Here is a 122,009-nt window from a genome sequence, read left to right as displayed (position 1 = left end):
CAGTAATAAGAAATATTATTTATCTTATAATTTAAAACAGTTTTGTAGAAGTTTATTACAACAATTTCCTAATCATAAGACACGTTTGAATGAAAAAAATCTTAGTTTCAACGCTATCAAAACACTAATAGCAAAAATTAATTTAGAATGATCAAAGACGTCTAACTTGATAACGCATCAATCAAATGTAACAAATGAGGTACCAAAATGTAGAGAATGAAGAGCCCTTTAAAACCATGTAGCACTTAATCCCCTTTACTATTTAATATATTTGAGAGGGTAGTTCTGCGAAATAGAGGGTTGAAAGGGGCGCAGTGAATTCTACATAAAAACTGTTCCCTCTCGTTAACAAAATCGACGTATTCCGGCGATTTTTTAAAAATATATTCTGTTTCGAGATAATAGGGATGGGAAATTTTTAAATTAACACTGTGTATAGTTGCGCCAATTGAAAGATTTTTAAGAGATGTTTTTCAAAATTCATAGAAGTTTTCACGAATTCAAGAATTTCTTATACGAACAAGTCTGAAAATGAGAGATCTAGTGAAGATCTTCCAAATGTCAATGTTGAAATTCAATCGACTTACAGAATTAGGCAGGTGGCATACTAGATATGTACATGAGACATAAGACATGCACCATCAAAGACCCAGTAAATACTACTTGGAGACATAATAGTGCACAGCAATTCGTAAATTAATACAGAGATGCATCAGAACATCTCATGTTGCATGTCTTTCATGTATCTCTGGAATGGGAATGGCTTTGGTAGGCCGCACAGTAGACATGCATGAGACATAAGACATGCAACATAAGATGTGCATGTGTGATGCATCTCTGGTATATGACTGGCCTTAGAAACATTTGCGTGCATTGTCCAAGAATAACGCCCCCCAATGCGATACTTCGTGCCAAATCCATTTAAATTCACTTGACTTGGCATCATTACGTCTCTAAGTAGCATTTACTGCATATTTTATGTTACATGTCTCATGCACCTTTGGTGTGTGACCAGCCTTCAAATTTCTGTTCAAAATCGATGTCTTGAATCAGCACGTTTTCACCAAATCACGAACTATAGTGTCAAAACAGCGTGGAAATTTGGAAATCCTTAAGAGGTCCTCTTTAAAGTCAAAGTTTTATAGAAAAATTCATACGCCTTCACTCAAGAAATGGTCCGAATTTTTTCTTGTTTCGCGAAAAGGTGCTCTTCAGAATTCACAGAAGTTTTCATCATTATAAGAATTGATTCTGATGAAATTTTATATTTAAAAATTGCTCCTTCGGAAATCTAAGAATTGTAGAATTCTCAAATTTTGAGGAAATTATGATTTCTGTACCCTAAATGTGTGTGTTTTCACCAATGCAATATTTATTTATATACAGGATGATTTGTTGATCATAGAAAAATATCTAATTTTGCATTAGAGGTAAAGGAATAATCCCCTTAACCAAGTCGAAAAACTCAGAGACGTTATTGACTCAAAATTACCTGAACATATCTTTAAAACTTTCAAAAGCTCGAAGGATAACCTTCTAAGCGACGAAAACAAATCCGACATCACCTTAATTAAGATGTTAAATGCAATAGTGGAAAATCTTCCTCAAACTAACAAGATAATAAAAGAAGACTTATTAACGCCAGGAAAACAGGTAATTGTGCCAAGAAGTGAAACAATAATTTTCGAAGACAGCAAAAATGCGCATAGCTTCAAAAGTTTTACATCACTTTGATTCTTGGATATTTTGTTATGTGGTGCAAAAAACGTTTGAAATATTTATTTTTGTATTAATTTTTATCAAAAATTAATGGGCTTGTACCATAATTGCTTTACTATTAAATTTTTAAAAATAAAAACAATTCTTAAAGTAAAAAAGAAATTGATAACGTGTATATCCACTCCTAGTATCAATACAAATTTGAAGACGTCGCTGTATACTTTGAACCAGGTTAGCTATAAGATCTTGAAGAATATGCCGACATTCTTCTGTAGCAACAATAACACGCTCCTGGATGATTTTTGAAGGATTTCTTCGAGAGTTCACAGCTGTGGAAAGCGTATCCCAAACGTGTTCTATAGAGTTCATGTCAGGCGACAAAGCAGGCCAATATAAACGGTTGATCCCCTCACTTTCACGATAGTCATTTACTGCCATAATACGATGAGGGAGGGCATTGTTGTCCATAAAGACAAATCTGTTACCAACAATTCCTCGCCATAGTCTAACACATGGATCCAGAATGTCCCTAATGTATCTATTATTCGTCATTGTCCTTTAAACATGAACAAAGTCGGTGTGCCCGAGGGACATTATACGAGCCCAAAACATGGCATTTCCTCCCGCATAAAGAGACACGGGGTGAGGGTGGGCAAGTTGACTAACTCTTGTTAGCTCTCTCCAAACTGAAATTCGGCGGTTATATTTACCAGACAAGTTCTGATCTCATCAAAAAAAGAACAAAATTCCTAAATATCATGTACAGATGAAAGGAGGTAGTTCTTTAGCTCATTTCATGACCAAAAGTTTATATAAATATAGGTCCGCAAATACTTCGTTACCTATTCACAGGGTGTACAAATTTCAGAAGTTTTCAGTTTTTTCTTTATAGCTCCTGCAGTTTTTGAAATGTTTAGTTAAAATTTGGAATATAGTTTATGCTGTAGGACTTACATCATTGAGTATGCGAAATGGTTTTCGTAATCTGCAGGGTGATATTTTTTCAGGGGTCATACCCCCTTTTCTGCCCCTCAACTTTTTCGCGTTACACCGCTGGTAATAGGTACATCAATTACTTCGTATAGAGTGAAATCCATTGACGTGCCTTCTGAGAACATTTTAATTGATTTTTCTTCGATGTTTCTACTGAAGCACCCTATTTTCAACTAACTGGGAATATGTTAAGAAAAATTAGAGCGTGAAGAACGCTACAAAATAAGCAAGCTTAAAATATGGTGTTCTATTTGAAAAATCGAAGGCAAATCAACTTACATTTTTGCAAGTTGACACGTCAGTTATGTGGTTCGTATTAACCCTGATATTGATCACCCTGTATCAGTAAGAAATGAGGTATTTTGCCGTACTGAAAGGCTGCCTTTATGAGCGAATCTGGTAAAAACTGAAAGGTCATTAAAAATTCTGGAACTGCCTCAAAATCGACTGGTGTATGCCAATTAAAAAACAACTTTAAATCTAAATTTTATAATAACTGAGAGGTCCATTTCAGAATTGTTTATTTGAGGAAATCTTTTCAAAACCGGGACATGAGTTTATGATCGTCAAAATTAATATGCTATCGTCAATTCAAGGACTGTTAAACCTCTAAAAAACGAAGAAGTTGAGAGATGCTTGAAGAGATTACTTTCAAAATGTATCGAAGTTTTCATTAATTCAAGAGCTTATGAAATTTTGCTAATTAAACTTAAAATTGACGAAATATCTCGCGTTATCGATCTTTTCCATCCCCTTCATACTGAGCCCCGAATCGAGTTCATATTCTCAAAACGGACTGATACAAGTTTGCAATACAATTTGCCCAAAAACAGTAAAATATCTGAGTTAAATGCGAGTAAAATTGCTTTGGTATGTAAAGGGAAAATTCGCAGTTTACCCCTCGCGACGTACACACCCCATATTTCCCCGAAAAATTCGTTTTGCTGCCTACACCCCTCGCGCTTCATGACCCGATCGACCCGATTCGGGCCCGCTCCGTGTGGAAAACTTCTTTGGCGCACTCTCCTATGCCCTTATAGCGGACAGGGCTGACATGATATTTGCTAATCTACCAAGCTCGGTAGATTAAATCTAACTACTCTTTAGGGCCAACTGAGAAGAGGAGAAAATATAGTTTTATGGGTCTTACAAGTGGAGTGTTAAATGGATTTTTGTGGTAATAATCTAGAAAGTTCGACAAATTAATTTCGATTATTTTTTATCCCTAGGAGGGACGTGATCGCAAATGTAATTTTTATGGGTCTTTAAAACGCAGTTTTGATTGTGTTTTTTGCGTGCAGAAATTGAATGGCACTGCTGTGTTGATGGGCTGATTAAAGCCTGTTTGAACACTTGAAAATGGTTTGGTGAAAAGCGCTATGAAATTTGTTTAGTTTTACTCAGGTGATAAATACATTATAAAACCAACTCTTAATGAAAGAGCGATTGTGGATATTTATTTGGTAGATACGTAGATTACTCCTTTCTTGTCTTCAGGGAAATTTCTCGTTTTTTCGTTTCAAATTGACGTCGCTTGGTAGCTGCCAATCTACCTGAATCTAGTAGTTTTCTGGTGAAATTTCAGTAGATCCGAGACGAGGCAGCTCCGCGGCCCTGTTCGCAGACTGGCCAAAGAACACGGTCATTCGAAAAGTTGGTATATCGCGTTCGGTCGTCGTCGGTTCATATCTTTGGTGACCGATCGTCTCTCATCATCATCGTAACCAATATATACAGTGTCTCGAACTTGGGATAGCCACCTTGACCGGGTAGACCACCCCCTGAGCGATGAGGGTGCTCTTGTTGGTCGTCCTCGTAGGGCTGGTGGCGAGTCAGGTCGAGGGCAAACGCAAAAGGAAGTTCGAGGGGGATTTCGAGTTCGACGAAGAGGTGAGTTTTGCTGATGGTCAGTTTATGTCCTGCGGGGATCAGTGTCGTACTGTTTTGTTTGGTTTTCCAATTAGAGGTCGAAGAATGATCGAAGAGAATGGTCGTACAGGTAGAGAAAATGAGAGAAGAGAGTGAAGAATTTTGTGGGTGAAGTTGTGGTTTTACCATCAATAGCCCGTGTGCATATCTATTAGGGAGGTTATGTCAGGGAGATCGTCAAAATTGTGGAAGAGCTGCGATGGTATTGATCTTTAACAAAACTTAACCAAACGCTTTCGATCTTCTCAAGAAATGAGACTCTCAATTGATCCACATACTGAGACGTTTTTGGAAGGAACTAACCCGAATTGATGACTTAATACAAACTGTGTTTTATACCTCACCCTGACCTTCAATAAACTACCTTTCGACCAGTCGACCAACAAAGACTGAATTCGTGGTTTTGATGGGCTGATTGTCTACCAGAAACGACTTGCATAACAACAACTAGACGCTCATCTTAAGATTATAAATTGTCATTTTATCTATGAATTTTATGGTAATTCGTATTGAAATCTGGATAAACAAAGCGACAGATCATAAGAAATGTTCAGAAAAATGCGTCTAAGATTAATTGTTAGTTAATGATTTAATTTATGTAGGAACTTATTGCTTTGATTGTGTTTGATCTCTGAGACAATAAATTTAATTTTTTCCGGAATTCTGGTAAACAAGCAAAGGCGTAGGAATACACGTCTCGATTTCAAGACTGAAATGGAATTTGTCATCTCTCTGTGGGAATTAATTGGTTTTGCTCTGGTAAACGTCATGACGGATTGAAGAAGTGGGCTGATTTTTATATGCGAAAACCGCTACCTCAAACATTTATGCACCACATTGAAATATCTCAAAATATTTCTCAATATTTCACATTTCCCTCATGTTTATTATATTTCCCACATCATCGATACACTTTCTGCAATTCCAGTACATGCTCTCCATTTTTATACAATTTCCGCACAAAGCATGTTAAATTGAAATCAGATGCGTCTTGAATACATTGTGAAATATAGGTTAATCAAAGATAAAATGTTTGAATTTTTTACGAAATGGAAGAAACGCGTATGATTTTCTATACACGGTGCAAGCTCTAAATCTTTCCTTTAATTTACATCAATAACAAGTCGAGGGGATCGGGATCAGAGGCGTCCTGAAGATCTACTGAAATATGGATCAAATAAACGTTTCTTAAAATGTATGAACTCCTCTGATATAACTAGGAAGTTGAAATCACAGGAGTACTGGACATAGAATTTTGTTCATAAAATCCTGAACCACAGAATTTTTAACTACGAACTTCATAGGCGCATCTGCTCTTCTTTCAGGATTTCAAAATCGAGGGCATGTGTCATAATAATTTAAAGAAAATTGGTACCGTTACTGGATATTTGGCGTTCAGTATTTTCCAAACACTAATAAATCAAGAATTTTTCAATTCAAAATCGATAGGGGCATCTTTTCTTGTGTTAAAGTTACGAACGTTTTTAAGTTCTAAAATCGCGTAAATTTTGTAATAATTACCTAAAAAACATTGGTAGGGCATTGGAGATTTGCAGTGTCGTCCAAACCTTTTTCTATAACACTCGAATAATTAGAGATGTTTTAATACCAAATCCATAGGCGCATTTTTTTAATTTGAGAATTCCGTTGAAATTGATTTTGAAATGAAATTGTTCCAAAATCGAGGAAAATTGGCAGTAAAATACTTTAAATGAAATTAATATCTGCAATTTTGCAGTGCCGTTCAATTTTTTAATAAATAGAGATTTTTTAATAAAAAGTTGTTTGGCGTATAACGTACATGCTTTTTTAGAGATTTATTATACTTTAAATTTAATTTGCTTGAATATCAAGGAAAATTGGAAAAAATACTAAATTATATCGGTACCGGCATTAGTAATATTCAGTTTTCAACACTCCAAGAAGTAAAGCAAAATCCTATGTGCATTTATTGAAATATTAGTCAACTGAAAGAAAAGACACTTCGACTTTTAATATATTCCTGAAATTCTAAAACTGAAAGAAACCCTCACGATTTTCTACAGAGTGAAACCTTATGAATGTCTCCATTAATCAATCTAATTAGCGACTTCAGTAGATTAAAATCGAAAGCTTATTGGACATCTATTGAAATTCGTTGCTATTGAATTTACTGAAAATTCTTGAAAATTAAAAATCTAAAGAAATATTTTCGAGAAAAATTATGATGAAATTTTTTTGCAACATTGGTGGAAAATTCGTTTTCTGGAATGACGTATTGACTTTGCCAAAATCAGAAGCGTGCAGGGGTAATTTTTCCAGTTAATAAATTAGAAAGAATTTTAGCGGTTTTAGTAATAAATTTTGGAAAAATCCTTATAGTTAACTCAAACCGAGATACAGGATACGCCGCTGTAGTTTTCCTTTTAAATAACATCTTTAAACTTAATAATTGAAATCTTTATATCAAAATTAAGAAAAGAGACCAGAAGAATCAGGTTCGAAGCCAGCGAATTACATCGATACACATCGCCCTGTATCAAGTAAGAGATATGGCATTTTTCACACACTGAAAGGCCATGAGAACTGAAAGATTAATTTCATACTAAAGCAATACTCACGCTCCATTCAAGCAAATCTCAAATTACCGTGAAATTTTAAACCAAAAATTTATAATTGTTTACCCAACATGTGCGGTAAAGACGCTTTCGAACGTGTTAGGTACAGTACTTTTCCTATGGGGGCATGTGTGTTAACTTTTTTTGTATTCTTTAAGTTCAATTAAATATGAGCGTGTGGTAAACTCTTTACATGCACTTTAGATGCGTATCAGTGTTAAATAGCTCTAAAAATGTTTGATGCTACTTTGATTTGGGTGCCTTAAAATTTTTTACAACACGTGTGGTAAAGTGTTATTTTCACTTTGCTGCACCCTTATAGAACAAGCGAAATCTAAAGTTGCTAAAAAATTTTACAGCACAGGCGTTTTGCTCCTGTCCACAAGGGTAGTTAGTATTGTTTGTTTAAATTGAATTTGTGGATTTTTATCCCTGTTTTTAAACGCACGTATTTTGGTTCAAACAAAATGTTATTAATCGAAAGAAAAACCATCGGAATAAATACATTTTTGCCAACAGAGAGAGAAGAAACAGGTTTATTCTGGTTGCATAAATTTCCAGAGTTCTGGAGGCGATAAAGTCGTCGAAAGCCGTTCCAGCATCGGCTTCTGAAGCACTTCTCGCGCAAGAAGCCGTCGAGATACTTGAAGAAGTGGTAGTCGGAGGCGAGAGGTCTGACGAGTATGGTGGACGAGGCAGATTCTAGTAACCCAATTCATTCAACTTTTGTAGCGTTGGTTGAGCCACGTGCAGCCGAAAGTTATCGCGAAGAAGAATCGGCCTCTTCGTGTTGTCCAATGCCGGCCGTTGTTGTTGATGCTTCTGATGCATCTCGTCGATTTGTCGAGAGTATTTCTCCGCCCTATTTGTTTCGTCCGAATTCAGAAAGCTGTGATGGATGAGACCAGCTGCAGACCATCAGTCACCATGATCTTCTTTTGGTCTAAGTTTGGCTTCGAGAAGTGTTATGGAGGTTCATCGTTGTGAGCTGACTGAGTTGTGAGCATTGTTGTAGACAAATTTTTCCTCACAATCCGGTCGAGAAATGGATAGTTTCTATTGCGCGGAAGGGCAGAAGACACTTTATACCTGCGATTCTTTGATTTTCGCTCGATTCGACTACTTATCGAGCTTTTTCGATTTACCGATTCATCGTGGACGATTGGTAACTTTTCTGATTGAAACATCCAGTTCTTTTGCAAGCGCTAGAACTGTTGTACGTGGATCTGCTTCCATCAAGACCTTTATCTCGTCATTGTCGATTGCAGGCGCTGGTCGTCCACGGTCTTCATTGTCGAGATTTGTCTTAGCAGCTTTAAATTTTTCGAATAAATTGACCATCCCCCCTCACCGCCCTCCTGTTAACTTTTTCAATCAAGTATATATATTTTTTAATTCAGAAGCAGCATGAAACACGACAAAAAATACTATTTTTTGCAGTTTGGTTATTTTTTTAAATGTTGCTTACAACACCGGCAACGCAAAATGGTCGATTTTTAAAAATTGGACCATGGGTCAAGTGACATTTCGAATTAAAGGTCTTTCAAAACTATATTCAATTATACATAAAAACTACAATCAAAATCTACCGATTAGTTTTTGAAAAAAAAGGTATAAATTTGGTAAAAAATGTAATATAAACTCAGTTAAATAGAACATTAAAAATTGAAAAAACACGTTGGTTGATAGGAAATTGGTTTGTTTTCCGTTCTGTGCTCACAAACAAGTCTTTATTAAAGATAATTTAATTAATAAATAAAAATAATCAAAGACTTTTTGTGACTATAAAACAAGCGAATTTCCTATCAACAAACCAGTTTTTTCATTGTTCACGTACTACTTAACTGAGCTTGTATTGCACGTTTTACCACATTTATAACTGTTTTTCTCAAAAAACTAGTCAGTTGATTTTGATTGAACTTTTAATGTATGTTTGATTAGAGTTTTGAAAGATCTTTAATTTGAGGTGCCAATTAGCTCATGTTCCAATTTAAGAAAATCGGCTATTTTGTGCTATACATGAGGTAAGCTGCATTAAAGAAAATAAACAAATGTCAAAAGATAGTATTTTTTGTCCTATTTAATGCTTTTTTTGAATTCTCAAAAAATAATGATCTGTTAAAAAGTTAAGAACGGGAGGTGAGGGGGGGGGGGCGAAATTTAAAGCTGCACGTTATAACACTTGAATTTTATAATGATTTATTAGGAATAAAATTAATTGACAAATATGCTATAAGAAATCCGCAACTTTACTTTGAACAACTTATATTACGTGATTCGTTTGAGAAGAAATCAGACGTGTGCTGAACTCATGCCACCAAATTCTTAAGTATCAAAAATCCTTATTTTTAGCAATTTTAATGGGTTAAAGTCAATATTTATTGTTTGGTAAAAGCGACACGAAAATTCACTAAATTTTTGGGTTTGTCATAAAGTCACTTATATCCAAATATCAGGGATTTTTCAGGATATTCCAGTCAGTTACTTTAGATTTACATAAAGTTTATTTCTTCGGCTTTGCTCAGGTCTGAACCAATTGAGGCAATTTTCTCGTTTTCCAACTGAAAACAGCTTGAGCTTAATAATTTCGAACTTTCACACCACAACAACTTAGAGTAATTGCTAAAGGTTTGGGGTCGTTTTTCCCAATTAGCTGAGGGCTATATTAAATTTAACTCGCTTCATAAATTTTTATCAAGGAAATTTATAATACGGCTCTTTTTTTCGTTAAATGTCAGGTAATGAAGCAGAAAATTATGGAAATGCCAGGCTCGATATCCATCAAGGATTATTAATTATTACATTACACTTCGGGTGGAGCAACAGCAACTTGAAAAATGTGTGAAAAATTTCGGAAATAAATTATTGTCTCAATTAAGCTCAAACCCACGTTTACACTCTTTTATTAACACCTCAATATTGTTCTAAGACAAAAATTAAAAACTTTCCAATAAGTGCAAATCGAGTTAGTTTATAAGGTATTTTGTTTGTCCCTTATGGATCAGTGCTTTAAGCTGAAATAAATTTTTCAAGTAGGTCTTTGAAACCAGGTTGTCTGCTAGTTTCAGCTTTAAGCTTTATTCTGAAACCGGAACATTTCTAATTTAAACTTTTCTATATTGGAAGAAAAAGCTCCGGAAAATGAAATCTGTTGGTTTAGGTTACAGTAAGTTGTTTTGCTTGTGTAGGAGTAGAAAGGTAGAAGAAAATAAGTATGTTAAAAGAACTGTATAGGTACAAATTGCGAAATAATTGTCCTGAAAATTTATGTAACATATGTGAAAAGTGCTCTAAAAGGCGAGAAAATATGTCTAATCAGTGTGCATCCTTTCATTTTTTTAGTTGCCATTAATTTTCCAAAAATCAAACAGTTTTTAATTTTTTTCATGGATGTTTCAGAACATGCCCAAACTTGCATTTATGCAAATTGTTATTTTGTTAATTAAGAGAGATACTTAGGGATCGTACCGCCTTGAAAATTTTCCTTTTTTTGTGTTTTACAACTCAAAGTATACTCCCGGATAAAATTAAAGGATCAGTTCAATACTTCCGATTATGTTTGCTTCGTCATATTATAAAACAACACTTCTGATATTATTGTTCGTTGATTGTCAGATAAAATTGAAAATGTACATTAAACACCAACATTTTTATTTTTAAGACCAACGAATCGTACATAACGTGACAAAAAACCAAAAATCGCTAAATCATGTTTTCACAACAAAAACGGATGATACATTTAAAAATTCGTAGCTTGTACTTCCTCCTCTAGCATTGACGACAGCTTTCATTCTCCGGCGAATTCCTTTTATTAAATTTCTAATTTCTTTTTGAGGAATGGTTTCTCGCTCTTCCAACAAGCAATTTCGCAATTCCTCCAATGTTTGTGGTTGACGTATTCTCACTCGTCTTCCAAGCATATCCCACAAATATTCTATTGGATTCATGTCAGGACTTCTTGCAGGCCAGTCCACAGTTTCAGTTTCAACTTCATGCAAATATTCTTGAACAACTCCAACGACGTGGAGTCGCGCATTAATTAAAACTGAGGGCCCACAAATGGAGCGAAAGATATCACAAGAAATTCAAAGATATCTGTAATGTGCCTTGCAGCAGTTGTAGCACCATGACCGATCACCGCTAGTTCCATAGCGATGTTTACAATAGATTGGTGCCATTCCAAACCATTACGTAACCTCCACCAAAATTTATTCTTGGCGAAAGATTACAGGGTGCAAACCGTTCGCCGGGCCTCCTCCACATCCTTTCAGGTCCATCTGGATTCTTCCGAGAATAATACGCACGCCCAATCGGCATTAATCCAATTTAGATGTTCTGGAGCAAATTTTATACGCTCAGACACTTGAACGTTTCTGAAGTTTTCGTAGAGGAAAATTCAAATTAGGACCAGGAGCGTGCCGACCCCGAGGAGCATGTAACCGCAGCAATGGTCGTCTCTTGCAGATGTAGCGCTCGAGCGGCCTTGTCCTCTCCTGAGGGCATAACTACCAGTCTCTTGTAGCTGATTTGCAATTTCTCTTTAACTAAACCCTTCTCCAATCAGAGCTATGGTTTTAATTGCTTCTTCATCACTTAACTGTCTTCTCTGCACCATGATGTAGTAATAAAATGGTTGTGAGTGCTGCTACAATACCCTAATGGGGAAAATAAATTCAACATTTTTTTATAAAAGAATTCGCTATTATTCGAAATGTAAATAAACAGCAATATGTTTTCATGTTAAAATATTCTTTTTATTTCATTTTAAAAAGATAAAATTATGTATAATACAATGGAAAAATTCATTAACGTTGCCGGGAGCGTGATTTACATATAGCAGAAATGTTCCTCATTTGTCGGTTTAAAGTTTTCCGATAATTCAGTGACGCACTTTGACTCAATTTAACAGGTATTTCAGTAGATGGCCATTGCCTCAAGATGTTTATTTGGCCGCTGATTTAAATTTTCTTACCAATTTTTCTAATTAAGGGAGACATTCGAGGGTCGTAACTTACAGAAAATCATGAGCGTCCATTTAATTTTTTTAAATGGTTTCCGAAAATTTTTCAAAAATTGAGGTGGTGGGGCTTTATTTCGCCAATTCTCCAATGTTTGACTAGGTGACTAGAATGTCTTTGATTTCACTTTTCACGGGTTACTAATTTACGAATTAAAAAAATACTTAGGGGGTGCATTCTCAAGAAAACTATAAGTCTCGTTAAATTTCCATCTAAGCCACCAGGAGGTTAAAAAGGTACTTAAAATTTGTAAGAAACTGGACGTGAATGTTAAACTGGTAAATAACGCACTAAAGTAAATGGTGGTCATTAAAAAACCTCAAGTAGGCATTAGAATACCATCAAAGGCACGTCTGGGATCAATAATTCATCTGTTGGTCAGATGTTTGATGGTACATAGTAAATTACTGAATCAACGCCCTATGCTCACGGTTCACCGCCTATTGCGGGTTTTTTAATGATCACCCGTTATATCGTGTTAGTTCGGGTCTATTTCTGGGGCTCCATTTAGCTAGAGTTTTTATGAAGTACTTGAACTTTTAATGAATATTTCAGTGTATTAATTTGGATTATTTCGGGTTATTTATTAAATTTGTTATTAAACTCCATTAAGGTTTAATTATACCTCGAAATCTCCTCGAAAAAAACGTTCATTAAATATTACAACCAGGTGCTTCAGGTGACTTCAAATTTATTATTTGAGACTCATTCAGTATACGTATATCCCCGGATGGGGTTGCCAAGAGGGGAAAGTTTCTTATTTTTCATTTTATGAGAAAAATGTGTTCTTCATGAAAGCTTTTGCTTGTTCCAAAACGGTTCAATCAGTTCTTACCGTTTCAATTTTCCTTTTCGTTACAGAGAAATATCGAAAAATACACAAAATATTTTATCCTCGATTCCTATTGGTCACGCAGTCAATATGAAAGAATCTTATGAAAGCGCTTTTGTTGCGACTTAAGTATAATGAACACCAATGGCAAATCTGCGGAGAGTTGAAAGTCGCAGCTCTTCTGTTTGGACTACAAATTGGCTGCACGAAACTTCGTTGCTTTATCTGCGAATGGGATAGTCGTGAGAGAAAAGAGCATTATAAAAAAAGGTGTGGCCTCATCGTCAGTTGTTCAAAACAACCCTTTAGTTCACCCGCAAAAAGTGTTACTTCCATCGTTGCACATTCAGCTAGGATTTATGAAAAATTTCATAAAAGGAATGAACAAAAATGGAGCTGCTTTTCAATACTTTCGTCAGAAATTTTCAAGATTAAGTGAAGCTAAAACCAAGGAAGGTGTACTCGTCGGTCCTCAAGTAAGAAATTTATTTAAAGATGATAACTTTGGCCCTGTTTTGGAAGGTAAAGACAAAAGCTTGGACCGATTTTCCTCGTGTGGCAAGAAACTTCTTAGGAAATAAGAGGAGTATCAGCTATGCTGAAATTGTCGAAAATATGTTATCATCATACCGAAAACCGGGTTGCAACATATTCCTGAAAATCCACTTTTTACACTCCCATTTGGGCTTCTTTCCCGCTAACTGTGGGGCATTAGTGACGAACATGGAGAGTGCTTCCATCAGGACATGGCAACGATGGAAAAACGATAATCAGGGCAAGTGGACGTTTCAACGTTGGCGAATTATTTCTGGACTGTTTATCGAGATGTTCCAGAAGCAGAATACAAGAGGGCAGCGGAAGAGCTACGTTGCAAGTCTGCAAATGAGTAGAAGAACTTATGATATCTGTTAATTTTTGTGTAAAAATAGGATTTTTGTTTTCCACAAAGCTGAAGCTAATTTCGAAATATTATTATTATCCTCATATTCCGCTTGTGTAAATGAATAAGAAAAGCTACTTTAGGTGAAGATTACTATTTTAAAGTCACAGTTTCAGTCTAATCGTACGAAATCGTATTTCATTTGTCCCTTGTTTGCTTTTTTGCATTTGAATGTTCAGTTTCTGGATATTCTGAGTTATATTTTTTTATAGCATCCGCTATTTCGTCCTTCTCGGTCGATCAGACTCTCAAGATAAAAAGGAGCTGTTGATCAGACTCAGATGTTTGTGTCAGATTCACCAAGCAGAGAACACACCCATAGCTGACTCTGTGAGCAGATGATACAGCGATACCAGCAAAATCCACAAATGGGAGGATGCTCTCCAGGCAGTCCATTTAACACGCTCCAAATGGAAAATCGCCATAAGTGGGAAGTAACGCAGTGATTTACTTAGGAGTGGGCATGGATAAGAAACCAACAAGGCAAAAACATGTCGAGAAAACCAAGAGCAACAAGGGCGCAACTACAGTCCATAATTGATAGGAAGCCTCATTTAACAGGCCAAATCTGTGCCTGAAGCAATGAGGTTAGTTCAGGTGAATTAAGTTAAGAACTTGCAAGGAAGAAAGGAAGAGAGCCGATGAAGAAATAAGTGTACAGGACTGGAGAGCCCCCTGCTAACAGGGGAACCTCGAGCCAGGACCATGGGAAACTCCACCGGCTCGCATTTATACTCGAGAGAGCGAAATTAATGTGAAAAAGGAACCTGATTGAAGAGCTCTATCTAGTAAATCCAGAGTTGACTCCCTTATAGAGAGGAGTCGCAGCAACAAATCTGAAGAAGAACTCTATCGATTCTAGAGAACACTGTCAATGGTTTCCAATTTGCAACGATTTTATTTCGGATCGAAGCTGCAGGCCTCTAAGTCGATGCCTGCAGGATTGACGCATGTAGGTTTACCACCATTCTTGCTTTAGCATCGTTTAGTTTTTTTTTGTACCATTAATTTTGTATTTTATGTTTAATCGTGGTTACCTTTTCATTCTTTGCTTTCTCTCCGCTTCCGGATGTTTTTTGCTTTTTTTTAAAAGCTTATTGTCGCTAACAAATTTCTACCCTAAGGACGTGAGTTACCAGACCCTCCAATTATTAGCAAAATAACCCCAGTTTCTGGCCAACTTTGGGGCATCCAAACAGGTGAAAATACAATGCACAATGCAGTTATCCAAGTAACCTGACCGCAAGGCTAAAATCTGCATATGGCCTGATTAAAGTAATAAATTACACCAAATCCATACTATTCGAGGGTTCCCTCTCGCACTAACCTCTGCAATATAGACACATTAATGGAATCTGATTTAAGCCCACGGAACGCAATATTACCCAGTTGGGAAACAACATTCAATTTTCAAGTTCCGACCGACACAAAAAGTCCAATCTTCGTCTAATGATAAAATCGATAAGCCGGGTTAGTAGTAGAAGCTTTGAGAACGATCGTATTTCTTTAAGTTTCAGCATTTTTCAGATATATAATGTGGTAAGCTTGACGCAAATTTCCTGAAAAATTCATGGTCCAGAATTTGGCTAGAGAAACGGGATTATGCCTGTGGGGTAGTAAATAATTCGGATCGAGCCCTTTTGCATTTGTTTTCATGTTAGACGGTAATAAATATTCATGTATGCCGGCCAAACATGAAGCGGATGGTAATTGTAACACACATACTACAAAATTGCTTCTCCATTGTAGGAAATGCATTATTAATACGGTCTGAGCCATTTGCATATTTCCATGCGAGTGAGCTGAATTTCTTCCGAATTTGACCGCTTAAGCTCGTAAGCTTCATGTGGGATTTTTGACCCAAACAATTACGATAAAATTCAAATTTCCCCTCAATACTCGTGCGTGAAAATAAGGGACCATTAAGGGCTTACCCTGAGCGCAATACGTGGCCCAAATCCCGTCGTATATTTAGAAAACAATATTTCCGCATTACCATACATATTACTTCTATGTATATCGCACAATTTCTGCCACCTCCCGCGATCAAAAAAACCTTTTTCTAGAGGAAATCAAGAAGAGAGGTATCGAAGAAACGAAATATCTGCATTTTTGGTGGCAAAAATGGCGCGGTCGTATTAAAACATCAGGCTGAATTGGATTAAGGCGTAGGCCTGCCGCCTTTAGCCCTTAAAGTGACCCTAACAGGTTGTGCTTTGCATACGTAGTGTGATGTAACGGCGTGAAAAATGTTCGGCTTTGGGTTTGAAAACGGCGAAAAGGGCACTGGGCTAGGACAATGAATGATAATATAATCCTGGGGCTTGGTGAGGATTCGGGATTCGGTTTTGGGTGAAAATGACTCAAGATACATCGGCATGTAAGTTACATTGGACCCTTTAACGCTGGATTTCAGAACTACTCTAATTGGAAAAACTTCAAATACCGATCGGGAAAAAAATTGCCTTCTTGTAGCGAGGAGCGTGAAGCAAAGACTTGGCCAGTGAAATGTGAGTAAAAAGTTAACATATGGACGATAAAAACTTTCCCAATTTTAGACAAAGTGGCGGTAAAATCACTTTCTGCAGGTGCGTAATTGCGCCTGCTTCGTCAATGTCCCTTTTCCACCTAAATTTGAATAATAAAATTTTAAATTACTCTTCGATTCCCTTTTCAGAACTATTAAAGTTGGCATAGAAAAAAAGTTACGGAAGAGGGTACAGAAGAGAATATGAAACGGCGGAGATAAAAAACGACTTTTTAAATTCTCTATAGTATATGTATACAGGGTGTAAATGAAATAGAGGAGATACTTTAAGGACTGATTTTACATTCGAAGATATGAAGAAAAGTTGGCATAAACGTAGGTCAGCAAAAGTCTCCTGAGAGAGCTGCGAAGGTGACCCCCAAGAAATGCGGAATGGCGTGCAGCGGGAGGGAGCTACTTTTACTTAACATATTCCCGTATTTTTTAACTTTTATGACAATTTAACGTGGGAATATAATTTCTTGTCTAAAGTAACATAGAAAAAGGTACTCTTGATAAATTGTTGTAGGAGGAACCGTTTAAGAGATATGCCGCTTTAAAGAAAATGTTTTGAGGCAAGAAGCTGAATTTGCGTAGCGAAATTGTCTAGCAAAACATTTTTTTTTTTTTTTTTTGGTAAAAGGTACGAGACTATATAAAAGATTAGAAAATCAAGTTCAAAATCAATATTTCTTGGGGGCCACCTTCAAAGAGCCGCAACTTCCTTAGAAGGTTTTGCTTTTATTACTATCTATTCATTGTAGCTACTTTTGCGTAAACGCTAAAGGTTTCAAACTTAAACTGTTTCCCGAGGAAAATAAATCTTCTATTCAGTCAAAACTTTTTTTTCGTAACGTTGTAGATGCCATTTTCAGTTGTACATACCTGATCCTTGTAGGTGTAATTTTTCTCGTAATTAAACCTTGAAATACCAGAGTTTCTTTTGAGTATTGCAGCTGGCTAGTTCATGTTTCATGTGACTTCAAATGAATTATTACTTGGGCTTTATTCAGAGTTGGTACAATCTCGCAAAATCTAGGATTTACATGTATATGTAATTACATTAGACCATTTGGTGTCTCAAGTCACAGTACTGACTTATTTTTTAGCCTCACTTTAATTACAAGAATGTAACTGGATATACAGGGTGTTCCTAAATATCATGTGCATACGGAAGGGGACAATTCTTTAGCTTATTTCTTGACTAAAAGTTCACACAAACGTCACACAAACCCTTCGTTGTCTATCTGTAAGATATACAAATTTTAGAATATTTTCAGCATTTTCTCTGCTGTAGAATTTACATCAGTGGGCACGTGAAGTAGTTTGGATAATCTACAGAGTGATATTTTTTCATGGGTCATGCCCCCTATTCTCCCCCTGAGATTTTTCGCAGTGCGCCGCTGGTAGATTTTAAAATACAAAATGATTTTTTTGCTTAGAAAGTTTTTGGTCTCTAGTAAGTTTTTCGTATCTACGTCACTTATCGAGGAAAAAATAAAAACGATGTTTTGTAATTCGTCAAATGAAATGAAAATTTTTAAAATTAATGTGAAGGCTCTGGCTTTATTTGGCTAACATGTGTCTGCATATCCTTATGAATTAAAGATTTAAGTTGTAAGCTGTAAAAGCGCTTTAAATTTTCCTTATAATCTCATAATGCTAAATTTTACGGAAGTATTTGAATGAAGTGTATGAGAACAAGTGGATAGGACGGGGTGGATATTAGTCATGGCCCCCTAGCTCGCCTGACTTAAATAGCCTAGATTTTTTTTTAAGAGATCATCTAAGATTTTTAGTTTACACAACACCAATGGTTACCGGTCATAATTTACGAAATAGAATATTAGATGTATTTGAAATCGTAAGAAATACTTCGGGGGTATTCGAAAGAGTACAGGCATCAATGAAAAGAAAAGCCAGCGCATGTTTAAGGGTTGAAGGAAGTCATTTTCAACAGTTGCTGTGATATATAATAGTTTCCTTATGAAGCTTATTATTATTACTATTTACCCGTAATAAATTTTAATTTCATCTGGCGAATTATAAAAATTTTTTTTTTTCCGATAAACGATGGAAATACCAAGAGACCAAAAAACTTCTAAACAAAATAAATAAGTAGTTTTGTATTTTAGAATCTCCCAGTGGTGCACCGCGAAAACGTGCAGGGGAAGAAAAGGGGGCATGACTTCTGAAAAGATATCACTCTGTAGATTATTGAAACCATTTGACATGCCCAATGATGTAAGTCCTATAGCGTAAACTATTATATATTTCAAATTTTAGCTAAATATCTTAAAAACTATAAGAGCTATACAAGAAACTGAACAATTTCTGAAATTTGAATATCCTGTAAGTAGGTAATGAAACGTTTGCAGACTTATGTTTATATGAACTTTTAGTCAAGAAATAAGCTAAAGAATTACCTTCATCACTATATAATTATACATAATAATTTCAAGGAAAAGGGAAGAATTGTCCTTAATTTATCATTGCTATTAAAATTTCCTGGCAAAGTTACCTATACTTGTGGTTTGATTTTTCGAGTCCAAAAATGCATTTAATCGTAAATATTCAATGTCAATTGCTCCCCACTAAAAGCTACCGCCCTATTTATAAAAAGCGATTAAATTATTCCTAAAATTGAAATTTTAATACGAAAGTTGCAGTGGTGTTATACCGACTAGTTGTTTTAAAGTATATTATCATTTTATTAGCTTCGAATGCATCTTTCACCTTAAATCAATTTCAATTAAAACTAGAATACCGAAGCTTAAAATTTATTTTTGGTATATTTCCAACATGTGCAGAAATTAATACTACTTACGGATTTAATGAGGAACTATTCAGATTGTTTAGACCAGCGGCGTAACAAGAGATAGGTCAATTTCCAGACAGAAAATTGAATGTAAAAATCTCTTTTTTGGAAGATGTCAACTGTATCTGTAGATAATTACGCCACTGACTAATTTAGTGCTAAAATTGTTTAGAGTTGAATAAAAAAAAAACGAAATTTACAGATTTCAGATATGCACTAGAGTAACCTAATAATGAGCTGATGAATTTCCATATATGGACAGAAAATTGAATTTAAAAATTCGTTTTTTCCATGTCGTCAGCTAGGCCCAGATGTTAGTTACGCCACTGACTAATTTAATACCAATTTCACCAGAGTTCCCTTTAGTAAAAAATGGAAATTAGAATCTGCAGTTCTTAACGACAGTGGCGTAGCATGGCGCAGAACAATTTCTTAGCAGGAAATTTACCATAAAAATCGTGCACATTGTCAGCTATTTTCAGCACTTAGCCCTGTCATCATCGGCTAATTTAACATAAATTTGTTTAAAGTTTACTCGAGAGAAAGCGAAACCGCCGATCATCTCTATTTTAAACTTGGTTGCATTGAGTGAGCTAAAGTCGATATTTTGTGTTTGGCAAAATTGGCTTTAAGGCACAAACCACTAAATTCTTTTAGGTATTTTCTCATAACGCCGCCCAAAGATTGAGGAAAGGTAATTTGTCATAGTCACCGGTTTCGGGGTTCGCAAAAGCGACTTTAAATTATTAAAAATAGCCAGTTAAAGAGGGCAGAAAAAGAAACTCAACTTGAAATTTCTGCTATAAACCTGGTGGCATTGAGTGAGTTAAAGTGACGCTATCAATTTCCAGGAAATTTATGAAAGAGCCAGAAAATAGCGATCTAAGCTGAAGTATTAAGATGAGCTGGAAGCTTAGTATTCTTTCCCACAATATACCGGGTGATTCAAGAAGGTGGCTCGCCATTATAACTTTTTCGCTTTTAAACTTAGAAAGTTGAAATTTGGAGGGAAACTATGTGAGAATAGAGCTGATTGATTGATGACACTAATGACGTTTATCTAGGACTTCCGGTTTAACCGGAAATTATCTCAACTTTCGATTTTTAATTGTAATGTCCTACAAATGTTTTTCTTTTTTGGAATCTAGAAGTCATTTTTAGTCTAAAAATATGTCATTAAAAAAAATGTGTTTTTTTCATGTCGAGCTACGCTATTGAGGTATACGTATCAGGCACAATTTTAGGTCAGAATTATGGGGAAAAATGCTAATTTGTCATTTTATCAAGCACTTTTTCTTTTATGAGCAATTTAAATACCAAAAAACAGCTTTTCCACTTATTATTTATTTTTAAAAACTGTTAATAAATGAATTTTGACGAGACCATCCGAATATTCAAATTGGGAGGGAAAAGCAGTTGAATGGTGTCGGAATGCTCGACATTAGAGGTGCACGTTGGCTCTTTAATTTGCCTCACAAAACCCTTTTTTTTTTTAAGTTAAGCCATCTCACAAGTTACTTCTGAAACCTTCTAAAACCTATGATTCTGTCCGAAGACCCGTCCACGATCCAAAACTCGAGGTGAAGATGTAGAACTTGATCCTGCAGAATATCGGATATTCTACATAGAATATTCACGTAGAATAATTACGCTGATTCGAGCCGAAACAATGAAACCCCTCTTGATATCCGTGCCTAATAAAAGACGAATCATTTAAGGGGGCCCACGGCGTATAAAATAAACGAGATTCGTTTATATTAGGGCTCCCGTACATAAGATGCTACTTAAGAAAGTAAAGCTTGGCGTTGATGTGAAGCCTCGGTAATTTTCCAGTCAGTAGGCCAAACTGCCGTTTTCCTTTGATTTTTCAGAGAGTTTCCGTTTTCTCGGGGAGGAGCGCAAGTTATTTAAATTTGAAAACGGGTACCATAAAATGAAATTGAGTTTGCGGAACGTGTATTAGATACGAGATTTTTTCTATTAATATTTATGTGAGGTCACCCCCAGTTCCGACTGTGGAGTAATTGAGGGTGCAAGAAAGTTTCAGAATAATTCTTTCGATAAATTTTGGCATTCATTCTGAGGCCACTTGTTAAACTGTCGACCGCAGCAGCTGGTGAGGAATGCTTGTATGAAGAGGATGATTGGAATGAGTCTATTTCATTTATAATAATTATCTTAAGAAGTAAAAAAATTGTAAAAAAATAGGAGAATTTTTGCATTTTTAAGCTTAAAAGTTGGATAATTTTTGAAGAAAAACAATATTTATATCTCAAAGAGAATTATGCTCTACCTACCTCAAGATGTTTCTCCCTTAATCCCCAATTAATCCAATAAGGTTAACACCTCCCCCGAACAACTTTATATAGGGTTATTCACCCAATCCATTTATGAAAAGATCTAAAAAAGATGCGAATTTGAAAATTTGGAAATAACTTCGATGTGTCTTATTAAAAAAAATATTTTTAACTTCCTCTCACTTCCGGTTTAACCGGAAATAGCAGTCAATTTGCTTATTTCAAATGGGACCCCCAGTATATTATTTTATTTCTAGATTCTACGTAATATTTCAGACACGTTTTCTGTATAATGTCCTATACTTAGCCCTAACCGTTTTTGAGATATTTGACCTCGAATTAAACACGTGCCTCCGTAATGACCAATTTTAACATTGCATATCTCCGCGGTTATTAAAGACATAATCTTCATATTTTCCAGAATGTCAATACATAGTATGAGTTCACACTTTTGCTACTTATATGGCGTAGTATTGTACAGGGTGTCCAAAATTTAGACCACAACAGTCACATATTTGAAGTTGCACGAGTTAATTTTTTTTAATGGAACACCCTATAACTTTAAGCAGTATCAATCAGAGAATATAATTCTCTATCGAACTGTGTCAGGGTAGCATATACCTATTCCAGACCATTTTCGAAATAATTAAGGTTTATGTGGAACTAGCAGAACATCCCCATTCTGCAAAATTTTTACTCTTCGCGTAGTTGACTATGGAAAAATAAATAATAATAATCATAATTTATTTATTTTTATTTATTTTATTATATATTAAATATAGGACATTATACAAAAAATGTGTATGTAATATTACGTAGGATCTAAAAATGAAATAATATACTGGGGGTCCCATTTGAAATAACCGAGTTGACAGCTATTTCCGGTCAAACCGGAAGTGACAGGAACATGAAAATGTTTTTTAAAAGTGGTACACGTCGAAGGTGACTAAGCTCCAAATTTTCAAATTTGTATCACTTTTAAATCTTGGTAAACTTTTAATTAACGGATTGGGTGAATAACCCTGTATAGGGGCAATATAACAGCTTTGGTAGATGCAGGTTTATTGGCTTCGGAAACTAAAATCTCAGGCTGAACTAAATTCAGTTACAACTAAGTTTTGGTTACGTGTAACATTTGTAATTAAAGCAATTATACCGGGGGTTTCGGTCGATGCTTCGAAACATTACCTTAATATTAATTAGCTGCTAAGTTTCTAGTAGTATAAAAGCCCTTGCAAGGTTGGGTTGGTTTTGGATGTGAATAGTTTCCTTTTGAGGTCGACCTTAAAAGGCCTGAAAAACGATTAGCTGTACGTAGACTGTTAGAATAGCGTTTTGTTATACAACATACGGTATTGTGCATAAAGACAGCAACAAGTAAAAATTTGCAATATTTCTTATCATTCGCAAATGTCTTTTCATTATTTCATTATGTTTTATATATTTTTTAATTATTATAATAATGTAAAACATTTGCTTGTATATGCTCTCCGCAAACCTGATGCCTATTTAAAGACTTTCTAAACAAAACTACGAATTTTTAAAATTTTTTTGTTGTGCAAAATAATAGCAATAAATAACACTCTCATGTTAAAATATCAGTTAACGTCCGATTCTTGGTGCTGTATTTTCAATTTTTCAAAAGAACAAATTGGTTTAAGATGGGTAGTTTGAAAACGATATCCTATGAAATACGAAAACTTATTGTGTAAAAAAAAATCACAGGAATTGAAGCAATCAGAAATCGAAAGAGACTTGAAGTTATCTAGGTCAATTGTGTGTAGGGTTTGGAGGAAATTTAATAAAAACGGTGGTTTTGCATCCTCTCCTACTCCTGGAAAACCAAAAAGAACTTAAGAACAGACACTTGCTAGACAGTCCAAAGAAAATCTTTATTATTCTTCTACCAAGATTTTAGGAAAATTAGAAGAGGCAGGTGGCTCGATAAGATCTTCTCGTACGGTAAGAAAGAGGTGATTAGATGCTGGTTTACCTGCAAGACGCCCGACAAAGAGACAATTACTGTCGAAGAAGAACGTAAAAGTCCGACTTGGATTTGTTCAAAATCATTTGGGTTGCACTGTTGCTGATTGGAAAAGGGTCCTGCTTAGTGACGAATCAAAATATAACTCGTTTGGAAATGATGGTGTCATGTTTGTGAGCCGACTCAACGGAAAACAATTCCATAAAAAGTATATTTCTCCTACTTTCAAGCATGGATGTGGTAATATTTTAGTTTGGGGTCGCTTTTCGGGATTTGAGATAAGGCCAAATTATAAAATTATGTGTAAAACGCATAGATTCATGTACACATTTTTGTAACCAACTTGGTGCCGTTCATGGATGATGTCATGCTGATACAATCCATGCTTCAACAGGATAACGATCCAAAACACCCTTGTGCTCTAATTAAAAAAATGATTATGTGACGAAAAAATTTCTCTTCTGGACTGGCCAACACGTTCGCCAGATCTTAATCCTATAGAAAATTTGTGGCATAACGTTGCCACGAAAATAAGGCATAAGAATTTCTCCAACATTAACGATGTTTCCGCTGCAATTGAAAATGTCTGGAAGGAAACTGATATGGAGTAAGTTGAAAAGTTAAGCGAATCAATGCCAAAACAATGTGCAGAAGTAGTGAGGCATGAAGGATATTCCACAAAATATTATTTAATTAGCTTTTTCGTGTGTTTCGTTAATTAACTTGGAAAAGTTAATTTTGTTGCTACACTCACTTTCACATGAAATGCACCACCCAGTAATAATAATAATTAAGTCTTGTAATTTTGGCAAAATAATGCTTCATAATAGAGTATCAAATGATCAGACTTTCAGTTAAAAGATACAACATTTGATAATGAAAAATTTAATAATGAGTGACATCGCCTCGTACGGCAATGCAAGCACGTACTTTTCGCAGTATGCTTTGCAACAAATGATCAGTATCTTCCTGGGGTATTTCATTCCATGCTACCTCAAGATGATGTCGTAGGTCATCCACATTGTTTGGAGGCCTCGGTAAATTTCGAAGACGGCGACTTATCATATCCCAAAGATGTTCGATGGGCGATAGGTCCGGTGACCGTGCAGGCCAAGGCAGTATTTCCAGTTGTGCTTCTTCCAGGTATCGTTGAGTAATGTTCGCACTATGTGGTCTTGCATTATCCTGTTGGAAAATGCCATTTGGTAAAGTTTGCATGAAAGGTACTAATACTGGCCTCAGAACATTGTCAATGTAGCGACGTGCGTTTAGGGTGCCTGGAACGAACACAAGAGAAGATCTTCGGCCAACACATATCGCACCCCAGACCATAACACTAGGTGCTAAAGCTGTGTGGCGCCTTTCAGAAAATTGCAAATTTCTCCTTTCACCTCGGTATCGTCTGATTCTTCTACGACCTTCATTGATCCATAAACAAAATCGCGACTCGTCACTGAAGACGATATTGTTCCACTCATGATTCCAATCAATTCGTTCTTGACACCAGGCCAATCTGGAAGCTTGGTGTTGGGCGGTTAGTGGCAGTCGTAGATTTGGGCGGTATGAATGCAGGCCAAAAGACAAAATTCTTCTGTAAACTGTTGCCATCGACACCCGCCGATTTAGAGCTCCCATCCAATCTACTGCAACAGACATTGTTGTTTGAAATCGATCATCAATGGCCATCCGTCTAAGAAGTCGATCTTCACGTGCGTTGCTGCTACGGGGAGGACGTCCAGCTGGACGATGTCGCTGAACCCTCTCTTCAGACCACGAAGACCATATTCTCGCAATCGTGGTGTGGTTCCGATTCATTCTTCGGGCAGTCTCACGAAAAGAAAGTCCACCCTCCTTCATGCCGATAATTCGCCCTCTATCGAAATCCGAAACGTGGGAAAAATTTCGACGCTGTCTCACTGGGGGCATTTTGAGATGTCTTGTTCACAGTTCAACAACAAAATAAACTGATATTTCCATGTAAATATTATTTTATTTATTTACAGTTGAATAAAAAATCTAATAGGTCGATGACAAAAAAACCACCAGCATTCTCTCTTTTTTACTGAAAGTCTGATCATTTGATACTCTATTATGGAGCATTATTTTGCCAAAATTACAAGACTTAATTATTATTATTACTGGGTGGTGCATTTCATGTGAAAGTGAGTGTATATGCACGGAAAATGAGTAAAAAAACGTTTTTATTTTTTGCTAATGCATCCTTTGATATAATTATTTAATATTGAGTTTGCTCTTATAAATTCGTTTTAAATAGTAGATTTCTATTTTTAAAAAGTAAAGGGCTGCTTAAATTTAGGGGAAACGTTGGTTGTTGCTATATTTTTTATAATTTACGTGTGTTTCGATATTCCCTTACATCTTTTATTCCCTAAGCCGTGATTGGCAGTAATCGCAAATTTAGGAAACCAATAAAGTGTAAAATAGAAACACATTTGAAATATATATAGCGGTATATCTGCGGAACCGGATCACCTATTTTATTTGAACATTTCTCAAATTCAGATTCGACTCAGCATTGAAAGAAATCTATTCAAAATAAATCGACAAAGTTCCAGAGAGTATATTATTATTCAGTTGGAGACCTACATGCATCGAAAAGTTCAAAAGTTCCGGAGCAATTTATAGGGCGCTAGTATTCTTAAACTTGGCGATAAGGCAAGTTTTTATTTTTTCGTTGTATCCTTAACAAATTTTTACCGATTGACTCCTAAATGTGGAATTAATGGAAGTAAATTTCCAATACACCTAACAGTCTTTTAACGCTTTGTTTCCCTGGAAAGCTCCGATTCCTCTGCTCCTTGATTCCTCTTAAAGGGGATTCCAATGACTATGAGACACTGTAGCAACGTACGGACAACTTTCCCTGGAAAGTTGCCCAGAATTTGATCTATTCACACTTAGGGTCAATAGATCTATTTAGAGTGACCTCTTTATCTGGGAGATAACTACCAGATAAATTAGATTGGAAGTAACTTTACTAAGACAGTAGTTTCCATAGATACGACTAAATTAAGGCAGAGCATTGATCAGTTCCTGCGGTTTCAAGGAGAATATTGTTCAGATAAAGTTTTCAGCATATTGATCTATCGGCCCTTAGTCCATTAAATCCAGATCTGGAAGGCAACCGGTGAAAATTTCTCGTGGATCTAATTCCGCTAGATCGACTGAAGGCCGGAAGATACCTATTTGTAGCTCCCCAATGACAACTTTACCTGGAAGACATTTCCTTTGGAAACTATAGCCGAGGTAAACCTTGAGGTCGAAGTTTCTGCGTCGTTCTGGTGCCTGGATGGGCAACTCTCCAGGGTGGGAATTTTCCACAAAAACGACGAAATCAAGGCAGGACGGCGCGCAGTTCCATGGAACTTTCTTTTAGATAAAGTTGCCAGTAGGTGGATTTTTGTTTGGAGAAGTCCCTTTTGGAGAACCAAACAGGGGAGGAATCGGGGATTTTTTGAGGCCACGCGTTAAAATACTTTACAGAGCAATAGGTAATTGAAATTTGTTTCCATTAAATTCAGCTTTACTATTATAGATCGGTGGAAATATGTCACGGATCCAACAAAAATATGAATGGCAAGTTTAGCGATTTTAGCGTCGTATAAATCGATTTTATGGCTCTTTGAGCCCGATCATTGGGGTTTTGGCACATAAAGTTTTTGTTGACATGAAAGCTGATCACTTCCAGTAGTTCGCTGGCTCAGTTCCGTGCCAACTGCGCCACTGATCTACATGGTGGTCATCAAGCCCAGGGGAGTTTACCACGAGCCTATTTGATTTTTACGGACATGATCTTCGAGATAACGTTGCACCGGCTTTAACCCATTAGGTGTGCACCTATATTAGGTGCCATCTACTTTGGAAAAAAAGGAGGAATTGAGTTTTTAAACATTCTATCAGGTTAATTTTGTATAATTTGATCCCGTCCAGCGACAATGTTTAACTGTTGCAATTAAAATGGATTATTCCCGGCGCGTTTCATTGTGCTGTTTATGACCGTTTCAATTTAAAATTTAATCCGGACAGATTAATACAGTTTTATTGTTTGGACATTTAATATACGTCAGTAGCCATCATTCGTAATTTAACGGGGTTTATTTGTCGAAATGGCGCTTGATTGTTGAGAGAATTAGAGCGAAATATCAATATTCAGCCAGTTCTTGTTAGTCCGTTTCAAATGCGTCACGGACCTCTTTGGAAAGTATGTATGTAGAAATTTGGGCTTTACGAGGACTGTCTATTAAGTTTTGCACATACGGGGTGTAACAAATCCGAGTTTGTGTATGGGGATCTCGGGAACGGTAAGAGATTCTAAGTCGGATAAATGGAGGCAAAGTTGCGCATTTTGACGCTCAACGATAATCATTTGCGAAGTTTAAAAAATCCGAATACTTTCGGAAATACCCGATAAAAACCGAAGATTTGGATTTTCGTTTTTGTCAAAAAACTCGAAAACCGTTATTCGGAGGAAGTTGATAATGATGCATTATTAGAGCACTTTTTATCTGGTTTTCTACTGGTATTTTTACTCGACGTTTGATTTTTGAGATATTATGAACTACTTTGGGTTTTTTGAGGACGCCATCTTGGATTTTCACAAAATTAAAATCTAATATAGATCTAAATGAAATTTTCTTTCCAGTGACGTATTATGTTCCAATATTTTAGTGGGTTTAATATGAATAAAAATTAAAAACCATTTCCACCTAAGGAGCCTTGAATTGCGTTGCCATGTCAAGCCAACAAACGTTTTTGTCTTTTTACACCAATTAACCCTCGCTTTTATCTGTACGAGGCGGTATCCAACGGGACACTCATTTTTTCACCGGCAATTCTTCATGCAAAATTTTTTGACTTGAGGTTTTTGAAATCCTCAATAATGCCTCAATGTAGCCATCTGTCACATGTCAACCTTCCTTGATGCGCTTGCGTACAGCTCGACGGTTTCCTGGGTGACTGTCACTTTTAGTGCGCCTGCCTCTGGATCAAGGCTCGTCCGTTCATATGCGAATTCTCCGTATTAACGAGAAATTGATAGAGCGCTTCATTTTCAAAAATTGAAACCAACTCGGCGAGGCATTCTTATTGAGATAATTGTCTTCGAAAATTATAAAAATTATTGCGTGAACATTTTCTCGGTTGAGATCCAACATCCAAACAACTTGTCAACTTTGAAAATTCGCTGCATCTACAACACTGCACCTATCGCCCCGAAACTTTGGATTTAAGTTCACTAAAGATAGGATTTAATTTTTATTAATCACATTTGAGCAGTATCGCCATAGCCCTGATGTTAGCGAGTATCGAAATTCTTTAATAAACGAAATCTCTTATGTGTACCTGCCATTGGCAGGTTTTGAAATTTTGACTGTCGGTTTGTTTGCCTATAATGTAAATTTGAAATAACTATCGAACATGCATGAATTTGATGGTGGATCGTGTTCATCTATAATTTGCGACAGACCGCTAATTTCGTGTAATATTGAAGTATCGTTAATAATCGTACTCGGTAAATGCGCTTTTGGTATTTTGAGTGTCAGTTTTCTTGTACAAAATACACATCTGAAACTAAAGTTTGTGATAAAAGTCAGTGGTAAATTGTCCCCGCTTTAAGTTTTGTAACTTTTGAAATAATCCCGACCTCGTGAGCATTGAAAAGCTCCACTAATCGTAATCTCCATTAAGTACGCATTTGATATTTTGATTGTCAGATTCTCAGTTTTCCTGACTATAACACAGAGTGTTTCAGAGTTAACTCTACATACGCTACCAGGGTTTAGAATACTTCACCATGATTCAAGTTCACCCCTGTATCGTAGGCTCCGCATCTCGATTTATTCTCGATATGCGGAGCGTTTTCTTGTTTTTTACTCAATGACTTTATAATCATAACTTTTGACCTTCTCGCTATAACTAATTAAAATTTTGTGGATAGCCACGTCTTAATACACGCTATCATTAACAAAATTGGTAAATTGCAGGTCTGGACTAAGAAAAATTTTTTTAATAAATTTTTATAAATTTGAATGCCCTTTATATTATTTTCTTTAAAACCATATGGAGCCTTCAGTGAAGCGTTAAAAGTTGTCTTTAGCATATTAGTTTCATAATTCCCACACATCATTTTCTCTCAATAACAAGACATTTTTTGAAAAAAATGAAATATTTAATAATTTTTCGAAATAAACGTCATCTTAGTGTTGTAATAACGAAAAATGAATTTCAATAATAACAATTACAACACAAAAAAACAGTTACCAGAGTTGTTCAAAATGACTACCATTTGCTTGTGGGCCTTTTCTTGCTCTCAGCGAAAGTGGCCATATTGCCTTTCGTATAATGTCGGGATTGTTTCTGATTGTCGCGCAGCAGTCATTTATTCTTTAAAGGAGCTTCTCTCTTGTATTATCTTTCGTTCATAAACCTCAGATTTTAAATGCCCCCAGAAGTAATAATCCTATGAGTTAAAATCTGGCGATCTAGCAGGCCATGCATGCAGACCACGACGTTTTATCTACGATACATGGGTGAATTTAAATTATGGTGAAGTGCTCTAACTCCTAGTAGCGTATAATTAACGCTGAAACACCCTATATCGACCTGAAACAAAAGTTTAACATGCATAAAAATGAGGGGCAGATCGTGTTTCTTTATAAAGGAGTAATTTGTAAGAAAACCTAGAATTCTGTTGGTACTGAAATTTGTCAATAATCGTAATCTCTCTTACGTGCACCTTTAATATTTTGACTGCCGATTTTCCTATCTAAAATATAGACTAAAATCTACAGTTTCTGGCGAAAATCAGGGGAAAATCGTGTGCCTCTGGAAAGAAATAATTTGTGCGAAATCCGGATATCAATTAATGTTCAGCAAATTATTTCGTCCTCGCCGCATAGTTTCTTCAAAAACGGCATCCGTCGCTCTCCCATCTAATAAAATTTTTACTTTAATTAATGCAGAATGCGCCAGTAAATTTCGCTTTAACGCGGCCTGTAATGGGGTTTTGTTATAATCTCATTGGGGAAACACTGCGCCTTGATTGCTAATTATAAACATGATGAGAACGCTATATTCAACCCGGAAACTTAATGCATTGTCACCACACCAATATGCATCCATGCAAGCAAATCGCGGATTTAATTGAGCTGGCTCTTGTAACACTATTATTGATCTTTCCAGAGACATGAGTTAAATATCAAGCATGTTTTGCCTGCAGGTACCTACCATGGACCTTATTTCAGCCACCTAGCAGTTTAATTAAAATCCGAAACTCAAATATGCGGGATTATTGCGATAGTTTGCAACAAAGCGAGCTGCCTTGATGAAGTCATAAGTCTTAATTAAATATTAATGAGGAGCTTCGTTTTATAAATAGTTTGGAATTAATGCAATTCAGCTTTTAAAAACCCCTTTCAGCTCCGAGGCCTATATCGCCGGCTCCGATAACGTATAGAAACAATTTGTGTCCGTAACGTTCAATGTCCAGTTTACTAACCCGTCCGCAGCAAATTGCTCGAAAAGGTTACTCAGGACTGCAATTACTGATTTATTACTTCCAATAACCCGCTTTTGCGACGTCAAACTTTCAGTTTCACAATTCAAACAGGAATTATTGAATTTCGCTGGCCGAAAATCTCTTGTCTCGTAATTCTAAGGGTCGACGGTGGATGCCGGGATAACCGAACCTCGAGGGTGCCCCTCGTTGTTACAGCATCGCCATTCGGCCGACAATCCAGGAATTTTATTGCAAATAGGGGATGGTTTCCTGCTTTGTGTTTTGGCCTGCGAACATAAGCAGTAAAACCCGGCAGTCTGAAGCCATGATGGCAATTTGCCCTGCCAATGGTTCGGTTATTAATTTTTAAGCTGCATTCGGATGTAGGTCGCTCCGGGGATGATTTCTGTATATATAAATCAGGAAAGTTTTTAACCAATCTCAAGCTGCCGCACAGTTTCAGCTCAACTTTTAACGTAGCTCTAGCTCTGCGTAATTATAAAACTTTTAACTGGGCTCTTTCAATTTAAAATTCCCTCCAACAATGCACCAGTTAGTTTCGAATTAACACAAACCGTGTTTCCGGGAGTAGAAAAGTCTCTGTCGCCAAAGACTTATTGTCAGAGCTTTTTCGACTTCATGACGTTGGTAACTGTTCCTGCTTGCAGGAAAATTGCAACCGCATAAAAGCCGGCGGATAAATTATTAAACGTCTGCAAATTTCAACAAGTTAAGGGGCCTTTTTATATTGTTCGCCCTGAAGTGTTCCCTGGGGTGTTGTTCCTCGCTAGCCAATATTTTCCACACTGAACTCAACTGACAATAAAAGACCCGACTGTTTTAACCTTTTTCAATTCAGTGACCCACTTTGTGTTTAATGCAGTTACAAAAAAAACCTTTTTTAAAGGGCGCGAAGAACGAACCGCAATAATTAACTGCTAACCTCGACTAACTAACTACTACTGACTCCACGGTAGGTTAAAGTAAGCAGCACTGGCAAGCGTCGTTCCATTAAATTAGGTGACAACTGTCAAAGGCATGCTGTCATATATTTGACATATGAAATTCCCCATTTTCCAGGCGTTTCTAGAAATCATTTTTTGTGGGTTCGTTTTGTGCCAGGACAAATTTAAATGTTTCTACTCTTTATACCTCAACAAAATATAATTCGCATGTTAGCAGCTAGCTAGCAACACAATACCTAGAAAAACACAGGAATATTTTCTTCCAGGTAGTAGGTCTTGTTATTTGTCTTTATTATTCTTGTTCTTTCCCTCTTATTTTTATTATTTTTTTCGTTATTTATTATTTTTTCATTATTTATTATTTTTTTAAATACTTTTTCCCTCTTACTTTTCTCCAAAAAACTTTTTACTTACAACTCTAGAGATGCAATCTTTCCCAAAATCCACAACGAAATTGTTAGATGACTGATATTTGCCGATTAAACATAAATAGAAAATGTTGCTTAAATTTCTAACTAACAAAATATTATAATTAAATATGGGACTGTTACATTTCTGGCGTTCTACCAAACTCTTTGTCAAAGATCCCTACATTATAAGAGTTAAAGCGGATCAAAAACCAATGTCGAAAGATTTCAATTTTGGGTTAAAAATTTACTGGGAAATTCTGCACAGAATATGTGATGAGTACTTAGTAATTTTGTTGTGCTGCACTTCTGGTTTTAAGACGTTATCAATGGAGGTTTTACTGCTTTAATAACAAACTAGGACATGATCTTCCGTGGGAAAACCAGTGTCGGAGCCGTAGTATAAGAAATTGGACCTTGAGGGTTGTATTTAGAATGAATATTTAGCTATTTTGTTTGGGTTGAATCAGCTTACGCTTTTTGATTTTAAGACAGTTTTACTGTAATTTTACTTAAGTTGATAAGAAACTAGAACTGCCCTTCCGTTGCTAAACCAATGTCGAAAGCTTTCAAGTTCAAATAATTGAAAAATTCTTTCCTAAAATTACCAGAGAATATCGATCATCTACGCTTCTGGTTTACAGACGATTTCAATGTCAATTATTTTACTTTAACATAGAGCTAAAACGAGGTTCTTATGACAGAAACCATTCCGGAGCACTTCTATTTCACGTGAAAAATTGCCTCTAAATCCTGTTAGAATGACTAACACAATATTTATAATAAAGTCTATTTTGGAAATTTTATCTGTTCCGCCCCTGGTTTTCAGTCATTCCCGATGTCATTTTTCCTAGTTTAATGAGAAGTTAAACATGTTGCTTTCGCCAAAACCGGTGGTGGAAAACTTTCATTTTTCAGGTAAAAAGTGCTCTAATGCTACTACGGAAAGTAATAAAATATTCAGGGCATATCTTCAAACATTGGATGGTTTCGTCTTGGATTTTAAAACAACTAAAGCATCCATTGTTGTGTTTTACTAAGGAATTTAACACTTCCTTATGCATAAAATGTTCGTTTTAATAATATTATTAAGACAATATAGCGATTATTTTCAAATTTCAGCTCGTTACGTTTCAGGTTTTCAGCCAATCAAGTTATGATCTTTTAAGCTGCAGTAAAAGTCTTATATATTGACTTTTTTGCACTCGAGTTGCCGATGATCCCGGTCTTTTCCTATAAAAAATAACCTAAAATTCCTTTTAAACGTTAATTAAAAATATATCGTTATGTAGTGATTTTTTGAAATCAAAATGAAAATGAAATTTGCAACTTGATTGGTCCAGTGGTCAAATTTGATGACGCAAGGAAACTCTAAATTCCCAAGAAAATTGACTGCCCACAGGAACGGAGAAAACATAGACACACTTCGATCACCTTCCATTACTCACTTTCCATTAAATTACAGAATGTTTGCCCGAAATTGAACATTTATTCTCCACGTGGCAATGTTACTCTACACAATTTAAGGCGATATACTTCTTTTATCTATCAAAGCCCTACATCCGTCTTTTTCTGATATCTGATCTGAGAGATCAGCAAAGTAGCGTCTCCGTATAAACGTGTGATAATGTGTGTGATAATGTAAATGACTAAACTTTTAAATATTGACGTTCTGGCAAGGTTGCTTAGGCAAACGATACATTCCCATCACTGATTATGATTGATGATGATTGATTGACAATTATAATAATTGATCATGATGATTATGATTAATGATGATAATGATTGATGATGGCGATCATGATGATTATGATTAATGATGATAATGATTGATGATGACGATCATGATGATGAAATTACATATAATACATATTTAAACACTGGGGAATATGCACTAGTTCATAAGTTTTTTTCTCCAGCTTACATGGTTACAATGTACGCAAACGAAAGTTAAATTCAGAATTCAGTGAATTACAAATTCTCAAACGTCACTCAGTATTTTATTCTAAGTACAACATCCGCCAAAATAAATAGTACCGAAAATAAAAATTAGATTTGTTTTTAAATCTTTTTAATGATGTGATTTTAACCTTCACCATTTCGAAGCTTCATATCGATCTTTTAAGTCACTAAACATATTTATAAAAAGTGGTTGATGTAACGGCTGAAATTTGTTTAATTCTTTCTGGTAGTTCTGCTATATTCTCCGACGGATTTTCGAAATGAAATATTTTGTCTTTCATTATGCCCCAAAGGTATGCACCAGGTGGCTTCAGATCAGGTGAATGAGGAGGACATTCGAAGTCTGTTCTCTGGGAAATTATTTTATTATCAAAACACTGACGGAGTAAGTCTACGGTGCGCGCAGCTCGTTGCACCATATTGTTTAAAACCATTGTGTGCGCACCTCTAGATTTCGTGCACAGCCAAAATTCTTAGGACGTTCAAATTCAAGGAATCTGGTGGTTTGTCGATTAATATAGCCATTAAGGTGAACGTTACTCTCATCTGAAAACCATATGTTTTTCAAGAGTTCCGAATCCTCGTAAATTAAGCTCAACATGCGGCCATAGTAAATTTCTCTTGCGCGTTTGTTCGCAGCGCGTAGTCGTTGTCCGACTTGAATACAGTAAAGTAACCATTAATTGATTTGAACATTCGACGCGTAGACGGATGTTCAGTTTACATGCAGTTTTTACAAGACCTTTTTGAGGTGATTGCACAACTAGATCAAAAACACGTCCTTAGCTTTCGTTAGTACACACTGTTTTTCGACAACCTGAAGAACCTTTACTTTGACACAATACACTACTAATGCGACGAAATTTTTCAACAACAGCTAATATCACGCTTTTACTGGGGGTTTCTTTATTAAACTTTTGTCGATATTGTATTGATACCTGTTGTAAGCTTGGACCATCATCGCGGCCATTTCCGTGTGAGCGGAACTCCACCCGAAACACTCTTTCTTTCGTTGTTAGAACCATTTTAAAATTAAATTTAACTGCAGCGTACTATTGACCTGTCAGTTAATGGCAGTTAGTTCAAATATGACACATGCATATTACGTGAGCAACTCCACAGCACCCTCTGTTTCGGTAGTGTTTAATTTGGGGGATACCGCGCATACTCGAATTTGGACAAATCAAGAACATTGCAACGCTTCTCCTAGCATTTGTTTCTAAAGCTGGATGTGACACTTTTGGCAGAAGTACTGTCATCTGTGTAGATACCGCTTGCCAGATTGATCAGAGATTTTCAGTAAGTTCTAATTCACATTGCTTGAAGTTGACCTTAAAATTTACTACGAGTTTAATCTGACTAAAAACCGTCATTATCCAAGTTAATGATACTGAGATAGTAAGACATTAAAGAAAAATCCTCTAAAGCGAACTGGAAGAAAAAAAGCATTTTATCTCATTTCCCATAAAAAAAAGCGAGCGATGTGAGTGGATAAAAAATGTGGATCAAAGAGGGAGATAAATGGAGGGAGGAGGTTTGCAGCCGGGACATGTTTACACGACGGGGGTTAAAATCTAAGGTTTGAGCCCTAAAACGTGCTTAGTTAGGGTTTTTGGCAAACCATCATCGATTGATGGCGTTTAAATTTCCTGCGACAGTCACCTCTGATGACCCCCCAAAAGCACCTTTTCGCCTTAATCAGGGTGTATCCAAGATTTTACGCCTTGAATCGTACACATCTGCAGTTTCAAATTTTTCGTATAAATAGAAAGCGACATCAGCCCTGTAATTACCAATTAGGTGTCCTGTTTTCCCCGAGAGAGTGTAACTAAAGGCGCTCACTTGTAGGCGGGTGTATTGGAGCATGTAATAAAGGCATTATATTATGTAAAGATTGCTGCCGTCTTTACAAGTAAATTTTTGTTTACATCGATTTCCCGATGATTCATATTCAAAATTTTAATATCACGCTTCTTCACATCAAAGAGTTTCTGTAATGACTGAACACTTCCAATACGAGAAGAAACCTGAAGGAGTATTGCAATGTAATTTGCATGTAAATTTTATTCGTTCTGTTCGTTCCGCTGAAATTTTCATTTACCCCATTTTAAAGTCGATTTTGATTGCTCTGTGTTATCAAGGAATGTGGTTTTATCGAGATCGAGAGAAATTCTTAACGCCATTAAATGCTTTAAATCTTGAAATTAGATTATTGTAACAATAGTTTTCTTCGTCTGCTAACCATTTTGTTCCGATCCGGAACCGAGTATTTCCACTGCCTTTTCTTTTTCCTCAGGAAGGGTGAAAATTATTCAAAACGTCCACAACTAAGTAAAAAAGTTCTTGTCTTCTCTAGAGATCATCAGGAATCCATAGAGGTAAACAGACGAGGGTGGAAAGGTTCTTAATGTAGGAATGGCGTTGCAGGGGAGAATTTTGAAAATGGATCAATAACATCCGACAATTTTCTCAGTTCAACAGAGATAAGTACTCTCCGCTGTTCTAAAATCTGGCAAGAACCAGTGCGGTCTGAAACAGGCCAGAATATTCTTAAGTTAGAGCGGTCCGCTCTGCTCTAGAACACGTCAGGAATCCATGATACCAGAAAATGCTATGAAGATGTTCGAAAACAGTCTTGATTCGGGAGAGGATGCCGATGCAGATACGAAAAAAGTACGAGAGACCAAAAATTTTCTAAAAGAAAAAAGTAATTTTGTATTTTAGAATCTATCAGCGGTGCTGCGCGGAAACGTGCAGGGGAGAAAAGGACGCCTGAAAAAATATCACCCTGTCTACTATCAAAACCACTTGGTGTGTCTAATGATGTAAATCCTACAGCGTAAACTGCATTCCAAATTTCAGCTAAATATCTCAAAAACTGCGGGAGCTGTAAAGAAAAATTTTCGAAATTTGAACACCCTGATGATAGGTAACGAAGCGTTTGCAGGCCTATGTTTATATGGACTTTTAGTCACGAAATCGGCTAAAGAATTACCTCCTTGCGTATGTACATGATATTTAGGAACGCCCTGTACATTAAAACTTCTAAGGTTCCTGAGATATTGCAGTTTAGAATAGCTTACTTCTGTTCTAAAGCTGGTCATCATCAGAGAAACTGTACCGACTCGTCAGTGGATTTCTATGATTTTAACATTTACCTACATTTACATCGAAAAACTCCCAATTCACTTTTATTGAAAGTTCTCCGTCGATTAAACTCTGTAAACGGTTATAGAAAAGTTCCTCCCCGAGGGCTCGTCCGACAAACTCAATCTAATAAAACACAAGTATTTTCTTAAGTACTTAAGTGGCAGAATAAAAGTTCGAAAGAAGTGTCTATGCACTGTGCCCCGAGGAGTTTGCTTCCGTAAAAGAGTTGCATTCTCGAGCATCATTGTCCGCTTTATGAGGGCGAGCCCTTTCGTTCCGAGGCGTCTGAAATCTGGTTTAAGTTCACCCATTCCAAAGAAATCTACTTAAGAATAATACGATTTTTTACACGGTGTCTGCTCAGAGTAATTGCACACGGAGAAATGTAAAAACTCCTTTGGAAGTGCATCGAAGAGCGTGAAATAGGATCGAGCTCCCTGAGGAAGTCTTAAAGAACCCTTTTTAAATTCCCTTCATCAGAAAGATTTTCCCCCTTGAAAGGAAGTTTTGAGTTAAGCGAGGACTGCATGTATGCAACAAATTTAAACCCTCCATTTTTCTTCCTTAAGGAGAAAATTCCGCCATAAATTATATTCGTTAACGAGACTGTCCTTTATTTCCCTACTTGTGGTGTATAACAGCTCGAAAATATGCAAATTGTAGGTATCTCGGGCCTTATTTATGACCGAATTCGAGTTAATTTGTTCTTTGTTGTTGCTATTAAATTTCTCAATGGTGCCGGAGGGAGCAAATCCAGGCCATCCCAGCTAGGTATTAGGGCAATAAAAGAAACCGGATGCTCGACGATTTGTCAGGTGCCAACCTTCGATTCTTTTCCAGATCAAAGATTTATACGTGCATTTTAACCCAATCCTTGCAAGCATCGTTTTTTGCTCGTTTTGCCTCATAAATTTGTCCGAGTGGAAAAAGCGGCAAATAATTCAGAACTATCTCGAAAAGAAATAACACTTCCTCCATATTACTAAAGACAAGATCTGAAGATTTATTAGGGCCATTTGACGTGAGGAAATTGGGCCAGTGGTGACTCTTTCCAACGGCCACAGATCTTTTGAGTAATGGCTAAATTCGCTTTATGTTTGTGATTAATTTACTTGGAATGAGGTCGCTAAGAATCATCGGAGATTCGATGCCTGCTGATGGCAAAGAATTAGAAAAACAACATCCAAGGTTCATCACCAGTCAAAAGCTCTGTCGATATCACTAAAAAAGAGATCAAGGCGCGAATGAAGAAGAACACTTCCCTGCAGTTCTGTCTCATGTCGGCTTCAATCGACGTTCTTACTTGAGCCGTTGGAAATGTACCAAAGTTGAGTTTGAGAAGACAACCGGAAGAGCGACACAACTGCTGAATGAAGACAAGATCTTGCGGTGAAGGAGTGAAAGTGTTGCAGACGGGAGATGGGACTTGATGGAAGGCGCCCATATGCCCGGAAAAGAATTCGGCCCTCAATATCTTTAGTATTTGGAGTTTAACCGAGATTTTTCAGTCGCTTAAAGTTTTAAAAATTACTCAAAAGAACTCCCAACGAAGTGGCAACAAAGCGTCGCTCTTTTATATTGAGATAAACATGATTCTAAGTTACATCAAATTACGTCTCCCCACACTGCCAAATTGAATGAGATTTTCCAGTCTGAAGGATCTCCTTGCAATTATTTTCTTCATAAACTGCAAGAGACACATGAAAACTAGCAGAGCATAGAGCTCTCGTTTCCATGCAATTGCTTTCATGATCACTTATACGTAGCGAAGGATCTAAACATTTATAGATGTGGAAACTGATGTAAAATGCTGCATATAGGCCATTAGTAAAGAAGAAAATAAAGACTTCAAGACTCAGCACCATTTCCACTAATATACAGGGTTTTATTTAAGTACGCGGCCAATCTTCAAGGGGCGATTCTTTGAGTTATTCTAAGATGAAAAGTTGATATGAACGTAGATCCGGCAATGCTTCGTTTTCAAGACACAGTGTTAAACTTTTTTTTAATCGTTTTTTCGTAAAAAGCTTAGTCGATTTTGTTGAAATGTAATAGTGTTTTACGGTTATTACTGTTATTTATGCGCCACTGACTTAAAATTTTTATATTTTTTCGCATTAAGCACAGTCATGGCCACCCAGGTCACCAGATTTAAATCCATTAGATTTTTCCCTTTGGGAGCATGTAAGTCCTTTGTTTATAGAACTGCGGTCAACACTCAAGAACCATTAATCCAACGAATACGAGATTCATGTAATCAGATAGGATGTGCGGCGGGAATATTTCATCGTGTTCGGCAATCGATGTTAAGATGAGTTAATGTTTGCATCGAAGTCGAAGGAGAACATTTTCAGCAACTATTGTAAGTTTCATGTTACCTATTGTTAAATGTTTTTTTACTTTAAAAAATTGCATACCATTTGTTTAAGTGTAGTTTTAACAAAGCGTTTTTGATTTTTTTAAAATTTCCTGCGTTACTCTTAGTCACGCGATTAGCAAAAGAAGACAAACAATTTCTAACTTAAAATATTCCTTTGTACTACATTGAAAACTGTCGCTAAGTTTCAATGTCATATTAATTTGCGTTTTATTGTTATTTACTAGTTTTTTTTTAATATTTAACGACTTTTTAAAAAAGTTTAACACCCAGTATCTTGAAAACAAAGCATTACCGGACCTATGTTTATATAAACATTTCTTCCTAAAGTCACTCAAAGAATCGCCCCTTGAAATATGACCAAGTATTTAAATAACACCCTGTATGTTTACCGTTCAACAATGAGCTGGGTTAACTTGACAACTTAGATACCGTTTTTATTTATCATGCATATTATCCATCATCTTAAGCTTGGCCTAGCTCAGTGAATTTAATGTTAACGCGGTACAAATGGCTGTAAATATGTCGCATTTTTATGAATTAAAAAGGTTCTAAATAAAATGATAACCAGGCGTCGCTGTTTTCTTTTAAAATAATTCTACCTTCAAGGGACGTGACATAAAATTTACTGTTGTTGAAGTTTACTCCCCCTATGTTGCCAAATTGCAGATGTTTTGGAGTTGAAGATGTTTTATGCCTTACTTTTGTACAGGAATTTCAATGTAGGAAACATTCCTATACTAAATCCTCTCCAAGCGTACTTATAAGTCAAAAAAATTGGTTGAAAATGATCCAATATTATATTCAACCGGAAAAGAACCTGTAGCAATCTGTAGTGTTTTTCATTTAACCGGAATTTTAGTTTTGGACATACACTCTCTAAGCTAAATGACAACATTGGCGGGTAAGCTCGGCTGCTAGTCACTTGACACTAATTGTCAAAATTCATTGGGGGTTGTCAAACTGTCACAGTTTCTTTCAGGTTATGGGAATTTTCTTTTCTCAATTCTGATTCTGTTTTCAGTTTGTAGAATTTGATTTTAATGCGATTTTTTTATTTACGGTTTCGTTTATACCCAAAAAAAATTTTGGTAATAACCTAAAATCACAGACGTAACAGATTAGATACATAAATTATTATAGCAAAAATTTAGAAATATGTCACAAGGTTTTTTAAATATTTTTATATTTAAAAAACGGCGCATTTCTCCACTGTTTATCACCTAAGACATTGGCGTTGAGTAACGAACTCTGGGAAAACTTGAAAATTTTATTACTCAAAAAGCAGAGGCGTAACTGACGAGATTTATAAAAAATTTGAGAAAAACTTGATATGGCTCATAAGATTTTGTTAGAATTAGTGTATATTTTAAAAAAGAAGTATGCGATTACTAACGATACTGAATTGTACGTTGAGTTTCTACTAAATCCAAGAATTTTATATTTTAATTGTTTGATAAATCGAAGCGCAACTAGTGAGATTTGCAAATTATTTTATAAAGTTCTTGAATTGAGTCATGAGAGATTTTTGGAATTTTTTATATTTAAAAAGTGAAGTGCTTTGCAACTGTTTATGTTGTGACATATGGGCATTAAATCTCTACTAACACCGGGTAAATTTGGCATTTTATTACTTAAAAATCAGAAGCGCACCTAATGAGATTTTAAGTTCATTTTAGATTCCCCTTCTTCATATAAATATCTATCGCTAGCTGTTGCTGTTATATATTCGTGCTAGTTTTTTTTAAATCCGTTAACTTGAAGAACATTTTCAGGTAAATTGCAGCAATATTCCGAAACAAGAGAATAGTGCCAGGTTATCATATTTTTTATGAGTACCTCTTCTAAGGGCAAAATGGAAAGCAGAAAATATGAATATACAGTGCGTATACTTAAGTTGGAACAATATGGGGCACTTTTTTATTAGTAATTTTATAAAAAAGTTATTCTTTATAAAAAGTTCTGCATAGCCTTAAATCTGAAATGAAATAATCAGACGTCACATTTTTGAAGTCGTACACCAAATTTCTTAAAAATATGAATTTGGCTCAAGAAAATTTTATTATTGTCAGTTTCAACAATGCGCATTTATCTTTTTTTGTTTATTGAAAACATGACAACTTTGTGTCTCAACATAGCCATCCTCTTTTTCGAAACATTTAACCGTTCTTTTGCTAAATTTCCTTAATACATTCACTATCATATTTGGAGTAATTTCCTGACATCTCCCGAAATGATCCTCTCTAAAAGATCAACATCATGAAACGGCTTGTATTGGTAGATTTTCTGTTTTAAGTAACCTCATAAGAAATAATCCATAGGAGGTAAGTCAGGAGGTTTAGCAGGCCAAAAAATATTTGAACGTCTGTGAATCACTCTTGCTTTGAAAATATTTTGAAGGTATTCTCTAAGAGCTAACTGTGGCATGAGGCACCGTCTTATTCGAACCAGATTTGCTGACGTTCTTGTAACGGTTAAATATTCTAACACATATCATACTTTACTGTCAAAGACGTTGAAACATTTTGAAAGAGAGACGCTAGTGAAATTACTTAAATCTAGAGTAAATAATCCTACATAGTTGCACGAATTATTAACTCTTTGTCTTTTTCTATTAGTAAAATAAATTATTGTTATGCGTTAATTATCTATTTAAATTGCGCAATTGTTATGAAAACAAATTAAGAGATGAAAAGTTATCATGTTTTCAATAAACAAGAGATAAGTGTGCATTGTTGGAACTGAAAATAAAATTTTTTTGAGCAAAATTCATATTTTTAAGAATGTTGGTATACGACTCTAAACAGTTGATTCTTTCATTTTAGGTTTAAGACCCCGCAGAACTTTTTATGAAGAATAACTTTTTTCGTAAAATTATTATTAAAGAAGTTTCCCGTATGATTCCAGCTTAAGTAGACACACTGTATGAATAACTGCGCCCCTTTTATACTGTCGAAATTGACATGGTGAATTATTTCAACAATGAGTAAGCATTTCCGAAAAGTTGTGCTCACCATGAACCTGAGTAAAAGGGGGCTGACGTCAATTATGTTGCGGATTTTATCACCAAATTTGCATTGAATAACAAAACGTTCCCAACTTAAACCCAACTTTAGCTTTCTTGCCGTGTTAAAAATGTAAGAACAATCCCAAAGCTTGAATTAGTGTTTAATTAGCGGTAATAGAGTTGAATGCGATTATGAACTTTTAATGGCAATTTCTTTTCCTTTAATTAACTCCCTTGGAGAATGCATATTTTACTTCATTAACCGAGATATTTTTCTTCCAGGATGAGACCAAGACTGTAAAATCTGGAGAAAAAAAGCGCTGGATTCACGATCCATCAAGTAAGTATTGCTATGTACTTAATTAATTGATCTAATTAATGTAGTAACCTTGCCTGCGAGGATTCCCTCCTTCAAGGGCTTCAAAACTACTAGGTCATTGATTTTCTATTAAAAGAAAACGTAGGCAGGTACTGAAACACGAATACTACCTATAATATACACAACTGACCAATTTAACCGCGTTGAAATTTCCAATTTGAATAACACATGGAAACTCCCAGTTTTGAGCCTCTAAAGAGCCATTTTGCTAGGAAAAATCTGTTTCTGAACCTGACAGATAGAGTGCATGCCGTTTTTGATTAAGTTTACCTCCATTTAATGGGAAACTGTCAAAATTAATTAATTAATGAATCGATCGCCCCATGGTTGGATGGTCTGGATAATTTACGAGCTACCTAATCCTTTTTTTATGTAATGCCGGAATAGTGTTAGTGGGTTAATTGTCGTTCTTGAATTGTGGCTCTATGATGGACGGTTTATGAAGGAGGGAGGCGGCATAGAAATTTAATTTTCACAAGGGTAAACATGAATTCCAACATGAAAATGTGAGTTGTTGGTAGTTTCATCCATGACGTGCATGAAAGCGTGAAAGGAAGAAGAAAAGATAATGGAAAGCTGTGACTCCTCTATAAATATACTCCAAAACAGACATTCTTACACCTAACGAAATGATTTAAAATGACAAAATTGCACTGTATTTTTGTTCTTCTAGTGGGCCCCTAATTGCCTGACACCATCATGGGTCGTTGCCAAATTGTGAAATTTTTATTTATGTTTGTGGAATAACTACAAGACTGTGTTCCAAGCTTAAGGAAATAGTCACGGTTGGGCAACACAAGTGATATTTGGGTAGCCATTGTCACATGGTACCTTTTTTAGTTCTTTAAATTTTCTTGACTAAACCAGAACCCGTCCCTTAATCGCGAGTTTTTCAAGTAGAATCTGGCTTTTCGTCGTTGACGGATATTTTGAAAACTCTTCTTTCGGAATGGGAATTTTTCTTGATTTAGTTGTTAGATGGAAAGTACCACAGTTTTGGTTAAAAATTTAAGAAGTTTTTAGCAATTTGAACTAAAATTAAGTTTTGCGAGCTCAGCTCTTGAATTTTCTGCTGGTTTATATTTTTTAAGCAAAATCTGGATATATTAATAAACTGATTTTTTTTTAATTCAGGAATTAGTAGATAGATGGTGATAATGACTCTGAACAAGAGCCTTCAAAAGCCAACAAAAGTTCTCAATCGAAATCCCTTTACCTGAGAATCGAATTGAGTAGACTTCCTCTATTAACTATTACTATTGACCTCTTCTTACTACTAACTGACTATATTGCGAATCTCGCTATAGATAGATGTACAGGGTGGTCCACGTAAGACAGTCCACTGTCTTATCTCAAAAATCGTAAGGTTCAGAAAAAAGTTGAATATAAAAGTTACTCAGTTTTTCATAAATTTTTATTTTTTTAATTTTCAAAGTTACAGGGTGCTCCAAAAAACCGTAACACATTTTTTTAATGGAATACCCAATATATTGTCAGGGGTATTAATTATAAGTAATATTATGTATTTATCTGAGAACTTATTAGTAATATATCAATCTATAGTGTAGTTAAAGAATAGAATTGTATAATTGTAAATTAATTTAACGATAAATATGTAGTTATTAATTTAACTAGGAAAAATGGTGAATAATAATATTAATTTGCTAAGTATGTAAGATCTCTTCGGTTTAGATATATAACAAACATATACTTAATATATTTATCATTTGAAAGGGAATTAAAAAAATTCGTTTTCAAAAAAAAAAACTCGGTGTCCCATTAAAACAACCGAGTTTGTCGCACTTAAAATGTGGAAAATTTGGATTTTTTTTCACACCCTGTATAAAATTTCTCGAGAATTAAAAATATACTCTAGTAGAACCACCCTCGGTTTTTAATTGGACAAATTTTCAGATGATACAGTTAATACTTTGCGAATTTATCGAGAACTTTCAGAAGCTTATTTTTCCTTCGACGGTTTATTTCAAATTTAATGGACTCAAAAACTGCAAAATATTTTTCATATTTTGTAACAACAGAAAGTACTTATAATGAAAAGCAGAATTAGTGACCGTATCTTCGAAAACATTAAAAAATCAAAATCCATGAAAAACCGAATAGCTTTTACGTGAAACTTTTTTTCTAAACCTTACGGTTTCTGCGACAAGGTAGTGGATCATCTTGCGTGGACTGCCCTGTACATCTGTTCTTCCAGCACTCACCTTTTCCTTTCAGCTTCTCTAAATAAAATCGTTTTTCTCCGCTTCCCTGGAACGCAGAGATGCTGCCAGCAGTGCATTTTTCTCTATTAAAAAATCTATAAAGCTTGTTCCATTTTCAAATGGGGTTACTAGATAGATACCTTTAGTTGGTAAAACGACGTTTAAGCACGCAAACTCTCCGACTTTACCCTTTCTCGGCCTTCAGAGGGCTGTTTAACGTATTAATTAGTAAAGCTGCACATAAACGGTCGAATTAGCGGCACGATAAGCACTCTTCGAGGGGGAGATTTATTTATTCTCTTTCTTCGAGCAGAATGCCAATTATTCCTCTTACAGTTTGTCTAAAAATTTTTCAGTCTAAAGCTCAGCATTGCAGGTAAAAATTCAGAATTCGCTAAATGCATTCACCCAGCATCAGCTTAATAAATGGATCAAATTCACTCCAAAACCGGTCGTTTAATTGCGCCCCTTGTTGACTGCTGTGGAATAGTTCGAGGGTAGTTGTCTCCCCGAGTGAAGTTTCTTCGGCTGTATTAGGGAAAAGTTCGACAATTAGATTGTAAAATAATTAAGCCGGATCGAAGCTATTTCCCAAAGATGCGCCAGAAGGATTTCTTGGGGTTTAATTGCTTCGGAACTTTGAGGGTTGGTTTTAACCCGGAATATATCCCCAAATAACTTCGGCGCTGAGACAGGAGTGCTTTTGCGAGGTGAGGAGGGATCTTGATGGAAACTAATCAACAAAACCTGGAAAGGCATGCAGAAATCCGAATTTTATTCAAACTTTCCGCATCAGATTTATCACAGTTGGAAGTTTTAATTAGTGGTACAATTAATCAAGTCAAATGCAGTCATTAAAAATTAGGAAAAGCGAGCCTGGCAACAACTTGGAAATCGGTGAGAAAGGTTACTTCCATTAACCATTGTTTACCGTTCGTTAATCATTTGCACTTTTATTGAAAGCGAATTGTGGCTGTAAACGTTAGTTTTAAGCCCACCAAAGAATAAAATATTAAACACTACGTGCCTCGATTTTCCAAACGGAGAAGAACAAAGGCGAAAAGGAGATAATTCAGATCCATTCAAATTTCAGATTATATTCACAGTTCTTTTAAACCACGCTTAGAAATTCCGTTTCTAGCTAGCTACTCACCACCACTAAGGGTCAACTCACGGAGTGTTTCCTTATTTCTATCTCTCGTTCTCTTCATTGCCAGCATCGCGTGAACTTCTTTCCATTTCAAATTCCATAAAAGTTTTCTCCATTTTTAGAGTCCCTTGGTCAGTTTCCTCTTAGTCCTTCTTCGCATCATTTTCTGCTTTCCAAATGTGTCCAGCGACTCTGTGGCCGGATGGATGGGTTATAGGGATGGGATTACCGGGATTTACTTCCAGATTTCATTGATTGATGAATTGAAAATAACGGTTTTGTGCATGAAAATTTCCAAAGGCATCGATATCCCGGAAACTCTAATCTCGGTGATGAAAAATTGTGGAATTATTTAAAATCGAATCAATCAAGAGGGAAATTTTGGACGTGGTTGATAATAACGCATCGCCTTTTTGTAATGTTGGGTATTAGATTTGTATTTGTATTTAGGAGGTATTTCTTCAGCTGAATTTCATGATTAACTGAGGGATCCAGGAAAAGAACCGCCACAAAAAAATAGACTCAGACTAACCCGGTGGTTTGCAAGTTGTCCTCACACCTTGAGGCACTAACGAGGAAAATTGTTTGCGGCTTGTTGAGAACTGAACGGCTAAATTTTCGTCCAGCCATATCTATGTCCCGAACAGATCGATTAACCGTTTTGCCACATTAAAATCGTCCCTCACGTGCCGTCCCAATGTGGCGCTATTTCTATTGCACCTAAAAGCGGCCCCTCCGTTCCAGCGCTCTCCAAAAAACTTCAAAATTCCCCCATATAACAGAAACCCAATAAATTGCGATAGCTTTTCCATAATATATTACCGGGTCCGTCCTGATATATATTTTCAGCTGACGACGGGCTGAAAAGACCCTAAAAGACGTCAAGCAGGTAACCAGAAAGGGATTGCTGCTATTGCAGGCCTGCTTCTTCTTTCCAGGGATCGATTTTACTCGGGATGGCAGCCAGACGAGCTATCCATTAGGGTTTAAAATGTAAACAAGGATAATTTACGTCCCAACAGAATGGAGGCCTTTGTCGGCCACACCTCGCAATAATGGGCTCATGATGCAAAAGGAATCCTATTGGAAATATGAATTGGGAGGTGCTTGTTATCGATTCAAGACAGAGAGGAAATTGAAGTTATTAATGTACTTCTATTGCTGTTTTGTTCTATAGAAGACACCAAGATAGTCGTAGAAAATTATACTGGTTTGAATATGGGTCAAGCTCATTTCTCAATGCTCATTTGCATGATGAATTAAACATCCTCCGATTAGTCATAAATCAAATTTTGGTTGAATCGTTACAACGTCGAATCTCTTGTCTGTGATTAAGGTGCCACACTCGTCCTCCTTATTAGAGATTTACAATATCCAGGAAACGAGGAATACTGGCAACTTTTTTCTTTGCAGGTGATTTATGCCGTCCATTGAACTGCAAGAAGAAAGAAATATGTTTGCTCGAGGACTCGTTCACTGCAGTGTGCGTTTCAAGGAAAGAATTAAAGAAAAATGGGTAAGGAATTTATTGGAGTTTCCAAAGAGATTTTCTCCAAACTGCTTCTTCGTAATAAAAAAGGCTAAAATATAAATTCCAGGGACATAGTGGTCCCTAAATCAAGCACTAAAACCGACGATCCGAAAGCTAAAGATGACGAGGAAGATGACGATGTTTTCTATGATTCCGAGGATGATGCTGAGGATGAAGTTGCAGATGACATTAGTGATTCTAGCGTGTAAGTGTATTCCAGTCCGATTACTAAAAACCCCATTATTGTTTCACATTAACCACACAACACAAATGCTAAGGAACCTAATGTTGTTGCAGATGCCGTCCATGTCCAGTAGTCAAACCAATCTTCTTATGCGGATCCGACAATCGTACTTATAGCTCTTTATGCCGTTTAGATTACCATAACTGCATCCACCACACCACTATCAAAGTGGCTTGCAAGGGCTTTTGTCCGTGCAAAGGTTGTTTGCCCTTTAATTGCATTCTGAATAGTTCTGAAACGATGTGATTGTTTAGGAGAATCTGACAGCAGACAAAGGAAGAAGCAGCGGCAATCTGAGAGATTGAACAACTTTATGAACAAGTATAAAGCAACTTTGGATAAAACTGGGGCTGGAGGGTCGATAAGTGGAGCGACACCTGAGAGACCTATTGCCAAGAAAGACGTGTACTCGTTTGTTCCTCAGGATATTAAGTACGACAATAAGCACTACAAATACATCAAGTACACTAAGTACAACAAGGTAAGCGATATTTTTCATGACTTTTTTATGTCCTTCGTTTTATGTCGAAGTCTACATATACTCCTCAATTTTTATTTTTTTGCTGGTTCTTATTTGAAAATTGTGGTCTGTTCGCCCCTAACTTTATTAAGGTAGAATGCATATCTTGCAAAGTACATAAAACTCTTATATCTCTCAAATATACAATAAAATCAAATATTAAATAAAAGGTTTTTTTTTAATTTTGCCCTCTCATTGGTTTCAAAATTGCATCCAATACGCTCCTCTTTTTACCGTCCCTATATCATAATTTTTCATATTACAGAGATCCCTTACAGCAGTCTGTATACGTGAATTCCTCAAGTATCACGGCCTATTAAAGTCTAAATTTCTATTTAATTTTTTTTAAGTAATTTTTTTAATAAAAAAATTTAATTTAATTTTGCTGTTCGTTCCTACTCGAAGATTGTCTTACCTACTACCCCTCTGTTTTTACTGGCTTCAAAGGCATATTTTTCAAACGACACAGATATCTTATAGTCTACGATACGTCTCTGACATTTAAATGCCCACGAAAACCAGTGGCGTATTTGGTTTCTCAGTTTTCAAAAATTTTCAAAATTTAGGGTGAGAAACGACAACCTCTCTGTTTGATATTTTCACGATTTTGAATTTCTTGCAAGTATGGAGTGCCCCTGATGAATATATTATGAATGTACTATAAATATTAAAAAATCATTTTTACTATGATTTTGGGTTAATTTTTAAAATCTGTGAATTTTTACTTTCCGTTACAGTTTTTTTTTGTAATTTAAGTCATGTGTTATTTTAAATGTGCCACTTCAGTTTTTGTTGATATCTGGAACAGAAGTTTCAGAAAAAAACTTTTCCAGCAAAGAACACTTAATTTTTTAAGTTCTTTGTAAATTTACCAAAAAAAAATGTGTATTCCATTTGCAAAAACAAAATTTGTCTTAGAATGTCCTTTAAATGACCTTGAGTAAAAATTTGCTTCTATGTTGCACATCCCCTTTCATAGCAAACAACGTTTGTTTGAAACTTTTTTGATTTTAAATTTGATTTTGAAAATAATCGCTTATGCCATTTTAAATGAAACACCCTGTAGAAGATATTTCGAATTACGATTGTTAAAATGTTTTTGTCTGTGACAAAAATCATTAAACAAAATAAAGCCTCGGAAAAATATTCCACAGAACCGGATTTCTGGAGGTCAATATCGCTTAATGTGTTGATTCTTGTGGGAAAATACCCCTGGCAATAGTCAACAAACTGGGGTGTGGCGAAAGTCAGTTGGAAACGAGGTGCAAAAACATCCAATTTTAAGATAAAATCGCTAAAACCATAAGAATAAATGTTTTATGCCATTATATGTGTGACTATTAATAGCCCATGATATGTTGATTTTTTGAGAAATAGCATCTGGTAATGGTCAACAGCGAGAGGCGTGCCGAAAACGAGTTAGAAACCACATAGATGCTGTTACGTACAAATCACATCAGAGAGAAACACATAGGGGCACACCGATTGTCGTTACAAAACGGGTGCAAACACATGCAATTTTAATATTAAATCGCAAAAACATTTAAAAACCTACGCCACTGAATTTCTATGTGTTCATAATGTGGTGATCCTTTTGGGAAATTATACCCGACATGAGTCAACAAAACAGGGGCGTGCGGGGATCAGATAGAACGGGAGAACAACGCAATTTTATTCAGTAGGTCGACACAGAAAACACGTCAGATCATAAAATAAAACATTCTGCGCCATTAGATTTTTGTAGGTCAACAATGCATAATTTATTGATTTATTTTGGAAAATACCTGTTAATTATTAATAAATAGCAGCGTACCGAAAATCATTTGGAATCGAGGTTCTTATACACAATTTTTATAATTAGATAGGTCGGAGAGAGGAATATTTCAGAACTTTAGGAAGACGTTTTTAGATCGCTGGAGTCTATAAAGGAAATATCTCAGAGAGGCCCAGTCGCGGGCGCGCTGAAAGTTATTTAGAAAAGTGGTAGAACACGGAATTTTAATATTGAATAGATCAACTAAAAAAAAAAAAAATTTGAAAGAGCGCGATGTAACTCGATCTTTAAAATTGCAATAGAAATTTGAAAATATATTTTTTTCTTTAAAAACATCCAGTGGCGTGGTCATACACACGGCGCTAGCCAATTTAAAAATAATTCATTTAATGCAGAGTGTGTTCTTTCCTCGCTAGTATTCAAAGTTTCAGTTCAAAAATTCAAATTCAAAAATGATCTCCAGAATATAAAATAAAACTCCAACACCCGGTATTTTCCATTCCAATGCTCCGTTCACTACTCTCAACTTTCCCTTGCACAGGACAACTACATTTACGCCGACGACAAAGACAAACTCCGAGGCTACAACGAGGTCACAGACGAAAAAGGCTATAGCAATTCCATCAATGGTCTCGACCCTGCTCTGCCTCTGCAGAAACAATGCTCTTCTACAGCAATGCAAGCCATGGGCAACCGCCTCTTGGACTGGTTTTCCGTAGTGATGGCCGATTCCTCCAAACGAAGACGTCTAAGAAACAAATCCAAAGACCACTTCCCTATTGCCTGCAAAGGGGAGGTGAGATGGATGTTCCAGCATCTGGACGAAAACTCCGATTCCATGTTGTCCTTGCAAGAGTTGTATGATCTGGAGCACGATCAGAACGAAGTTTGCTTGAAGCCGTTCCTACAGCAATGCGATCTGGATAAGGATCTTGTGGTGACTCCTGTGGAATGGTGTAAGTGTTTCCAGAGGGCTGAGAGGCCGTGTGCGGCCGTGCGACATAAAATTTCTACGGATTTGTTGGGTATGTTGATGAAAAGTTGATCGAAAGGGAGTTAATTTCGGTTACTTCCAGGTGTATATATGCCAGAATGCGATAGTCAAGGCTACTACAAACCGATCCAGTGCCATAGTGCCATTGGAATGTGCTGGTGTGTGGATAAACATGGAGTGGAGTTTGCCAATACGCGCACTCATGCGAAACCAAATTGCGGTAAGTTTTTTCATTTTTTTTCCAACTTCGTCAACATCTTGGGACTAACTTCGCCTGCCCTAAGTGTTAGAATTTGCTAATTTTTGCATGTGTCCAGCATTGTGGTACCCAGATCAGCGGAAAACCAGAGGAACCATTGCGCCGGCACAGGTTTTCTGCCTTTTCCTATTTGCATTTTTTTTGTACAAGACCACATGGAACTTTGAGATTGTTGAAGTTTAGCCCCTTTAAAGCAAATTTTGATGAGGCACTCTTTTCCGCCAAAATCAAAAACAACTTTAAGTTTCTCCTAGCTTTTCTGCCACGGCAACTTCCCGTCTTTTACCATTCTGATTTTACCAGATTTTACCTGATATTTTCTTATTAGAATCATTTTTTTCCTTTTTTAAAGTAAAAAAAATCTACATTGAACAGAAAATAAGTCATTAAAATAAGATAAAAATAAGAAAGTATTAGGTGTACAACTTTGCTTCCGCCGTTTTTGAATAGATGTATGTAGCGGTAAGTAATGATCGAAATAAATAACCCCATGTGGGCATGCAGGAGCCTTGGGCACCTGTTAACATAACCTCATAAAAATATTAGTCTATTTGTGTCTTCATCATAAAGTTATTCGCAATTGAAAATGTCAGTGTACGAGCCAAATTCTCGTCATTTGCGGGAGGTTTTACTTTTCTGCTTCAATATGAAGAAATCTGCTGCTGAGGCTCATCGAATGCTCTCAGATACTTATGGGGAAGCCACTATTAGTGAAAGGACATGTCGTGAGTGGTTTCAGCGCTTCAAGAACGGTGATTTTCACGTCGAAGACCAACATAGCGGTGGAAGAAAGAAGGTTTTCCAAGATGCGAACTTGGAAGCATTACTTGACGAAGACTCGTGTCAAAGTCAACAAGAATTGGCACAATCATTGGGAGTGACTCAACAAACAATCTCAAAACGCCTCAAAGACATGGGAATGATTCAGAAGCAAGGATATTGGGTGCCGTACGAGTTGAAACCAAGAGATATTGACAGGCGTCTGTTCGCTTGTGAACAGTTGCTTGCAAGGCAAAGACGGAAGGGATTTCTGCATCGTATTGTGACTGGGGACGAGAAATGGATTCATTACGATAATCCCAAACGCAAAAAGACTTGGGAATATCCCGGCCATGCTTCCACGTCGACGGCCAAACCGTCTATTCATGGTTCCAAAATCATGCTCTGTATTTGGTGGGATCAACTCGGCGTAATATATTATGAGCTGTTACAACCAACTGAAACAATCACAGGTGCTCTTTATCGAACCCAATTAATGCGTTTGAGCCGAGCATTGAAAAAGAAACGGCTGCAATACAACGAGAGACATGATAAAGTGATTTTGCAGCACGATAATGCTCGACCCCATGTTGCGCAAGTGGTCAAGAAATACTTGGAAACATTGAAATGGGAAGTCCTACCCCACCCGCCATATTCTCCTGACCTAGCTCCTTCTGATTATCACTTGTTTCGATCCATGGCACATGGGCTAGCTGACCAACACTTCCGGTCTTATGAAGAAGTAAGAAATTGGATAGAATCGTGGATCGCTTCAAAAGATGTCCAATTTTTTCAACACGGGATTCGTATGCTGCCCGAAAGATGGGAGAAAGTAGTGGCCAGCGATGGACAATACTTTGGATCCTAAAGGTATAATTAGTTTTTTACAATAAAATCGCGAAATTCGGAAAAAAAACGGCGGAAGCAAAGTTGTACACCTAATAGTAATTAAAATTTTTTTCATGTTTTCGTTCCGACTAAACAACTAAAAAGAGAAATTAGTTAATTAATTGAAACAAATCGAAGATTATTTTCAGGTCAAAGGCCAAACTTCAAGGGATGATTCTTTGAGTGATTTTAAGACCAAAAGTTTATACAAACATAGGTCCGGTAATGCTTCATTTTCAAGATACAGGGTGTCAAACTCTTTTTTTAATTGTTACATAAAAAAACTAAATATAATAAATTAAAAAATCCATTTAAAAATAACAAGAAGATGCAAACTAACATAACGTGAAAACTTGATGACAGTTTTTAATGTATTACAAAGGAATATTTTAAGTTAGAAATTATTTGTTTTCTTTTGCTATTGACGTGCACCGGGCTAACGCCGGAAATTGAAGAAAAATCAAACAAGAGAAACGTTTTATTAAAACTACTCTTAAACAAATGGTACGCAATTTTTTTTTAGTAAAAAAGCGTTTACCAGTAAGTATCACAAAATTTATAATACTTGTTGAAAATGTCTTCCTTCAATTTCAATGCAGGCTTTAGCTCGTGTTAACATCGATTATCGAACACGTTGAAATATTCCCGGCGTATATCTTATCTGATTACATCAATCCCGTATCCGTTGGATTAGTTCTTCTTCGGTGTTGACCGGGGTGCTATAAACGAAGGATTTTACATACCCCCAAAGGGAAAATTCTAACAGATTTAAATCCGGTGACCTGGGAGGCCATGTGCTTAATGCGAAAAAAATATAAAAGTTTTAAAAAAAGTCAGTGGCGCATAAATAGCAATAATAACCATAAATAGCACTACTACATTTCAACAAAATCGGCTTAGCCTTTTACGAAAAAACGATTTAAAAAAAAATTAGACACTCTATATCTTCAAAACGAAGCATCGCCGAATCTATGTTTATATAATCTTTTCGTCTTGGAATCACTCAAAGAATCACCCTTTGAAGTTAGGTCACGTATTTAAATAACGTCTTGTATAGCGTGTACTTTCTGACATTAAAGCGCGTTTACTACATATATCGTGCTTGAAATCGAATTGGACTTGAGTACACATTTTTTTTAATAATAATTTGTTATTATAATTTGATGTGGTATTGCAACTGTAAAACCTGCTATATCAGAGTGTAACTGCCCATCTTGAGGAAATGTGTATCTCCTCGATTTATCCATCTGGTTTGGGTTCACGATCTTATAGTGTCCGGCTGTTCCAAACTCCATTTTATTTTCTTTATATCAGTTCTATTTTCCAGGGATACGTGGTCTACTTTCGTTAAATTTAGTGGAGTACAGTTGTTATCTAGAGCACATATGGGTTTGTGTAGTGGATGATCTTTATTATGAAAGTAGATATGCATTCATGGACTTATTAGTTTGGCGCGGGGTTCGTGTTCATGTAGGTCGATCAATCCTCGCCCTTCGTCTGCCCTTTTGAATGCCAATCGTTGACTACATGACTTGGAATGCACTTTTCTTTCGTTAGGAAATGATAATACTGACGTCGATATGTTAGTCGGTGAATGTCCCATCAAACTAGAAGCTTTTTTTAAAAATAAAACTATGGAACTTCTCATTACGTAATGATTTAGGAGATATAACTCTCTGTCTAAAAAAATGCTTTACATCAGAGAGGGCATACTTTGTGTGTAACAGCTCACAAGATGCAACGCAAACTGCAACAAATTCTGATTCTGCTCTAGGCAGTGCTACAGAAGTTTGCTTCTTTGAACTCCAACAAGCCAAATTGTTATGCATTAAAACACTAATCGCTTATGGATTTTCTGTCATCAACGTTATTTGTCCAATCGCCATCAGACAAACCAACTACATTCTCTTCTCCATCACAACAATATCGTTTGTAATCAACAGTATGTTCTAGATACATTCCCGGACAAATTCAAAGGATCACTTTGATATTTCCGATTTTTTTCCTCTGTTATATCGGAAACCGAAAAAAGTTCTATTGTTGTTTGTGTTACCTTGAACGAGAAAATTAAAAATCATTGGAAAAAGGGTTTAGCCAAAGAGAAATTGCAAATACGCTACAAGAGACGGGAAATTATTCCCCTAGAGGAGAACAAGATCGCCTGAGGACAACTTCTGCAAGACATGACCGTTAGTTGCGGCTACATGCTCATCAGGATCGGTACACTACTGGTTCAAATTTTATACAAAACTCCGAGTTTCTGAGGGTACAGCACAAAGAAGACTTAATGAGCATGGATTGACACCTCTGCCCGCAGCTGCTGGCTCACCAGAGAATACCGTTTTCAGAGATCAAGATTTACTCGAGAACATCTAAATTGCACTAATGCCGATTGGACACGCGAATTATTCTCGGAAGAATCCAGATTTTGCCTAAGGTCTCCAGATGGACGTGAAATAGCATGGAGGAGACCAGGCGAGCGGTTTGCACCCTGCAATCTTTCACCAAGAACAAATTTTTGTGGAGGTTCCATGATGGTTTGGGGAGGCATCAATCTAAGCACCTCTGCGCGAAAATCGATCGCGGTTCTCTAACTGCTGCTAGGTATATTACAGACATTCCCGCACCTCTTGTGATCCTTTTCGCCCCATATTTGGGCCCTCAGTTTTTGTTAATGCACGGCCCCATGTGGCTGGAGTTGTTCAAGAGCATCTACATGAAGTTGAAATTGAAATCACGCACTGGCCTGCAAGAAGTCCTGACATGAATCTAATAGAACATATGTGGGACATGCGTAAAAGACAGGTGAACGTACGGCAACCACAAACGTTGGAGGAATCGCGAAATTGCTTGTTGGAAGAGCGAGAAACCATTTCTCAAGAAGAAATTAGAAATTTAATAACAGAAATGCGCCGGAGAATGGAAGCTGTCATGAATGCTAGGGGAGGAAACACCAGCTACTAATTTTTAAATGTCTCATCCGGTTTTGTTGCGAAAGCGTAATTTTGCGATTTTTGGCTTTTTCGCTTTATATACGATTCTTTGGCCTTAAACATAAAAAGTTGGTGTTTAATGTGCATTTTCAATTTCATCTGGCAATCCACGAATGTTAATATCATAAGTCTAGTTTTATCACATCACGAAGCAAAAATAGTGGGAAATATTGTAGTAATTCCTTTAATTTTGTCCGAAAGTGTATTTCAGAACTCGTAAAAGATTTTTAAAATGCTCATCTCTGATACAATCGTGAAACTGTCTAAACTTATACGAAAACGAATATCAGGCCTTGTTTCCATCATGTGCATTAAACTACCCCTAGTTCTTTGTAAGGTAACTTTGTACACTGACTAACCTCACAACCGTCCATCAGTTGAAATTTTTGTCAGTGGCGATTTAAACATTTTATAGCTTTGAACATTAAATCCGTGTGCTAAATATAAAATAATAATAAATGTTTGAATCGCTAAAGTTTAGTCCATTGCAACTATTATATTTTGCAAATATCTGCCTGTGCTTGTACCCGGAAAGATATAGAACTAATTCGACAATTGTATGATTTTAAAACTTTCACTTAAATTTAATTTTAAGACATTTAAAAATGTTTTCCATTACAAGGAAATGTGATATCTCCCTCATAACGAAGGAAGTATCAATATACATACCGCCTGTCTCATAAAAAACGGGTGAAGCTATAACTCTGTTATTTATGAACAGATTTTGATGATCTAAAACCAAATAAAATGATACTGTACAGACTACTAAATAACGTCAAAATTGATTTTTGAAATAGGATTCCGCATTTTTTAAAACATTTTTCGATAGAATTTGATGATGTAGAGTAGTACAATGTCAAAACAATTTTTAATTGAAAAAAATCGAAAAATTTAAACAACAAAATAAGCGTTCCATTTTCAAAGCAATAAGAACTCCGATGAAGCAGCACGCCTTTATTCTACCCGTTTTCCTAATAAAAAAGCATCTAATCATAATAAATTTAAAAGTTTAGAAGGCACTGGATCTTTTAAAAAACCGAAAAAATTATCGCAAGACCTTTGACCAGCAATATTGATGAGAATAAAGATAACATCTATTTTGAAACTTGTAACATATTATTCAAATTTTTCAATTTTTTTCAGTTAAAAATCGTTTAAATATTAACTCGTCACATATCATTAAATTAAAAAAGAAAACTTTGTATTAAAAAAATGCGGAGTTCAATTTAAAGTTCTGAAGTTGAAACCTGAAGTAGAAGAAGTTGAGTTAAAAAAGATATCGGAACTTCTTTAGATTTTCTTCAGGTTCGGGACCTCCAGATTGATAATTACTATAATTCGCTGACCTTCGTCCATTAAAATTTCTCCCTCTATCACCTGAATTTTTATTAAATTTACCTTACCTGGAACTTCGGCTGAGATCATTTATGTTCCTGTTTTGCACACAGTGGTCTAACGATGTAACAAATTATTGCAAGTAAAGCATTTGACGTCAAAACCACTTTTAACATGTCCCAGTTTTCACTTATTTTATCTCGCCGCAGTAAATGAAGATGGGATTCTTTGCCTGCCTCTGTCTACTCCACCACTTGAATTGTCATTTCTGTTTTTCTGATCATTCTGGAAATACCTGGATTTTTCTTGACATTTCGGGCAAAAAAGACTGCAATGCCAACACTTAAACCACAATAGTTTGCCAAGAAAAGGCTGGAGAGAAACTTCCAACCAGTTTATTATATTTACTCTCTGGTCGAGAATCGTTAAGATTGCTTTTAGTTTAATGGTTTCAGCATTTGTCAGACTCTCTCTGCCACTATCCTTTACTTTCACGATCCTAAATGTCTGCAGCTCCATAAATTACATCATGTAAATTTTGGAAAAGAAAGAGGTTTTTAGACGTTTTAAAACTGGATTCAGGTAGCTGAAAGTTGAGTTTAGCGAGGAATTTAGTAGAAACGTGGCTAACTCCATTCTACATCAAAATTCCTTCTGATGGTTGTTAATTGGAGTACTATCGAGTGTAGCTATGCAGAACGGCTATTGATGAAACAATGGGGCTAATCCCTTCTTCTCTTAACATTCGATTAAGTACTGTGCTGAGTTCTTACAGTTCAGTATTTTGAATGGATTTTAGGAGATCTTTACCTACTCCATCTACACATATCAAAGAAAGTTTTGCACCACTATAATTTTCTGTAATAAAAGAAACTCAAATTAAGATGGTGTTGAAGATCATAAACACAATGTATGTAAAAGCAAAAAAACAAGAAAGCATTCTAATTCGACAAAAAGTAGCGCCCCATAAAAACATTTTAAAGTGTTGATAACAAATTTGGTTAAATGTTCATTTTTATTCTGCACTCCTGCGCAGTTATATCCACCTCTGGTGAACAGGAAATTTGGACAAATGTCTCGAAATCCAATTTCCAATTTTGACCACATTCACATGGCTACGTTACGTTAGCTAGGACTATCCGTAAGAGAAGTTGCACGTAAAGTGGGCAGAAATCACAATGGTGTTGTAAGAACCTGGAATCGCAATCAGTTAACTGGAGAAGTGAGATCGTTATTGGACAAATCGTCCTTGTAGCTACATCAGCCGTCGAAGATCCATACCTACATGTTTTGGCGCTCAGAAACCAATTCCAAACCAATTCGCAACGGTTCTTCGCAGATGGTTCCTTGAGGGCACTAGAATGGTTACATTGGCTCGGACTCTTCGTAACCGCCTTCACCAATAGTCACTTAGGTGCAAGACGTTTGTAGCTTCAACGGCACATCACCATACCGCACGATACGCCTGGGCAAAGACATATGAGATGTAGAATCTGGAACGCTGGTACTGTGTACTTGTGCGAATCTGCCTAATTCCTGATTACCATCGTCAACGTGTGTGGAGAAAACCTGGGAATGCTAAAAGTCTTCGACACGTCATTCTTCATATGCAGTCAGGAAGGGAAAGGAGGGGAGGGATGGTTCTGTAACGTTCTGGCTACGGAAACAGGGCGCAGCTCATTCCAATCCAGGACATCATGGCGACTGCACTATATCTGGACACTGGACTCCTGAAACCTATTCTTGAGCCCTTCCATCAAAATTTTGGTAATGAATTTGTCCTTCAAGACGGTTACACTCGGCCTCATTGTGCTCAGATCGTCAATGAATATATCCAGGAAGGTGGTATTGAACGATTCGAGTGGCCGACATTATCGCCCGACATGGATCCTATTGAACTTGCTTGGAATCGACTGAAGAAGGCTGTGCGACGCCGTGGACACCAGCCGCAACACTTTGAAGAGCTTCGACGGGTTGCAATTAAGGAATGGGAAAATATTAAACAATGATGTTTCACTGACTTAGAGAGTATGCCCCGAAGAGCTTGTCGAGTTGTAAGAGGTGCTATGACCCTTTACTGACCGTATTAATAAAATTGAGGAAAAAAATAAAGAGAGTTTTTTTATATTTTAATAAATTCTGTCTTTTTTCGTTACGCAATTTGTCCTCGAATTTATGCTTTCTGTTCCCAATGTTAATGCCTATTGTTAACGCTCCTACAATTTACCGGTGGTGCAAAACTTTTTGGTGCGTGTAATAACAATCTAATCAAACAACAAACTTCGCAATGTTTTTTCGCTTTTTGCCTTCGCGCGGTCCACGAAAGGAAAGCGACTTTGAGCTGAACTTTTGCACGAGCGAAAGAATGGTTTAATGGACACTTGAAAATTTTCGTTTTAGACAATATAATCTCAACCAACGCGATCCCCAAATCCGAAACGCGCCAAACCAACAGCGTGGACCCAAGCAGCGATGACGAGGACGACGACCAAGACATTGAGGGCAGCGCAGACCATCCAAACGACTACTAATTAGTCCCAAATAATCCATAAGGGTTTGTTGACCGAAATTCGATGTGTTTTCTGTGTTGTTTTTCTGGGCTAATTTCAGTCTAACAGCTCAGCAGATCCTTATTATACTTGTTTCACAGCATCAGTCACGTTCATCGCCACGAAATTTAGTTAGACCTTTCAAGTCAATTTGTTGGCAAATAACAATCATCCCAGGCCTAAAGCACTCACTAAATGATAATAATCGCTTTAAAACTACAGAAATCGACAGGAACTGGCCTATTATAAGTGTGTATAACTGAACAATACTCCCTCATCATATTTTACCATTCTAAACATAGTTCATTAAACTAATAATAATTAATCACAAATTAAGGGAAATAATTATTATTATTATATAAATCGATGTAAATACATTCCATTAGTAGTAATGTTATATACCTGTGGGGTGCTGGAATTGGACCCTTTGTGGCTCGCGAGAGCCCCAGAGAGGTAATTCCGAGTGTTCGTCCCCTAAATAACGTACTTTTGTACTTATTTTGTTGTGTTAGGAAAGTGATAAATATAATCTGTTACTTTGATGCAATATTAGTTGGATCGGTAGGGTTTAGTTGTGTAGGGAGGATAATATTTTTATGCATCCTAAGACGCCGTTACATTAGAAAGTATCTAAACGTGCTAAAGCTTTAATGTTACCGTGCCGTCTCCTATAATGAGTATTTAGAATTTTTATTATTCGTATCTCTAACTAGAGTGTGTGAGATAAAGTACCTACATTCCCATATTTAACTGTGTACTTTTAGTAGACGACTTAATTTTGAGGGTTGAAGGGAAAATTCAAGTGTCACTTCATTCCACCCCTTGCGTTTGCCATTTATTGCCAATTTATACAGAGCGTTTCGGGAGAGGTCGGCCAACTTCTCCCTGTAGTTTTTTGTGGCCGAAATAAGAAAAAAGTTCACCCGAACGTAGGTCCGCTTACGCTTCCTGTCTGAAGTACAGGGTGATAAAAAAAATTCTAATTTTTTTGGTTTTCTCCTAATAAGTCCGATCCGGCAATAAATATTTTCACGAAAATTGGGGGGCGTAAAACAGGTTTAGAGAGACATCTTTTAAGGGGAAAACGATGTTTTCAATTTCACTAGAAGCATCCCCATTGATGCGATCCTGAACAATTTGAACGAAAAATATGATACGCCACTGGATAATTTTCTGATTGCTTCATATTTCTGTGAAAAAAAGTCCTTTGAATATTTCTCGTAACGTTAACCGTTTTCATGAAAAAAAATATGATTTGATGACTAATATTAAAAATACAACACTAAATCAGGTGCACTAGTTTATTTATTTAAAAAAACAATTAAATAAGCTGTTGAAAACACCCTCCACTTGCAGGAGTACATGCCCGGGGGCTTATTGCATATTATTTATTTGAAAAATTCCTGGTGAATTTTATATTGTGTTAAATGAATGAATTATGAGATTTTTCAGTTGCAGATTGTTGCGCTTTATTTTTTCCTGTAAAAATAGTTAACTTTATGAAAAATATTCAAAAGACCTTTTTTTCACAGAAATATGAGCCGTTCAGAATACTATTTTCTATTTTTTAACCAGTGACGTATGATATTTTTCGTTTAAAATATTCAGTCACATCAGTGGGGACGCCACTGATGAAAATAGGAACATTTTTCCCCCTTAAAAGATGTGTCTTTACATTCCCCAATTTTCAAAAAAATATTTGATGCCGGAACGGACTTAGAAAAAAACTGAAAAAATAATAATTTTTTATCGGCCTGTATTTCAGAGAGGAGGCGAAAATGGGCCCATGTGCGAATAAACTTTTTTCTTATTTCGGTCACAGAAACTTACGGTAAGCAGTTAGCAGACTTATTCAGAAACACCCTTTATAACACCCACGGAATAAAATAATTCATAATAGAGAATATTATTGGTATTGTTCGATACATTGGTTATAAGCACCTGCTCCTCCAGACAATGTATTTATTGTATGTTTTTAACATATTTAATAAAGTTAGAAATAATAATTTTATTTTCGTTGTTTTATTATGCATATTCGATGTTTTCTGGTATATTTAGCCGATACGTTATCGAACCTGAAAAGTCGTCCTTTTAATCCCAGAAAATCCTAAAAAATGGCTGATCGCAAAATATCAATTTTTGAGGTTGTTAAATGGCAAAAGAACAAGCATTCGAGAAGGATCAGAAAACAAATATTCATAAAATACATTTCTATATTTTAAATGTTGTAGAAAGAGGGGAAGACAAGTGTATCTTCGCTCCTTTCATTCGTATCATTCTCAGAGGTAGAGTTTTGAGACAAAAAGAAAAAAATCTGAATGCCCAAAACTTTTCTCCTCATGCGATCCCATTATCTTCTCCCAGATCTTCAGTGGAAATTTCCTCGTCATCATAATCACCATCAATCATGTTTTAATACCAGTGTTGTTACACTATGATTAAAGAAAATGTGCAAAAATAATGTAATAAAAAAAGCCGAAAAATGGAGCCCAGTTCCTAAGATATGACTAAACATAGTCCAGTAACTTCCTGGCAGTGAAACAAGTTTGGTTCGAAACGCTGGCTCACCTTCTGGAGTATTTCGGGGCTTATTTGGCGACATAGTAAATTGACAATGCTTTCTCGCAATACTTCTAAAGTACCTAGAGAAGTGGCATAAACTTTAGACTTGAGGTTGATGATGAGGAAAGAAATTTAATGGGGCCAAATCTGGGGATCTTGCGGGCCAACTAACATATATACAATATCATTTTAAAGTGAATTAAAAGGAGTATCCATTTTCAGAAAAAATATAGGGTGTCCCATTAAGAAAAATCGAGTTTAAGGCACTTGAAATGCAAAGTTTGAATGTTTTTTTCACAGCTTATATAAAATTTCTCAAATGTTAAAAATATACTCTAGTAGAACGACTCTTTGGTTTTAACTAGACAAATTTTCAAAGTATTCAATTAATACTATGCGAATTTATTGATCATTTTAAAAAACTTATTTTCCTTTCGATCTTTAGTTTAAATTAAAAGCTGCAAAACTTTTTTCATATTTTATAATAACAAAAAATACTTATAATTACAAGCAGAATTAGTATTTCTAGCAAAAGATAGGGAATTTTATTTAAAGAAATATCTCCACGGTTTTCTGGACACCCCTGTAACTTCGAAAATATTTAAAAAATCATGAAAAACTGAATAATTTATATATTAAATTGTTTTCCCAAACATTACGATTTTTGATATAAGGCGCATGAGCCTTCCTGTATATATTTGAATTCTTTTAGATCTTGAGATAGAAAAGTTACGAGAACGCAAGCTCTTATTTTGTTCAACAATTAAAGACTAACGAAACTGAATAGTCTGAAGATCTCTGTCGGCTTCCGCGAGTAACGGGCAGGAATGGACGGGAAGCAAGGAAAACGACCATTCGGAAATGGTGGACAAGTCTGAAGGACAAAGGACAGCGGACTAAGAGATTAGTCCCTGACCTAAAATTATAGACGTTCCGACATAAAGGCCTAACAACTACATAATACAAGCTCTCAGCGATCATGGAAGTTTTAGAAACTTCACTCATCGGATAAGAAAAACGGGCTCGAGTTGCAGAGACTGCAGAGCCCGGATTGCAGGGACTGCGGAGTCTCCGACACCGCGGAACATTGCGTTTTCCAGTGTCCGACTTTTCAAGAACAAAGGGACGAGCTGATCGCTTGCGTAGGAACATTGACACCGGAATCCTTATTTAAGGGAATATTAGAGAGCAAGTCAAAATGAGATCGCTGCAGCGAAGCCATCTCCACAATAGTCAAGGAATAAGAGCGGGATAAAGCGAGCCACACAAGAAGATTAAAGTTCCGCTTTTTCATAACGAAACGGCGCAAAACTCAAGGATAAAAATAAAAAATCCATAACAAAGCTTCAGGAAAAAAGTGGGTTGATAGGAGCAATATAAAAAGAAACTAACAACTGCGAGGGGGCAACGAACTAATCCAAACTACACCCATGTCTTCGACTTCGACGCTTGTATCCCTCAGGGACAGTCCCGGACCGTCGCAGGTCGGGTCGACAGAAATCCCGACGTTTTTTGCGGGTAAGTGTTTCGGTGAATCCCACACTACCCGGTCACCAGAACACCCGACCGGGTGTCTTATTAAAGATTTTTCTCGTGCAAAAAAAAGACCGAAGATCTTAACGAAATGAAATTATTGTGAAGATAAAATATCGCCAAATATTCTTGCAAAGAAACAAAATTTTACCAGAGAAGTAAAGAGCTTTGAATCCTCAATTTGCTCCTTTTCGTCGAGAGGAAAATTTCCGGTGAGAAATGAAGAACCATGAAAGCTCACTTTTCTACCCTCACATTTTATCTCTTTCATATTTTTCCACGTCTTCATACAAAGTGGAACGAAGACAAAGAACTTCAATACTTTAATTTTCCAGTTCTTTGCTTTCCAAAGCGAAATTTAAAACTCATTTGTACATCATCTTTACCTTTTGATCTTCTTTCTTCAAGGAGTTAGAATTCCAAATGAAAAATACGAATATTATTGAGATCATTTCCACCATAGTGGATCTTGCGGAACATATTGAGAAAGACCTTGATCAGGCAGATTCAAATTTAGATTGGAAGTTCGAGAAGTTCGTCAGGTTTTAAAGAATCGCTTCCTGATATTTTGAAATAAAATATGATAATTCGAAAGCAATAAGATTTTAATCTGTATTGAACATTCGGGAAATTGATAAGAAATCCTTCTACGCAGTAAGATCTAAAAGTTTCCATCTTAGCACATTTTCGGTTTTTCTGGGAAATGACAAAACTTTGTTTATATACTTTATCTACCTCGGGGGTAAAAATAAGCTAAATCAAGAAAGTGGTTATTTAGTTAAAAAGTCCAAATGCTGATTAAATTTTACAAATGTTGGAAATTGAGTATCGCGCGGTGATAAAGCTTTTAGTTCTGGAAGGAAAGTCGCCAAAAGAAATAAAAGAACAGATAGACGTTGTATGCGATAATTTGTCCCCATTCTATTCCACCGTCAGACTATTGCATGATAATGCTCAAGTTCATACAACTGCAGTTTTAAAAGCTGCAGTGCTCTAATGCGGCTTCCAAGAATTGAAGCAACTACCCTTCAGTCCTGACTTGGCCCCCAGTGATTTTTTTTTCTGAAAATTTAAGTTTGACCTGCGTGGTAGGAAATTTTCCAAAGGTTGAGAAGGTATGTCAGCAGTTTTAGAATATTTTAACATCAATACTTCTAATTATTTCTTTAACGCTTATAAATGTCAATCAGTCGTTATGAAAAGCGTGTTGAGATAAAAGTGTTTTATTCCACCGCCTTTAAAAGTAGGTTAGAGCGGAAACTTTGGGACTTTACTATGTAGGAAACCGCGCGTTCCTTGGAGCTTGAAGAATCCCCTGTTGCAAGTTTGTGAGCTTACATCTTTGGGTCGTCCAACTGTTGATTTTGATATAAAAATTAGGCTTTTTTTTATTATAGTGCATCCAACTGCAATCGAAGCCACTGTTGTTGAATTATTTCTGTGAATTTATTTATAGTGTTCTCTGCGCAAAACCATTACGACACACTAATCATTCAACTTAAATATGTATTTTTATACTCAAGAGATAAGTGTGTCTTGGGAATTTTGTTTACTTCAATTGACCTACACCTTCAGGCTTGCAATTGTAAACATACAGTATATTCCACGAAACTAACGATATGAAGGAATGTATGCTTCTGCGCATGTCCATTTATAGTATACAAAAAACGTAAACATAGTAGAGATCAGCTATCGAGCTGCGTGAGCTGTGCAATGTTGCCGGCTTGCTTTGAAACAGTTAGGTTGCTTGATTGTTATTTAAAGTTTGCCAGCAAAAGTATTTAAAATAATGTTTATTTCCAAAATTTAATAAGGGAATAAATACAACTCTCAAACGTGAAACACTCATATGTATTAAAAAAATTTAAGGAAGCTAGCCGGCAACATTGCAGAGCTCATGCAACACGATAGCTGATCTCTACTATGTTTTCTTCGTTTTCTCTATACTATAAATGGAGATGCGCAGAAGCATCCACTCCTTCGTATTGCTAGTATCGTGGAATATACTGTATAAAAGCACTGGTACGTTTATTAGCCAATTAAGTCTGATTAAGTGGCGTTGACCACTGGTCTTTCCTGTTTAGATTCCATGCAAACAGCCTCTCTCTGAGACAAGCAGTTTTTAACCAAATCAAACCGTTCAGGTAGATGATACATACCAGTGAGCTTAAAAGTGTGATAAGTGAAAATGTATAAGAGCGCATATTTTATAGTTGTTGGTAAGTTGGTCGGATCGAATTTTATTACCGAAAAAGTGCAGTTTTCGTTAGCTTCAGTGGTAATCTCATGCCTCGTCCACACGGCTGCAAGTCAAGATGACTTGAATGGGTTCTTTACCGAGTCGCAGCAAAACCCAGATACCAATGAAGTCAACAATCAAGGTAAGGAAAGCTAAAACTTTTAGTGTGAAACTACGATATTTGGTATCAGAACACAAAAGCGACTTCCGAGATAATGATATGTCAATAAATTGATGAGGAACTGAAGGCGGAAATCCGAAGACAGGCCTTTGAAGCGATCGCGCTTGAACCGCATCATTAATCATATGGGCAATAATGTAAGAAGCTGGCGGAGAATCCATTTATCATACCATATCTCCTTTCATTATAGCGTTATCTGGTTTACTAGAAATGATTTTTTTGCCTGAAATGCGATAGGGAAAGAAGTGAAGGAGCGGAGTCTGGGTCACGCACATTGCTTAAGCGTGCAAAGTAGGAAAGACTCGTTGATCCTTAGAGAAATTGTACTAAATATTTCAGGCAACAACCAACAACCTCAGCCACAACAATCTCCGGTGGATCCATCGGCAACCACCACCACAACTCCTTCTCCACGGTTTACCGCTTGCATGAACGGATGCAGAACTGTACAACATTACAATCCTGTATGTGGTAGCGATGGTGTAACTTACAACAATGAGTTCAGGTTACAATGCGCCAGCAGATGCGGAGCACGTAAGTGGTTTTAATTCATCAAATAAGATTTACCACTTGCGTTTCGATTTCAGAGGTTCAGCAGGTGAGAGGAGGAACATGCGTGAGCCTCAGATAATAAGAGATGTTAAAGACTGAAGAGAGAAACACGCAGATAAATTTTTTGTTCGTCGCTAAATTTGTGAATTTTGTTCAATATTTTTACAATAGATCTGTTTGTAAACTGGTTTTGTTTATAACGCGAATACTTCGAAAGCAGAGCAATTGCGTCATTTACTTAGCGGCAACTTAACACTGTAATACGTACTTATCTATGAGAATAATCTAATGAACGGGGATTTCAAACATACAGGGTGGCTCTGAAATTACTGTAACAGGCGTTGACCAAAAATTCCTGAACCGAAAATGAGGCGTCCTAGGCAAATTAACATATATCCAATGTTGCTTCGTTTTGTCGCTATAGGGCGTCAAAATTTTCAAATTAATAGCGGTTTTTCGAAATAACTGCTAAGCGCTCTTATCGATTTTTACCAATTTTGGATCTAAGAGTTACTGCTTAAATTGACGTTTTTTGACATAAGCAGGATCCTCTTTAACGCAGGGAAATATCAAAAATGATTCGTGGTTCGCAAATAAAACTTTGTATTTTTGTTACCCCCTGTACAAATTACTTTAATTTTTTTCTTTTCAACTAGCTAACTTTATTTCAAAACTTTTTTGTCTCTTATCAAATTTTCGCCAGACATACAGTGTCTCTATAAAAAAATTATTTACGATGCCTTGCAATGTATTATCAATCAGTTCCAAAATTGATAAGCGCGGTTAGCAATTCTTTGGAAAAAACAATATTAATTTAAGAACTTTGACGCCCTGCAGCAGCAAAATGAAGCAACATTCAATACAGGTGAGTTTACCTAGGATGCCTTATTGTTGGCCAAGCGTTGTACCGTTATTTTAGAGACATACTGTATACAGTGTTTTCAAACATGCGTCCGCAAACGAAGGGTGTGATCCCTTGGGTAATTGTAAGAACAAAATTTCCTATTAACATGGGTCCGCAAAAGCACAGTTTTCGAAATACAGAGTGTTAAAAATAAAGTTTATTTTCAGCTTTTTGACCATATCGCAGAAACCGTTTAAGGTACAAAACCCAGCTTTTGTATACATATTATCATTTATATTAGGTACTTTTGAACGCTAATTCGTTTTTTTTTTCATAGACCAGTGGCGGACATTTTAAAGTTTATGTGAGGTTTTTTGCCACTAATTTCTAGGCCACTGGGACAATTGACATTTTGAAATTACCTTTTAAACCTCCATTTCTTTCAAACCACATTCTACACAAAAAAATAACTTTTTGTCGAAAGCGAGCCGTATTCTAGAAATATGGCATTTTGTGATGAAAAACATGAAAAAAGTAGCAACATGGTCAAAAACATTTTATTATCAAAAACTAAGCAAATAAAAAATAAAAATCACAAGAATTGTTGCAGATGACCTCTTATAATAATGCAGGCTTCTAACTTTTTGTATGGGATACATTGGCGGTTTAAAAGGTAGTTTTAAATTGCCAATTGCCTCAGTGGCATAGAAATTAGGGGCAAAAAACCTCACATAAACCTTAAAATCTCCATCGCTGGTCTATGAAAAAAAATTGAATTAGCACTTAAAAGCAGCTAATATTAATAATAATATGTGTACAAAAGCGAATTTGTGTATGTAAGTTTTCGAGATAAAACACGATTTATGTCCTCAAATGCAAATTTTCCAACTTTCAAATTTCGACCCCCGATAACTCGAGCAAGCATGGACCGATTGCCTTCAAAAGTAGAGCAAATTGATCGTCTCGAGTCGCTCTTTGAGGTGCCTCAAACCGCATGTCAATATCTTCTAAAGTTTTCGAGATAAAACATAATTTAAGCCCTCAATTGCAATTTTTGCCAACTTTCAAATTTCGAACCGCGATAACCCGAGCTAAGGTGGACCGATTGCCTTAAATTTTCCCAATTCCTGAGATATCGTCAAAAACCTGAAAAATACTTTATTTTTAACACCCTGTGTCTCGAAATTGGTGGTGCGTTTGCAAGCCCATCTTAAGAATTTTTTTCTTACAATAAGCCAAAGAATTGCGCTCTTCATTTGCGGACACATGTTTTAAAACACCCCGTACAACATAAAATACCTGTAATGAGGCTGTTGGTTACGTAATACAGAGTGCAGCATTGAATCTCCGTTTTACCAAAGGATAATTAAAAAACTACTCGATATATATTTTTATTTATTTATTGTTAATTAATTACATGGAAATGTGTTTGTTTAATTCTAACCTTGACTTTGACCAATCGTGGCCTCGAATGGTTACGCGGAACGTTAAAATGTTTTAAATTTGAAGGCGTTTTGAGCCAAAACGGCTCAAATTAGACGATTGAAGAAACTGCAGAATGATGGCCGATCTTCAGTACTACGACCTCCACGTAAAAGTTTTTCAATTGAATAATCCATGCAAGTGCAAAAAAATAAAATCCGATTTCCCATGTCAATCTCCTATGTCCAGGGTTCGCCTGGACACCCGGTATTTACACAAGGTGGCTGTTTGATCTATTAACATTTGTTAAATATCAATTTTCGAAAAGTTGCAATAATTTTGGCCTGTATTGTAACTACCACCTAGCTCAGGTGGTCACTCATGAGCCCCTAACAATTCAGTAGCCATGACAATAGTCGCTTCCTTTCGGTCCGTATTTTCCCACCAAAACGCGTTATGGCTTAAAAATTACATGATATTTAAATCTAAATGTGTTTTAATCAAGAAAACACGTCGAGAAAGACCGGTTAGGCGCACAGCAACGAAATCTAGAATGCCACAGGACACACAAAAATACCTTTTGTCACAACATCCTGACACTCCTCCAGAAGGTTAGAAACCTTTTGCCCATTATGAATCAGCGAAAATAAAATTCCAGTAATAAATCGTTCAACATGAGGTTCCAAAAGGTGTTAAGCGGTCTAAACGCAACTCCATCGCAGATCAAACGCAACTTGAAAAATGTGAGACCTGCAGGATACAACATGAACCTCACCGAATTAGTGAATTACGCAAGCTACAATCTCAGGCCCATCATCGAGCTCCTTATGAAATATCCTCAAGGTTCTGAACTTTTTATTGACGCCACGGACTGCGATATCATCGAGCAAACCACCCGAATTGTGGAGATTATCGGCATGACTCTAGAGACCGTGGGGTTCCAGACTAATATCAAGCATCTGAGCTTTAGCATGCAAAAGTATTGGAAGAAGGTTTATCCTGATGGAAGGGTTCTTGTTGACGCCACTTTGTTGCTGGCAATTTTAGAGCTTAATAGCTTGCTTGAGAATATTAGAGCTGAGTTGGACGCCTTCCATAGGTCTACTGGAGGTCACGCTCCCGCGCAAACTGAGTCTGGATTGACATCTGTGACTAACACTGAATCTACATTCAACTACTACCCCAACAAAAGAGCCTTTAAGTCGAACCTTTCTCCGGAAACTAAGAGCTCTTTAGCTTTATTGCCCCATGAGTTCGTTTTAAGACCTTCAATTGAAAACATTCCATCCACCACCTCAGAATCTCAAATGCTGGGAGGAGTCACAGGGGAGGACAGCATTCCCCCTAGAAAAGCCATATCGAATATGTCTTTTGATGTCGAGAAAATTTCGGGAGTGACCGACGTAGATGAAGCAAGAAATATTTTATTCAAGTGCATTCATGACCTCAAAGCGGTCAGCGAGTATTTGGGAATTCCCCGTAAGGACGCCTTCACACAGCATAAACATGCTATGCATGGAGTTCAAGACAATCAGGAGGATGCGATACCAAAGCTAATTGATCCGAAGATGAGCATCTTGAAGAAACCGCTCGCTTCCGGTACGCACCAGTCAGTGAAGGAGCAACCGCCATCTTCATCGCTACAATCCCTCCCTCAAGAACCAACCCCTACTGATACTGAAACAATTAAAAAAGAAGGAATGCCTCAACAATCCTCAAAACTTCAAAATGAAAACCTGCAGTTATGTTACTGCCCTAAATGCTGCTCTGCCGAGGGGCGAGACCCTGGAGATTTAAGGGTAAGCAATTCCTTCAGTGGATTCTGACGTTTCACAAGATTTTTTGCAGGAGTGCAAAAACGATCATGTAATCATTTGCATAAAAGGCTGCAATGACGACGAAGACGATGTTCAAATAGTGATTCGTCAATGCCCGGAATGCAACACCAGCTCAGAAGCCCGACAACATCAACAGATGCAGAAATCTCCGGCCCCCCCACAGGAAAACATAATTCCGCAATATTTCAGCCCTCAGGAATCTCAACGCGCGTTTCAAGAACTTGAGGAACCTAGAGGTTCAAAAGAAAAACCACCAATAGTACCTGAAGTGTTTGTAGGTGCCCCTGTTGAAGAATTGAAGGATGCTCAGAAAGATGAACCTGTAATTGCTAATACTTATGGCGAAGAAATTGATGGTATTGAGTCTATAGTGCTCTACAATAAAGACTCTAAAGAAAACAACGTGATGTCCAGAGACGAGGAGGATGCACCAGAGAACAATCTCAAGAAACCGGCGCCTTCAATAGAGTCGGAGCAGGTCTGGAACCTTACAGACGATTCAAGAATAAAATACTTTGAAACCAGAAAATTATATCTCAAAACAAAAACTGGGGAAGAATTGGTGATTTCCTTAACGGTGACACCGAAAGATTTAACTGGTGGCGGTGGAGCTTCTTCAATAAGCATCAGCAATATCTTCAACGGCAACGATGACTTGAAAGACCCTGAGGCAACGTCTAAAGCTAACAGCATTAAGCCTCAAGACAAGATTTTCAGTTACTACATCCCTGACAACTACATTCCTTTGGAACGCACTAAGATTTGCTCCTCTTTGGAGTTCGACGTCTCTACTCAAAATTCAAAGATCCAGGACAGAGACATTAAGAACAGGAACAACAAAATTATAGTGCAGCTGCAGCAGTTTGGTACTGATAATCTGCTGAGGGCTTGCAGACCAGCCAAATGCTGTAGAAATTCTGTGCTGAACGAGAAAATTAAGAAGCGTCTTCCGTATGCACCGAGTATAAGATCGCTTCCTTTGGATGATGATGATATAAGCGTCATTAACCAATCTCTGCAGATGAAGTTGCAGAAAGTCAAAAACTCTACAAATCTGTTAAAGGAGTTTCACAAGAATCAAAAAGATTTAGTCAATCCTGTTAATAAAGTCTTGTATTTCTTCGTCAAGGGTCGATTTCTTCAAAAGAAGCTCAAAGAGACCTGTAAAATGCTTTTGACGAAGCGCAAGTTAAACTATTATATTAACCTGGTCAATGATGTTGGTCCTAATAATAACCGCAATTGGAAGGATTTTTGCTTTAGCATTGAAGAATCAGAAATTCCTACTTCTCATCAGCAACCGGAGGTGCAGCTCATGAAGCCAATTTTTTCTCCCACGAGGAAGATAAGGAAAAAATACGCAAATTTCGATGAGAAAGAAATGGGTACCATGCAGAAATTGCCGCTTAAAGAAGAAGCATTTTTCACGAGAAACGTGCGAAGTACTATAGAAATGCGGAAAAAACTTTCTGAAGGTAACAACGTGAATCCGACGAAAAGGCCCAAAATTGCGTGCTCCAGCAAAATTTCTACTTTCCAAGGATATCGAAAGCCATTGAGAGTTAATAAATATGAGCATGTTCATGGCAAGCAACGCAAAGAAGTGAAGCTACAAAAACTTATTTTGCGAAAACGAAACTCTTCAGATGATAGTGCGACCTCAGGTAAGTGCAGCAAAAAGATGACTTTTTAAGACGTAAACTTTATAAATTAACTTTAAGATGTGAACTCAGGGGTATTTTCAGTATCAGAAAGCCATAAGGACCCTGTCAACCTGAAACCCAGCATCGCAGCCCAATCCCTCGAAACCTGCTTAAGCAGGTCTGAGGGATTGGGACTTTGGGTTGGCAAAAATTCTTCCGGCTCTTCGGCACTTAACGTTATCAAAAGGACCAGAAGAAACAAAAGGGAGGTTTATTTGTCCCGATCCCAGTCAGAAAATTCATTGAGCCCTTCAGCACTCTGGGGCAAAAATAATAAAATAGCTCCAGGGTCAGTACCTAAAAGTATTAGGAAAGTTGTAACCAAAACTGCTACCAACACTCAGAGAGTGGAGAGTAAAAAATTGCTCATATTAAATGAAGAACGAGCATGTAAATTGCTCCCAGAGCCAGATGCTGCTGAAATACTTTTGGGCTGCTTTCCGAAAGTGTTTTATGAGACCATAATAACTGAAATGAAATTGGAAAATTTGGGTAACAATCACACAAAAAATACTAATGAAAGCGGAAGAATTAGCGTTACAATTGAGCCAAGAAATAACAGTAATGTTATATTTCTGTTTTTTTATCTTCTAACTCTTTAATTGTCGTAGGTATGCAGGAGTTTTATATGAGAAAAACCTGCTACAGAGACAAGTCTGGAATCAAGCTCTCATACGCCCTCAACGCCAAACCCTCCCAATTTCACATGCTCGCCTCAAACATTCACATGGTTGATACTTTGGCCTTGCAAAATTCCGGCATTTTAGGCGACAGCAAAATCGGTCAAATTTCCAGCACTTTTAAGAAGATTTGTGACCTTGAAGATCAGGATCAATCAAGCAGCTCTGCTAAGATTGACGACTTTACAGTTGAATTCAAGAGCAATGGATCCATAAAATCGTCAGTGTTTGAAAGCGATCGAGCCTTCTTAAAATTCAAAGAAAGTTTAAAGAAATACGAACGTGTGAAAAATGGAGTGGCTGGGAGAAGCCGCAAAGATCCTCCTATTCGTCCTGTAGAATATTTTGTGTATCACCAAGTCAGCACATGTAGCGATAAATCTGAGAAGAAACTTTCAATAATGCAGAAAATTTTAAGAAAAACCAAGGGATTGTTCAACTCCTCTGATAAAGACAAATACAAGAACCAGAAGGCGACTAATAGCTTGGCTAAAGCTGGTAAGTATTAGAACCATTACTAATAATTGTAATAGTATTATACAGGGATTAAGGGTTCAAGTAGAAACATAAGGATTATGCAAGTGGAAAAAGGACCACGTAAAGTATAATATACCTCCGACAAAGACCAACGAAGTGAGCGGAGTCGTTCAGTTAGCGTCCTCACTTCGATTAATATTGATTTCGCTGCCTTCGCAATGATGGAATTTTTTTTAATATCAGAGCAAAAAGCAGCAATGTAGATAAATGAAAAAAAAACGATTAATACATTACTAGAACGTAGATTAGTAAACATTCTGAAACAGTGAGAGATCTGGCAAAACACTAGACTGACTCCGCCCACTTCAGCCGCTAGTCTCGTCTTTGTCAGAGGCATATTAAACCTTATGCAGTCTTCTCCCACTTGCACAATCCCTATGTCTCCATTTAAACTGGTGATACCTGTATTTTCAGACAGAAAGTTTTGCCGCAACTGCGGCTGTTCCATAGCAAAATGTGCAGCTATGATTTCAGCCCCTCAACAACTGGTAGGCAGCTGTTCAGAAGAAATTCAACCTAACATTGAAGCCAATAAAGCATCTTGCAAAAAACAGAGTTCTAAACCTTCCACCAGCACCTTCGGCAATCTCTCTAAGTTAGCATCTTCTTCAGTTTTATCCATTAAAGCACGCTTCAAGAGATCGAACTCTAGCTTTGTGAAAGAAAGTAATAGACAAATAGGTGAACGCAATTGGTTTGATAAGGACATTATGCGTGAAGCTTCGGACAAAAAAGCGAATGTTGTGCCAGAATTTTATATTGAAGACAACATTATGGTGATAAAATGGGACAGAAAAGGCAAGGAAATTGGTACTATAAAGGGCTCATCTACCCAGAATTACGCTTGTGGGAAGTGCGAAAATTTTGCAGAGAATGGGACATGTTGCTCTCTTTGGCTGGACAAAAGCTTCCCAGCTAAGCCGGAAAATCAAAATGTTGAAAGCACTACTGATGAACGGAGTGCCGATGCTCAAATAATTAAATCTGAACTTGATAAGAGCGATGTAGCCAAAATTTTTCAATCTTCTTCAATGCAACCTGAAAAAAACTCTACTAATATTCTTCCAGAAGACACCAATTCGATAAAAGAAAATATTGAAAGTAAAGATACAAGAAAAGCAGAAAAACAAAATTCCAACAACTGAGGAACCTTAACATGCTTCTTTGTGGCTTCACCTGCTCTCACGTATCAGCGGCTTGGTTCCAGCAATGGAAATCGGTTTCAACAGTGTTTATTTAATTTACCGCATATTTTCCAAGCAGGAAGACTAGCTAATGCTTAAATAAATAATTTAGCGTGGTTTATTCTATGTAGTAATAGTGGTTTTTAACAGTTATTTCAATAAAACTTAAAATACCACCAAACAACTGAGAGTTTGATAAGAGTTGTCGGACTATATCCCTACAGGGTGTCCCAAATTGAACTCTCAATGTGGGGAGCTCGAAACCTAAATAGATACAGTCAGCGAAATAAGACAAACTCGTATCTTTATGAGAAAAGGATGTTACCTTTTCAATATCTATAAAATTCGTTTACTTCCAGAGATATTCGGAAAATATGAAATTTCCTAGATTTTTCTGACTTAAATTTGTAAGATAAATAAAAATGGAGATTGCTTTCTTAATCCATCCTTTTCCAGGTTACAAAATAAAATTCTACTGTAAGATACAATAACGTGTAAGTTTTCCAATACCATCAAATCCTTTATTTTCAATATCAACAATCTTTTTCCTATATTTTCCTATCCATGAATAATTTGCAACAGAGATCTGCTTCAGAACAAATCTAGAAAAAAAATTACATACAAAACAAAAAGAATAAGCTATGGGAATCTTACCTGCATCTGGATCTTCCCCAACTTCTTCTCGGTAATATTCCTTATCATCATCTTCCTCCATTTTTGTTGCTTCATTAGCCTCTCTAACCATTTTTTTCATCTGTACATCACTCTCTTTTTCCCTGTTCATTCCCTTCAAGGACTTAACTTTATTTTCTTCTCGCAACTGTTCCTTTGCTTTTTTATTGGCCTCCTGAGTCTTCTTACGAGTTTCTTTCAATTTTCTGCAAATGAAACTTAAATATTAGCAACTCTACATCTGGTTTTTCAAACTTCTATACCTTTTAATTTCCCTTTTTTTTTGAATCTCCAGTTTCTCCTCTTCAGATTTATAAACCAAATCATGATATAACACCTCCCCATCCAATAAACCATCCTCAATTTTAAATAATTGCAAAGTAAGCCTTGGCCCCAACTCAGTAAGTTTGATAGCAGATTTTCCACTCTCCATATTACCTCTGGATATAATTTTCTGGTTTATTGTAACATGATTTGCAGCATCATCTTCAGCTTCACTTTCTGACATAGCGGCAGTTCTAAAATTCTCACTTGAAATTTATCTCCAGTAAAAATAAAAACTTACTTAGAAAAAAATTCAGAAATGTCCTGGCACCTAGCTAAATTAGGCACCTTGCCTTGCACCATCTTTTTAACCCCTTTCGAAAGCCCTGTAGGTGCCACTTTTATGTTGTAATGACGAAACTCTATGAGCTTTGTGGTAGGGTTATAATTCAACAGCACACATCTTCTAACCGTGTTTAAATCTATGTTTGTTAAGTTTATAGTGGGGAACATATTTTGGAACATAGAGGCCATTAGCTTCATATGGAGACCCTCTCCACTAAAGCTGTTTAATACTATCAATGGGGAGTGCTTAAAGGCTTCTTCAACTACCATTTGACGCTTCAGAGAGGATACAACATCACGGGCTAAAGAAAAATTATGAATTTTAAATGTAAGAGTTGGGCCTCTAGGAAGCCGCATTATTTTCAAGTACATTCCAAGTTCAGTTCTTGAGAATAGCACTAAATGAGATACATGTAGAGGACCTGCTACAGACACAAAGTCTTTTAGAGAATTCTTCTTCCTTTCCTAAAATTATAGCTTCTTGAATGAAGACAACACTTCACACTCTGTCACTCAACAGACAAAAATGTTTACAAACCTTAAGGGATGTTGCTGTAAATGGCTCCATTACCCTCCTGAAATCCTTGGTTAATTCCAGAGTGTGGCCCCCAGGCAATCCTTTATGTATAACGAAAGAATGGGGCGCATTGGTTACTTGTTCTTGTTCTATGTGAAAGTTTTTATTGTTCCGCACTGAGCGGCCCTTTCTCGTCTTGCGACCCATTACAAAATTGTGATTTTATATGGTAAAATGCGGGTTTTCTTAAAATTTCAAAAAAATAATGAGAAAATATGTTTTTAGAATAAATGAAAAATGTGCCTCTGTAAATTCGAAAAATTTAGATTGATTGAGGTTAGTTTACTTAATTGGAACTGATTGAGGTTAGAATGACAAATTCTAATTATAAGCCTATCATTAAGATGGATAGTTTATGTCTGTCTTTGTTACCTAGTATAAAGAAAAGGAAAGAAGTTCATCGGCACAGAGTAACATTAGGCCCCCTTCTCCTTTTGATATTTAAAACATCTAATTCTAACCTCAAATTTGTATTATTGTTTTTGGGGTTTTATTTAAATATTTTAATAATTATTATTTGTAATATAATTCATTAATTAGTTTAAAAGTTACTTTATTCTTATAATAAGATGTTAAAACTGCTACATTATTATAAGAAAATCTCAAAGATACAGTCAAAGCACTATTGCAAAAGTGGACAATTTTCAGAACTCAAGAAACCACCATGGAAAGTTCTATTTTTTGGAAGCGATGAGTTTTCCCTGCATAGTTTAAAAGCTCTGTTTAATGAATGGTATGTATAGCCTTCACTTCAAGTCTCCATTGAATGAATAATTGTTCTTATATAATGGGAAATTAAGGCTTAATGAAAACAACTTCTAATAAGTTGCAAAATATGAGATATTGCCAATTCTTGTACCTCCATGCCTCCCAGAGTATATTAATGAACTTCCTACTATGGAAATTTTGGAGGAAACCAATTTCATTCTCTCTTATTAACTCTATTCTCACTTACTTCACCGATCATCAGTCAATAATCAAATTGAACAAATGTTAAAAATCAAATGTGCTTATTTACATGCCTACTTAACTTTATGAACAAAATTTTAAATATTTTCAACAGCAAAGCAGGATTACCTGAAGTACATATTTCTTAATTTCCAGCAGAAGTCCAGCACGAATAATTTCTACTCTTGAAGTTGTAACTTGTTCTCAACAAAATCCAATCTGGAAGTATAGTAACATGCAAAATCTTAAAATACACAAATGGCCACCTAATTTAGATAAATCCAGTTTTGATTTAGGTTTAGTGGTTTCCTTTGGGTATCTAATACCTGAACAACTTATTGAGAAGTTCCCTTTGTGAGTTCTTCTACCTCTCTGTTGTGAGTGATGGTTCATCTCAAATAAACAGGAAAATTGCAGAGGCATGCTAAATGTCCATGGCAGCTTACTACCACGATGGAGAGGAGCTTCTCCTATTGTCTATGCATTGTTGAATGGTGATAAAGAGACTGGAATTACGATAATGAAAATTAGACCTAAAAAATTTGATGTAGGGGAGATAGTTTATCAGCAAAAAATCCAAATTTCTCCTCACATCGAAATGCCAGAATTATATGAAAAGCTTGCATTGCTGGGGGGAACATGTTTAGTGAACACTTTGCAAAATTTTGACACATATTTAGCAAATTCTAGGCCTCAGCCAAGTGAAGGTGTTACTTATGGTAAGTGTTAAACAATTTTGGTAATAACATGACAATTATATTTGATAAATGTTGTTACAGCTCCAAAATTAACTCCAAAAATTGCCACTATAAAATGGGATTTTTTGACTGCTAGTAATATTTACAATTTGCAAAGAGCTGTGAAATCAGTTTTACCTTTGAAGACCACTTGGTTTTCAATTCCGGTTAAATTGTTTGACATAAACGTTTTCAATGACGCTACACGAAAGTGCATACAGCCAGGTTTTGTTGAATATAACAAAACGCATAAATCATTAATAGTTGAATGTGCAAACCTAAGTTGGATTAGTGTAAAACATGTGGGCGTTTATGGTAAACGCATTATGAGTGCTGCCGATTTTTATAATGGTTTTATTTCGAAAGTAGATGAAAATATAATTTGTCGTTTTCAGTAAAGTGATCTTGTTGATTTTTTACCTAATTAGTTTTACATTGCTATCTAATTGGAACTATTGGTGAAGAGGGACCATAAATTTGAGGCATTCAACCTCTAGTTGTGGAAGTCAATAAAAATACTTGGAAGTTAAAAATCACCACTTACAGTGTGAGATTGAAACTCTGACGAAAACTCAAAGAAATACAGTAAGTGAATGGCAAATAACAATACAGAAAACTGAGGAAGAATTGGATACATTGAGACAAGAATACAATAAAGTGATTGAGCTCTAAAAAAGGATGGCGGCTCAGGACTTGGATTAGAGGAAAGTTGGAAATTTGTTTCTTAATTACGGAGGCTTTGCAGCGGCGGTCTTTGAGCGTGTTAGCTATGACATTGCACTATCAAAATTGGAAAGGTAAGGATTTGGGGACATCATTAAAAAATTTATAAGGTACTTGTAAGAAAGAGGACAAGAGGGTTTTCTTTTGGTACCAATTTTATTTTCATTGTACTGCCATTAGACGTTTTGGGAAAACTATGAATAACAACCTTACGAAAATTTGACTATTTGATAAAAGTCTTGGGGCGACCTCATTTAAAAGATTTTCAATAACGTCATACTTCCAATTGTACCGGAAGTTAATACTTGCTTATTTAAAATAGAACACCCCATACGTTATTGCATTTTTGAATTCTACGTTTACTTTTAATAAAAGTTTATTAATACGTTAGCTTTCCTAGAATTAATAGTTTTCAAGATATATGCAATTGAATGTTGAAAGTAATAAATGTAGATGTTTGCAGAATTGCAAATTATTAATAAACGGAAAGGTATTTTGTAACTCTTTTTTTGTCACAATACTGCAGAAGGTCCATATTTTAGTATGCGGCCAAGCTTTACCTAATACTTTCTGTAGGGTATCCACAAAAATAGAGCCAACTTGGACGTCAAAAAATGAATAAAACTTAAAAATCTTAAATGAAACCCTACTATTATTTTTATGTGTTATGAAATTACGTTGAGCTTATTGACTGAGATGAAATATGGGTCATATACCAATAGAATAAATATAATATGTTTATTTTATAAGTATTTATTATGGTTAGTAATGGACAATATTCGTATAAAAAGTATAGTATTATACTTACTTTTTAAGACCATTACTCCGCAAAAAGAATTTGGCCAATAAAGAATGTTTTCATTTGATTCTATCTATCTTTGTGTTGTACTCAAGGGACATACGGGATTGAAAACAATCAAAATATTCTACTCAATTCAATATGTTCTATTTACAAATAACATAAAATAAAATGGTCAAAATATACTTCTAAATATTGTACAATTTTATTATACAGTTTGTTGCATTTAATAGACTATAAAAAAAATCCAACATGACTTAATTTGATTATTACCAACGAGAAAATATTAGATGTCATGTGGGGAAACTAACAAAAAATAACAGTAACAGCCAAAAACAAAATATTTTAAATTTTGTGTATTTTCCACAAAATTAATGTATAAAATATTGCAAATTCTGATAAATTGCCACACAAAAATTCATTATGAAAACTATTTAAATAGTTGTTCCAATGACAACAGTTTTATGCGCTAAAACTCGTTCACAAAACTTCACAATACAATAAAACTCCAATAAAAAGAGTTCACTTATTATAAGTCTACTATTATAACTATATTACTTTCAGTTAAACTTCCTATTTACCTCTTAATAGGGAAGAACGAAACGACTTTGTCAAGACGAAGAAACTTCTGTGTTGCACTTAACTACTTAACACTTCGCGGCAACTTCTCTTTTCTATTGACATTCTTTTCATATCTACTACGTGGGAGAAGAATTTGTTAATTTCAAGCTTAGTAAAGCGAGAGAAGGAAATTACAGTTTACATGGGCAAGCAAACTGCACCATACTGTTTAATCCTGTAAAATAAAAATGTTATTCAGTATTGAGGAAAATTGGCATAAAGGAACCTTTTGTGTAAGCAAAGAAATTCAGTTTTAACACCTAATGCAATTAAATATTTCTTTGCTTCCATATTTCAGGTGAATCCGGTTAGAGTAAATTCTTTCTTAGAAAGAAATTATTAATGTTATTGGCAATCGGGGCGGCACAACAAATGCAAATGAAAGATTTCGTACCAAATCATTTTTAAAAAATCCCACAAAAACTTACCATTAACTGCTTTTACTGAACGATAAGCTCCAATTGTACAATCATGGCTTAAGCTCGGCTCAATTGAACTAGTGCTGGTGCTTGAACTCTTCTATAACATGAGCATTGCTGTCACCAAGTGCCAGAAATGAAATACATTTGAAGGTTCAAGTATCAGGACTGGTTCAGCCGCGCCGACAATTGCACAATTGGGCTTAAAAGTATCAATAATATTGCTTTAATAAAACTAATTAAAAATTGTTTTAGTTGACGTTGAACACAATAACAAGCCTAATATACGGGTCGACTTAACAACAAAAAAAAATGCATCGCCCGGTATTAAAGTGTGTTTAAAGTTTGCTGTTTTGGTATTCAATATCTAAGGTTTCCGGGTTTGCGTGATCAATTTTAGAGTCCCTAGAACAAACAACATAGAAAAATTAGTAATCGCATAGCATCAGCACTGCAAAAAAAAATCAACAAAAATGTTAAAACACTTTATTTTTAAATATATATTATAACAATCCTGAATTAGATGGGAAAAATGCTGGATTTGTTTAGGAATAGAAGGTAGGGTTTCAGGAATTCGATGTCTTGGAATATATCTGAAAAATAATCCAGTATCAAAGTAAAAATTAAATAGTTCTTTTTACCAAATCTCAAGCAATGGAATATTTTGTCAAATAATAAATAATTGTACTTCCTGTTATCAATATATCAAATTAATAATTGATTACCATGTTTTCTCCGTTAAGATATTAAATTGTATTTAAAAACTGTTTTTAGATATCTTCATACTCGCGTGTAAAATAAACGTATGTAGTCTCCTTATCTATGTGTTAATTTGTGCTTGTAGAATGTTTTGTCTATTCATGCAAATATGAGTTTTAACAAAAAGGGCAACATTTGAACGTAAGCACTACTGAAGAAAGTTTTTAAACTCCTAGGCAACCGTAGTTTGCCCATTGGAAAGAGCTTGACATTTTCTTTCGGATTAAAGCACGCTAAGGAAAATTGATTAACAGGAAAGTATTTTTTTGCATAAAAAATTGAAAGGCCAGAACCTCAGCAAAATTAAATTTTACAAAAATTTCAGATACTAATATTTTTTAAGTATTTCGTCCAAGTCAGTCAAGGTTTGCATGAATTTGTTATTTAATTATGATTTTCTTTCAGGTTTTTAGACTACTTCAAATATAATAAATCCATTTCTCTTAAGACATTAGAGCACATAACTCACGAGAAAGTTTCTTCGCTTCTTATGTAAATAACAATTTCACTTCGCAAAGAACGATAAATTTCAAAAATTTCCACTTTAATTCCTTTAATTTCAATTAGTTCAAACTTCTTAATTACTTCTGTTTTGCCAAAACTCATATTATGAAAATTGTGTACATTTCTTATGCGTGTTGAAAATTAGGTAGCTTTCGCGAGAATGCTAAGCAAAACCAAGCTAAGTTAAAGAAACCTATTTATGTCTTTTATCTCACCCAACTGTTCATTACTGAGTCCTTGATTGGAATCTCTCAGTTTGCCTTACTTTTTTGATGCAATATGATTTATTCTGCGCAAGATAAATCAGGGTCAGATTATGGAAGTTTACTCGAAAGTGACTTGTGAGTGATAAAAACCCCAGAAAATGTTTATTAGCGTTCAAATATCTCTTTAAGAAAAATGAAGGGGAAAAGATCAATGTTTGCGGAGCGTAAGTCAAATTGTTTACTTTTAAGATATCGTCTAATCCAAATCTAAAAATATTGGAAATTTGGATTGTAAAACATATTTGAGATATATTTCTTCAAGTCATGATGGAAATGTGATGTAAAACGTAACTCGTGAGCTGTGAGGTAAGTTATTCACTTCTTTCAATAACAAATACCTGGGGGCAAACACAAGAAAATCTGAAAAGAACTACTAAAAGTTACTACACTTACATGTGCTCTGGATGGTTTCTGATACAATCGATGAAATCTTTAGGTGTCAACACTCCGGTGCAAATCTTGTGAATCGCTGTAAACAGAGGGAACCTACACAGAAACATTTAGTTAAAAACTAACTAAATTGCAACCCAAAACTTACTGTTGTTCCATGCCTTTGTTTTTCAACATGTAATTAACTTCTTCCGCCGTGAACGGACCCTGCAGTTTCTGACCGTTCAGCATCTCGTCCTCCAGCTCTTTAATGGATTTGCCGGTCTTCACGAAAGCTTCGCTTACTTTCCTGTTCCTGCCTCCATAACACGTAGTGATCAAGTCTGCAACGCCGCAGCTCTCAAAGAATGTCGACAATTTGCCTCCCGGGTAGAAAACGTCGACGAATTTCACCATTTCCATTAGACCTGCCAATTGATTTTCACTCCAATGACCACTCTAGTGGACTTGGAACTTACCTAAACGGATAACAGCCGCTTTGGTGTTATCCCCAAGCCCTAAACCATCGACGAAACCTGCCCCGCAGGCGACGATGTTCTTCAGTGCTCCGCAAACCTCCACTGTGTCTTCGTCGTCAACGACCACAACTCGGAAATAGTCAGTTTGGATGATTTCCCTGAGAAGAGGACCTGCGGTGGGATGTTTGCAACCTATCGTGGTTTCGCAGAACATTTCGTCGGCCACCTCGTTGGCCAAATTGGCCCCCATTAAGACGGAGCAGGGAACTTTGAGGTGTCGGGTGATGATATGTGAGATTAGATCAATGCCCCCGCCTTCGGCACGATCGAAGCCCTACAATTTGTGCCAAAATTTAATACGATAAAGAATGTACACAAGGTGAGATTTATTACGGAATGAATATTCCAAAAATCTTCGGAATATGGCGGAATTTTTAGCAAATTTATTTGTTTTTTTTTCACAATTCTGTACGATCCTTTCTATGGTTGTTGTGGCTTCGGACTTAATCCTTTCTTTCAACGAGGCTGGTATTACCAGACAGTATCATTCTTCCTTTTTACTGAGTTTTGGGACTTTTATTCCACGAACACAAATCCTTTAACATTCTTTTATGCAGTGTACATCCAATAAAATGGATATCTCACTCGAACTAAAATCTTATTAATCCCAAAATCATCACCATTACGGCTGTCGTGCCGTTCTCGCAATACACTTCCTTTGCCAAAATTAAGAGCTATTGTCTGTTAAGTAAAGGTTTTCGCGTTTGGCTTTTTCCATTTACGGGTAATTACCTACGAGTGGTCTACCATATGGAAAATTTCTCCAGCCATTCCCTTATTATATGTAGATCGCCATCTGGCTGCTGCCTTTCCAATAGATCCTCATTTGTGGCACCGCTAGCCAACATTTCTTTACGGAGTTCCTTATACGTTAATTTTCGAATTCGATTTATCTTCACAGCATTGTTCTTTAATTCTTCGCGTTTAAAGCGCTGGCGCTCTTTTTCAAGTTTTAACAACTCTGCTTTTTTTCTGGCAAATCTTTCTGAATTTGTAATTTTTCCTTCTTCCTCGCCAATCTTTCAGCTTCCTGGTGCTGACGCCCGTCAATCTTCTTTTGGCTTGCGACTTCTTTTTGTCGTCACCTGAATTTTTCCGTTTCACCTGGTTCTATTTCCGACGATAATGTTCTTCAATAATTAGTACGAAAGTCAAGATTCTTCGCCTGCTATTCCCATTATAATGGCCTATGCGTCCATAATAATTGTAACATTTAAGATCGTCTTTAAAGATGAACTACTATTGGTTTGTCCTTGTGCTGTAGAAACACTAGAGAAATTCATTCATCTTTTTGATTGAGCGATTGGTGCTAGACACAGCTTATCACTGATCTTCTGACAGTTTGACCCTTTTATAGGAAATATTCTTTGCAGCCTCAAACTCCGTAATATAGAGTACAGCACCTCTCAGATCTTTAAACTATTCAAGACAACTCTTCCAGGGCATAATGATATGCCGATCTCACTAGTTATTCGATTTCTGCCTCGAATTTTTCTGAGGTCTTCAATAGTCCTTGAATTCTATTTTTCAGTTGGGTGTGGTATATTTGTGTGAGATATACAGTATATAACATTTCTATTCGTACACCTGCATTTTTAATGTAAAAGACTCTCTAAATGCTTTTAAATTTATTTTTAGCAATATTTATTTCATTATTGTGATCAAAAAATATGCTGTGAACAATTATATAATGTTCATGAATTTTTATCTTCTAATCTACCATAGATAATTAATTAAATTTACAAAAATGTCGTATTTACTACGTGCAACACTTCTATTCGTACAGTTGATTAGAAAGGGAGCTAAATGTTAGTAAACAGTTTTTTTAAGAATTCCTTTGGATATATTCACGATGAATAAAAATGCACTTACATATGTATCTGATGTTTCTTTTATTAGTCATTTGGAAAATGTCGAAACGAGTGCAGTTAAGTACAGATTTAAAAAATTCTATCATAAATATGGCTTTAAGAGGCTACAGTTTGAGAAAAATTGGTGAAATGACCAACAAATCGCACTCAACAATTCAATATATTGTTAATAAATTTAAAACTCAAGGATCCATTAAAAATTTCCCCAAAAAACCGAGACAAAGGAAATTAAGCGAAAGAGAAGAAAGGATAATTATTAAAGAAATTAAGAAAAATCCTAAAATTAGTGTACCAACAATTCGTCTGATCCTTCAAGATATAACAGGAAAGCTTGTATGTCTTCAAACAATTCGTCGAGTACTGTGGAAAAACGGATATCATGGTAGAGTACCCAGGAAAAGACCCTATGTCAGTAAGGTAAACCGCCGTAAACGTCTTCTATTCGCTAAAGAGCATATAGACAAAGACGAAGAGTTTTGGGATAGTGTCATTTGGTCCAATGAAACCAAAATCAATCTTTTTGGGTCCGATGGAATCCATAGAGTGTGGAGAAAGGCCACTGAAGACAATAATCCACGTAATACACTTCCAACTGTTAAATATGGTGGTGGATCTTTAATGATTTGGGGGTGTATGTCATCAAGAGGAGTTGGATCTGTTGACTTTATTGAAAATACTATGAACAAACACGGTTACAACGAAATTTTGAAAAGAAACGTCAAGCAAAGTGCCGAAAAATTAGGTATGCCCAGGGTCTATAGATTCCAACACGACAACGACCCGAAACATACGGCTCTGCTCAATAAAGAGTGGTTAATTTGGAACGTTCCAAAATTGCTTCAAACACCTCCGCAATCGGCCGACTTAAATCCCATTGAGCATTTATGGACCATTTTGAAAAGAAACATTAGAAAAAATCAAATTTCCTCAAAATCAGAACTGAGACAAATTATTCTTCAAGAATGGGAAAGAATAAGTCCAAATATATGTAAAAAATTAACATCGTCAATGAAAAAACGATGTCAAGCGGTAATTAAAGCGAAAGGCTATTCCACAAAATATTAATTTATTTATTCAAATGAAAATTATTGTTTATTGGTGTATTTAAATTAAGGTGTACGAACAGAAGTGTTGTATGAAAAGTGAATGTTTTTGTTAAATTAACGAATTATTAATGTTATATATTCTAGAAAAAAAATTTTTTGTTACATAATTGTTTAAAATAGAGTTATTGTTTACTGTGAAAAAATGAATATATTTTTTATTGAAGCGTAACACAGATATCGCCTTTTTAATTCAAGAAATGCATGTGTACGAATAGAACTGTTGTATACTGTATATAGCCATATCTCTGCTTCAAGGCATTTGCTAATTGCTAGTAATTTTTCCTTATTTATAAATTATTGTACGTTTCCTCACTATAGCATCGCTTAGGTACGTTATTGATGGATATGATGATCTGAATTCGCCGATATTTGTTTATGATCTTTTGATGAGTCCAAAACTGAGCTGGCGACAGTGGTGTAAACTCAAGGTCAATTAATGAACTTAAAGGGACGAAACGATTTGTTAATCGTTCAAATTGATATTGCAAAAATAAATAAATTGAGCAGTGCAGGTAAAGCATGTAAGGAATTTCGATTTCAACGCGCAGAGTTATTGTGTTTCCGTTTTTTTCCATTTATTTACATTGCTGCTTTTTATTTTGATATTTTTAAAACTTTCCATCGCCACGAAGGCAGCGAAATCGATACTAATCTAAACATCGAAATGAGGACACCAGCAGGACTGACTTTGTTCACCTCAACCTCTAGCCTCTCGAAGGCCTTTGCTGGTCTTTGTCAGAGGCATATGAAAAGTTATGCGGCCTTTTTCTCACTTACACAATACCTATGTTCCAACTTGAACTAGTGATGCCTGTAGTTCGCATCACATTTCCCCACCGAACTTTGGTCCTTCCAAATTCGACGATTTTCTTCAGAATGTGGTTATGTGATTTTCTAGATTTTGCTCCAGTGGCCCTGATTTCTTCTCACAGACCTGTGGATTTTGACCATTCATTGACTTGTTTTCAACAGGTTTCCGATCACAAATTTAAAAACAGGTCATTTGTAATTGTTCAAATGGTCAACACGTACAACAAGTAACATGTACTATTTTTCCACATTCTCAAATAGATATGCTCGGTTGAAAAAATGTCAAATAAAAATTAACATAACTTAGACATCACGACTGGAGCGGAGCTAAAATTAAATCAGCGAAAAATTGTTAATCGAGGCGCAGTTTGTCTTATGTTACTGAATTCAGAAATTTATTGCGGCAAAACCTCTTAAATGTGAGCAGAATGAAATTTTTGCAGTCTTCATACGATTGAAGAGAACTTCTAGCCAATCAATAGCTTATTTCTGAGAATTCTGAATGACTAGTAAAATAAAATAACGATAGTAACCTACTGATAATAATTTCTCGATCTATCTTCAATGTCACATTTAAAAACCTAATAAAATAAAAAAAATTATATAGATAACATGCTAAACGCATAAATAAAACTGCGAAAAGTTTATCGATAGATAAGGTTTTTGAAGGATGTTTTTAATTGTTATTACACAACGACTGTCTCCCACCTTAGAGCAAAGTCATAATTGCCAGGTGTTGCGGTATCATTTACTATAAACGATCTAAAATATAATATAGAACGATCATGACTCTGATGTTTGCTCAGCTAGAAATATAGCACTGACGTTTCGAATTCCTCCATATGAATATCAACTAAATATAACCACACTGGAAAGAGAAACAATTCAATTGCACATGCATTGACGGAATGATGTAATCTGTAGGCAGGTTCTGATTAACAATCAATTAAAAAATAGGTGTTTTAATATTCCAACAGCACTATGAATTTTTCGCAGATACCAACATAAAAACGTAATATGCAGAGCATTCAATTCGTTAACATTTTAATAAACTTTTTTGTACACAAATTGGTAAATTGTATTTACGAGTGCATCAATCCGAATGTTTAGCAAAAAGGATTAAACGGGAATTAAATGTAACTACAAAACAAGATTACATAACACGCGAAAAGGTTGGATTTATATTTTTATGACAGAATAAAAATAGATTCGGAAAATTTTTACCGATTTTAACTCAATAAAAAATTGAATATTAGCAAGGTTGATGAGCATGATGAGCAGCAAGTCAGCTAGAGAGGGGGACATAATTTTACTGTTATTAAGTGAACAGTTGGCATGATATTCACTTGAAAAATCACTTGAAAAACTTCACACACTTACAAGCGAGGGGCGTCTACCCTTTTCAAAGTTTCTACAATAACGATTAAAGAACAGCTATTTATTAGTTGGTGATCATTAATTTTCGAACTAGTTTAGATTTCTTGAGGCTTCTGATTTCTTCATATTTCTTGCGATTTTCCAATAATTTCTTTAGATTTCTTATGATTTCTTAATAAAAATGTACAGCGATTTTTTAAGTGAGACACCCTTGCTGACAGGTGATTAGATACGTGCTCCAGATAAGATAATAAATGTCATGCTCAATTTCACCAAATAATGAATGAAAAAATACTACAAGCAAACTTTATGTTAAATGGTGACCCTGCCAAATCCGATATATCCAAGGCCAGGGTCATTAGTAAATTAGAACCTTTTTTTGTAAGCTTTAACAATGAACCGAAACAACTTCATCCGTTGTCAAAGCCAAATCCTTGAAAACCTACGTCCCATACTTTTGGCTTTACAATCAATCACATGATTTTTCACTGTCTACTAGTCCCATTAAAATCACAATTTGACTCATCTATCTAGACTACCGTTCAAAGATTAAAATAGGGTTTGCGCAACCTTCTTAATAATAACCATTCAATGTACTTTTTTTCCACTGACTATGAAATTAATAACTAGTACTACCGAGATCATGAGGTATGAGGAAATTCTACTCACCTTAATTAATGATAAGGCAATTGCTGTGGATTTAATTTTCCCTAGAAGAGTTGAACATAGCGTCCTGATAAACTGATGAGGGACGACGAAGATAAGGACATCTGCATCTTTGGCTGCTTCTACCACATCAGGTATAGCCACCTTGAAAAAATGTTAGATGCAAGGTTTCACGATAATTAGTGAAAATCGAAAAAACTATTTATTCGGATTAAAATATCTATTTAAAAGAATTACAAACTATGCCACAAAATAATTCAAACTAAATCTTTTTTGGTAAACAGTTAACCTTATCATTTCTCAATTTCTCCTTTAATTATATTTACGAAATTTCCGCGTTTCTAATAACAATTTAACACATTCAGAACGGCAATTTTTTGTACTTAATGATTTAATTTAATGGAAAACTGATTTGCAAAACACCTAAAGGTTAATGTCTCATGGTCAAGGACAACAAACGAACGCCAGTTATCTGTTAAAATTGTTATTCTCAAAACTCTCGAAAGCAAGAGGCGTTCTCCAGTCAATCTTTAAATATCACACTCATAGATTAGGTAAAATAATGACTAAATAATGCAAAATAAACTGCCTTATATAAATAACGACAATATTTAAAAATAAATCACCCAAGTATCAAAACTTAAATATAGGTCAATTTTCCGTCTTAAGGCCATGAAAGTTCTATCAAAATTGATGTTAAGTGTATTAAGATACTTACCACATTTGGAGGTAATTTATGACCTGGGAGATACTTCACATTTTCGTGAGTCTCATTTATAATCTCTGTGAGTTTCTTGCCATTAATTAGTTCTTCATATACATACATAGTGACTCTGTTTTGCAAGTTCTTGGATGCGACAGCATTGCCTCCAACGATTTTGGCTATAGCAGAACCCCTGAAAAAAATAAAAAAATAACTGTAGGCAAACTGCCTAAATATTGAGCTACCCGGTTTAATACTTAGTTGCAGATAAGAAAAGTGAACAATTCTTTAATTGTAGCTGGGGTTCATTTTCTAAATGCCATTAAAAGATTCTCGATTATCCCAGGAGAATTTCGATAATTTAAGGCCAAGGATTAGTATAAAGGGCATCATTTTGAAAACTATTATCTTGAAAGAGGATAGATTTTTAAAAAATCGCCGGAACACGTCGATTTTGTTATCGAGAGGTAACATTTTGTATGTTGAGGTCACTGCTCCTCTTTCAACCCTCTATCCCGCAGAGTCGCCCTTTCAAATAGCTTAAATGGTAAAGGGGGTTAAATGATACATCATTTGAAGGGTTTTTCATTCTCTATATTTTAATACATCATTTGTTACATTCGACAGGAGTTATCAAGTGGGGCGTCTTTGATCATTCTAAAATCATTTTTTCCTTTAGTGCTTTGATAGCGTTGATTTTTAAAATTCAAACATGTCTTATAACTAAAAAATTATTGTAATAAATAAATTTACTAACGTATTAACTTATTGTTTGTCGAAACGACCATCAAAAGAAAAGATACAGTAATGACTGAAGCAAGTGTTTATTAATTTAATAGACTTCCTCTGTGCCCCAAAAGAAACATTTACACATATGTCCGTAGAATATGATTTTTTTTGCTTATTTTTATTTGCCACGGAATGCTGTTCGATACATTTTCATATTATCTGGCTTGGATTGTGCTCGATTGAAAACGGGTAAAAATGGCACGGTGGCTGAATGGCATACTTGGAAGGAGCTCAAATTCAATCCAAGTAAAAATTTCGGCGACTGAAAAGGAAAAGCCATAGGCGGACATGAAACCGCACAGTGCAGTGCGTGCTTTGTCGAAAATAGATAGTAACTCAAATCTCTCTTCTCAATTAATGTAAAATGAGAGTTTTTATTGACAGAATTCCAAACGAATCATAATTTCAGAGAGTTTATTTGCGGTAAGTGATCGATGTTTGATCATTTTGCCTAATTTAACCTGGCTTGATTTTATTTCTTGTATGGGTGGATATTCTAAGTATTTTTTTGCTTTTTATATGTCCTTCCTCAACCATGTACGCGCTGTATATTATTTCATTTCGCGTATCGTTTCCATGGTTAGACCGATAAGACGTACGCTCGCAAAAAAGGGTACAAAGTTATTTGAATGTTTGAAGGCCATCGTGTCGTCGTTCGTCCTATGACTCGTACCTTCGCAAAAGGCATATTGTAAAGTTTTTTGTACGTTTTCGTGCCGACATCGATTCTTATATGATTCAGCCGAGTGGCAGCACATCAAACAAGATATTCGAAATACGGAATACATTAATTATGGATTTAGCTAAAAATGAAAAATTGTTTAACAATATCTTTTTCAGTTTACGAGATACAGCATCATTTTAGTCCCTAATTGTTGCGATTTTTTGGTGCTAAAAGTGAAGGTCCGAAAAGTGCTCTTCCAAGGCTCCACGGCCTCAATGGTGCTAACCACGGTCAACATGAGTTCAAAAGTTTTAATTGTAATTTAGAAAATAAAATTTAATGTTCTTGCGTTTCAAACCTCAAGTGTATGAGCCTCTGATTTAAGCCGAAATTATTTGTCAAACTTGGCTCTTCTAGAGGCAACTCTAGCGGTTTCCAAGATTCTTTTAAAGTGTTGAGTAGGTGATTACAAATGTGTTATTCATAAAAATTACAAATTCCCGACAATTTGGTGGAGAAAAACTTGTCCGTGCAAGATCGCGACACAACCCTTATGGCTATTATTGATAAAAGAATTAAATTTATCAGATTACATATATCATTCAGCTGTCCAAATTGTTAAGTTTTAACAGGATGAGGCAAAGTGTTAAAATTGGTAATGAATTATCTCATAGTAAAGTGCAGTGTTACCTCAATTTTGCTGATATTGTAATTATTCATTATAAATAGTGGGAGCGCTTTTTGCAAGTGGTTGTTGTTGCAAGTTACTTCTTTGGGCTGCTTTGCTTTATGCGCTTATTGTATGCAACAAAATAAAATTGCTTTTTAAAAAGGTGACCCGACTACACGAGTCTTCAATTAGTGGTTTTATCTTTATGAGATGTGTATATCAATTGTGAACACAACGTATGGAGTTCTAAGTTAATATTGTTCTCGAAAAACCTCTGACTTATTTTCGGTCAAATTCTCTTTGCAATAGGAATTGTATTGTTTATTCCATAAAGGTATGTTTGCATAACAAAACTACTACCTTGAATTCTCAACTTTTCCTCCATATTACTAAATCTGGAAACATCGCATGTTACTTCCTATCGCGTATCGTTTCTAAGACCAATCAGATATACCTTCATAAAAGGCAAGTTGTAAATTTTTTGTACGTTTTCGTATTGATATCCCTTCGTAAAAGGTTCACTCACGTTAGCGCGGTACTGAACAAGATGTTCGTAATGAGTGCTGCACCAATAATCGAATTCAATTGGGTTTTCTTTTGTTCTAAAGACTCGTGAGGTACTCCATTAGTATATCCACGACTCAGTGAGTGAAAGTAGATATTGCTGACGTGACTCTGGCTCATATTTTTGGTGCTCGGAGGTGAGTCATGATTATTGTTTCTTGTGGTTGACAGTTAAGTCTTGTGAGGTCAATGAGAAAGCGTAATTAGAAATTTAGTTGAAAATCGAAATTATTTGCACTTTTGGCTATCTTGGAAGGTACTTAGGGCCACCTTTGGATGTGACCAAAGAATGATACCGCAACTTGAGCTGTGTCGAAGATTTAAAAAAAATGATGTTTCAGGTTTCAACTATGTACACCTCTACTTCAAGTTCAAATTAATTCCATACTTTCCCTGTTCTGAAGATTTTTTTTTCAGAAATTAATACTGAATTCTTCTCACGAATTAATATTGATCTTTTTTATGTTTCAGGTTTCAACTGTATCTTAAGTCCAATACGTATCTGTGATTCATATTAGAATTAGGATTTCTAGGATTAAAAACTTCCACTGTTTTTTTTCCATATCGTCTTCGTTCCCCATAAATAAAAATAATTTTATTTTTTTACTGAATTGCGTATATCATTTTTAAAATGTTCAAAGAGATCTTGTTTCACGGAAATATGAAGCATTCAGATATTTTTAACCAGTGGCGTGTCATATTTTTTGTTTAAAATATTGAAGGTCACATCAATAGGGACACTGATTACATTAAAAACATTTTTTTGCCTTAAAAGATGTGTCTCCATACTTATTAGGAAAAACATTTTTAAATGATTATTTTTTATCACCCTGTATTTCAGGCTGGAAGCGAAAACGGACTCATGTTTGCATGAACTTTATTTCTTATTTTGTTCACAGGCACCTACAGTAAGCAATTGGCTGACTTATTCTGAAACACCCTATATGTAGTGCCTATTTTTAAACAAGTTTAGAATTTTCTCTAGAAAGGAAATTAAGGATTCATGCCCTGAATACGTATGAAACAAATTAGGTTGTGAAAGTTTCACACTATCCAAAGATAAGATAAACCAATAATACTTTTTAAGCTTTGTTAACAAAAATCATTTTTAAAGGCGTTTTGAAAGGTAGCTTTAAAGTAAACATGCACATATACATATTTGTGTTGTCCAGTTTAATCCCAATTTTGAATTTTACGTACAAAGGAGCAGGTATCTCTATTTTGGCACATTAGAAAAGAAACTAAAATTTCCTTTTGAGTGGGATATGGCAACCCATGTTTGGAGTCAAATTTGCAGCGTAGCAGGCATTTTTCAAGATGTCAAAATCTGTGGGGTTTATTGTTTGACAGTTGCTGGTAAATAGTGAGTTTGGTCTTTTGCTTGATTGGTCCTAATGACTTCCCTGGGTCAATATATGGATGGTATTGTATAATAGAATTACAAACAGATAGAACGAATTTTATTAATTTAGGTATTAGGAGCAGGGAAGAGCATTAAAGTGGGTCATAGGATAGCAGAAGCAAAAGAAGCATCCAAAGGCAAAATAATGAGAGGGCGTGACGTTTTCATGACGAAATAGTAAGTTATTTGTACGTGTAACTTTCCAAAATTTAAAACTAAATGTTTAAAGCTCTTTTAGCAAAGCGAAAAAAGTTATCTAACACTTTTGAGGTTATACCAAAAGTCAATAACAAATCTCAAAAAATGAATGAAACAGCCTTGGAGACCTTACCAATTTCCACTACCAATAATGCAGACTTGTTTGGGGTTTGTGCAGTCCATTTTTTCACTAAGAATCGGGCTAATATTTACAGTAAAACTACGCGCAAAAGGTGTAAAAGCGGACTGAAAATGACGCAGCCGTCTCCACGAAAATAAACTTTGAACTGACACGACGGTGAAGGACACCGAAATGTTGATAACACTGCCGTTTACCGAAGGCGATAAAGTAGGGGCATTAGGTCGTAGATAATGAACTTTCGAAAATAATTCATTACCAATTTTGGTGTTTACACTTTTCACAGTGGGCTGGAAGGCCAAATTGCGCAAGCAAAACATTAAGGAATACCTGATCTGGGCGCGCAAAGCTAGCAAGTTAGGTGGTGCAAATCTGAAATTTTAATCCATAGTTAACACTCTTTTTCAACTAGCAAAAGCATACATCGGACAGGTTTGTGTAAGTTATCATGCTAAAATCTATATATGATAGTAAAATTAATATTAGTTTAATTAAAATTTAAATTAAACTTGTTTGTATCCAAAAAGAGCTTCCTAGATGACGACATTGAGATGCAGATTTTAGTAGTCGCACGTGCTGACCTCTAGGTACAATTCCTTAATGTATAACAGCTTCTCTATTGGTGAATTGTTTTTTATGTAACGAAATTCACGTTTTCATGTGAATATTAGAAATAGAGCGCGAAAGTTATGATGATTTCTAATTGTGCAGGATCTTTCGGATAAGGTTAATATATAATATAAGGCCGCAGGTTTCGGTATTCGCCATTAACTTCACCTGCAACTTCGAGACATCATGGACAGATGGCATTACGAGCAGCACACCAAGGCGAATTTTCAAAAATTCCTTTGCTAAAAAAAATAAAAGGATTAAATGTCAAATTTTATGAAAACGTCAGTCAAGTTGTACCTAATTAATGGAATTAAATACAAAATAAACCGCACAAAAAGATACATAAACTAAAAATAAGGCGCATGCTTACTATAAACCAAACTCGGCAGAGGGGAAATTTGCCAATGAGAGAGAGCGATCGATCGTCTGTGCTGCAGCAGCCGCTAACGTTTGCGTCAAACTTAACAGACGATTTCGCCGTATGTTATCGTGCATTGTAATTAGTGTCGTGATTAATTTAGTTAATTTTCGGCTTTCGGGACGGTTTTAGAAGCTCAAAGACTTCTTAAAAACCATCAACAAGATGGGGTCGTTATTCCGGAGCGCGGAAATGACTCTATGTCAGCTCTTCCTGCAGAGCGAGGCGGCCTATGCTTGTGTGTCCGAACTCGGCGAACTGGGCCTTGTCCAATTCAGAGACGTGAGTATTTTTAATTGATACATACTGAGTTATTGCTCGAGTAGCATGCAGGGTTGGCTGCCAGCCTGGCTAGTTGGTTGAATGATCACAGAAACAAATCATAACAAGTGACCTAGAAAACGCAATACCCACACATACTGAGTAGTCTGTAGTGAAGTCTGAAGGCGTTCTAATAGGCGATCATTAAAAAAATTCTTCCCGTGGGTGGCGAACCGTAAACATAGGGCCTTGATGGAGCGATTTGCATTTACTATCAAACATCTCATTAACATATAAATAGATCCCGGGCATGCTTCTGATATTTCAAGGGTTCCTTGAGGTTTTTTTAATTGTCAGTATTTATTTTGAACTGCAGCTAGAAGTTGAAACGTTTGAAACTCAAGGATTAAGCAACTTTATTTATTTCTACATTACAAGAAGCATGATGATGAACAGCTATGCGTAACAAGGAGGGATCCTCGAAAAGCTCAAATGAAGGAATTGTGGAAGGCATCAAATAAACTCTCTTGTCTTAATAAAGCCAATCCTTTCATTACTACATCCTACATGATCTTTCCTCTTCATTTTAGTGTTCAAAATTGGTCTTATTTCTTATCTTTAAATTTTTCCTTGCCCCTTGTATAACTACTTCTTGATTTACTTTATTAAATCCAGAGTTAAATGTTTAAATGTTACAGCTATTTTAACATAGATATGTACTTATTTACCTAATAAATTACAATAAAAAGTGTAACTATAGTTAGCTGCTCAGCAAAGGTGTCTATGAAAAAAATTCTTTTAATGTTCATTCATATCAACATCAACATACTTCACATTTCATCTTACCCAAGATCTTAACGTTCAACAATTGGCAAGGTAGCAAAATGCATCTGCAGTCTAAATCAATTGAATGCTAAGCTTATTGTCTTATTGCAACTTTCTGAAGAGCATACATGCTCAATTTTTCTTTCAGCTTGCATGCAATTGCAGTGATTATTTAACTATTAACTTTATCCTAGCGCTAGTGCTAAATCATTGACTAAAGCCATTAGTTATTAAGTTAATTTCATCAACATATAAGCAACAGTTTTTTGCCTAATAAGTGTAAAATGTAGGTTTTTAACCATTGAAACATGTTTAGTAATATCATTATGGAGTTTTTATCAGGGTTTAAAAAATTTGAATGTGGTAACTTAAATCTTGTTATTTTTTTAAAATTTGAATCATGATTAAAATCCATATTTAAATTTTTTATTTCTAAATATAGAATTTAAAGTAAACAAAATAAGTTTTTATAATTATTTCGATGGTGGTATATAGAGTTTCTATGAAAAACTTATTAACAGTTTAAAAATGTCTTTTAAATTTTTAAGGTTTAAAAACTATTGATCAAGATACATTGTATCCCATTCTCCCATTCCTCAGAAAAAAGATAAAAACTTATGCAATTTTCAAACTGGATGTAATGTTGTAATATTTTTTGCATTTATGCCCATTCATCCTTCTATGAATGTGTTACAATTTCCAAGTTCCAAATCACTTTTTCAATCACATTGTATATATAAACTGAAAATTTTATAGATAATAAGTGAAAAATGTCAAGATTTTTTGAAAAAATCACAATTTTTTCATCATTACTATAGAGGTTGTTTGGTAGAGCAATAGAAAGTTTTCAATGGGAGATAAATGGGTTCATTTTAAATTTAATCATATTTATCCTTATACAAAATCTCATCGTTTCTGAATTATTGGTCTTTTTATGTTTTTATACGAAATAATTGTGTTGATACAATTAAGTTCACTTTTTTAAGTATTAAAAATTTTCTGTTTTATGATGGATGACGTAGAACATCCCAAATGAGCTCTAACAACTTTTATTCATCCTGCTTTTTCTGTTTGCCGCTTTTGTGACATTTTTTTCCTTTCTGGTAATATAAAAGAATTAAATGCCAAAAATGTGCTTTTTTTCAAATATTCCTAAAGTATCCTCTTTTCAGATATATACAAAAAGGTTAAACCGTGGTCACTTATGATTTATTTTTGAAAAAATGAAGTTGTGGAAATTTGTAGAAAAACGGTGAACGGCAGAAAAAATTTTAGCACTCTATTAGATTCCTCTTAAAAAAGTGTTATAGTAATGTTTTTACCCAACACCAATATTTAAATAAATAAGAAAATTATTTGCGATTTTCAAAATGGCCAAAAATCGAAAAACCTTCTGTATCTTAGTGGGCTGTGACGATATCGGGAAACGGTTTTTGGCATTAAACATTTCTCAAAAATCGAGCTCGTGACACCTAAATCAGTTTTCTTCCATCTAATCGGGAAATAGGTTTTTCCTGTCAAAACACTCCAAATTGAAACACCCTGTACGTGTCGGAATAACATTCGAAACTTCCTTTATGGTTAAGAAAGGTTATTATATCATCAAAATATAGAAAGGCAACTAGAGGATTTACCACTATGCGACCGTACCTCTACCTTCCTATATCTCGCCCATTTTCTGCTTTTGCCTTTCCTTCTTCACTTTTGAGGAATATCTTTGTCCCAAACGGAATTCATCAACACATGTCCTTACGCTAAATACCAAAAATCGATGCAAACTTTCCGGACAACCCAATACATCAATGAAATGATAGTAAAGCAATTTTGGTTATAAAACTCCGTTTTGCAATTGAATTACTTATCATAATGCTAATTGTATGTACCTATTTCTACGTAAACGTTTAAAACTCCAAGCTTAAATACTTTTTTATAGATGAAACTTGTAATTTAAACTAATAAATTTTGATTTCATCAATATTTATCTACTACTACGTAGATCTGATGAACTACCTTCATTTCTGTTCTTTTCATAATATCGGTCATTTTAGAAGAGACTTCTAAAATGACTTTCTAGAGTCCTTCTCTTGGACGATTTTGGTTGGACTTTCGTATGGTTTTTTGCTATCTAAATATTCTGAGTAAACTTAAGGCACAAAAAGTTGATAAGTTAATGGAATTTCGAATTTGTCTCAATTTAAATAAAGCGTACTTAAATAACGTTACTGTTATATCTAATATATATATTATAAGTATGCTGTTATACCTAATTATGTTATATGTTTTTAGAGTATTTGAGTTTTTTAAATTTTGCCTAGATACTGTATCTCACTGTTACTTTTTTTTTACAGTTAAACCCCGATGTAAATGTATTCCAACGTAAATTCGTTAACGAAGTCAGAAGATGCGATGAGATGGAAAGGAAACTCAGATACTTGGAAAAAGAAATCAAAAAGGACGAAATTCCAATGTTGGACACTGGTGAAAATCCTGAGGCACCTCAGCCAAGGGAGATGATCGATTTAGAGGTAAATTCGTTGCAAAGTTTTATTTCTCGTTTTTAATTTTTCTCCTCTCGCTTAATTTAAGGCCACATTTGAAAAGTTAGAAAATGAGCTGCGCGAAGTCAACCAGAATGCAGAGGCATTGAAGAGAAACTTCTTAGAGCTGACGGAGCTAAAGCAGATTTTGCGTAAGACTCAAGTGTTTTTTGATGAGGTAAGTAAGTGCTCTTGTTGAGTTTTAAAACAATTGTTCACCTAGCATGATAGATATTTGGTAACAACTTGGTAAAAGCATATTTTCCTTTATGCATTGAAGAAGCATTAAGTGCTTGAGCTAAGTTGTTTATTACTATTCCAATTTGTTCTCTCTTTCAGAATGTCAGTGTTCAAATTTGCTAAATTTTTTAAAAGTCTTTTCAGTAAGATGCTGTATTTCATCAATGTTTTCTCTCATAGTTTTGAGTTAGTTGCACAGCTGCTTAATTGTTCTCTAAGAGTTCTGTTTGTAGGACTGTTCAAGCCGCCGTCTAATGTTCTTTTACTCTAGGATCAATTTTCCAACTCAAACTCGAATCAGGAAACCCAAACGCAACTTACGCAGCATTTCATATTTTTGTAAGTGGTCGATGGTTTGGTGAAGTTTTTTGGTTTTTCTTTCCCAACCTAACATTGTGTTTAAATACAGCATCTTACTTTGCATGTTTTTGGTTGATTTTTCTTTTTTTTTCCTGTCGATTTATCTCTACCTCGTAACAATTTAACCAGTAACCTTTTTAACATTTTTCTTGTTATGGACTGAGCATTATTCAGGTGATGTTTCCTAATGTACTTTTTCTTTGGTGAACACGTTATCCTTTTACTAATTTAAACATTTTTGGGACACCTGAGGTGTTTCAGAGCAGCTGGATTTACTATTTGGAATTTTGTTATTTTACCTTTACAGCCTGGTATCACATTGCATTTTGTTTTCAGTTATTTATGTTGTTTCAGGTGTTTTGTTATATGGGTGATGGGGTTCATGAATAATCATATTTAGAGTAGTATTCATCTCAACAAGTCTTTTAACAGATAAATTTTTACACATCAATTAAGTTAATAAATTGGTATTTAATAATCACTTAAGCACGAGAATAATATTAATTTTTGAGTAGGTTTGATTATTTATGACGTTTTTTCCAGGTTCTTATGATTTTAATAATCTTTAACTTTCATGTGAGATAATAAAGTATTGATATAAAAATTGAGAATCTTCCTGAATTCCTTAATGAAGTATCTACAATGAATTTTCTAATTTGGTTCGAAAATAGATAGATCATTAAGATAATTTTTTATAGATTTACTTTCGGGGATTATTAATAACATTCATAATTTTTACTTTTGTAGGATCGTTTTATGTTTTACTTCCTAGAATTAAGACAGTTTACATAACATAATACTTTATAACGTAACGGGCCTATCTAGAATTTAACATAAGTTCTTGACAATCGAAACAATAAATTTTGAAGCTTAAGGATATTGATAGGTTGTATTCAGATGGGATTAATTGCTAGATCTGTTTTTATTTTAATTGTTATTACAATTATCGGGAGCTACTTACTACAAATTAAACACGTGAGGGTGAGGTGAAATGACGCTAAGCGTTGTGTAATCTTTGAATGAAATAATAAAGCAGAAAAAAAACATTTTCAATGATATTGCGGTAACTTGATCCTTTTTATAAGATATTTATTTAAATGTCAATCACAATTGTTACTATGAGGATTCAGTGTGGCATAATCTGGATTTATTTTAGAATCAAACTATTGTTTTTTGGCTTATACTGAGATTAAACTATGATGTTGTTAAACATGCTTTACAGTGTAATTTATGCCAATTGGAATTTTATCCAAGTTTTGTGTTCATGCCTAAGGAAGTAAGAAAGTATTTTTTTAGAGAACACAAAAAGTGACTACAATGAAATGAGATCCATTGGCAAATATCTCCCTAAACTAAGCAAGAAAAAAAGCAAAATATTCCACAATCTCTGTATTTGGGTATAATTTATGGAATCCGTCCAGAAATAAAACTTAACTATTCAGAATTTTTGATTCGCTCGGAACAGAAATTCCAAAATTGAAACTAATCTAGTTCTAGCATAAATCCAAGTTTAAACGATGATTCACCCATTGTGTATCGGGTTCTGAACTATCTTAGGCCTCTTTGTCCTAAATGTACTTGACATATGGTTTGACATGTCGCTTTTAACCCCAAAAACATTTTTCACATTAATAACAAACGCATGCGTGCTTTAGCTTTCTTGTGGATTTGGAATAAGAGTAATTCTTCCACGTGTTGAATCACTTCGGCTCAAAGATTGCTAAAAGAAAGAGCCAATATTCCAATCTCACAGCGACACGAGTCGACGCCTGGGGGGCTTAGCCGCATTAATTTTTGTTCTCCATTTTGCCGGGGGTGTGTTTGTTCTGTTTTCTTTTGTTTCTTAACCCTCCATTTCGGGGGGGCCTTGCAATGTGTCGCCAGGCTGAACACCAGGCCTCTGTCCAGATGGCTGATCCATCGCGCGAAGAGGAACAAGTCACTCTGCTTGGGGAGGAAGGGCTTAGGGCCGGCGGCCAAGCCCTTAAATTAGGGTTAGTGTTTTTATTGGAAAATTAGACGGTCCAAAGGAACTGCTGCGAGGTGTTATGTCTTTGATTTTCCTGTTTTAAGTCAGAAAATCGGGCATTTGTGTAATCCTTGCATTATTTCAAAGACAACACCCCCAGCAGATATGGGCCCAATTGGGGAGATATGCATTGGCAAAGTTACCAAAGAGCATCACAGGACATTTTTGAAAATACAGGAAACTTTTTTAACACCTAATTTTAACCGCTTTTAATCTATTAATAAATACCACGGTTTGATCGCTTCATGGAATCACTTTTGTAGCCAGTTACAGTGCCAAATCATCCACAAGTCATTATATTACCTTTGAAATGAATTAATGATGATAATGCTACAAAGCTTCTTAATGATTTTCCTCGTCTCATTCTGTACTTGGCGTTCCTCGTTTTATCTCCTAATTACATTTAAAAATCTCATTGAGTCAGCCAAGGTTGTGTGATTTCGGTTGTATTAATGAGTGTCACCTGGTAAAATGGTTACACTAACAAAGGTTTCAGCTTTCAGTCTATGTTGACAATTACTTTAATAGCTCTTATAATACATTTTTTAACAATGATTAGTCTCTACTTGCAAACTAATGGATTTAAAGTAATGTATGTGCAAAGTATGTGCGTTTATGTGAAAATTTATTGTTCGTTGCATATTTATTTGCAAGTTGCCTTACGTAACATTGTTAATCGATTATTATAACTTGTTCTATAGAATTCTTGCTTTGCCACAGTCGTTAGGTGTTATGGGTTTCTTTTCTTTCGATTCTCGGAATTGATTAAAAAATATCCCAATTAAATGCGGGTTTAACCCGTACACCTCACCTGTAAGCTAAAGTTGAATTTACATATGTATGCATACTACAGAATATGATAAAAGGTACGAGAAATCGCAGCTAAGCTTCACGTGGAATTTAAAATTTGGGGGGAAGATCTGAAAGTGAAATCAAAAGAAGTTAAGCTAAGAAAATGTCAAAGATATATAAAGTTCTTGCTAACTTTTACATAGGGGCTTCATAATGGTTGGTTATTCCGTTTTCGTGGAAATGATGCCTCTACTGTTGCAGTAATTCGAACCTAAGTCCGTTAATCACTAATTTTTTTGTTTTGGATAACCCCTGTCCTAAGTGCTGAAAGAAAAAATATCAGGATTTATGCCTCAATATCTGGCTCAAAATGCATTTAAATTTGGGTTTCTACTCGTCAATCAAATTGCTAATCCAGATAATAGTATCATCGTCTCATTCAATACGATGCTTGAAGTGATGTCTTTCTTCAGGGCTTGTTCGATTCAAATGTCATTCATACTCACAGTTTTATGACATATTGTGATTGATTAATGTTTTTTTTTTGTATTAAAAATTCCCCGGGTACCACACCTTTCCTCGTAATCGAGCCAATATGATTCAATTAATTACCAAAATCTATTTTGGTGCTGGAGAAATTGTGGATCTATGACTTTTCAATTTTTGAATCACCATCCCTTGTTGAATTAAAATTTCAAGTTCTGAGCTACAGAAAATAGAATTTTATAGAAATAGAAGGATTCTTCTGAAAAAAAAGGGAAGATATTTAAGGTAACAAATCCACCATTTTGTGCCGTAGACTACAAAAGGCGAGGTTCCTGTTCTAATTTCTTCACTACAAGAGGAGGCCTTATTCTTAATGTCTGTTTTTGTGATTAAAATTTAACTTTTGCGTTGTGTGGTGGTGGTCTTTTATGCGAGGGGAAAGCTACGTTTTCGATCACAAGGACGCTCAGTTCTGCGACTCATTTCCGAGTTATCTTCGCCAACTCTTCACCAACTTTTGAGGATTTAAACCGTATTGTAGGGATCAGCAATACGCTTCAGTCATTTGGGGATTTATGGAACTTCCCAAAGATTTTTGGAGCTTTAGGAAATGTTCACCAACAGCGCGGCAAAAAAAATCAGTATGAGTGCATCGTGCTATTTTTTATATGTTTTTAGAAATATTTAATAATTCAGAAAATACTTTAGGCGTCCTTAGACACTATTTTGAGTTGAACTAGATTGGAACTCTCTTAGTTCTCCACCAATTTTTGGTCATTTCGAGTGTTGGCAAACCCTGTTCGGTCGCTTGAGGATTTATAGTTCTTGGGGCTAAAATTAGATTTAACACCAGTGTCTCTAAGGCTATGTGGGATTATAAAAAGGAATAAAAAGTTCTGCGAGAATTCGTAGGACTGGTTTTAAGAGTGCTGCCAGATTCTTTAATATATTTAGGGAATTTCCCGTAAATTCTTGCATTCTCACTGTTCTTCTTACCTATAACCATTGAGAATGATAGAAAGTCCAAGGGATTTTTGAAGACACCGTTAGGTAAACGCAACCTAAGAATTCAAAAGAAGTTTTAATATTTTAAAATTTTTTTGTTTTTACGCAGAAGTAGGTGCAATAAATATGAAGTGAGTAATAAAATTACAAAATGGAAATTTGCAAGTATGTTAAATCGGCTTTGCGGTCATTCCCTTGAAAGTAATGAGTTATTATAGATAGACGGAGAATAAACTTGCCCATAAATTTACATAAAATGAATCATATAATTGAAGAAGTCCAGCAGAAAATGAAATATATGGAATAAATAGATATAAATTCATCCAGTTGTGAACAGGGTGACTGTTATAAAATCACTTTCTGCAGGTGCGAATCAAGCGCATTTATACATCTGAAGAACAGACAATTTTCATAGGTCTGAAAGATAAATCGTCCAAAATTCAATATTTAAAATCAGTTACAATCAATGAAATTGATGCAAAGCAGATTTTATTGCACATTTCCATTTTGTAATTTTAGCAGTTACTTCACATTTGTTGCACCTACTTCTGCACAAATGCTCAAAATTCCAAACTTGAGCTATTGCTCGCAGACAATGAATCTTCTAGTCAATCAGATCTTCCATGGTTGTTTCTTTATAGAAATTCTAACACGAAATGTTCTAAAGAGAAACTACGTAAAGAGAATTTTTGAAGTGTCGTTTTCTGAATCTTTGGGGCAAGTTTTTTAATTGCTCGTGTTCTTCAGGAGCATTGGTAGGTTTGGGAAGACGTTTTGAGAGTTGCTAGAGTTAATTAGGGTAATTACAAGGCCTGAAGAGTTGTTTCCCAGTCTGGTCAAATTGAAATAAAAATGTGTTCGAAAAATTTGTATTTTTCTGAGCATTGATAATTTTCAAGAAAAGGGATTTCTCTTGAAACTGAATTTAGAAGTGAAAATGGATGGTGCTTTAAACACTCTTACATATCCAGTTTACTGACTTCTATAATCTGTGACGAGATAATCGACTTAGCACTAAACTTCATGAATTTTTTAGCGATAATCTGGCACTGCGACTGATCAATTCTGCCGTTGGCACAACTATCTATTTAGCATAATAATTGACAAAAATTTAACATATTTGCAGCACTACGCGTTCATCACCGCTGACAGTGTAAATTACCGGAAAACGTTGAGGCAAGGTTCTTGTGTCTGTGTCGTAATCGGTGATTTTTAACCCTTACTCCTTTACAAGCTGCCACGTCACACATTTAGTCACAACCACAGGACTAAATTTGGGACATGGCAGGTAACCAAAAATCTCCACAATAACCAAAACGGCAGCGTAGTAGAGACGTTGTTGGTGTTTGCCCCTTAGGACATTCTCTGAGCCACTCAGTTTTATCGGGACGATCTTGTTTTAAATTTAGATAGATATAAGTACTGATCCGCATGCCATCGCCGCAACTTTATTTAATAGAGAATCAATTTTCGAGTAGCTGCTTGTCTCCTATCGAGCACCAGTTGGTTTGCATGATTTATATCATAATTCCATACTGTTTTGCCTTTGCTGTCAAGACAAGGAAGCTGTAAATTGTACGTTTACAGATAACTTGAATGTTAGTCATTAGTTTATCAGTTCCGATGATGGGTTATTCATCAAAAATAATTTTCACTTTAACGTTTCGAAAGTTAATTGGTACTATTTTTAATTAATTTTTACACTTGAACAATTTCGATTGGCCAAAGTCACATTAAATAGATATTTATTGGGTCAAGAGCATTTTTTGCATGGCTTTTTTTATTAATGGTTGAAAGCGGCAAACGGCACCCAGCATGCCTGCTAATGCACGTTCTTATTGTTATGCACGTCTGCTGTCTGTGAAAACGCATTTTTGGACTTTTGTATTCGATTTATTTATTAATTTATTTATATTTGTAGTAACGTTCATGCTAGGTGTTGTATTTTGATTTAGTGTCCGCCTTTGTCCTTGCCTGTATTTGTTGTAATTTTTCGACCCAAATTAATTCTCGCACTCCCCGTTTTTTTCTGCAATAATTTTAATCTATCCAGGCCTCATCCAGATGATAAACAGAACAGTAAATTCAGGCAAAAGTGTTGACAACCGAGAGGCAAATTTCGTTAGAGCAATATTATCTTTGGGTGTAAAGGGGCCATAAATAATTTTTTTATATAGTCTCCGATTTCAGTTATTATCAGTAGATAAAGAAGATGAAAAATGAGAAATTTAGAATTTGATGTTTGCAATGATTCATAGTAGATATGAGGCATTTTTACAGTCGTAAAATTAAGAGAATTTAGATTAACTTGTCATTATTATAACAGAAATTAAACGGTAACATTGTTTTGATAAAGTGAAATTTCCAGTAAATTTCGTGAGTTTATGGATTACGCAATTGAATGGAAACTTGAGGATTTCAGAGTAAAATTCAAACACTCATTCCCAAAGAGGTAGCCCGTCAGTAGCGGACATAGATCATGTATAGTTAACTTTATTAAAGGAATTTGCACAAAAATTTCTGGTTTTGATCTAGACAGTGCAGGGGTATTTGATACACCAAAGAGAACCAGAACTGGGGGATTCTTAAAATGTATTTACTAACAATCAAAGTTCATAAGCTGTATTCCTCAGTTTCATAGAAAAGGTTCTTTATCATCTCCATTTTGTTCAATTCCCTTAACGGTCGAGGAATTGCGATTAATAACGGCAATTACTGAACAGAAACTTAACCTGCTATTTTTAGTAGATTAGTATAGAAATGGTAAAGCCGGCAACATTGCTTAATCCTACCAACGTTTTGAGTTTTGGCAATTGGAAGTGACCGAGCACGTTATAGGCATAGCCATGTTGCCGGAGTTACTGCTATATTTGTGTCCAGAAGATGTTTCTATGTTTTTTAAACTCTAAATCTCATGTGACTTGTTCATAAAGAAATTTATTAATTATATCTTTACAACTACTTTACAATTAATATCTTTACAACATTTTTGTATGTTTGTAAGGATATTTTCGGGGAATTACCGTAGTAGGAATACACCCAAATTTTCAGCTTATTTACCCATAAGAAAGTCACTACCTACCACCCTGATTTGATATAAAAATTAACTGTATGTTTCAGAATTTGGAAGTGTCCAAACTTTGAATGTAAATTAATGGACGATTCAAATTTCCTCCCCTTCGTTGGAAAAAATCTTGGTACCACCATAATTTCAGCCAAAACCTAACTGAATATTTTAGAATTTGGTTGCCAGACACATAGTGCGATTTGTGCAGATAACACATATAAAGTTGAGATTCTTGGTTGCAACTTGCAAGGCTCTGAGTGTAGGCAACAGGAAATCCACGTTGCCAGAACTACTAACAAATTTCTCTGGATAATGTTGTTTTCCGATTATGGCATTTTTCAATAATTTTTCTTCCTCCAACGCCCGTGGTACCACCCTCAATGATTGATAAAAAGTAACCAAAATGTTTCAGAATTTGGAAACGGGAAAATTGACCAAAAAAGGAAAATTGATCTCATGAAGAAAGCTTTGCAGATTTTAGACAAAAATTAATGGTGAATGTTTCAGGATTTTGATTTAAAATTTTGCATCCAAAATCACTGGAAAATATAGCTAATTATCCCATTGAAAAGCTCCTAAGACTTTAGGACCACCCTAAGCTTTGACAAAAACCGACTAAATGTTTCAGAATTTAGAAACGAGACACTGTATTCGAAGCAGCTGCAAGGAAAATTTATGGTCCTCTTAAGAGCCATTCTTGGTACCAACATAGTGTTATGCAGAACAAACAAGAAAATAAGGCTGTTTTTCCCCTAAAAAAGTAACTAAGTGTCATCCTGATCTTCAGAGACTTTCAACTGAGAGGCTTCAATTGAATTTTCCTCTTGAAAAGCTCGTTGGTGCTACCAGTATTTTAAACAAAAACTTAATCAATTTTTCAGCGAGATACAATGTTAAAAGCTCCAGAATCTCCAATTATACCTTTATGTTACAGGACTCGAAAGATTTATACAGAAATGGTAAAGTTTGACTGCAATGCTTTAAATTTAGGCAGCCAGAAATACATGAGGGTGTTCTAGGCTTCGCCACGATTTTATCTCTTTCCGGCCCTTAAAGTAGCATGAAAATCAAACTTTCTCTCCCTGTTAAGAGTCGCTGTTAAAATGATTGGAAATTTAATCTTCTTCTTTTTTGGATAAAAAATTAAGTGAATATTTAGAGTTCTTTCACTAAAATTGCTCCGTTGAAATTTGCCTTCGGTTGTAGACAACTTTAGTGTAAAATTGCGCGTTGGGGGGCGTGTCACATGGGTTTTGCTAATGTGTTGTGTTGTTGAGCAGCACGAGGGGGGCACTAACCCCACTGAATCAATGACGAGAGCCCTCATAAGCGAGGACACTATTGCGAGGCAAAGCGGCCCCGTGCAGCTTGGGTACGTATACGTCCTCCACACGTCATCTTGCAAGGTGGAACGGTTCATACTACATGCGTATATATACTAATACTATAGCTCATTACATGTTCCTTCTCTTTAGAGTTTTAGCTCGTGATCGATTGTCCAATTTCTTATTTTCATAAAAAAAATTATGTAATTTTGATAGATAAACGTTCATTGAGACCGGCGATTAAAAAGTTTTCTTTTCGGAATTGGTTACATTTAATGAAAGCAGGCATCTTCGTTTTGTAACTCAGTTAACCCAGCATCAGCCATGAATGGTGTGGTTCTTCAGACTCGGGACACAGCTTGAATATGTTTCAATTTATGCTATGGTACCGTGGTTTTTTCATAGCATTGGAAAATTTAAACAAATCTGGTGTGAAACTTATCAAAAAATGCTATTACTGTGCCTTTCCCATCTGGTTGTCTAAATAGGTATTATATTGAACACTTCTTATAGTTCATAGGTCAAAGCGCTTTCCATTAGTAAATTTAGAGAAGTAGTGTATATTATTACACTGCTTTTCAAAAATATAGGATATGATTCAAGAAATTGGACAATCTAAATATTTTTTCCATTGAATGATTTGATTGGTGGCATGTCGATAGGTGCCGGTATTGTTGAACTAAAAATACAACTAATTTGTTAACAGAATCAATCGATTTTTGAGTTTATGTTCGTGCTTCTCAATATCATACACACCGAATGACAAAATTACAACTGATTTTTTTTCTGTATATTTTTGCATATTATTTTCATTTTCCCACTATTTCTTTCACTTTTTCATCCACTGCCTTATTTTCACATACGCACACACTTGCCCATGCCATGATTCATGCTAATTAGTGTATGGCGATTTACAAATAATCCACATTTTATACTTGCAACAGTTTTCCGGAGAAGCAAAACGACCCAGAGGATTACTTTCCATGGTAAATTTAATTTTTGTACATAGATGTTAGATCGCTCCGTAAACTCGCTAAATTCGGCCCGCTTTGGAAACCTACTAGATTGCTTCTAGCCAATTTCAAAATTGTCGAGGGAGTCTTTCCTGAACCGATTGGCTCAAAGAATATTGTTGTTTGTAATTAAGTCTAATAGTTTACCCTGGTAAGAACATAGTAATTTCTAACAGTTTGTATGGTCTTTGGTAACTTAATCGAATGTTGCTGGATGTCAGTGTTGTATCTGCGTCTTGGAAGCAGCTTTCTGGGACGTGGATATAATTTTCAATCGCTAACCAAAGCTGACTTGAGCAATATTTGAAATGTAGCTTCGTCGCTGGAGTCATTCTTCGCGAGAGGATTCCGGCCTTTGAGAGGATGTTGTGGAGAGCCTGCAGAGGGAACGTCTTTTTGCGACAAGCTGAGATTGAGACTCCCCTAGAGGACCCTTCTACTGTAAGCTCAAAAATCTCTTCGTAGACACCCTCTCAGACAAAAAAATTAACCATAGGGAGACGAGGTCTACAAATCAGTGTTCATCATCTTCTTTCAAGGAGACCAACTGAAAACCCGGGTGAAAAAAATTTGCGAAGGTTTCAGAGCCACCCTGTATCCATGTCCAGAGGCTCCTGCGGATCGCAGGGAAATGGCGATGGGTGTCATGACTCGTATTGAGGATCTAAATACTGTACGTTCCGAAAAATGTACTTTATAGCGAGATAAAACGGAAGTTTGTAGGTTCTCGGCCAAACTCAAGACCACAGGCACAGAGTGCTCGTTGCTGCCGCTAAGAACATAAAGAACTGGTTTGTTAAAGTTCGCAAAATCAAGGCCATCTACCACACTCTTAATCTGTTTAATTTGGACGTTACTCAAAAATGTTTGATCGCAGAGTGTTGGGTGCCAGTGTTGGATTTGGAAAACATCCAGCTGGCGTTGAGGCGAGGCACGGTAAGAGGATCCAAGACATATTGTTTATTGAGTATTTAATTGATGAGTTTGAACAAACCACTGGAAACACTGGGGTTTTGTTCCTCAAGTTGTAGGAATGCGTCAAGAATTTTAATACATTCAGGTACTTAGAAAAAGTATTTGCATCTTTCTAGATGGTAAACATTTTTTTACATCTACAAATTCCGAGTCAAACCTAGGCATATTTAAATAAAAAAAACATTGCATACTTTAGATACGTTTTAAAGTTACAATGTAGATAGTAAAATGCACTCAGAGAATGAGAGTTTCTCTGTTTTCTTTTATAAGTTGCCACTTGAGTTTAAATTGTTTCAAAATAAATAAGATAAGTGAAGAAATTATGAATAACACGATAATATGATAATGAATGAATGTATAAAAACTTACCTACCCATTTTTGAACAGAGGGATTGTAAAACACCTTTTGCTGGTGCGTAAGTGCTCCTGCTCATCAGTGCCATATTTTAATTAAATTTAAATAATAAAATTTTAAATAATGTTTTATTTTGCTTCATCTTTCAGAACTATCGAAATTGTCATATCGGTTTCTAAATAATGATAAATTAAGAAAAAATGAGATATCCGTTACATATACGCAAAAGTCCAAGGGACAAAAAAGTTTCTAAATTGAATAAGCAGTCAATAATAAACAAACTTCTGAATGATAAAAGAACCCCAAAAAAATATGACCCAAAAATCATTTTGGATATAGCAGAAGGTGTAGTTTATTGAAGGTAGCCTACAGTAAAAATTTGAGTGATTATCTGGATTTATCTTAATTTAGACGCCCTGTTTCTCAGAAACTAAGAGTTTTCCAATATGTCGACCCACTTAAAATAAAGTTCGGCTAATATAAGCTCGCTCACACTGTATACCTTGCTTGAGAGGTGATTTAGAAAAAAACTATTTTAAGTTTATTTTAAATTACCGTATAGAATACGCTCCTGAATCAAATAGAAAAAATGGTTGATGATTTTTTACCCTTAACTTCAAAACAAGGAGTTACTCGATCCTTAACTCTAATTGAAAAAATCTCAAAAAAATATCTGCAGCTGTTAACTTAACAGTTAACGTTGTCATTAACATATAAAAAAAAAAGCAACTGCATCATTATGCGAATGTTCCAGATTTAACCATAAAATTTTCAACGAGTCACAGCTTAAGAGGGGACTTTGTTGGTCCTCATTGTAGTCATATTAATACAATTAAAATGGACTTTAGGAAAGGAGCGGCAGCTCTGTCCCACCGATTCTGAACCGAATGGACACTTTAGAGGATCCGCCGACATACAACCACACCAACAAATTCACTTCCGCTTTCCAAGCCCTATACGACTCCTACGGCATCGCTTCATACAGGGAAATGAACCCAACACCCTACACAATCATCACTTTCCCCTTCTTGTTCGCCATTATGTTCGGGGACTTCGGCCACGGTGCTCTGATGATGCTTTTCGGGCTATGGATGGTACTGAAGGAGAAGCCTCTGGCGGCGAAAAAATCTGACAATGAGGTAGAGTTGCGATCCATATTTTTTGTCGAATTAATCTCGGTCTGCCATGGAAAGCAGCTGTTTTTCTTCTGTATAAATAACGGACAGTTAAACAATGTGACAGAGGAATGGGTTTGGAAATTCAGAATATGTCAAATTTTTAAAACTCGCACTTATTTGTCAGATTCTACTTCTGTCACTGTTCATTATTTATACAGTGTAAACATATTCTTGGATATTCGAAGGAAATTCGAGATTTAAAAAAATAATTTTTAACAACAAATAACCCCAGAACATAAATCTAGCTCTTGAAAAGGACTAAAACTAGTTATTCAACGGTAGATCTGGAACATCTTCTTCGGTGGGCGCTACATCATCTTTCTTATGGGCTGCTTCTCCATGTACACCGGCTTGATTTACAACGACATTTTCGCCAAATCCTTCAATATTTTCGGGTCAAGTTGGAAAATCTCGAATTTGACTAGTGACTATGTCCTGAGTATAAATACAGATCACATGTTGGATCCTGCAACTGCGGATTATGCAGGTATTTTCTTGCCAGAGAGCATCTAGACCCTGAGAAATTTGAACACACAATTTGCAGGTTATCCTTATCCGTTTGGATTGGACCCAGTGTGGCAGCCCTCAAAGAACAAAATCATCTTTTTGAACTCTTTCAAGATGAAGCTTTCTGTGATTATTGGAATTACCCACATGTTATTTGGGGTAGCTATTAGCTACTTTAAAAATATGTAAGTCAATTCCAAATTAGGTGGAATTTGTGTAATTGAGTTCGGGTGAATTTCAGGCACATGAACAACCGCCTGAACATCATCTGTGAATTTATTCCGCAAGTCGTTTTCCTCACTTTCCTGTTCTTTTATATGGTGCTCCTGATGTTCATCAAATGGTTCATGTACTTTGCCAGTAATACTAGTAAGTAGAGTTTATGTCTTAATTTCCTATATGGTTTTTCAAAATTTCTACCGAATTTTGCACATTTTGTTACGTTAATGTTGCAGAACAGTAATTAAGATGTTCAATTTCTTTCTGGTAATTATCAGGGGCGTACTAAAAGAATCAAGACCATGATATATTATTAAGAAAAAAATCATTATTTTAAGGTTTTGAAGTTCTTTTTATCTGAGGGTAGGTATGTCAATGCATTTTGCAGAACGTCGGGGGCGTACTTAAATGGTCTATCTAAAAATTAAGAAAAACGCTATTATTTTGACAGATTTTTGGAAATTACAAATTCCAACATAACGAAAATTATTTTTATGACGTTTGAGTAATAGTATTTTTCTCAAGCATATACTTGTTTTTCGATTATTTAATCCCCATTCTGGGGATCTGCAGGCCTTGAACAATATTGCAGGGTATTAAAAGCTTGACGATTTTAACGTAGAGAAATTTATCTACTTAAGTAAGAAAGATGTCGCGCGCACATTAAAGTGCTTTTTATAAGCTTTGACGTATTAATCCTTACAAATATTTGCTGTTTTTGTTATTTATTAATGCGTGTGTTTAATATGATGTAATAGATGGTATTTGGACTTGCAGCAACTTGTATTAAATAATGATTAAGTGGATTTATTAGATTATCATCATACCTTCTTGTACTATGTAAGTACGACCATGAGTAAAGGCAAACAAATCTTTTATAAGTGCAGCTTGTGGATTAAATATCCGTAGATAAGTAAATCAACAGACTTTGACTCATTTCGAGGAGATATTCAAAATTTATTGAATTTATTGACCAATTATGTTACCATCTTGTAGTGTTCGTTACCTTGACCTTTTTGAAAAAGAAATAATTCATAATTACATAGTTAATGTGAACATCTATCTTTGTATCGTTTAGAGGAAGACTTCACTGTGGGAACCAGATGCGCTCCCTCTATTCTCATTACATTCATCAATATGGTTTTGATGAAGGACACCCCATTCGAAAATAAGTGTTTAACTTCTAACATGTATGCAGGACAACAAGGCATTCAAAAATTCCTTCTATTTTGCGCTTTTATTTGCATTCCATGGATGTTGTTGGCGAAGCCCATGATGATTGCTAGATCTCGTAAAGCAGCGGCACTTCATCCAGTAAGAAAAATTCATATTTAATAGTTGTTCATCTAATAAGTGATCTTTCACTGTACTCTAACAAACTTGTATTAACAATTTTTGTTGTTTCTTGAAGGTAAATCATAATCAGTTGCATTCCGCCACCGAAAACGGAGATACCGAGCAACCGATACATAACAACACATCTCAGACTCCGGTAGCAGCTCAAGGGGGAGGTGAACACGATGACGAACCCATGTCAGAGATTTACATCCACCAGGGCATTCACACCATCGAGTACGTACTGGGCTCGATTTCCCACACAGCGTCGTATCTTCGGTTGTGGGCCTTATCCCTTGCTCACGCCCGTAAGCATTCATATTTTGTCCTTGAAAAAAATATATTATAGAAAAAATCCTCCCAGAATTATCCGAAGTACTATGGCAAATGGTCCTGAACAAGGGCCTTACAGTGGAAGGGTGGGCTGGAGGCGTCGCCCTTTACATAATTTTTGCCATTTGGGGAGCGCTCACTATTTCCATTCTGGTATTGATGGAAGGGCTTTCTGCCTTCCTGCATACACTTCGTTTGCATTGGTAAGTTTTCTTTTTGTATAGGTTTTATTATTGCAATGAACAACTGTTAATTCCAGGGTTGAATTTTGCTCCAAATTCTACTCAGGGGCGGGTTACGCCTTCCAGCCGTTTTCCTTCGAAATCATCCTCGACTCAGCCGATCAAACCAAGGAGGAATAAGTTAGCTAATCTGTCGCTTGTGGTAGTTTAGATCGATGTTACGGTAGTCTTCACTGTGCTACCGTGCTTATTATTCGATTTCCCAAGAGATTATCTATCCATGTACTCTGAGATACTTACAGTTAAATTGCTCATAACACTTCGTTAACTAATAATGCTGTACTTAAGCATTGATTCATGTTTATCGTCGTTTAATAGCGTTGAACATCTGTGTATTCATGGAATAAAGTTCTTATAGTTCTATCGTGTTTTATTGTGCAGTTATTAAAGTTAATCATTATCCAATAAAATTAAGAAAAAGATGATAACACTAAGAGTAATTATAATAAAGTTAGAGAGAAAAATGTCTTTAGCTAAGAAGGAAACTATAAGTTCATGGACGAAAATAAAAGTTGTGTTATCAAAAGATACGTAGTGCCATCATAGTCAAGTGTAGTTGTATATCTTCTCTAAGAATAGTATTCCGATTTCCTACAAAACTTACTGTATTAAGATGGAAGTCTGATACCAAAACAAAGATATTTACTTCTTTAAATAACATTCTGTGGTCACGAGTTGAAACAACATCGAAAAAAATTACTTGTTTGACGATGTTTAACGCCGCAGCATACGTACAATAGATCGTTGATTGAAAGGTCAAACCTGAAATCGAGCAACTTGGATTTTTTGGAAGAAAAATTTCCGTGATGTAGCGTTCATTATATTTTTCGAGCCAAAAAATCGAAATCGTCGAGTTTTGACTAGAGCATACTAAAGCTATATCGTATAGATACTACGAAAACAAATATTGAAATCGGGGCACTTCAATTTTTGCTTAATTTTGTTAGTCAAATTGTCGTCTTCGCTACTGATTTATGGAAAACCAAATATTGCGCTCAAAGAACGATAATTTTTTAAGGTACTTCAATTTCAAAAATACTTAGCTATGAAACAAATTAACACTGTATGTAAATGGGTATTACATTGTTCGTTACATTTACATTACATCCATCATACTTTTGTAAATATGTGATCGAAAGGTCTATATTCCGAAGTAATTACAACAACAAATACTCGCTTCATCTTATACATATACAGAATTTTATTATTAGAAGAGTCATTACATATGTATGTATTAATTACACTGGAAAATACTCATCCAACAATCTACCGCAGTCTTTATACAATGAAAGCAGTGTTTTATTAAATTATATCTATGATTGTTAATTTATTTACAACAATTTAACAAAGGGCACAAAATCTAAATACGATACCTACACACATATAATTTTGAAGTTAAAGATTAAAAAACTACCATATACCATACTATAATTGACCAGTACTTGGTAACATATTACAACTCAGCAGTTAGAAAATCTATACAACACGCGTAAAGCTAACAAGGCCAATTTAAAAAAAAAAGCGCAGAGAGATTTCTCTCTCTCACACATTATATGATGCGAAATGCGGTGAGGACGGTTTAATTGGCAAGTACTTAGTACTTAGGTACCAATCAATAGGGCAGGTGTAAATTGCTGTAAGAAAATAATACGATTTGTATGAGTTTTACAAATTTCGATGCGAACTATTTAGTGAATCCGCACAACTTGCCCTATAGATTGATATAACCTAAGTATACCTTTGCCGAACGAATTTCACATTTAGAATTTGAGGCTGTACAGTTAAGAGAAAAAATATTAGCAGACACCGGGGTCTGCCATGGCGCTCAGTGTGTCGACTTAGTTCTAACTCCATGTGAAGTATGAATGCTTTTCAGTAAAAACATTTTTTCTAATTTTGACAAATAAAGTGACAGTTCTTCTAATCAAAATCTGTGAGTAAACAGGTTTCATTTCGTAACTAGTTATATAATAAAAGCAGGTAATACGAAAAAAGTACCACAAAATCAATGTGTAAAAAGTCTAAAAGATTAAAAACTTGCCAATATTATTTGGTAACAATTCTGAAACAAATCATAAAAAGAAGAAAGATGTAGAGAAGCAAGATAATATAAAAACCACTAACAAAAATGCAAAAAATTTAAAGCTTTGTGCAAATTAAGGCAACATTTATCATAAAAATAAATTTAAAATGAAGCCCCAATTAGTAGTAGAGCGTAAACAATGATAATTGATTATAAAACGATATACAACAAACAGAACCTGACAAAGGTAAACATTACAATAATTCAATAAAACATCAGTTAGCCTTAAAAAAAAATTTCATATGAAAAATGGCAAAAAGAGTTGGTTATTGCCAAAAAAGGGATGAATAACGAACTAATCTGAACTTAGGGCAAAGGTGAAATAAAAATTGAACGTCACCAGAAATGAAAGATTGGAAAAGTATTATTTTTATTAAATTTTAATTATTAAATAAGTAGAATCTTGTATATAAAACTAAAAAAACAAAAATTAAAAGCTCAAGTAAATTTACGTAGTAAAAATAACTAATAAAGACTAGTCTAAAGATATTAATTATTCTTACTGAAAGATAATAAAAACAATATGGATAAACAATATTTTGATAAAAATTAACTAAAACTTGACCAACAAAATTTCGTATTAATCCTTTTAACAATGCAGAACATATACTGAAGTAGTTAATTTGGTTATGCACATTCTCATTTTGGATCATCAAATTGAAAATTTGGAAAACAACCATCCGACACCCTGCACAATCTAAAAATTCTATATTCACATTCTATCCGTTCAATCGCGTTTTTTATGACGATTTTTCCTTCATATTTGGTTCGTTTATCTTGCCATTTCCGATTTTTAACTGTTTTTTCATCGTATTCAGGATTTTGTTTGCTTGTTGCTATCCACCATTTTGACAGCATTTTTTTCGTTTTTGTGTTAGAAGATAGAATAAATAAGTGTTCCTCTTGTTATCACCTGGAAAGCTTCAGGTAGGGCTGATTTGTAAGAACAAGTTAACGATTTTCTATTTTGTTTTTGGAGATTTAGGGAATCGTACTATATTGGTGTTATACACAAGATTATAGATTATAGCTATAGATTGTCTATAGCTACTTTAGGTTTAGTTTGTTTCTTCTTCTTTAGCTTACTTCATATTCTTTTTCGCAGAGCTGTGTGTATTATAGGTAGGGTATATTTAGGGTTTTTGTTGATATAAGGAGTAATTCAAATTCAGTGCTCACGATTGGGATTTTAAAAATCATAAAAAGAATGAGGTCGCTTTAATTAGGTCAAAGTAGAGCATTTTCGAGATTTTTTAATCGCTGTTTTAATATATGGAAAATTCCGATTACTTTCGAAGATACCGAAGAAACCGAAATTTTTACAAATGGCTTTTAGTTTTTTTAAAGTTATTTGAAGAGCTTTTTTAAAACAAATTTCACTTTTTCATGGGCATTTTTGCTCCTTTATAAGATAGAGTCATTAGATTTTAAATACAACATTTCGAAATTTGAGAACCATCATCATCCTCAGTATTTTAAATACGGACCTGAATTTTTTTTGCATTTATTAACCTTCTTTTATGGTTTTTGAGATCTCAGTGGCACTTTCTGTTTTGATGTCAACTTAGTGTTTTTATATGATTTTTCTATAATTACGTAGCTAGAATGGAATTTATAGAATATATTTTCATATATTCTCTGAAGCCATATGGTCATGGATGTACATGCTCCTCAAAATTTGTGTTACTTCTTTCATCGATTAATTGTTGTCGGTAACGTCCCAGAAACATATCGGCAAATATTTCGTTTCTTCTCATATTATACGAAGTTTTACTGTCAGCAGTAAGCAGTCAACAAATTCGCTATTTTCTATGATTTAGCAAATATTCCTCTTTTTAGTAAATTGTTATACCGATGTAAATAATATATCGAGTTGTTTGTTATTACGGGCTCTAATTTACTATTTTGATCTTTCTGTGATCTTGAGTTTATCATGATTTTACTGAAGTTTCATGTCTTTGTTCGATAGATTTTCTTCTTTCGTTTCCCTTCTTTTCGCTCTTTTGGCAAGATTCTCTGTGGTAAAAGTCAGATTAATGCAAGTTTCCTTGTGGACCGGAGAAAGTTGGTGAAATTTATCGTGTTGTGAATCACTAACTGGCAGGTAACTTACTATTTTTCCACCTCGTATCTTCTCTTCTCTAACTTTTTACTACAAACTTTTCAAGTTGAAATCGCCGCCTATCAGAATTTCCTTTTTCTTCTGATTTGCGAAGATGCTTTATAGTATTTTGTATTTTATTCCCCATTTGACAATTCAATTATTTATTTCTGTGACTATAGAGGGTGGTCCTTTGATCGATGACTATAACCAACCATTTCCGGACTCAAATTTATACGCGACTTTTTCGTATATTTTGATGTAGAATTTACCCCAGAACACATTTTGCAACATCCAGTATATGAAGAAAAATCCCTATCCCTTGAAATAAAGATTTACTTCAGATGGTTAATGATAAAATGGTTTACTTTCTACTCTCGCATTTCTTTGCTAAGAAAATATCAGATCAACGTTGAGCCGGTAAACAACCAGAAACGGATCTCATGAAAGAAATTCCAATTACGCAGCCATAATATTGTCTTTTAATCGATATCAAAGGTCGGATCCTGCATGGTACTGAACCCATCCAAGGCGGTATTAAAGAACAGGTAGATACCCAAATGAGGGGAATTCCATGATGCACCAGAGGAGATAATTTCATCCTTTGATAGTTGTCGGAAGAGACGATTGGTAATTTAACCAAAAACCAAGTTGAGGAAGTAATTAAAAATTTAAAAACCAAACTACAAATGTGTTTGTGTGTAGCTAAACATCAAATAAGTACAACAAAAGGACGAACTAAGAATCTTAAATGTTTTGCACATTGCACACAACATTATATTTATAATTCTGTTTTCAACGTGATCGCGCAATCTTACGGCTAAAATATTAACTTCTCGGCATTACAGTTTCCTTCCTAAATCAATAATGACATTTCTGGCCATGTGCCCTACAAGTACCCCACAAGACATTGCACTGAACTCTCCTCACCTAATATAATGTTTATCTATTTCACACAAAAAAGCATTCAAAAGAAGGAATCACAATGGAAAGTAGGTATATTTTTAATCTGTTTTTATACTTTTAACGTGTAAAGTATTTTATTTTCAGTCGAGAAGGTGCTGTCTAAGTGGCAACTATTTCAAAATTCAAAATTCATAATGGCAAATAGTTTTCCTTGCACTGTGACAAGCTCTTACAATAATAGCTTTAATATCGGAACTCCATGGTTTGAAGCTCAAGGGGAACGACGAATAGAATTTACTGACGGTTTAATGACTGTTAGTATACCAGTGAGTTCTATATCGGGAAGTATCCCAAAGGGGTCCACTATTCATTTCACCTGATTTGATGGGGGATTTATATTAATAGAATTTTCAAATGAAAGAATACAGGAAATTGTACACCATGAATACCAGATTTTCGAAAGGTAATAAGCGAGAGCTTTGCAGTTTATTGTGTGCTAATTATTTAATTATGTTTCAGAGAAGAACATGGGCTGACACCATCAATGTCCAGCGGAAGCGAATGATTTTTATTTTTTGTATTTTATATTTAATTTTAAAATATATAAATTTTTGCAGTATTACTATGACTGCGTGGACTCTTCAAGTTCGTATACCAGTCAAAATAATGAAAACATATTTACAAATTTAGTCACTTGATTCCATATTTCGCATATTTTCAGAGGAAAACCTTTTTACTTGGTGTAATATGCCTCTTTTCCCTGTCAAATCAGGTTCATCATTTTTTTAATAATATACAGGGTGCCCTCACTAAGGTGTTCACGGAGAATAACTCAATAACTATTAGCCCTAGAGAAAAAATGTGAAGATAAAATTCACTTTATTTTTCGAATATTATCAGCTAAAAATATTTTCGTTTATACAGGGTGCACCATAAAACTTGTACAATATGAAACTTCGTTATTTTAAATGGAACTCCCTAATTTTTCGCCATTTTCGAATTTCTCATTAAATTTTAAGATCAGTTTATGTAAGGTGTCTTATGTCTAAAATTAACGAAATTTCACATTGCTTTATGGTGCACCCTGTATAAACGAAAATATTTTTAGTTTAATCTAAAACTAATAGTAATTGAGTCATGCTCTGCGAACACCTTAGTAGGACATCCTGTATATATGTTATGTATACCTGGTTGCATTTTTCATCCAAAAGAAAATTATTATTATAGAATCGATTTAATTTCGTATCAAATTAATACGAAATGGTTAACTATGTTCTAAGAAAGAGCGAATATCTCAAATTTTTCAGTGGTATAGATAACTCTTCAAATTCTATTGTTATGCCCCTTTTCAATAATTCCTGTGCTATGAATTAGTGTACATTGCCCTAGACTCC

The 122,009-nt window shown here is 35.4% G+C and overlaps 6 protein-coding genes across 13 annotated transcripts; 4 read left to right on the top strand and 2 right to left on the bottom strand.

Annotated features, from left to right (window-relative positions):
- The first annotated feature begins 4,350 nt into the window (after positions 1 to 4,350).
- Cow (Proteoglycan Cow) lies at positions 4,351 to 62,646 on the top strand. The gene is made up of 9 exons (XM_066397404.1): positions 4,351 to 4,602; positions 43,321 to 43,378; positions 48,203 to 48,305; positions 48,388 to 48,525; positions 48,618 to 48,763; positions 48,819 to 49,045; positions 51,400 to 51,883; positions 51,935 to 52,072; positions 60,487 to 62,646. The coding sequence occupies exons 1-9, from the start codon at positions 4,501 to 4,503 to the stop codon at positions 60,615 to 60,617; spliced, it is 1,527 nt and encodes a 508-aa protein (XP_066253501.1). The 5' UTR covers positions 4,351 to 4,500; the 3' UTR covers positions 60,618 to 62,646.
- Positions 62,647 to 66,768: 4,122 nt separating this feature from the next.
- LOC136413718 (uncharacterized) lies at positions 66,769 to 67,889 on the top strand. 2 transcript variants are annotated; one of them, XM_066397415.1, is made up of 4 exons: positions 66,769 to 66,949; positions 67,007 to 67,111; positions 67,490 to 67,684; positions 67,738 to 67,889. In XM_066397415.1, the coding sequence occupies exons 1-4, from the start codon at positions 66,919 to 66,921 to the stop codon at positions 67,779 to 67,781; spliced, it is 375 nt and encodes a 124-aa protein (XP_066253512.1). In that variant the 5' UTR covers positions 66,769 to 66,918; the 3' UTR covers positions 67,782 to 67,889. The 2 variants fall into 2 exon arrangements, with proteins under 2 accessions (XP_066253512.1, XP_066253511.1); XM_066397414.1 differs by having other exon boundaries at positions 67,001 to 67,111.
- Positions 67,890 to 76,408: 8,519 nt separating this feature from the next.
- ppan (Brix domain-containing protein peter pan) lies at positions 76,409 to 78,010 on the bottom strand. Its single transcript, XM_066397500.1, has 5 exons — positions 77,730 to 78,010; positions 77,148 to 77,656; positions 76,846 to 77,100; positions 76,565 to 76,788; positions 76,409 to 76,512 (listed from the first exon to the last, which is right to left on the bottom strand). Exons 1-5 carry the CDS (start codon positions 77,913 to 77,915, stop codon positions 76,502 to 76,504), a joined length of 1,185 nt encoding a protein of 394 aa, XP_066253597.1. The 5' UTR covers positions 77,916 to 78,010; the 3' UTR covers positions 76,409 to 76,501.
- Positions 78,011 to 78,250: 240 nt separating this feature from the next.
- LOC136413700 (methionyl-tRNA formyltransferase, mitochondrial) lies at positions 78,251 to 79,871 on the top strand. Its single transcript, XM_066397386.1, has 4 exons — positions 78,251 to 78,501; positions 78,873 to 79,070; positions 79,134 to 79,435; positions 79,496 to 79,871. Exons 1-4 carry the CDS (start codon positions 78,338 to 78,340, stop codon positions 79,849 to 79,851), a joined length of 1,020 nt encoding a protein of 339 aa, XP_066253483.1. The 5' UTR covers positions 78,251 to 78,337; the 3' UTR covers positions 79,852 to 79,871.
- Positions 79,872 to 81,106: 1,235 nt separating this feature from the next.
- On the bottom strand, positions 81,107 to 95,731 carry Gpdh1 (Glycerol-3-phosphate dehydrogenase 1). 4 transcript variants are annotated; one of them, XM_066397408.1, is made up of 8 exons: positions 95,406 to 95,731; positions 91,001 to 91,178; positions 90,286 to 90,426; positions 84,393 to 84,726; positions 84,083 to 84,341; positions 83,938 to 84,030; positions 83,494 to 83,567; positions 81,107 to 82,420 (listed from the first exon to the last, which is right to left on the bottom strand). In XM_066397408.1, exons 1-7 carry the CDS (start codon positions 95,729 to 95,731, stop codon positions 83,540 to 83,542), a joined length of 1,359 nt encoding a protein of 452 aa, XP_066253505.1. In that variant the 3' UTR covers positions 81,107 to 82,420; positions 83,494 to 83,539. The 4 variants fall into 4 exon arrangements, with proteins under 4 accessions (XP_066253505.1, XP_066253506.1, XP_066253504.1 ...); XM_066397409.1 differs by having other exon boundaries at positions 81,107 to 81,771; XM_066397407.1 differs by lacking the exon at positions 83,494 to 83,567 and having other exon boundaries at positions 81,107 to 81,771; positions 95,406 to 95,730.
- A 699-nt stretch (positions 95,732 to 96,430) lies between these two features.
- Vha100-1 (V-type ATPase subunit a family protein Vha100-1) lies at positions 96,431 to 115,886 on the top strand. Of its 4 annotated transcripts, XM_066397397.1 has the most exons (16): positions 96,431 to 96,723; positions 99,876 to 100,052; positions 100,114 to 100,242; positions 109,324 to 109,415; positions 110,313 to 110,354; positions 110,696 to 110,822; positions 110,878 to 111,054; positions 111,105 to 111,317; positions 112,560 to 112,850; positions 113,172 to 113,376; positions 113,434 to 113,581; positions 113,638 to 113,765; positions 114,694 to 114,929; positions 115,027 to 115,258; positions 115,315 to 115,486; positions 115,543 to 115,886. In XM_066397397.1, the coding sequence occupies exons 1-16, from the start codon at positions 96,607 to 96,609 to the stop codon at positions 115,643 to 115,645; spliced, it is 2,589 nt and encodes an 862-aa protein (XP_066253494.1). In that variant the 5' UTR covers positions 96,431 to 96,606; the 3' UTR covers positions 115,646 to 115,886. The 4 variants fall into 4 exon arrangements, with proteins under 4 accessions (XP_066253494.1, XP_066253496.1, XP_066253495.1 ...); XM_066397399.1 differs by lacking the exon at positions 110,313 to 110,354; XM_066397398.1 differs by lacking the exons at positions 109,324 to 109,415; positions 110,313 to 110,354 and adding an exon at positions 102,549 to 102,658.
- Positions 115,887 to 122,009: the final 6,123 nt, after the last annotated feature.

Source organism: Euwallacea similis, chromosome 15 (assembly GCF_039881205.1).
Source record: "Euwallacea similis isolate ESF13 chromosome 15, ESF131.1, whole genome shotgun sequence".
Taxonomy (NCBI): domain Eukaryota; kingdom Metazoa; phylum Arthropoda; class Insecta; order Coleoptera; family Curculionidae; genus Euwallacea; species Euwallacea similis.
Note: the sequence above shows the minus strand (reverse complement) of the source record. Positions and strands in the feature narration are given on the sequence as shown.

Coding starts and splice junctions, on each gene's coding strand:
- LOC136413718 (XM_066397414.1), top strand. CDS start 66,919: ATGTATAAGAGCGCATATTTTATAGTTGTTG. Junction 66,950..67,000: donor CGCATATTTTATAGTTGTTG/GTAAGTTGGTCG, acceptor AGTTTTCGTTAG/CTTCAGTGGTAATCTCATGC. Junction 67,685..67,737: donor CGCCAGCAGATGCGGAGCAC/GTAAGTGGTTTT, acceptor TTTCGATTTCAG/AGGTTCAGCAGGTGAGAGGA.
- Gpdh1 (XM_066397408.1), bottom strand. CDS start 95,731: ATGTTTTGCTTGCGCAATTTGGCCTTCCAGCCCACTGTGAAAAGTGTA. Junction 91,179..95,405: donor ATTATTGGTAGTGGAAATTG/GTAAGGTCTCCA, acceptor TATTTTTTTCAG/GGGTTCTGCTATAGCCAAAA. Junction 84,031..84,082: donor AACAAAGGCATGGAACAACA/GTAAGTTTTGGG, acceptor GTTTCTGTGTAG/GTTCCCTCTGTTTACAGCGA.
- ppan (XM_066397500.1), bottom strand. CDS start 77,915: ATGGGTCGCAAGACGAGAAAGGGCCGCTCAGTGCGGAACAATAAAAAC. Junction 77,657..77,729: donor TTACAGCAACATCCCTTAAG/GTTTGTAAACAT, acceptor CTATAATTTTAG/GAAAGGAAGAAGAATTCTCT. Junction 76,789..76,845: donor AAAAAAAGGGAAATTAAAAG/GTATAGAAGTTT, acceptor TTTCATTTGCAG/AAAATTGAAAGAAACTCGTA.
- Vha100-1 (XM_066397397.1), top strand. CDS start 96,607: ATGGGGTCGTTATTCCGGAGCGCGGAAATGACTCTATGTCAGCTCTTC. Junction 100,053..100,113: donor GGGAGATGATCGATTTAGAG/GTAAATTCGTTG, acceptor GCTTAATTTAAG/GCCACATTTGAAAAGTTAGA. Junction 111,318..112,559: donor TGGCGTTGAGGCGAGGCACG/GTAAGAGGATCC, acceptor AATGGACTTTAG/GAAAGGAGCGGCAGCTCTGT.
- Cow (XM_066397404.1), top strand. CDS start 4,501: ATGAGGGTGCTCTTGTTGGTCGTCCTCGTAGGGCTGGTGGCGAGTCAG. Junction 43,379..48,202: donor CTGGATTCACGATCCATCAA/GTAAGTATTGCT, acceptor TTTTCTTTGCAG/GTGATTTATGCCGTCCATTG. Junction 48,526..48,617: donor GACATTAGTGATTCTAGCGT/GTAAGTGTATTC, acceptor ATGTTGTTGCAG/ATGCCGTCCATGTCCAGTAG.
- LOC136413700 (XM_066397386.1), top strand. CDS start 78,338: ATGTTAAAACTGCTACATTATTATAAGAAAATCTCAAAGATACAGTCA. Junction 79,071..79,133: donor CTTATTGAGAAGTTCCCTTT/GTGAGTTCTTCT, acceptor GGAAAATTGCAG/AGGCATGCTAAATGTCCATG. Junction 79,436..79,495: donor AAGTGAAGGTGTTACTTATG/GTAAGTGTTAAA, acceptor ATGTTGTTACAG/CTCCAAAATTAACTCCAAAA.